The sequence below is a fragment of the Tasmannia lanceolata genome, unplaced genomic scaffold (genome assembly GCF_043159265.1).
Source record: "Tasmannia lanceolata isolate RefF3 unplaced genomic scaffold, GAP_Taslan_0.1 ptg000037l, whole genome shotgun sequence".
Lineage (NCBI taxonomy): Eukaryota > Viridiplantae > Streptophyta > Magnoliopsida > Canellales > Winteraceae > Tasmannia > Tasmannia lanceolata.
Window position 1 is genome coordinate 19028874 of NW_027518714.1, and position 144179 is coordinate 19173052.

Genomic DNA, 144179 nt, shown 5'->3' on the forward strand with positions numbered 1-144179 from the left:
AAGTTGCCATCCATTACCCCTTGTTTTAAAAAAGGTCAAAAAAAAAAAAAAAAAACTCAAAAGCATGTAATGCTACGAACTTCAGTTAGGGTGAAAAATCTTCGGATTGGGTTGGATTGGTGTGATTTTTGGGCCGTAGGATATTGCCATCAAATCTGATGTTTCGATTAATTGAAGGTGGGACCCACTACACTGTGGTGGGCACGCTTCATTTTGAGGTGACCCAACCGTTGAATGAAATATAAGTATTAACGTGATACAAATATTTTGAACAACCCATGGATCTAAAATGGGCCATACTAGATTGACAGTCCGGATTATTCAGATGTGTGGGCCCACTATGCCGATGGTGTCAAGATATACCTGAAAGCTTTCATGGTCGCCTCGTGGGCGCCACTTTCATCTACGTGGCAAACAAGCACATGGCCCATTCGTAGATCCTAGGCATATTCTCTCCGAAGAGGGTGCTTTTGTAATTTCCATCTAAACCTGGCTGACTCTATCTAAAATATGACCAATATACCCTTCTCTATGTTTTTGTTTTCTTTCTCCTTGCTGAGAAAAAGAAGCAAAAACAAAGGAAACTAAAACCCATTGGAGAAATGGCTTCTTCTCCCATAACAAGAGCCATATTTTCCGTCTTCTTATTTTCTTTTCTTTCATTTTCCTTTTCTTTCTCTCTGAATCTCGGAAAAGAACACAAGGAATTTGATTACTTCGTATTAGCTCTACAATGGCCAGGTACCTTCTGTCAGAGGACCCACCATTGCTGCTCCTCCAATGCCTGTTGCCGAAGGTCTTTTTCTTTTTCTTTTTAATCTCTAATTTATACTTTTTTTCTTGATTTTATGATATGGGTTGTTTTAGTTTTGTTTGCTACCTTTAATCCTTCTTTCTAATTCCTTGATTTTATGATTATTTTATGTTGTGATGAAACTTAAAATTTGATATTTTGGTTTGTTATATACTTATATCATTCTTGTGCAGGGGCCTAGAGTTATATTCTCAATTTATTTATGTACTGATTTCCATATTTTTGCTTTTAGCTGAAATTGTTGGATTGTTGATTTTTGTTTCCCAATGTTCTAGTTCCATTGACATTTGCTTATCCTTTATTGCATTATGGTTTTTCAAATATATTTTCACTTAACTCAGTAATTTAGACTCTGTCTTCTTGTAATTTCTTATTTTGGCTGATTGAATCATTTCTGCTATTTGGGTTTAATTTTTTACAAGGTTTTACGATTAATTATCTGCTCATTCTCCCCCCATTTACCTGCTGTGGCTTAACCACAAAATCTTTGGAGCACTTTTTATTGATGGAATGTTATTTTGTAAATTTGGGTACCTGTTTCCATGAGTTCTGGGTTTGGTTTTATTGCCACTACTTGGTTGAGTCCCATAAACCTAACTGAAATTATATTAAGTGGAGACAACATAAAGTGGGTATCGTTTATGGATAGCCCAATCTGTTTGGAAATGTAATTTGTGCTGCATATCTCTTGTCATGCTTCTTGACTATGGTGTTGATGCATCTTACATTGTCTCAGAAGGAGAACTTATCTGGGGTTCTATTTTTGTGTACTTTTGCAGCTCTCTTGCCCCAACTGAGTTTACAATCCGTAAGTATAATGCTCTGCATATCCTAGATTTTTCGGTGCATTTAGCCCCTTGAAGTCTGTTAAAGTATACGAGACTAAATAATGAGGTCTCCAACAGCTTAAGCTTTTGGAGTAATTGGTTGTTTCACATGGTATCAGAGCAAAGGAGCAAATGTCTTGGGTTCAAAACTCCTTGATATTAAAAAAATCCACATGTAATGGCCAGCATAAATAGAGGGGCCACATGTGCCATGTGTAGGCCAACCCTAAAAAGAGGGGCCACATGTGAGGCAGAGTGTTAAAGCATAAAAGATTAAATAACGCCGTCTCCAACAGCGTAAGCTTTTGGAGTAATTTGTTGTTTCACAAAGTCGATGCTCTATCACAATCGTTGTTGAGAAGATCGATCCTTTTTGTAAACCTGGCATGTTGTCTGGTAAATTGAATGTTATTTCAAATAAAGTCTTCTATATGTGTAGAAGTGACTTGGAAGTTGGAATAAATCTCGCACTTCAACTGGTTTCCATTTCATCAGTCTTAATGTAGTTTGGTGTCCATCTGGTTTCATTTTATAAACATTTTATCAGATGGTCTTTGGCCCGATTACAATGATGGAACCTGGCCATCATGCTGCAGCCGGTCTTATTTTGATATAAAGAAGGTGCTACATTCACTAAAATAGTTTTTTGCAACCGAATATTATTTCGATGCAACCAATGTGCTTCTGTCTTTATCATGTCTGCTTATGTTCTCTTGTAGATTACATCACTGATTGGAATGCTCGAAAGGTACTGGCCTTCCTTAAGTTGTTCATCTTCATCAGTCTGCCATGGTGGGAAAGGACTGTTTTGGGCGCATGAGGTGATTGTCAATTGTGGAGTTATATTGTTTTCCAACTTGATAGTCAAAATTTTTATACAACCCTGACAGCATTCTCTTCTTGTGTTGTTATTGTGCATGTTTTGGTGGATATACATGGGCAGTGGGGTATCCATCTCTACCTTAACTTCCTTACATGGTGGAATGGCACAATATGGATTTGTTTTCTCTTTCTTCCTTACTTTAAATAAAATGTCCTAAATCTTTATGGCTCACCTAACTTATCTTATGGTTTTTATCATGCTGATATTTATTTAGGTCCCGTTTGGATTGCGAGAAAAACATTTCTGACCAAAAATTTTTCTTAGGAAATTTTTTTCTTTCCACAGTTTAGAGGGTAATGAGATGATTATGGTTAACTTAGAGGGATATTATCATAATTTGAAGGTTCCGCTAAGTTAAAATTGAATAGGGTTGGTTCAAGTTAGCTTTCTTTATGGGTAAAAAAAGTAGGAAATTTTAGAAACGTTTTTCCTTTCCAGACCTTTCCAGAAAAATCGTGCAATCCAAACGGAGAGATCAGAAAACTTACAGATGTTTTAGATTACTTGTGCACCAATTCTCATCATACAATATATCTGTATATCTATCTATCTATAAGCTTTTCAAGGATCCTGACACTGAATTCAAAAATCTTGCAATTTTATGGGCTGCTGCTGGAATTGCATCTGCTAGGTTATTATAAAGTTGAATTTGGTTTTAGAGTCACTGATTTTTTTTTCTTTTTCTGATATTGGCCCAGTTAATGGAAAAGGAATCCTATTATGTTTTTTTTTGTCCCCACTCAAAATTTAGCTTTTCATCAATTGGAAAGAGAGAAGGGAAGGGGGGGGTATTTTTGTTTTTTCTTTTGACACTCTTTTCTTCAACGGAACTCATAAAAACACTTTTCTTGTATTTCTGGTATTCCCATGTCTTAGCGCAAGCCCAGTTATCTAAGCATGACGTTCAAGCAATCTAGATCTCTCTCCCTGACGTAGAAACCACTTCAATGTGTCAGATTACAACACTATCTGTTTCCTGTGAGAGCATAGTTCAGTTCTACCACGTATAGCGCTACATCACTCCCTTCTTCTCCTTCTTTCCCTATAGCTTTCTTGTTTTCTTATTCCTCTTCTAACAATTTTCATCGAACCAGATTTTGGCCAAAACTGTCATTATAGCATCCAGTAATTAGCTCTTAGTTACTAATTAGAATTCCACAAAAATGTGCCTTCGAAGCATGTATCATCTGATTAGCTCTTAGTTACTAATTAGAATTTCACAAAATGTGCCTTCGAAGCATGTATCATCTGATATTGAATTTGATTCAGATTCTTTTCATTTATAGATACTTATGGCTTGTTGCCAAATCCAATTCATGTTTATCTCTACTTTCCGAAATTTGGGTGTATGTTATCTTCAATTAAAACCAATAAGTATTCTGTATATTTAGTGAATAAGAAATTAAACAACAAAAATACGTTGGAATGTTTCTGCATTTATTTCAACAATCTTGTACTTTTTTCTACCATTCAAAAAAAAATCTTATACCTTTTTTTTGGAGTTTACTTTTCTATATCAGGCAAAAATCTTATACCTTTTTTGTGTAGTTTACTTTTCTATATCAGGCCATGAGTTGTTTTTTTTTTTTTTTTTTTGCACTGTTGCTCGCAGAAAAGCATGGAACCTGTTCCTTTCCAGTAATCAAGGATGAGTACAGCTACTTTTCAACAGTCCTTAACCTCTATTTTAAATATAATGTCACGGTTAGTATTTGAGTAATCTGGACATATACTTCTCTGAAACTTTTGCATACTTGGTTATAACATAAGCACTAGCTCATGATATGTGGCATGGGTAGAAAGAGATAAGTTCTGCATCTAACAATGAACCCAAAGTCATTCATTCAAGCGTGGTCCCCCCTACTCAAGGGACTCTTAAATTTAATTTTGATGGTTCGAGTATGGGGAACCCAGGGCCCTTTGGTATTGGAGGATTATTAAGAAATGAAGAATGGGTAGTGATATGGGCATTTAGTGGTCCAATAGGGGTGGAAAATGCTAATGAGCTGGAAGTAAGTGCCATTCACCACGGGATTAAGATGCTACAGAATGAAGATCTAAATAAGGTGGTGGTTGAAGGGGATTCTCTAAATGTCATTAGGTGGCTTAGAGGCCCTCATAATGCACCGTGGAGATTCGATGCATTTTTTGATGAGATACAGGATAGAATTAGATCTTCTTCTATCTCATTCAACCACATTAGGCGGTCAGCGAATGGAGAGGCTGAAAACTTGCTCGAGAGGGAGTTCTAAGGGAAAGAATTGAATTATTCAATTTTCTTCCTCCCTAGTCTTTTTTTTTCTCTGTAATCTTCTTTCTTTTTTGGGAGAAGGTTTCCTTCTCACTGCTGTAGTTTCTGGGACCCCCTCGGTTTCTTTCATTTTAATGCATTCTCATTTGCCATTCAAAAAAAAAAAAAAAACCATTAGCACTAGCTCGCTCCTAATGATACCATAATGTTGAAGATTTACATGCATAATTCGAGTGATTTTGCTTAGCATTTTGTATGATTTTAGTAAAAGGCTTATCAACACTCACTTCGAACTTGCATTTGCTACCAGAAAGTTCTGATTGATGCTGGGTACCAACCTACTAACTCCGAAAAATATCCATTAGCGGGCATTGTTGCTACTGTAGAGAAAGCCATGGGGGCCTCACCGTTATTGGTTTGTTCGCGTGGTGCCATTGAAGAACTTCATATATGCTTCTATAAAGATTTCAAGGTTAGGATTTCGTTCATTAGAAATCCCTACTATCAAACTTCTTGTCCTTGTCATCACAGTCTGTTGTGCTATATTTTATTTACCTAAAACTGAATTTATAGATTATCAGAACTCAAGCTTGTCGAAATTGTCATGATTGTTCAGCCTCGGGATTGCGTAAGTGGCTCTATTACTCGAGATGATGTGCTTGATTCAACAAGCTCTTGCCCCACATACATCAGCATACCAGAATACATGCCATCCAGTAAGTCTCCTTTTCTATTATTATTTACATCCAGTTGAAGGTTTAGAAGCAAATCTGTTTCAAGCAAGGTTTTAAATGTCGGTTTCGGCCACAACCTTTTTGAAATTTCAGTGTAAATCTTAAAATTTCGGTGTCGGTCCCGGCGGAAATATGAAATTTCGGTATTTTGGCCGAAATTTAAAACCATGGTTTCAAGCTAGCATGGGGTATTTGGAAAGAACACCGTGGCTATGATTTACCCGTCACTCTGAATTTTACTATTGACATGCATGTCGACATGTGTCTGACACTTACACACATGTCAATACACCTTTCAGTATCTGTCGACGAACTTCTAGAAGTGTTGACTGAATGTTGGCATACCACATGTTTTTGTACCATCTCAAGTGTGAATTATTTAGCTTTCAAGTATATTATTAAATATTGTTTTAACTCCTCTTTTATTGTTCTTTGGTTAATATTTGTTGTTAGCTCCCTCTAACCTTAAAATCCTAAACAAACTCTTCTTCCAATATTATATTCATTGCATGCCTGTTGGTCTCTGTTTCCCTATGCCTGTTGAAGTCTGAAGAGAACTAGAGAAATTGTGAATGTCATGGGATTTCAAAGAGAAGATGAGGAGAAGTCTGTAATTATATCTTATACTGTTGAATGATGAATGCACTGTTATCTAATTACCCCATGTTTGTTTTAGAGTTGTAGTATCTTAATCTTAAGATTTCTTTGTTTTTTATGTAATGAATACCACATTTATACCATTTCAAAAATAAAAAATAAAAAAATACCACATTTATCTTGTTACAAATTATGGTTTGTAATTATTCAGTTTATATGTATCGGTATGTACGAGCATGTCCCTGTTTCTAGAATTTTAAGGGTTTTCATGTCGGAACCTCGTATCCCTATCAAAACTCGGTACATGAATCCGTCTGTGTCGACGGATCATAGCCTGTGTTCTATTGAAAATAGCTATAAGAAAAGGCATGTTTCTTTTTCTTTTTTGTTGTTGTGGGGAATGGGATGGGGGAATCGTTGGGCAACTATTGCCATCCCAAGGCCCCCAACTGGTTGTAAGGAAGAAATGATAATTTTGGGGGGGGGGAGAACATTTAATCATATGGGTGGAAATATAACCCCCATATTATGACCAGTATGAGTCTTCTTATGCCTAAGTGAGTTGTTGGGCGCTGGTAGAAGTGCCCTTCTCATTGGTTGACGTTGGGAGTATTTCACAGGTGGGAATCTTCACCGAGTATCCCCTATTCAGTACAAAGTTAGAGTCTCTGTAGTTTCAGGCCCCTCTGTTAGGTTTATGTTTGCTTGCATGGTACTTATAGGCCTACGCCTCTACAGACTCTAGTCGACAAAGGATTGTAGGCAGGACTAGAAGAGGAAGAAGAGGGCTTGAACGCAGGAAAATAAGAAGAATAAGAAGAACAATCCTTGAGAAAGACATGGTTGTAGGCAAATCATGAACACTGGCAGTTTTGACAAAGAAAACTATTCAGACAAAAGTCAAGATACTTCTTTTGGATTGAGAAGCTCAAACAAAATCTTCTTTAGAAGGAAGAATTATAATAATTAAAGCGTCATTGGCCAACCTGTAGTGAAGAGGATTGAGAATCTTCAATGACACTTTCTATGGGAAGAGAAGCCAACAGAAGAACTAAACACCTCATGAAATAGAAACAGTACAAAGCAAAGAAACAAGAGGAATTAGTAACCACAAACTAAAAAATGAAGCTCTCTTGGGGAAATGGTTATGAAGGTTTGGTGAAGAAAAGGAGGTATTATGACACATAATAACTGAGGAAAACTTACAGGGAGGGATGGTGAGATTGTGAGTGTAGGAGCCCACTAACAGGAAAGGTCAGGTGCATGGTGGTCCACTTGTATAACCCGGTTGTGGTATGAGTCCAGAGTTAGGTATTGCGTGGGAAGGGGGGAGGGGATTCGATTTTGAGGATCTGTAGTTAAGAGAGGCATCCTTGTGCCACTGCCCCTCCCACTAGAAATCAACAGTGGCGCCTACATGGAACCCGCCTCCTGTCTGATTGGTCATATTGAACTTCGACAATAGCTCTAAAGGCAACCCGGGGAGAGCAGGGATTCGAGGCCTTTTCGGAGACTAGTGGGCGAGTGATATTCTCCTTTTCAGGACAAGCTGACATATGTGATTCAAATGAAGGGAAGCGAGAACACTCTTATGGGGGCTCAAGTGGTTTGTTGCACATCAGGTCTAGTAGAATGGGCTGGACAACAGGCAAAAAGAAACTCAAATTTGTTGAAATTCGTAGGGTGCAGGCAGCTTGAACACCTCTCATAAAAATGGCTATATCTCCCTCCATAGAACTCCGATTTGCGAACTGTTTGTTGTATTGGAAAGTAGACTCATAGACCTTTCCAACCATGTATGACTTGCTAGTTTTAAAGCTGAGTAAATTCAGGTTTGACGCACAAAATACCCCAAAATCATGGACTGCACTCTGTTTTTGGACTTTTTAAGTTTAGGGCCTAGGTTGGTGGGCCTAGTGGGCTTGGTTTGAGGATCCTTTTAAGATAGCTTCGATGTCAAACTCTTCCACTGCAAACAAACTCGCCTTCAAGTTATACACATTTTCTTCATCATGGTAGGGAGAAAGATCCGCTACATTAAAAGTTGTTGAAACACCATATTCTCCAGGTAGCTCAATCTTGTATGTATTTTCACCAATACGTTGAAGCACTTTGAAAGGACCATCTGCTCGGGGCTTAAGTTTACCATGACGTCTAGGTGGAAACCGCTCCTTTCGTAGGTAGTAAATCCGTACCAAGTCTCCTTCTTTGAATGCTGCCGGCTCCTTGTGCTTCTTAGCATTTCTTCGGTACTTCTCATTTTGCTTGATGATGCGATCCCGAACTTGCTCATGAAACCTCTTTATGTATTTGGTGTGGTCCTCTGCATCTCCACTGAAATGTTGAGTGGCGGGAAGTGGGGCTAAGTCCAATGGACTACTGGGATTATGTCTATATACTATTTCGAAAGGACTAGTTCCGGTGGTTTGGCTAGAAGACCGGTTGTAAGCAAATTGGGCTTGAGCCAAGATAAAATCCCATAGGCGAAGGTTGCTGCCCACTAAACTCCTCAAAAGGTTTCCCAAACTTCGATTGACTGCTTCTATTTTTTTTTTTGGGACAAACTGCTTCTATTTGTCCATCCGTTTGTGGGTGATGAGAAGAGGTAAACTGAAGAATAGTTCCAAGCTTAACCCCAAAGGGTGCGCCAAAAATGGCTCATAAACTTTGAGTCACGATCAGATATCAATGGAACACCATGGAGTCTAACAATTTCCCGAAAATAAAGATTAGCCACATGAGTTGCATCAATACTAGTGTTGCATGGTACAAAATGCGTCATCTTTGAGAACCAATCAACAACTACCATGACAAAATCTTTGTTTCTTTGAGTTCGTGGCAATCCCACCACAGAGTCTAGGCTCACATCTTCCCACGGTGTTGTAGGAACGGGTTATGGAGTGTATAAACCAGTATTTTGGCAATGACTTTTGGCAACATGTCAAGTTCTACAAAGCTCCACATGCTTTGCAACATCACGAACAATATGAGGCCAATAAAAATTTTCTTCTACAAGAGCAAGGCTATTGTCTCTACCAAAGTGTCCACCGAGTCTTCTTCCATGTGCTTCTTTGATAATAGCTTCCCTTAAAGAGCCTTTCAGAAAACATAATCCGCTGCCTTTGAAGAGATAAGCCATCTTCCAAAAAAAAATGATGAAATGGACCCTTCAAACATTCCTTCCAAATGTTGCCAAAGAATGGATCATTCTTGTAGAGCTCTTTTAGAACTTCAAAACTTATGACTTTCACTTGCATAGTGGAAAGAAAGGAATGTCTCCGGCTTAAAGTATTCGCCACTTGGTTTCCAAACTTGTGTTTGATATGAAAGGTGTAGGCTTGTAGAAATTCAACCCATTTAGCATGCCTGCTGTTGAGCTTGTGCTGCCTATTTATATATTTCAATGCCCCATGATCCAAAAAGAGGATAAATTCTTTCGATACGAGGTAGTGACTCCAATGTTCCAAGGCTCTAACGGTAGCATAGAATTCCTTATCATAGGTAGGATACTTTTTCCGGCTATCATTCAATTTCTCACTAAAGTATGCAATGGGCTTACCTTCTTGGCTAAGTACCGCACCGATACCCACGTTTGAAGTATCACAATCAACCACAAATACCTTGCTGAAATCTGGAAGTGTAAGGATAGTGTCATGCCCCGACCCCACTGTGTAGATATTGTCCGGTTCTGGGTCATCCACCCTCCCTGGTTTTGTTTTCCAGCAGCACTAACCGTGCCCGACCCACCCCGCGGGGCCCGCCCCTTGGAGATGCTGAAAACGCGTCTACATAGGGAGAGGGGAAATCCACATATATAGCCCAGTAACTTTTCCTTCCTTTCCGATGTGGGATCTTTCAATCCACCCCCCTTAGGGCCCAGCATCCTCACCGGCACACCGTATTGGAGGGAGGTCCCGCTCTGATACCATTATGTCACGCCCCGGCCCCACTGTGTAGATATTGTCTGGTTTTGGGCCGCAGCCCTCCCCGGTTTTGCTTTTCTGCAGAAAACGCGTCTACACAGGGAGAGGGAAAATCCACATATATAGCCCAGTAACTTTTCCTCCCTTTCCGATGTGGGATCTTTCAGATAGGAGCCTCAGTCATCCTTTTTTTAATGAGTTCAAAGCTATTTTGTGCTTATTCCGATCACTTGAATGTACCTCCTTTCAAGCATTCGATAATAGGAGCAATGATGGTGCTGAATCCTTTGATGAAACGACGGTAAAAAGAAGCGAGACCATGGAAACTCCGAATATCACGAAGTGATTTTGGGGTAGGCCATCATCAGATGGTTTCAACCTTACATGGATCCATCTCCATATCTTCACTAGAAACAACAAAGCCCAAAAAGACAAGGCTAGTTGTGAAGAAATGATTCTTTTTCAAGTTGGCATATAACTTTTGCTCCCTTAGCGTCTTGAAAACTTCTTGAAGATGATTGAAGTGTTGCTCATTACTTTTGTTGTACACTAAAATGTCATCAAAATAAACAACAACAAACTTCCCAACATAAGGTTTAAAGATATGATTCATAAGATGCATGAAGTTACTAGGAGCATTAGAGAGCCCAAAAGGCATAACCATCCATTCATATAGGCCATCTTTTGTTTTGAATGCGGTTTTCCATTCATCTCCCGGTCTCATTCGGATTTGATGGTACCCACTTTGAAGGTCAAGCTTGGAGAAAGTAGAGGCTCCATGCAGTTGGTCAAGAAGATCATCAAGGCATGGGATAGGAAAACGGTATTTGATTGTTATCTTGTTCAACGCTCTACTATTTTTGCACATACGCCAAGATCCATTCTTCTTTGGTACAAGAAGGGCGGGAACAGTACAAGGACTCATGCTTTCCCTTAACAAGCCCTTAGCCATAAGCTATTCAACTTGCCTTTGTAGCTCTTCATGCCCTTTTGGATTCATTCTATACGCTACCTTGTTAGGAAGAGTGACACTGGGAATGAGATCAATATAATGTTGTATGTCTCTCATTGGTGGAAGACCAAGGGGAATCTCTTCCGGTATAACATCATGAAATTCTTTAAGAAGGGGCTGCATTACGGAGGGGACCTCCTTTGTTTCTTCATTTTCCTCAATCACCACAAGGGCATAAGCCTCATTAGCTCCCTCCAAGGCTTTATCAAATTCAGATTTAGAGAGTAAAGTGGTTCCCTCTCCCTTAACAGGTTTAGGAGTACTCTCTAATTTGGAAAGACCCAATATGACTTTTACCCCATCTTTCTCAAAGGAGTATGTGTTCTTAAACCTATCATGAATAACCCTCCTATCAAATTGCCATGGACGCCCAAGAAGCAAGTGACAAGCATCCATCATGGGTGCAACATCACACTACACTAATTTTTTCCTAAAGTAAATTGAGCAAGACATCTTTTATTAACTTTACCTCATTTTCCTTGCGAAGCCATGAAAGTTTGTAAGGTCGGAGATGCTCCATTGTTTTGAGATGCAATATTTTCACCATTCTTGTAGCCACCACATTCCCGCAGCTTCCTCCATCAATGATAACATCACAAACTTTGCCATGTGAGGTGCATCTAGTATGAAAAATATTATTCCGAAGCCGATTGTCTTTTTCTACATGGGTTGCACTTAGACTTCGATGAATTACTAAGCTCTCTCCTTGATCTCCATAGGTGATTTCTTCTACCTCTGACACTTCATTGAATGGAATTTATTCTTTTTCCGACTCCTCTTCTATCTCCTCTTCGACAAGAGGGACAATTTTGCGGTTGGGACAATCGGAGGCGATGTGCCCTAATCCTTGGCACTTAAAACATCGTCGAGAACTAGCATTAGAAGTGTTTGGAAGATTGGAACCTGCTACATCTTGCTTGGGAAAGGTTTAGGATTGGGTGCCTTGCTGGCCGGTGGGGCCTTGGAAGAAGGGACACTTCCCCGATTAGCAAAGCCTTCTTTGTTCAAGAGCGAGAGCTATTCCCACGTGATTCCTTAAGTTGCCTCTCCACCCTAATGGCTAGCTTGAAGACATCATTATAAGTCTAATATGGCTGAAGTTGGATGACATTGTAAATTTCTTTACGAAGCTCACCAATATAGCGAGCTCTAGTTTCTTCTTCCGGCTCAGAAACATCACAACGCAACATAAGATGATCAAATTCGACTCTATGTTCTTCCACCGACAGCTCCTTTTGTTTGAATTCATGAAAGTTAAGGAAAGCATCTTGACGGTAGTTCTCCGGCAAAAATTTCCTCCTTAATTCTTTCATCTTTTCCCATGTTTCAATTCGAGTCTTTCCCTCACGAGCGCGATGTTTCTTGACATCCGCCCACCAAATAGAAACATGTTTCTTTAACTTTATAGCAACAAGCTTCACCTTGCGATGGTTCGAAAGATCCTTGTAATCAAAGATCCTTTCAACCGTGTTAAGCCAATCTATGAACTCATTCGGGTGCATTTTATGTTTTCCCTTCAAAGTCTTGAATATCAGCTTTGACATCATAATCTCGCTGGAAATCATGGTTCCTTCTACCTCGACGTTATGGAGAAGCATCTTCATTGATAGCTTGATGACGAGGGTGATGAAAGGGGTTAATCTCCTCCACTTCGTCAGTTGTAGCTTTCTCTGAATCATGATACAAATCATTATGTTCCAGACATTCGTAGCGTTCTAAACGCTTCTGGAGTTGTTGCACTTGTCTCCTCAAATCATCCATCTCAACCTCATGCAGGGCTCGTTCGCAAACGGGGGCTTCATCGATGTTTGGTGTGCCACGACGACGACCAGCCATGAAAACCCAAACTGATACCAAATTTGACACCAACCAAATGGAGAAGAGAGAAGGAAAACACAAGTGAAAAACTGGGATAAAACAGCTCACCACCCAATGGATAAGAGCAAAATAGACAAGAACTCCTTCAAAAGCCAAAGGCTAAACTTAATTCAAATTCTCAGCAAAAGTCCTCTCTTTATGGAACAACCCTCCAGCCATAGGTGCATTTCCAAAGGCTTGAACACCATTTCCTAGCATGACAACACAAGTTTCAAGAAAGAAGGGAGAGGAAAACTAAAGATACTTTCACCAACATATAAGGCTATATAACTAAACTTAATGGGGTTCTTTGAGACTTGATTTAGCAGAAAGTGAACTTCAAAAATAACTTAAATTATAGCCAAAAACATTTAGTAGAATGTGTTGGACAGCAGGCAAAAAGAAACTCAAATCTGCTGAAATTCGTATCGTGCAGGCAGCTTGAACACCTCTTAGAAAAATGGCCATATCTCCCTCCATAGAACTCCAATTTGCGAACCATTTGTTGCGTTGGAAAGTAGACTCATAGACCTTTCCAACCATGTATGGCTTTCTATTTTTAAAGCTGTGAGTAAATTCAGGTTTGACCCACAAAATACCCCAAAATCATGGACTGCACTATGCTTTTGGACTTTTAAGTTGGGGCCTAGGCTGGTGGGCCTAGCAGGCTCGGTTTGAGGATCCATATTAGATAGCTCCGCTGTCGGTATGTTAATGGAATCTGGACAGGGGTTTCATGTTGTTAAAGCACTAAATCTGTATAATCTATAACAGACCTATGAAAAAGTATATAGAATTTATGGAACGGGTAAGGGAAAGGATCTGGATTAAAGGGTAAGGGTTTTATTGTCTAGGAAGTTCGTATGGTAAGGTTTAATGTTTGGGTCGGATTGTTGATTGATGGGCTGGTAAATGTGATGGTTGTTGCAAGTTTGTGGGGATAAATAAAAGAAGGATGGCGAAGAAAAGAAGAATAAAGAGGAAGAATAAACCTGGAATCTCTCCGAGGCTTCTTGGCATCGCACCCAGATTAGAGGCATCGTACGACTAATGTGCCAAGTTAGAAAGGAGTTCTTGTTATGTATTAGTAGGGGTGTAAATGGATATTCAAAATTCGATTACAGTCCGCATCCAAATCCGTTTAAAGTGAATAATATCCAAATCTGTTTCAAGCAGATATTATCTGAATCCGTTTATGAGATATCTGGCTCTTAGCGGATGCGGATCTGGTAAATGGTACATCCAATCCGTTTAACATCTGAATCCGAGAAGTTCATCCGTTTATTCCAAATATCCGCATCCGTATCCGTATATCTGAATTCATATTTGAATTTGATATCCGGATTCGTTTTATTATTTTTAAAATAATTTTTAATATTTATTATTAATAATATCATCAAATAAGTGAAATAACAAATAAATCCTCAAAAAATAATAATCACAAACGAATCTGGTTACTGAATTCGAATTCAAATATTCAAATTTACCGGATAAATGGCTACGGATAATATCCGAATTCGGACTATACCCACCGTAATCGAATTCGGTAATAGATATTAAATATCCATCGAATTCGAATCCGAATTCGGATAGTATATACTATAATCAAATTCGAATTCGGATATAGGCATATCCGCTTCGAATTCAATCCGTTTACACCCCTAGGTATTAGGTTTAGGTTTTGTACTAGAGAGGGCGTGCGGCTTTGGGTAAATTTGTTGTCAGGTGATGTCCCATTATGCCATGCTTACCCTGACCTGTTTAGTCTTGCTGAGTCAATATTAGGGAAATTCCAGTGTCTAATAAATGTTTTGAGAGGATTGGGAGGAGGGTAGTTTGGACTTTGGAGTCTTGCTGGGAGCAATGTCAGGGAAATTCCAATGTCTAAATGTTTTGAGAGGGTTGGGAGGGGGGTAGTTTGGACTTTGGAGTCTTGCTAGGAGCAATGTCTGGGAAATCCCAATGTCTAAGGGACCGTTTGGATACACGGATTTTAGAATCTTGGATTTCCTCAAAATCCTGGATGGGAGACCAGAGAAGAAGGAGACCAGCCGTTTCGTTTCTCTTTAGAATCTTGGATTTTAAGTAAGAAATCCATGTTTTAGAAATCTCTTCCCCATCCTGAGATTTCTAAAACCTGGAAACATGGGATGATCTCCTACTCTCTTACGAACAGAAAGAAGGGCGAGAAACCAGAAAACAACGGCTGGTCTCCTTCTTCTCTCGTCTCTCATCTACGATTTTGAGGAGATCCAAGATTCTAAAATCCGCATATCCAAACGGCCCTAAATGTTTTGAGAGGAATGGGAGGGGCGTAGTTTGGAGTTGTTATTATTTAGGAACCTTAAGGAGTTTGAGTCCTCCAGTGTTCGGCATTTTCTGAGTCTTTTGGAGGATGCTTATCCTTCAATATACAGAGAGGACATAGTAGGGCTTGGGTTGATAAACCTAATGATTTTTATTTTTTGTAAAATCTTCCTTTGAAAGAAGGTGCTTCAAAGTTGGAAGAGGATGTGGAAGTCATCCATCACCCTCCTAATCCAATGTTAATTGTGTGGACGAAGATTCTTGGGAAGATCAATATTCTTGATATTCTTAAGAAGTGGAGCTTCTGGTTAGCAAACACGTGCATTCATTATAACCGGAAGGAGACAGGTGAATACATTTTTCTTCATTACCCACCAGATAGAAGGTTGTGAGGAGCGTATCTTTGATTATTGAGTTGGTGGAGGCCCAAACTATCTCTAGGCACACTTTTATATGGTATGCAATCCCCTTGCGCAGTCTTGTGGACCAGATGGATGGAAAGAAAACAGCATATCTTCTAAGTTAAAAAAAAAATGTTTGAAGACTTCTTTGGGAGATTTACTTTCAGTTGGCGAACTAGACTCTTGTGAATAGGAGCTTTAGAGGGGTTTCCATCTCGGATCTCTTTAGGAAGTGAAAGGAGGTGCTTGAGGACATCAAAGGTAAAAAGAAGACGCATCACGGATCCCCACACCCAATATGCCAACCCCAGACCAGCCAGGATTGGAGGAGTGTTCAAGGACAGCAGTGTTTTGAAAATCTAAGAATTTTTGGGTCCTATCGGCATTACCGACATTGCCGAGGTTAAGGCTTTGGTCACAGGGCTGAAATATTTTAGGTCCAAGTTTGATGGTCCTTTAGTGATGCATGGGAACTCTCAAAATGCAGTATGGTGGGGTGCGGAAAAGGTTAAGGGACTGTGGAGGTCGGGGCGCATTATCAACAAGGTGGTAAACATTGTTAGGGAGGATAGCATTGCTTTTAATCACATTGAGGGTGGCAAATCAGATTGCGGACACCTTGGCTAAAGATGGTGCAGATGTGAGACTCTCATTGATGGCCAGTCCCCAATTGTAATTTTTTTTTTTTTTTTTTGGCTTCTCTCTGTTTCTGTAAATTTTCTTTTTCTTTAATGAATCTGGTTGCCTTTCTAAAAAGAGAGAGAGAGAGAGAGAGAGAGAGAGAGAGAGAGATTTTGCTCAATTAGCCTTCCCCAACTAGTTTGGGACAAAGGCTTAGTTGAGTTGAGTTGAGTATGAATAAAATTCGGGTTTGTCATTGCTAAAAAATTGGTTGATAAATGCTGTGGTCCTGTGGAGATGTCCAACATATATAATTTCCAATTTTTTTCTTTTTCCAATGTTTGCAGGTCTTGAATCTGGAATTGCAGCACTTCCATGGATACCAGAGAGTGCAGCTTTCTAGCTTCTTATTTGGGTGTAAATAATACAGGTCTTCTGTAATTTCTGTCTATGAAATTGATCAGTCTATCTGTAGATATTGTAAAATCAGGAATTTATAGAACAGGTTTCTTGGTATTTATCATTAATGAATTTAAGCCTTTATTGACTGGTTATTAGGACCAAATGGTATTTGTTTCTTTAGTCCAAATGTGTGTATTTATCATATCACGGATGCAAAATGTTTGTTCCTCTTCACATTGTATTTATTTTCAAGTTTGAATCGGCAACAGAACCGAAGTAATGTAATTTTTCCAAAATTCTTGAGAGTTGATAGAAAGGCTTCAACCATTGAGTTCTCCAAAGAAAATGAAAAGTCAAATTTCACTGGATTTGCGCACACGCAAATTATTGTTGGAGGAAGAAGAGCTTTTCTTGCATTAAAGCTACAATTCAAAGGATATGTGATAGTCTCTTCCATTACCTTTTTGTTTTGTAGGCTTCATAAAATACAGATAAATCAATATGTAGTGATGGGTACTTCTGATTGATATTGCAATGTTAAATTGGAACAACTTTCAAATAAAAAAGGAAGCAAAATTTTGCCAGAATTTGGTACAACTACTTCGATCAAAGAAGTATTACAGGGGAATCAATCTTTCATATGATTCTTCAATAGAAGAAAACAGAGTCCATATTGATTCAAAATGTAGGCCAGGCAGAAGCAATATCATAAAGGAGAATTCAACTTGGCAGATAGTTTAGGATGACACCAACACCAGCTTAGGTTGCAGGATTCCCCTTCATTCAACCTGCAATCTGACAGAATTAGTAGGATTTATGTCAGGTGAATGAACTAGTTAATGGAAACCCAAATCAGTTTCTTCAAGGTGAAATCCATTTACAGGAAAGTTAATTTGTGTGGCTTGTCGTTTACCCCTAACATGCGTGACATCCAATATTTTTTCTTAAAGTACAGTGGGGCCCGCTTCGTAGGATGATCCAACAATTCATTCGTTGGGTCACAACTTAAATAGGCTGTACCTTGGAAATCATCTCCACAGGATGATTCTAACCCACTGATCGATAGAGGTTTCTATAATGTGCTCCCTCTATAGATTGAAGGGTTAGGATCATCCTATGCAAATGATTAATATACATTGTGGCCCAATAAATGAACTGTTGGATCATCCTATGAAGTGGGCCTCAGTGTACTTTTTGAAAAATATACTGGACTTCAGGCGCGCACACCCAACAAATGACCTGTTGGATCATCCTATGAAGTGGGCCTCACTGTACTTTTTGAAAAAATATACTGGACTTCAGGCGCGCACACGATATTTTTAAAAATATTCTTTTGAAGATTGAAAAAGTTCAGCTTAAAACATTGCACGTCTGTATCAGTTTGATCTGATAGCAATCAGACAAATTTTGCTTCAAGCACTTTCAATGGGCCAAACAAGGTGCCTCTTATGTAGCCCTATATTTTAGGGGTGAAAATATCATCTCCCTAAATAAAAGCTTAAAACATTGCACATCTGTATCAGTCTGATCTGATAGCAATCAGACAAATTTTGCTTCAAGCACTTTCAATGGGCCAAACAAGGTGCCTCTTCTGTAGCCCTATATTTCAATAATTCATAGAAAATTAAGTTTAAATGCATTTCTTAAAAAGCAAATGAAATATGATGCTCGACCTTACCAAGATTGAAAGATGCTACCATGTAAAAGAAGGCAAGACATATGATGGGTGAGCATTGCAGTTGGATATAAGAGCTTCAATGGCAGTGGACTCAGCAACATCCCCAAAACTACCAAGGCCAAGTTCAGAAGCATGAATCCCACCAGTTATAAATGCAGATTGAATCCCTGCTACATTTGCACCCTTAATATCATGGTGGAGAGAGTCACCCACAGCAATGCAATCACAAGCATCTACATCAGCCATGGCCATTGCAGATTGATAGATCACCTAGAATAGGTTTGATACCATATAAGTATCGGGGGTGAACGAAAGCGGCTTATCAAAATAAAAACTGGAAAAAAATGAGGTTGGTTGAAATGGGAAAGAAACAAACTTTTCACTGTAAAATGTTATGCATTTCACTTTGAATGTGTTAATCAAGTAAAAAGCTTCAAAATTTGTGGGAGAAAACACAAGGAACCATGCAACTGATAATGATTGTTTCTCTGACTTTTTCTTTTTTTTCTTTTAACTGATGCTTCCCTATTGTTTCCTTAGAGGTTTTGAATAAATGCTGAAATTTAAAAAAAGAAAAAGAAAAACAATCATGTTCCTCCACTACACATAAGAGCTTATGTGATGCAGATAGCATGCCAAATAAGTGGCACATTTGCCCATTAGGAAATAAAATTCCATAGAAAATAAAAGTCCTAACAACTAAAAACATGGAAATAAATATCCTAGAATCTAAATAACAGGAAAAAAAATTCCTAAACTAAATAACATGGAAATATAAATCCCACTAGGCAAATATGCCACTTACTTGGCATGCTATCTGCATCATTATGTCTCTTTCTTGCTTATCTTTTTTAGAGGAGTTGATGGAAGTTGTGGCACTTGCCAACCTTCTGTCTCTCTAACAATATATTTCTTGCATAAAGAAGCCACGAGTCGTCACAAGAATGTATCTTTACCTTCAACTACAGGATTTGATGTTCTTAATGGCGTAATTAAGCAACAGGTGTTACAGATGACAACAGTTATGTGAGCATGTAATGAACATATGCATAGGCACACCCCGAGAGAAATTTATGATATTTCTGATTATGAATTACCTTATCAGGTTTTCCCATCCATTTCACTTCACCGCCAAGCTTTTCATATTTAGCTGCCAATGTACCTAATAAGATCAACAATACACGACTCATGAATCACGAAAGTGAGTTACTGGAAGAATGGGAATGAGAAGGGGGGAAAATGTGTGTGCATTAGGAAAACTTTTTTTTTTTTTTTTTTTTTGAAAAGATAACTAGAATTAATAGAGGAAAATAATTACAGAGGGGGGGAGGGGGAGTGCACATGTTACCCCTCGGACAACACTTCCTGATGGACACAAGATTTAGCCAACAAATTGGCTAAATCATTAGCCTGACTGGGGATACAAGAAAAGGAAATATCAAAATTTCTGCAATTGTCAACGATCTCATCAATGAAAAAAACGAATCTCCAAGGGATGGAACTTCTACCCTCGGCCCAAGAAATTGTGTTGGACAAGTTCCCTTAAGATAACGAGTACTAAACTTTGTCTTGTAAATCCAAATCCCCGTGAGACAATATCTGATTTCTGCCTAATTATAATAACACTTACCAATCAGACCTGAATAAGAGTATAAAACCGGGTCATACACAGCTCTAAATGCACCATCCACACCGGATGGACCTGGGTTACCGATGGGGCTACAGTCAAATTAATTTTGATGTAGTTATTTGGTGCTCCAAACAGACACATTCTTCATAGGAATCCTACCCAGCAGAATTTCTCCACACTTCCTAGTGAAATCCTGGAAGAAATGGCCTCTGAAATCAGGCCTAACTAATGTCCATCTGATCATATGAGCTGTAATATTCTAGCATCAGCTGACAAGGCTATAAGGCGTGCCTTAAAAAAACTCCCTCATTTTTCTCAATCCATATGCCCAAAAAATGGAAAAGATCGAAATATGCCAAAGGATTCTATCAAACATCCCAAGGTGATTGCATCTCCACATGATGAACACCATTCTAGAAGCACCATTGGTAAAGATCAACTGGTAGATGGTTGTTCTCATTATGGTTTTCATAATTCTATTTACGAGAATATTCAATCTACTATGTTAAGACAGCAATCCTACCAGGCATAACTCGCAAAGCTCTGGCTTCAACAGTGACATAATCGGGATTGGCTACCACCATGGGTATTTTCTTTCCCACACAGCACTCTATTATGTACTCAAGATCCTCAAGTTTCAAGGGAAGTGAATCGCCAGAAGCACGGCCAAGGGCTTCAGTGCCATGAGCCAAAATAAAATCTGCATCTTCAACGCTTTCCACAACTTGCAAGCCTAAACCCTGCACAAACAATTTATAGATAATTAGCAGTTGAAGCAGCTTTAATTTTGTTTGATATGCCTTCTTTTCTGCTACAAACAATTTGCCTAGATAGACATAATTGCTAGAATCACTAACTGCTGTAAAACCATAAGGATCAAATAAGTACTACATAAAGAGCGAAGAACTTATGTTTCAAGATAGAGATAAAATATGAATTGGCATCCCAAATATTTTACAAGGAAACATCCTCATTTACCCACACAAAAGGACCATCTTTATCTACATGGTGTCTTAGAGCTTGATTGAGTACATAAAAATCTTGACTTGGACAAGACTTGGGGTAAAACCAAGGGCAACTTCTAAGAAAAAATAAAGCATGACTGTATCGTGGATCCAAAAATCAGATTATAGCAGATCTTGGAGTTTCAAGTTTAAAACATTGATTTCTATCATGTCAATAACACAGTTACCATGTCAATAACACAGTAGTCATCCTTTGATTTCTTGGAATTTCTTATTTCTTCACATCCTGGACATGCTCGCTGGTACTACACAGTGCATAGATTAAAAACGAAATGCCTAGTTTCAGCTAATTATAAGTTTATAACTTTGTTAGTTCATAGTTCATCAATAGAAACCTGCTTAACAAACAGTTATTTTCTATTAGTTTCAAAATTCCTAGATAAAAAAGAAGCTTACAGTATAGACCTAATGCCATCCTAATGGACCTAATCAAGGGATGCTATCCAAGTATAAGAATTGGTTAATTCATCCATTAAGACAAGAAAAACTGCAAGGACATTAATCTCAGCATGACCAATCTAAATCACCCCAAGCTCAAGATCTAGGATATCGGCAAATGGAGACTTCCCTCATATCCATCCATCCATCCTTGTGAACATCTGACTCACCCTTAAAGATTTAGTTTCGGTCACTACGAAGACACCCAAGATCAGCAAAGCTACTTATTTGAGGATCCTTTTCTTATATAGGGCACTTCGGATGAAGATATTTAAAAAAAAAAAGTGTGAAAAGGCTTAGGATCTAGTCCTACGCAATGCCAAAGCACGTCAACAGAAATCTTCTGTCCATGTATATGCTTATGCATTTGAATCTAATCATTAATAATGCTGTATAATCATATGCTCAAGATAAATGTCCAAACTCAAGATAATTTCCAACACAATTGAATCTAAAGATTCTAAACATTACAACTAACATCTTATACTCTCCCAAGCTCTCATTTCAAAAAACATATTTCAAGATCAAACAGTGTTAAAATATTTCATTTAAGCGCTGCATTGACAAAAAATATGAGTAAGATACGACAAGATGGAAAACTATTGACGGATGCCACATGAAATGATGAACACAATATTATGTTCAATAACAATCTGGCAGCAATTACTGAGAGAAGGTTACTGTCAGCATAGATTCCAATTCTGAAATTACAAAGATTACATCTTCAAAGCAATTTTCGAGGCAAAATATTTTGAAATAATTTATCAAAAAACTTTTCAAGGATATAGTATACCTCAAGAGAGATTGCACCCCGATCACTCCAAGTCATGTGAATACATGATCTACCTAGTGCTGCAAACCAGGGGTCGTCCCTCCTGAGAATGGTAAATCTATAAATAATGAGAAATCATTGAAGATTAACAAGGTTTCTTCTTAATCAAATGTACATAAGAGATTTTTTATGCAAAACGTAAGACGTGAAAAAGCAACTCAACACCTACACAACGGGTGGAGTACCATATACATAAAGGGGAAATCTGCGTCCCCTGGTAGGCATACACTAGTCCTAGAATTTGCTTCTCTTAAACTACGTAGAACCTAAATTTCTTAGATCCTTTTAAAAGGACTAGAATTTCCCCCTAGTTGCCAACCCTCCATAAGAAGTCAGCGAATAAAGTCAGTTATTTGAGCCTTAAAATCCTATCTTTGAGTCATTTATTTGATATGTTCAATAATTGCTCGAAGTAGAAGTATTTATCATTGATGGTCCATTGCTTATAGTTAATATCATGCTTTATTTATGTTGAAATTCACCATTAAATATTTCTCTATTTGTTTATGGGTTATGGATGGTTGTATGGATGTGAAGATTTGGTCCCATTGAGCTCCTAAAATCCTGGTACTTATTCGCGGGCCTTCCGAGTTTGCACCAAAGTGGTATCAGAGCACAGGACTCAAGTCTATCATCGTTAGCACACCAAGTGTTCGTTGAAAGTCCTGAAAGAAACCTTCTATAATTGTGAGTCCTAGTTAGCTTGTCTAGTGCACACCAAGTGTTCGGTTAAACTCCTGTTAAAGTCTAGATTAGTCAGTCTTGTCTTGTGGGGCATGTTTAGGTTATAACGTCAGTCTAGGTCAGTTTCGTAGTCATTCAGTATCTAGAGTTTCATTTCGTGTTAGTTGAATTTCACATGGTCAATCTTGTTTGTTTGAGTATCTTTAGGTCGTAGGATCTGTCCTAGGATAGTCAGGCGTCAAATTTGTAGTGTAGCATTGTCGTTTTTCTTATTTTGGTGACCTAGTGTTAGAATCTCATCTCTATAGGATTGTCCTGCACGTAGAACACACACGCCCAAGCTATGGCTTATAGGACCAATGCTTCACATCATGGGCAAAGTCGAGTCCAACCTCGAGGAGCTTGGGAACGACACGCTCAGTCTACATTGGACCAACACTCAGACATGTTATCCAGGAGGAGAGTTACCCTGAATCGCATTAACAAACATCTTGGTACTAAGGCTCCTAAGGATACCATGACTCCTAAGGATACTCTCCTAGCCACTCCACACGTGCAAGGTAAAGCGAGGCGAAAGGACATTGACAGTGTCCCTTCTACCTCAACAAACAGAGGCCCAATGTCTACTCGCTCGAGCCCCACTCTTCCTCCTAAGAGCACGACCATGGGGCGTGGACTTATGGGACATGAACCACAAGATACTACATTCAAACACTTTACATGTGGTGAACAAGATCATAGGTCATCAGATCGTCCTCCGCCTAGGACATTCAAACCCCAAACTAATATAGCAATACCCATAGGTGATGAGGAAAATGAGAGGACAGTTTGTATGACCCATTCTAGTGTAACCCAGTCCATGAAAACTCAAACTCCAAGCACTGTCATGAATTGCCCTATCATTAGGACTGCTAGGAGGTGTGAGTTCATCGTTATTAATGTTGAGAGGTTCTTAAATGTGTCTCGTTTCATGTCAATTTGTGTCGGTAGGTTTTCGGATGTGTCAGTTCTCTGGAGAACTTTATGGAGTAAAATGGGGACAAAACTTCAAGTCAGTAGTGCTTACCATCCCCATACAAATGGGCCAACAGAAATGGTTAATTGCAGCCTAGGAAATTTATTGAAGTGCTTAACTAGTGAGATACACCATCAATGGAACTTGATTCTACCTCAAGCAGAATTCGCATATCACAGTTTCTTTGATAGTACCATTGGTAGATCTCCTTTACCCTTTGAGGCCATCCTTGGATTTTCCATTCCCCACCTGCTTGACCGTACCACCATACCTTACACCGAGCGTAGCAGTGCTGAAGCTGAGGATCTTGTCCAGCACATAAAAGAGGTACAACAAGAGGTGTTGGAGCGGTTGCGTGCAAGCAACGAGAAGTCTAGGGCAGTCACAGATCATCACCAGAGAGGCTAGATATTCAGCATGGGGATTCTGTCATCGACACTCTTTCGATATGATTTTTCTGCGATTGGAGCCACTCGTTTTACATCGCTTGGAGGGTTGCCAGAGCCATTCCTCATCGTCTCGACATCTTGTGGAGATCACATCCTGCACATTTGGACAGTGGATGCTCGTCGAGGATTTTGTAGGAGATACTTGATTAGTTGGCGTGGACGATCGGCTTTGTGGTTGGATGCCAGGCAGATACGACGACTCCGCTATGACGTGTCATGGCATGCATCAACTCTTTTACTCGACAGAGTCGAGTTCTTCCTACCCGGGGAGAACTAATGTGATCCGACCATTAGATCTTTTTATTATCGTTGACACCTTGCTTATTTCTCATGTTATTTGATTACATTAGTTATTTTGGGGATGTCCACATCATCTAGGGCCCACCCTTGCACACACCACTTATGACTTTTCCCTTTTGTTTAGCTAGTTTTTCCTGTTATGCCCTAATGCTACTAATTCTTCTTCTTTGTGAGTAGGGGTATAACAATCTTTTCACTTTCATTTTAGTGAGTTAGCAAAGGGGCCCACCAACAAAGCAATATAAAAGAGAAAGCAAGAGGGGAGAAAACCTAATTTTTGATAGAATTTGCAAGAGAACAAAAAAACAAAGGAGCCGCACGTCTCCCCTTCCTCCACGCCATGGGCGTCCTCTCTCCCCTCTCGAGGTAGCCTCTTCTTCCCTATCTCTTCTCATCTCTCTCTCTCTCTATCTCTCTCTCTCTCTCTGACCTTTTTCTCTCTCTTCATTTCTCCCTGTCCCTGTCGCGTTTCTCCCTATTCTTCCTTTAATCTCCTTACCTAGCCATCTTTTCTTGATCTCTCTCATGTCATCCCTTATTTTCTCCCTATTCCTTCTTTAATCTCCTTACCTAGCCATCTCTTCTTGATCTCTCTCTATCTCGTCCCTTATTTTCTCCCTATTCCTTCTTTAATCTCCTTACTTAGCCATCTTTTCTTGATCTCTCTCTATCTCGCCCCTTATTTTCTCTCTATTCCTCCTTTAATCTCCTTCCTAGCCATCTTTTCTTGGAATCCCCCATTTCATTACCCTTTTTTCCTCATACGTTCTCCCTATTCTCTTTCTCGCACCCTCATACCTTCTCCCATTCCCTCTAACCCTCTATAATCTCCTCCGTACTTCTCTTTTTCCTTCAAATTCTTATTTTGGGTACGACGCTGCTGCTCGGACATATGGATTGCACCTAGGAGCTTCTCTCCCATTCTCTTGGCCTCTTCGCTAGCAAGATTTAAATTGAAAGGACTGTTGTGTTCAAACCGGTGAGATTTTTCCTTGATTTCAGCCCTTTTAGGACCCCTTTCGCCTTTGAAACCCCATAGGAACCTTACCCATAAGTTACCCTAGCATATTTTGAGCCTTTTGTCATTTTCTAATAAATTTTTGGGCCTTAGATCTTTCTTTTATGTTATGGACAACAATGAATCAGCGAATAAAGTCAGTTATTTGAGCCTTAAAATCCTATCTTTGAGTCATTTATTTGATATGTTCAATAACTACTTGAAGTAGAAGTATTTATCATTGATGGTCCGTTGCTTATAGTTCATTTCATGCTGAAATTTACCATTAAATGTTTCTCTATTTTTTATGGGTTACGGATGGTTGTATGGATATGAAGATTTGGTCCCATTGAGCTCCTAAAATTGTGGTAGTTATTCGCGAGCCTCCGGGTTTGCTACATTAATCCAATGGACAATGTACCTCCATCCAGCAACTAAGTCCTACCCACAAAATTCCACAGGAGCACGGCCTCTAATATCAACAACTAGGGGTTCTGTCTCATAAAGCAAGCATGTCCTAATAAGATGGTCGGACCTTGCTATTTGTATCTCAAACTATTCCTCCCCTATCTTGTTACTACGAAACTCCTCTATTGAAGCCTTTGATGTTGATCTTGATGACTCCAACACTTTGAAGCTGGAATTATCTGCTTACAGAAGTTCTCATACCACTCACAACCCTGAACCACTTACAACTGACTTGTCCTCGTACTCTTCTCCCACTCCATATTCTGCTCCAGGTCTAGACTCCAACAAGAGAGAACCCCTCAACTGCAATCTCCCAAAAATTCTTATCTGATCAAGATATATGACACACATATCTAGCCCATATGATACACTGTCAAAATATATCTCAAAAATCCAATTTCACCCAGATTTGTGCCTTGGTTATAAACAAGAGAAACAATTGTCATGTTTAAAAAATGCCATGATTTTATATTTCCGGTCGAACCAATGGTTTTACAGGTGTGCCTATATCACATATAGATGAACGCAGGTTACTCCTTGAACCATGTTTAGAAGCTTGCAAAGGCTTCTACAACTCTCTTGTGAATGGAAGAAGACAGAGGAGGAGGAGTTTGAACGAATCAAAAAGAGTTTGAACCGAAAAAATTTATCCGAATTCCCCACCACCTTTCATCTTTGGAAGAGGAAGAAAACGAGAAGAGCGGCCAGGCATCTCAGGGAAGAGGATTGGCAATGCCCTGATTGCCGCTATCAAAAATTTGGATGGCGGTTTAGATGCAGAAGATGTTCACAGGCTTGATTGATTTCCTCCCCTCCTCCTTCTTGGGGTGGGAGGGAGAACCAAACATGTCCAAGATAAAAAACTTGGGGCATGGTTTTGCTCCCCTTGTCAATACCTAAACTATAAATGGCGGGTTGATTGTCGCTGGTGTCATGCGACCAGATCATCATTAAAATGGATCCCTCGATCTCCTAGGGCGCAATCTAAGGATGATGAGCCTAACCTCTCGCCTGACTCGGGTAAAATTTATCGCAACAGAAATTCTGCGGTTCCAATTTTATCTATTTCAGGGAAGGAAGAAGATGTGCGGTTAGGTTCTCTCAGATCCTGCTTGATCGGGAAAAAGAAAAATCATAATGAGTTTTTGCAGGAGCTGTGGAATTGGGCACAAGTGCCCTGGGAACTCCCGTCGTTACATTGCCCTTCTTTTTTGGCAAAGGATGAAGTTCTTTTTATGTTTGATTCAGAATCGCAGGCTTCACAGATCATTGCAAAAGGGATCTGTGGCCCTGGACAAGCATCTTCTTTCCCTCTCACCATGGAAAAAGGAATTTATTCAAAGAGAGGAGGTGCTTTGAGTTCGTTTTTATGGCATCCCGTTGCATGCCTGGGCTGTCTCTACGATGGAGGCTCTAGGGGGTCTTTTTGGCAAGGTTGTCGAAACCAAGAAGGGGGGCAACCATCAGAATTGTATGAGCTTCGTCTCGGCTAAGATTATAGCCCCTCGATGGCTCTTCCCCAATTCTGGTGTTAAGCTCAAAATCTTTGACCAGTTCTATCCCATTGGGGTTGAGCTCTCGAAGGAAACTCCTGAATTTGCCATCCAGGAATCGAACTTCTCCTTAGCGGCGGATCGGCCTCCCGCGACCTTGCATGGTGACCCATTGGGCCCCATTTGTTCTAGGACTTCACAAGGAATTTGGGGTTCGGATTATGGGTTGGATGGAGACAAAATCGGTTCCACACTAACGCGGTGGATTGCCGTCTGGTGGAGGAAAGACTGGCGATCAACGACCCTCTGGAAGTCCTGATCCCGTTTTCCGGGGTTGTATATCTGCTAGAATCCCAGATTCAGCATAGCATGATCGAGTCTCTCTCAGGTTCGATAGCTTGTCTAGATCACCAAACTAAATGACTATCCAAATGGTGATGACAAGTCTGTTTTGAGGAAAGCCTTGCATGAGAGGCCCCCAAATATGGCACTTTTTGTTGGATTTGATCTTTTGGAGGCCTTAGGGTAGTGCTATGTTCTTTTGGGGGAGTGGTGTAGCCTCTCTAGGCTGTGATTCCAGATTGTAGGGAAGTAAATTAGTTACTCGGCAGGATGACAGTTCATGGATGGGCGGTCCTCACTGTTGCGGATGAATTTGTAGATTTTCTCCTTTGGTTTTAACTGGTCTAGGAGTATGCTCCTGGCCTTCCTTAATTGATTCTATGTATTGCAAGTTGGGACCTCTAGTCCCCAATGTAACTTTCATAGTATCAATAAAATTGTCATCTTTCAAAAAATAAAAGAAGCTTGCTAACTAACTCAGAACTTGCCGGCTCTAACTACCAAGTTTGAACCTCAGTTGTTTATTAAAGTGATACAAGTTCTTCATTGATTCAACTGAGTCAGAAGAATTGAACCGGAGTTTCGAGCATTGGTGGAAAAATTAGGTCTGCTTCTTCAACACAGAATCCCAACATAAATTCACTTAAACTTGCATCATTGAGTCTATGACTGTACCAGTGAAAGCAACATGTTTCTCATTATATTTTCTTTAAAGTAAATTTATATTTTACAACAACAATATCCCAGAGCCAGTTTTAGTTGTTATATGACTAACACTTCAATGCAATAGCTATATTCTTCAATGAGGTCTCAGCTTGTCAGAGAAAAAGAAACCACTCTAACCTATGAAGGTACTGATGCGTTAATTCTCCACTCGTGATGGCCCCAAGGAAGAGAGAAGAATCGAATCCGAGGCTCTTCATCTTCTCCATGGTCGTCAATGCACGTCTGGAAGAATTGCTTATGATCACCATCTTGGCACCATGACTTGATAGCTTTTCTACTATTGTGCAAAGTAATTAACTCATAAACATCATCATATAGTTCAACCAAAAATGAAACACCAATTACCAAATCCAATCAGAAAAGCTTACAAGTTAACATACATGTCGAAATGGCACCAGGATAAGGTTGTTTCCCATCGTGAAGTACTCCGAACTGATCTAAGAACCATGCCTGCACATATAAGATAATAATAAACATACTAAAGAAAAATTCTAATACCCATGAGAAGACTTAGTTTAACATTAGGATAACTATAAGATACTTTAACTTAACATTAGGATAACTATATGATACTAACTAGTGTCTCAACCTGCATAGCACACACCACACAATCACTCTACAGGTTCTACATGCACAATACATAATATGGACCATTAATGGTGCTTATATGTAAACAAGTGTTCAACAAGTGGAATGTATACAAGCCTTTACTTCTTGGGACATACGGACCATAGACCCTGTTCAACAAGTGGAATGTATTAGCTGTCTGGCACCGGTTGCATGGTAAGGGTTGCAGAAAACGGCAATCACTCTATAGAACCAGGCTATTGTGACTTCAAGTTGGGCAAAACTACACCTTGTGCAAACTCCAATCACCCAAATTAAAAAGTCTAGCACTTAATAGTACCAAAAGTAAGAAAATGATAAGGTAAATTAAGTTCTATAATTAATAATAATGATAATGATAATATGCATGCAAACTCAAAAAATAATAATGATAATATGCATCATTATTCCACAGGAATCTCCTTTTACCAATAAAAAAATTAACAATGACGGAAACCACATCAATCATAAAGTATAAACCCAAACTTAGTTTATAAACCTTCTCTATCGCCCAATTGGTGCACATGTCCACCAATCCAAATCATATGTCTGTTGAAGTATAAAAGATTAAATAACATCATTTCCAACAGCTTGAGCTTTTGGAGTAATTGTTCCTTTCACATGGTATTAGAGCATAGTTTCACATGGTATTAGAGCATAATCACTAGTGCATCAAACTGGCTATGCCTTCACACTGAGTAAGTGTTTAAAAACACGGATGTGACGCGAAGTGCGGCCAAGAAAAATCCTTGTCAACTTGGCGTGAACATGGCCAAGAACGTGGTTGATGCAGTTGATGCGGTTGACGGAGTCATAACTAAGGAGAGTCAAAGGAGTTTTTATTGACTCTGTAGGAAAAAACGCGGAATGCGGATGTGGTGCATTGAAGAACGCGGCCAAGGTAAAAGGGAGTCGACTCTGGTGAGATCCAAGTCGAGTCAATGAGTTTTTAAACACTGCTGAGTAAGCAAATTCAACTCTGTAAGCTCTCGGTGCTGAGTGCTGACTTCTTCACCACCTCATCTATTAAGGAAGACCTCTGCATGCAATCCAGCCCTCTGTCATTTTAAGCCCTCGGGCCATATGCTAACCCATCAACTGCTTAGTCAACACTGCAACGCACCACATCCAACTTCTCATCTGCCACTTCCGATCTCACACATCAGTGGGTTGTTGGAGCATGATAACCCATTCACTTACGGATGCTGCTCTTTCACTATATCAAACTTCAAGCAAATCCATTGAGCAATGCTTGTAACTTTGACGGGCCAATTTTTTCCATACCATCACGCCTCCGCTACGCGATTTTGATAAGGGAGGGTTCAAACCTTCAAGATGCTATTCTTTGCCACCTTGCTTCCCGAGCTTTCAAAGCAACACATGGCACCAACACAGCTCGATGACGTCTCACACACACCACTAAGAAAGCTACGCATCCACTTGTACGAAATGGAACCCCCACAAATTTTGTTCTCTGATTAGCTGATGTCTGGATTTTCAAGGTGTTAGCTTCAAAGACAACTACTATCTTAGTTTCCCAAAATACCACCACTTGGCCAACATCCAAACTCTTTCGGACTTTGTCACAATTCTTAAAGGTTTCCCATTCTTTTGTACACAGCCACTTGCACTCGAGATGTACCGACCATAGCCACAAACAATGTCACTTGCTACAACTATACAGAGCATAGACAGTCAATACCAAAACTTGGTTGAAAGCTTTTTGCTCTAATACCACATGTATCAGAGGTCATACTTAACTTGGATCATTCTGCTCTGATACCACCTATCATGGGCATTTTGTTTTAGCAGCGGACAAACCTGTGTGGCACCCCAACATACGCCTATGCTAAGGCCAACCTTTACCAGTGCAAGGCCCGAAGGCCCTACACACCCAACACCCCTTGATGCTTCACTTGTGCACACAATCTCCAAACTGTTCAACGGGCTACTAGGCTTAGATCTTGCAATGCACCTCCTGATACTTTGCTCACAACCACTAAGCCTTTCATCAAGCTATTAAACTTGGCCTTGCCATGCGCAACCCTGAGCCCACTCCCGTGATCAGCCTACATCACGAGTACATCAAACACAAGGCCATTAAGCCAAGTGCAAAGTCTATCCAGTGCGAGGCATGACGATGCCACGCACCAATCCGCCAAGTTATTTGACCTAGCAGCTCAAGGCATATACCTATACCATGAACCAATCTGCAAGACCAAAGTCCCACAAGGCAACTCCAATCGCCTTGAAGCGAGGCCAGGTCCAGCCACGCACTGCTCCGCCAAGCCCAAAGACTTTGGTGCTCACAATGCCGCATCGAGGGACCATTTGGATAGTTGAATCCCACTAAGGAATGAGACATTGCACCACATCCCATTCCGCCAAGCCTGATGGCATGGTCATCCAAGAAGCAACTATGCCCCCATGGACTAATCTGCAAGGTTTGCACCTCGCGTGGGTGGCAGAAGCCACCTCAGCACGAACTCATGGAAAAGCAAAGCCTAAAGATAGGCCTAACCACAAGACGAACAGTGGTGTGGAAGGCAAAATATCATAGTAGCCTCTCGCACCGTCCGTACGCCCAATGCATGTGGGAACCCAACCCAACATGCGTTGTCTTTGGCCCCCGTCGTTGACCAAATAACTAGAGCATCCCTCTGAAAAACTCTTAGTCCGCACCCAAAGCTCCCTTAGAGCACGGCTACGAACTGCAAGTTGATTTCCCGTTGTGCCTCACATGCACAAGCAAGTCCTCATACAACTATTCAGCAAGCCACCAAAGTTCCAACCTACAGCCTGCTCGGCCTAAGGGGAGTTAGCATGTCACAAGGCCAACTCCTTAAAGAAATTAGCGAACCAACCCCCTCAAACTGGAGTGCCCCTCAAACGTCTCCGTAGGACATACTTTTGAAGACGCAGTGAAACGAGTGAAAAAATGAAATTCCATTTTTAATACCGCATCCCCGTGACACTCCCCCACCTCATAACGTTGAACCCCTTATCGACATTGAGCACTCTGCAAAACTCAGTTCCACAATAGCAATGACCTAACAATCTTGAAAACAGCCGCCACTGGCACTTCAACAACTTGACCCTTCCTGGCATGCTTGCCTCGTCATGCCACACTGCCCCAAGCTCCGTCAATCACTACTTTATCAATCTCCTGGAGTAATCTTCCACTTCTATGGTTTTCTCTGACTCCATCAAACTTCGCGGAGGTTTTCCTGCGATCCCCACAAATGCCAGTGATGACTTTTAGTGACGCCAACAAACACCATAAGCGTAGAGCGACCAAACTTGATTTTTCCTCTCAAGCAACAGGAAGATTCCTCCATAGCTGCACCTGAGCTTCTTTTTGGAGCGGTCTTCCGAAACGGTCATCTTGCGCACTATCGTCTCCCCCCGAACGACATGCCACAACACTTGCAGGATGACACTTGCCACTCTTGGCCAAGTGCAGCACTTGCCACTTCGGCCAAGAGCAAACCAACACGGGAAGCCACCAGCATTCCTGAACAAAGTAACCATCCCATCGCTCCCGCCTCTTCTTGAGGCCAAGCATTCCCTCCTGAGATAAACTACCACAACACACCCTCCACTCTAGTCAAATGCAATCCATTTTTGTGGTGTTGCGCTCCATAACTTTTACCAGAACCCAGAGTACTTGGGAAGATACAGAGCAAAACAATCAACCTATTGATATTGGAAGACCAAAAAGATTCGTCCAATGTATCTATCATTTCTGGGTCCAATGGAATTGATAGGTATAGGAAGAAGCCCCATAGATAATTTTTCTTTCGACTATATTTCGATTGTCAATATGATCGCTTACTGACCCAGTCTAGCAAGACTATATCTATATCCCTCTCAATTATGCTCGGTGGAATCTTGTTAAGCATTAAAAAAGAGATGAGGATTTTCACCTTGAACCGTCCCATTTCTGTGAGCTGTCTAATCCCATTTAAGCTTTTGAAAACCTGAACCTCCTTCCCCGATATCGAACATTTTGGCATCATTTTCCACTCAACTGGATGCTTTTCTACAAAATTTCCTGAAACAGGCCAAAATTTCCTACTAAGGGTGAGTTAGAATGTAGACCCAAATTGCAATTTTGAGAATTTTTAGATTTCAGTCAATATTCATATTCAAAAAAAAAACAGAGATTTTTTTTCCTTTTTTAATCAAATCTCGCTTATTATTTCTCTCCCCCTTCCATCCAAGGCCACTCCCTTGTAGTGAAAAAATTGTTGTTACAAATGCAGTAAAAGGGGCGAAAATATCACTCCCCTATTCATAAGTGTTGACACCCATATCAACTGAATCCTGTCTACCATTGGATCAAGATTGGACGGTGATACACCAGCTCAACAATGATTGATTTTGATAAATATTTTGCATTACCAAAACATAGGAAAAAACTAATAGAAAAAGAGAAAGGAAAAAAAAAAGTCGAGAGAGAAGAGGAGAGAGAAAGAGGAGGGAGGGGAGAAACAAAAGAGAGCGAGTTTTTGCAGCGATCAAAGGCTCAATCCCATAATTCAGACTCTAGAGAGAGAGAGAGAGATTGCGAGAAATACATCGAAAAACAGAGCGAGAGAGAGAAAAAATATGAGCGAGAGATAGAGAGAGAGAGAGAGAGAACGAAAAAGAAGCGAAAAGAAGAAGCAAAGAATCGCTTCAAATCTTACCGCTTTTTAACTCCCGGAAGCTTTAATAGGTCAGACGAATTTCTCTTCCTCGATTTCGCTTCAAAAGCTCAGTTTTTTTTTGCAAATTGCAATTCCTACTAAGGGTGAGTTAGAATGTAGACCCAAATTGCAATTCTCAAATAAATAAACCATATGAATGCGTTTCTGCAATTTACCTTTCGAGGGATTTGGGGATGTGGAGTGGAGGAGAAGAGTTGAGTTCGGTGAGATTTGATATTTGCACAACAAACAACCAGTGTTATACTTACATCCATCCGAGCGCGTTTGTGCGGTAACAATCAAGGGAATATTAGGCGAGCGTGAAAATATTTTCACGAAATTGTTTTTTCTTGAAAAATTATTCTATGGAATATTCATGGCCCCAAACTATGAGAGGAGCTGACAAAGGAGGGGGTGCAACTAGGCCGACCCTACCCGATGAACCCTTTTTCCAATCCGAACCCAACCCGACCCAATTTTCAACCGGACAAGGTTCGGCCCGACCTGAGGAACATTTTTTTCCAACCTGAACCCGACCTGGGGAACTTTTTTTCCAACCCGAACCCGACACACTGTCACTAGGTTAGGTCAGCCCTCCAATTGATCGACGCGACGGGGGAGAACCCGGGTCCTTTCGAAATAAAAATACTCGTCTGATTCTGATAAAGAACTCTTATGACCCAAGTTCAACCCAATCCAACCTGAATTTTTAAGCTTACAAAATAAAAAATTCATAAAAAATGCGGGGTTGAACTCGGGTCGTGTTGCCCAAACCCTCAACCAAAACCGACCCGAACTCAACACAGGTTGGGGAACCCCGAACCCGACCTGACCCGGCTTTTTCGGGTTGAACCCGACCCGAGTTGCACCTCTGGATAGGAGAAATCACTTGAAAATAATTAAACAGGGTGATGATTTTTTCGCCCTCTTAACATTATGCGCCCCCTATTAGGGTGATTATTTCACGTCAAAAAGCGTTAACCCTCTGTTTTGAAGACCCACCACATCAACAGCCACAATAACCATGATTACGCATGAAAAAAAAAAAGTGACATGGACCCCTGCACGTGACTTGGACCACCAAAATACAAGTTTTATTTGCAGCGACCTTTAATTTAGGCTAATGATATTTCCACCACCATGTTTTGACGACCTTTAATTTAGGCTAATGATATTCACACTATGTTTTGATAATCACACGAACTCACCTTGTTTTTTTATTATTAATCCCATGTTAGGGTTAGGGTTTTTAGGGTTTTAAGAGGGAGATGACGAACAGCGAGGAGCCGGCTCCTCGCAAAGTCCCTAATGTTGGTTCTCCTTCTGATCCGCTAAACTCTGATGAGTTTCCGTCACTTCCCAGACTCGCCGGAGCCACCTACAGGGTTCCACCGCCTCCGGTGGCCAAAGTGGCTACCCTTGCGGTAAGGAACTATGCTTCTGCGGCTTCCAAAAATCTGTTTCTCCCCAAAATTTCTCTGGGTGTCAAAGCTCCATCCAAGACTGCTTCAGGTGAGCCTGCTCTCTTCCTCACAGAAAATGAGATTCAACAAGGAGCAGAACCATTCAGACTGGCCTTGGTTGCTAAATGTTCCTATGGAAGGCCTTCTTTATATGTGGTGAAAGAAGCTCTGAAGTTGAAGCTTCACCTTGCCGAAGATCCCATGATTACTGTTTTGGATAAAAGACACCTTCTCATTCGATTTGGTAATGAGAGGGATTTCTTAGCTGTTTGGTTGGAGGATAATTTTAAAGTTTAGGGTTTCCTCTTCCGGTTCCTAAGATGGTCCCCTGATTTTGTCCCTGGTCTAGAACCTCCTATTGCGGCGGTGTGGATCACTCTTCCCGGCCTCCCTCTTTTCTACTTCAATGAAGACTATCTCTTCTCTGTTGGAAGTCTGGTGGGGCGGGTGCTGAAGATCGACGCTCCGACCATTCAAGGTACTAGAACCGAGGTTGCAAGGCACTGTATCGAGGTGGATATTAGAGAAAAATTTCATGAGAGGGTGTGGTTAAGTATGCCAGGGGGCAAAGGAAAATGGCAAAAGGTGATTTTCGAAAAATTACCAAAATATTGTTTTTCATGTGGTAAGTTTGGTCACCTTGGGGCTGACTGCAAAGCCAAAACTCTTTTGGTTCATGGAAAACAGCATGGAGGGTCCATTGGTGAGGGCCTGGATGACGGGAAGCCAGAATCATCCATTGAAACCGGGATCGACAGATCATTGGGGGAAGGGCTTTCAGTGAAGGCTCCCTCCCAAGCGACCAAAGTTTGGGTCGATGCTGCTTTTCCTAAAGGCAAAAGAAGGAGTTCGGGCCCGGTTCCAGAAAGACTTCCAGGTTTGGTTCCTCTGCAGCCTCCAGCTTCAGATGATGATTGCTCTCAATTGTCCGTCGTCTCCCTAACTGAAAGAGAGGAAGAGGAAATGCAGCTTGAATTGATGGCTGACCATCTGTCCTTCATTATCTCCAACAAGGAAAGAGGTATGATGGAGCGATCTAAGGATGCTTCTTCGGTTTCCAATTCCGATCTTGCACAGGTCCCTCCATTATCTCCCATCGTCGCACAGCCGGCTGCAAGCCTTGTTGAATTAATACCTGTTGATGCAATCGAAGACTCACCCCAGCTTTTAGCCATTTCGGGTGTTGATCCAAATATTGAATCTGAGACATTAACGGACTTAGTCTTGGATCCGATTTCATCTCTGCTAGATGTCCAAGTAGATTCTGTGGATCTAGCTGATCTTTCGGGCTCCTTGTTGCTGCACAGAGTTTCGATTGAGGGTGGCATTAGTCCACCTAGCCGAGCATTGGAGAAGGTCACCTCGGTTCCTCCTCTAGTGTTTGAAGGTCTACTGGCCTCTCCTCCCCATAATGTTGCCTCTCTGGTGGAAGTCCATATCTCAGATAAGAGTTCACTATCTGCAAGGAAATTGAAATCTAAAAGTCCCCGACAAAAAGTGGTATCTTTTGGCCAAGTAGAAATCAACTACCCCAGGCCAGTTCATGATCAAAGGACCAATTCAGTGCAGTCGCTAGAAGGAAAAAATAGTGGAAATGTCTTACCTCGGAGGGTTGCCCTGTTGGAGGCCAACTCCCAAATGTTCTCAGATAAGGGCAGAGAAGAGAATCTCAGCAATTCCTTGTTGTTGGACAAAGGTGCTGCTGGCAATTTAATTGGTGACCTTGAAATTGTCCCTAAGAAAACTACTGCTAAAGCTAAAGGCAAGGGGAAAAAATCAACTGGTATTAATACCCGGTCAGAGAAAGTTTTGGGTTTCCAATCTTCTTGATGAATGGGATAATATGGAATATTAGAGGGGTGAGATGCAGGACCACTCGAATGAGGCTGAACAGTATTAGAAAAATGTACAATCCTAACTTTATAGTTCTATTGGAACCTATGATAAGTGAGTCTGAAATCAGTGAAGTGGCTTTGATGTTGAATCTAAGCAATCATATGACTAACCTAGATGGAAAATCTAGGATCTGGCTTCTATGGAATAACTCCCTTCAACTAGAGTTTATCTCTTCTTCCTCTCAAGCTCTAACTGTTGAGGCTCGTCATTCGATGTCTGGAAAGGAAGCTTTCTTGACCTTCGTATATGCAAGCTGTTCGTTGATAGAAAGAAGGAATCTATGGAAGTATCTCTGCGACTGTAGTAAGGATTTTCATAAAGCTTGGCTAGTAGGGGGAGACTTCAACGCTGTTCTGAGTGTGACAGAAAAGCTTGGAAGGATTCCCCCCAGTAGCTCTTCTACATCTGACTTCCAGGATGCCGTGGATGGGGCAGGTTTGATTGACGTGGGGTTTGTTGGCAGCAGATTTACGTGGTGCAATAATCAAAGTGGTATCTCAAGTGTTCGGGCGAGATTGGATCGAGTCTTAGTAAACTCGATCTGGATGGGTGATTTTCTTTCTACCAAAGTCACTCATCTCTCCCGCTCTTGCTCGGACCATTGTCCTCTCCTTCTGAGTTTTGAATCTTCTCAGGCTCCATCAATAAAACCTTTCAAGTTTCAAAGTATGTGGAGTAGACACAACCAGTTTCAGCAGGTTGTCTTGGATGCCTGGAAGCTCCCTGTGTTTGGCAACCCTCTTGAAGCTTTTGCAAATAAACTCAAGACCACAAAACATTGTCTGAAAGCGTGGAACCTTGTAACTTTTGGAAATGTTTTTCAGAATGTGAAGATAGAGGAGGATGAAGTCATTCAAGCGGAAGCCGTTCACCTATCTGATCCTAGCCAACCCAATGCTGATCTTCTTGAAGCTGCCAATAATAAGTTGAATGAAGCTATTCTACGGGAGGAGATTTTCTTAAGACAAAAATCCAGAGAAAAGTGGCTAAAGGAGGGGGACAAAAACTCAAAGTTTTTTCACGCCTCTCTTCAAAACCAAAGGAAGTATGGGTTGATCAAGAAGATTAAGCAAGGATCCACTTGGGTAGAAGACCCAAAAGTTATAAGGAATCTGGCCGCTGAATTTTTCCAAAAATCTCTTACAGAAGAAGGGGTGGAAGAAGATGTTGAACTGTTGGAGGTAATTCCCAACTTGGTTTCGGTTGAGGATAATATTGCCCTTGTCGCCATCCCATCCGAAGATGAGGTCAAAGATGCTATCTGGGATAGCCCTTCGGAAAGTGCCCCGGGTCCAGATGGCTTCGATAGGGCGTTCTATATTTCATGTTGGGGCATTATTAAGGAGGATCTGGTTGCAGCGACCGTTACATTCTTCAAAGGAGGTAAACTCTCAAGAAAATATTCTTCTACCTTCATTTCTCTTATTCCCAAAGTTGAACAGCCCAAGGACTTCTCTGATTTTAGGCCTATTAGCTTGTGTAACTTTTGCTATAAAGTCTTTGCTAAAATTATTGTAACAAGACTTGCAAAAGCCTTGCCTAATCTTATTTCTCCTGAGCAAGGAGCTTTTGTGAAAGGCAGATGTATAACTGACAACATAGTCATTGCCCAAGAGATGATGGCTGGCCTGGGAAGAAAAGTCAGAGGTGGAAATGTCATGCTCAAAATCGATATGGCCAAAGCATATGATCGATTAAACTGGGGCTTCCTCCAAGTCGTTTTATCCAGATTTGGCTTTTCAGAAAGATGGAGGAACCTCATAAAGGAAGCTACCGAAGGGGTGTGGTTTTCAGTGGTTTGCAACGGTGAACCTTATGGGTACTTCAAATCGACAAGAGGTCTGAGACAAGGGGACCCTCTTTCTCCATGCCTCTTTATTTTAGCCGAGGAAGTTCTAAGCAGAGGGATCACTAGGCTATTCCAAGTAGGAAAAGCTTCCTATTTCATGAGAGGACGATCCTGTATTCCGATTACTCACTGTCTTTATGCCGACGATATAGTCATTTTCTCTAATGGGTGCAAGAGTAGTATAAGTCAGATTATGAGGTTTCTTGGGAGATACGAGAAGGCTTCTGGGCAACAAATTAACAAAGGTAAGAGTTGTTTCTCAGTTGACGAGAAAATGTCGTCAAGCAGAAAGAATATAATCAAAGTCAATACAGGTTTTCCACTCAAATCCTTCCCAATTCAGTATCTTGGGGTACCATTGTTCTCGGGTAGGATGAAAATTTCCTATTTCGACTTGATGGTTGAGAAAGTGAGGCGTAAGATAGAAGGGTGGAAGGGAAAATTCTTAACTTCAGGAGGGAAACTTGTTCTAATAAATCATGTTCTGGGAAGTATTCCAATTTATACCCTTTCGGCCCTAAGTCCCCCAAAGAGGGTAATTCAGAGAATAGAGAGTCTAATAGCTAATTTTTGGTGGGGAAGCTCCGAATTTGGACTTAAAACTCATTGGGTGGGGTGGAAGCGGATTTGCAAACCTAAGGACGAAGGAGGGCTGGGGTCTAAATCTATGGTGGATCTCAACAAGGCCTTTCGTATGAAGACCCTACACAAGCTTCATCTTAGGAATTCTCTTTGCAGTGAGTTTCTAATATCCTGTTATGGTCGTGGTCAACATCTCAATATGGTGGAAAGTAATGCCAGTAGCTCTAGACTATGGAAAGAAATCTTGGAAGTGAGGGAAATCTGGAAGGAGCATGCTAGATGGGTCGTTGGGAAGGGTTCAATTGGATTTTGGACTGACCTTTGGCTAGGAAGAAGACCATTGGTTGATTTCGTCGATGATCATGCTGATATAAATATCAATGCTAGCATAGCATCTCTTCAATGCCCAGAAAGAGGATGGAACCTAGAAATTATTCTGAGACATCTCCCAAATCAGTGGGAAGTTGTTTTTGCGAATTTAAAGCTTCCCATTTCAGGCAGTGCTGACCTATTGATATGGAGCAGAACTGACTCCGGCCTTTTTACCATTAAAACGGCTTGGGAAGAATGCCGTATAAAATCGGAGAAGGTGGCCTGGTCTGCAGGGTTGTGGGATTCAATTCTGGCAAGGATCACATGCTTTGGATGGAAGGTTTTTCAAAACGCACTGCCAGTTGATGTTCGTATCAAGGATCGAGGAATTCAGTTGGCTTCCAAGTGTGTTTGCTGCCTCCGAAGTAAAGAAGAATCGTCGGATCACCTATTCGTTTATGGTGAGCTTGCTAAAGCGATTTGGTCTGTTTTTGCCAGAATATGGGGGATAGAGCTCATTCCTTTACAGCCTCTTAAAAGCAGGATGAAGGTTTGGTATGAATGGGGAAAGAAAAAGAAATCCTTAGCTGGAATTCTCATGGGCAGCACCCCTCTCTTTATTGCATGGGAAATTTGGAAAGAAAGGTGTGCTAGGAGGATGGAAGGGCGTTTTAACTCAATCCGCTGGGTTCAGTCTAAGATAGTAGAGAATTTAAGAATATTGAGCGCTTCTATAGAGATTCCTCGAGCTCCGAATATGGAGGAAATTCTAGCGCTAGATCTGTTGAAAATCCAGAATCTGGCCCCAAAGCCCCAAAAAGACTCTTGGGTTTGGTGGAAAAGGCCAGAAAAAGGCTTCTTGAAGTTAAACATTGACGGGGCTGCCAAAGGAAATCCGGGTGAGGCTGGAGGGGGTGGGGTTCTTAGGGATGAGAAGGCTTCAGTGATTTTCGCATTCTCCTCCTACTATGGTTCAACTTCGAACATGGTTGCCGAAGCTAGAGCTTTACTAGATGGGCTCCGTTTATGTTTGGCTTTCAAGGTACGTAACCTCATCATCGAATCTGATAGCAAGGTTCTTGTGGATTTTACCCGCAAGAAAGACTCGTGCCCGTGGTCGATCACCTACTTTTGGAAGGAAATCCTTGCTCATATTGATTATATGCGTCCGGATGTCCTTCATCAGTTCAGAGAAGGCAATTCAGTTGCCGATGCGTTGGCGAACGCTGCTTGTGCTTCCAAAGATTTTTCCTTATTTGGCTCTTGGTCAGAAATGCCTTGCAAAGCTCGAGGAGCCGCTCGCTGCGATGCTTTGGGTCTTCCCAATATTCGGTCCGCAAAGCTATAAGGTGGAGTGTGGGTAGGATCTGCTCTTGTTAGATCTAAGTAATTAGGGTCTGTCCCCTTCTCTCTGTTGAGGCATGGTTTATGTCCCCCTTTTTCTTATTCAATATATTAAGAAGGTGCTTTCTGGAAAAAAAAAAAAGCTATTACAATTCCCATGAAGCTGTATGCAGATTAAAAAGGAAAAGACATGATGACTTTGTCTGATTGTCAGAACATGGTAGTGCAAATATCAGCAGCACATCTCTAAAATTTATCATTTCCCTCCAAATTGTGGAAATAAAAAAAAGGGAAAATTGTTAAAAAAATGCAAACATTCGGTGAAATTGTCATCAAGGGTGGATTTTGAGATATTGTAAAAGAGGGGTTGTTAGGTACTTTTAGAGAGCTCTTAGGACAAGAATACCCTCCTTCCTTTTCTCTCCACCTTTTAGCTCTAATCCCCATGCATTTTTCACCTACCCTTTTCACCTTTTATCTTCTTCTTTCCCAAGCCATCTCAAACGTGAGAAACTCCATGAAACTCCATTGAAGCTTATCATTGCCATACATTAGATACTCTATTGCCATTGCCATTTAAAAAAAAAAAAAACTCCATTGGTTATCTTTAGTTTGCTTTTGGTGCTCCGGTAGGTCCATTCTCCTCTACTTTCTTATGTTTTACATGTTCTTTTCATGTTTTTATGTTTTTTGTTATTTGGTTTATTTTCATCCTATTTACAGTGGTGTCTTTGTTTGGTTACATGTATGTTTTGACCTCTCTCTCTCTCTCAATGATTCAATGGTTCAATGGTTCTAAATGGTTTAATGGTTATAAACATTATCAAAGATAGAATACTTTATTTAAACACTTAGAACAGCCCATTTATACAGTTGAAACAATTATGTAGACCTCGAAACCACAATTTAGTGGTTTCGATTGATTAAATAGTGGTTCCAAGAGTGTAAATTATGGTTCCAAAAGTGTAAATGGGGGTTCATACATTGTAAAAGTGATCATGAGTGTATTGATAGTGATTTATATACTCATAATCGGTATGTATACAATCAGAACCATTATGTAGACATCTGAACTACAATTTAGTGGTTTCGATTGATTAAATAGTGGTTCCAAGAGTGTAAATTATGGTTCCAAGTGTACAAATATGGGTTCATACATTAAAATAGTATTTCACTGGTTGCAAAAGTGATCATGAGTGTATTAATAGTGGTTTAGGTACTCATAATCAGTATATATACAATCGGAACTATTATGTAGACCTCGGAACCACAATTTAGTAGTTTCGATTGATTAAATAGTGGTTCTAAGAGTGTAAATTATGTTTCCAAGAGTGTAAATAGGGGTTCATACATTATAATAGTATTTCAGTGGTTCCAAAAGTGATCATAAGTGTATTAATAGTGGTTTAGGTACTCATAATCAGTATGTATACAATCGGAACCATTATGTAGACATCAGAACTACAATTTAGTGGTTTCGATTGCAAAAGTGATCATAAGTGTATTAATAGTGGTTCTTATCCAAATAGGTATGCGAAAATGGTGGAAAGAATCGCTTCTTTTATCTTACACTTTAATGGGTACTTGAAGGATGAAGTATCATTCACATTTAAAAGGGTTAAAAGTCTTGCCCAACTCCTTTAGAGGCGGGTGAGTTATACTAAAGGGGGTGCGAATTTATCATCGCCCAACTAGAAGTAATATTTCATTTTAAGTGCGGATTTATCATCGCCCAACTACAAGTAATATTTCATTTTCACATATTGATGAGTACTCTCCTCTTACTCTAGAAGTTTCTTCCCTCTCCTAACCATAAACCCTAAGTAGGACCAGCACTCACGGATGGACAGTCCAATTTAAAATGGATCATGATCTAGACTCAAAAGGTATGATCCAAAAAGCAATCTGAAATTGGTCGGATCGTGACCATGTATAGGCGGATCCCATCCGAAATACAACCACTGCTATCCTTAGATGAATCTTCATCAAGTTCAAACCTATATCGTAGGATGAAATGATGGACCCCACTTTCACCCAAATGGGTTCGTCCATCTATCTATGCTTGCCAAATGAGAAAAATGTCTCTTGGGTGATTTTAATTAGTGCTTGTTTTATATGGACAGGTGTCAGCAAATCAGATGAGCCACATAGATGTACCCTCAGCATCAATCTCAGTACTTGCAACGAAGTAAAATGCGACTTAAAATGTGCATTATTATTTGGTGCAAGCACAATTATCGATTCCAAGTGTATTCCATCCACCAAAGAGGAGCTTCACTTGTATTTCGTGTGCCAACTCTTATGTTTGGAGTGGATTTTATCATTAAATAAACATCAATTTATTATTGGTAAAACGAGTGGTCAAAAGGGAGGAAGGGTATTGTAGTCTTCTTTCATGCTTTGACATAACTGACAACCCTCTTTTCACAAATTTCAGACTCTACCTTGATTCACAATTTCAGCAAATGTTTGCATTTTTTAACAACTAGTAAAAATGCACGTGCAACTACATAAGAAACATAATCATATGTTGTTTGTTTTTTATATCAACATAAATGATAAGTTGCAATTTGTAATGCTTATATCTTGATTGTTTATGAAAATGCCATATATTCTTTCATTTTGTTTCAAAGGTGATCATTGATCATCTATATTAGTTAGTGAACTTTCTTGAATATTATTGTAGATCATCCAAGTACATAGATTATATTTTATTCTACAAAAATGTGGTATGGTTCACATCAGTGTATGAACTTTAAGTGTGCCTCTATATAGAGAGACGTATAGTAATCATGATTGCCTCCAATGGCACAAATGGCAGTGTATGCAGCCTGCATTCATTAGCAGCTCATAAAGCTCTTTTTCTCACTCGGCAACATAACCATACATACCTGATCATTGTCAAATTGTGTAAGTCCTACCTATTTGGAAAAAATCCAAACAACGAACAACGTGGAAATTTAGATTAAACAAGATTTAAACTTTAACTTCGTGAAGAAAGAGAACTTGATTAAAAAAACTCAATCCCTAGATAATTGCATGGTTATCAAACAAATTGTTATGGAACTTTAATATGCAGGATATTGTTCTCATCGATGAAACCAGAAATAAAAGATTAGCATGACTCTTTAAATAGGCTTCAACTCAATGTTCCTCTTACTAAATTTGTTTTTGATCAATCCAGATACACAAATTTAAGAGGCACCTAAAACTATACATACCTCCAAACCCAAATTCAGAAAATCCACTGTACCGTCAAAAAATTAATATTTTAAGCAAAACAACACCAATAAAAATAAAGAGAATGATATTTGCCCTCCCCTCCCCAGCTTTCACCAAAGAGGGTTGGAAAAGTACAATATGAGGAAATCCCGGTGACTATTGAAATTACATGTTTAAATCATGAGACCTGAGAGTTTACAAAATAAATGATCAGAAAAGTAACATGTTGTTTCAATACAAACATAAAACTGGAAGTAGAAAATCCGGACTTAGAATGAGCAACTACATGGACAATTCAATGGCAGGAGATAATGCCTTTCTTATACTACTATCTTTGAGTTCCACATTAGAAAAAAATTAGAAAATGAAAATGAAAATGAAAATCAGAGAGTGAACGGAACTATGAAATACGAAATCAAAGACGGGAAATGACATCATCACAACCATGTTTTGATAATTGCACTAACATATCTTGTCTTTTACTATTTAAGGAGCTTTCAAGGTTTGTTACAGTTCCTAAAAAGCTCTTACAAACCAATAATTATAAAGAAAAGAGAAGCGACATTTAGTTGTGTTTGTGAAATTATTAACGCATGGTTGTACTGATATCATATCCATTTTAATCATTAGTAAAACCCTGCAGATAAATTTGTGATTTAAGGTGAAGTTTTGTACAAGAGACAATGTTCTGAAAAAGAATAAGGAAATGAATGAACTAAAATTTGGTTTATGGATTGGATATAAAATTGTAGAGTACGAAGTCCATAACAAAAAACAAGGAACTCGGCAAAAGCAAGCCAATCAAGGCTCTATCTGAAAGAATTTTAATTCACCAATTATGTAGGTGGCTATATGGAAACAAAGTCGCAGTCAGCATGGTAAGTTATGATTCCTATAATACCATGAAAAAAATAGGTTACCTAAGGCCCATCATTTAGGCTATTGGAGCTACCTCAGTAGAACTCATGTTAGGTTGATACTCAGGTTATAAAGAAGTCAGAAAAATTTGACTCCAAAATTGATTATTGGATAAAAAATTAGGCTCAATTTTAAGTCCAGTAATCAGTTTTGGACTCAAAATCGATTCTCAAATTCAAAACAAATAGGGCCTAAGCATTTATCATCAATGAAGATTAGACAGTAAAAATGACTATTAGATGACTTTTAAAACTTAATGCCCACTTAGACTAAAAAAAGTATTGAGATATTCCTCATATTATTCGATTGCAAGAAAATTTGTTTCGCACTCAATTCATGTTTGGGTCCAAAATATATAAAAAATGTGGAAAATGAAATCCCTTAACTTTTGGTCCAAATATTGCAAGAATTTCTTGACAAATGTTTGGAAATGAAAACGTTTCCTAGAATTTCCTGTTTTTCTGTTTTTTGATTACCTGTGAAAAAATAACTCAGGCCACAGCAAAAAAGTTATGTTTAGAGGGCCTTGAATTTATAATGATGATACCTCTCCCTAAAATTAAGCAATTACTATTGTCCAGTTCGTTTGAGATTGTGACAACTGATTGTGTGCCCCCAGCCTTCAATAGTCTGTTGGAGGGCTCACAATCAGTGGTCACAAACTCAAACCAAAAATTTTCATGGAAAAATAATCCAGTGTGTAGCATGTTTGCAAAATTCCTTAAAAAAAAGAGCTCAGTTTCTTGAGATGTCTAATGGGTATAAAAAAAAATTTATTTCTATTTTTAACAGTAAAAGTGGTTCAAAATTATTTTGCACCTATTTTACGTCTAGCAATTTTGCCGATAGAAAATTTTCAATTTTGACAAGAAAATCAAAAATAAGTTTTCCATACTTCCAAACAGCCTAAGAAATGCAAATATTCATAGGCAAAAAGTAGTGCCGACTTCTTGGATTTATCCAAACCGTAGTTGTTGCAACCCACTGGGGGGTGCTTGAATGTGGATCGTTGCATTTTTACCCTTCTTAGAATCATCCAATGTTGGAGATTTTGTTCCATAGCTGCCTTTGTTGAATGATAAAACATGAACGGCTGGGATCATCGAAATGGATGGGCCTACATGTACAATTTTCTATTGTCCATTATAAAAAATTTCAATAAAAGTCAAATCTTCAAAGTTCAAAGAGTCCAAATATGGTGAATTTTATTAAGATACCCATGAAACATTTTCGGATATTTGTCATAAAAAGAATTGCAAACCACTTTATGAAAAACCATTAACTTGGGAAGCTTGATCTGGGCCCACCACATGACACTGAGATGATGCACTACGTTCATTTTATAGGGTATTTTCACAGAGATGAGATGAGATGATCTGTTCAATCAATCTAGACGGTTGATCTTGTAAAACATCATGATCCAATGCACACACTCTTGCTCCCTTGCCGGACAGTCATCCCATTCATCAAAAATCAACAGTTGATTTTATTTTTTGGCAGAACCCTAAACTTACCTTGACATATCAAGAGAATATGATCATCCGATCAAAGTAATCTTAACGGCATTTTGCCTGATATGAGGCCATGAGTCAAATCAACGGATCAGATTACATGTGTGTGACACAAGCGGGCCCCAAAAATTAGTTGTTAACAACCACTAACCTTTTAGCATCTTTCAAATTAATAACGGAAGTCCTCATTCCCCGCTTTATAGACACTTTTTTTAACTCAATTGTTAAATTTAAATGATCTGAACCGTTAACAAAGGAAAATGTTATCCGCACTACTATATTTTGATGATCACACTCCTCACTTTATTAAAGTACGGTATGGCCCGCACCATAGGATTATCCAAACCGTCCATTGTGGACTGTGGAGACTATTTCAATGTTGAAAAAGAAAAACACATATACAGTGGAACCCAAATTCGAGTTTCGGGTCGGGTCAGGTTGCCCGACAGCCCAACCCGACCCGACCCGATTTCCAATTCTGGTTAATTTTTCCCAACCCAACCTGATTTGCGAAAAAAGGTTAATCCGACCCAATCCAACCCAAATTCGGGTTGAACCCAACCCACGTGAGAACATTCATGTAACAACGCTGGTTTGAAATTATATATAGTGCTAATGTCCTCATTACCATATTTTATAATGGCACTACTCACCGTATTTTAATGATCGCACTCCTCACTTTATTAAAATGTACGGTATGGCCCGTACCATAGGACAATCCAAACTGTCCATTAGATGGGCCACTGCCTACATAGGTTGTGCCCCAAAAATAATTTTCATAGGTTGATCCGAACCCTCCGATCTATAGAGGGTTATAAGTTGATCCAAACCTTCCATGTGATGGAACACAACATCAATCGGTTGTGCCCGTAAAATCATTTCCATAGGTTGATCCTAGCCCTCCAATCGATAGAGGTTTCCATAATTGTTGTTACTCTTCAGGTGCCTGGAATCCGTCAATATTTTGCAAGTCTCCTGCATGAGTAATGGTAGTTCTTTCGTCATTGTCATATGTCTTTACCTTTTCTTGGTAGTTTTTTCCCGTAATTGTCATAGATAGATACCCTGTGTGGGTACGGTTCGTATGTAGATTACAATTTTACCCTCAAATAATTTCTCATAGAGATAAATGTTAGATATCAGCAATGAGGTTAATGGTAAAAGAGTAATGCTGACGTTTGGAGTTATCTTTGAGGGGCAAAATAGGGAATTGCTAGAGTATTTATTGCCCAACGGAATGCCGAGATTATCCTTAAGGAAATTCAGAAATGTCAATGCAAAAGGTATTGTGCTGGGCTGTGGAACATGAATGAAAATAACGCAAAAGTGAGGATGACTTTAACCGGTGATTCACGCTTTATATATAGTATGAGGATTTTCCCTAGAAATTAATAAAGAAATGTAAGGAGACTGCTCTATCTGTTTACCGATACAAGTTGTGTGTTCAAAGTAAGAACTTTCCTCTCTGTTACATTAAATATGACCATGATTTTAAATTTTGATTGAGACCCAAATTTGGGACCGAAATCGGGTATACCCAAACGGTAAAATAACTTAATATTTTTCCGGAATTTCGTCCGAAATTTTGTATGAGATAAAATATTATTTTACTTGATTTCGTTGGATTTCAGCCGAAATTTCAGTTTCCGTGGGACTAAAATGCATTCCAAAACCGAAATTTGAAACCATGCATATGACCAAAAAGCCTCTAGAAAGACAATTAGGATAGCCTCTCTGTGTATTTCTGGTCTCCATCCTACCTGCCTTGGCTCCACACGTAGAAGAAAAAGAGAACTTTCAGAAAGGGGAAAGAAGAAAAAAGAAGAGCAAGAAATTCGTTGCGCACCTCTCCTCTCCTCTCTTAGGCTCGAAATATTCGTCTCATTCACTTCCCGTTTTTAAGAGAAATCCATGGAAAATCCGGTAGAACCATTTTCCAAATATCACGAAAAGAGAGGAGGGGTATTTTGGTTGGCCAGAAAGTCGGTCAAGTCAAAGAATCAAACGAGTTTGTCAGAGTTCAGGTCTTCGTCACAGTCAACACACTACTCTCCTCCTCATTTCCAAGAACAAAACCCATATAAGCTTTCTCTCCTCCTCCTCCTACAAAAATATCATTCACCCCAAGAAAAATTACATAGATTAAGCTCCCACCAGTTAAAATGATCAGGTACGTTCATTGGTCCTTCCTCTTTTTCTTCTTCTATAGTATGCCTGTTGTATTCTCTCAACTCTCTCAGTACCAGACAAACATCATTACCAGACTTGCTTCCCGCTTCGAGATATCTTATTGGAACACCACAGAACCAAACCCCTGTTCTTGGAAAGGAGTTGGGTGCTCTGGAAACTACATAACCAAACTCTCTCTATCTTTGTTTGGCATCTCCAGCACTGATTTTCTTGTTGGTTTATGTCAGATTGATTCTATACAGTATCTTGATCTGTCAAACAATTTGCTGAACTCTATTCACAAGGGTTTTATTAGTGATTGTGGCAAGATAAATGGGTTAAAGATGCTGAATTTCAGTAACAATATGTTGTCTGGTTTCTTGCCTGCTTTTAATGGTTTTGGTGGATTGCAGTTCTTGGATTTGTCTTATAATTTACTTACTGGAAATGTTACTTTTCAACTAGATGGGTTGGTTCAGTTAAGGAGCTTGAATTTGAGCCATAATTCTTTCAATGGTACCATTCCTACCAATCTTGGAAAGGGCGTGGTTTTGGAGGAGTTGCAGCTCTCAAAAAACCAATTTCAAAGTCAAATCCCAGAAGAGATCATGAATTATACAAATCTAACTCTTTTGGATCTAAGTGAGAACAGTATTTCTGGGTCTGTTCCTGCTAAGATAGGAGAGCTTTCCAAGTTAGAAACTCTCCTCCTTTCTTCCAATAATCTGACTGGTGTAATCCCTCAAAGTCTTTCAAGGATCAAGACTCTGTCACGATTTGCCGCACACCAAAACAATTTTACAGGATCAATACCTCAAGGAATTTCCACATACCTGAGGAATTTGGACCTTAGCTATAATACTTTAAGAGGCTTGATTCCATCAGACCTTCTGTCACCTCCTAACTTACAGGCTGTTGATCTAACATCCAATTTGCTTGAAGGGGCAATCCCTACGAACATCTCTCGCAACTTGTTCCGCTTGAGACTGAGCATCAATTCACTCAATGGATCCATCCCTTTGGTGATTGGGGAGCTTTTTAATTTGACATATCTTGAGGTGGAAGGCAACATGTTGACAGGGGGAATTCCTTTGGAGCTGGTAAATTGTGTGAACTTGACACTGTTGAATCTCGCCCAGAATCAGCTGCAGGGTTCATTGCCCAAAGGATTGGGTAAGCTTAAAAAACTAGCAGTTATGAACCTCAATAGGAACCATTTATATGGGGAAATCCCTGCTGAAATTTCCCAACTACAGAACTTGCTTACACTTAACCTTAGCCAGAATTCATTTTCAGGTGCAATTCCTTCAGCAATTTCAAGCTTACCACTCCTTTTGAATTTGAACTTGGGAGGCAATGAATTTAATGGTTCCATACCTGATGGAATTGGTAACTTGAATACGCTTTTAGAACTCCAGTTGGGGGGCAACATGCTTAGTGGAGAAATTCCACTAATGCCATATAACTTGCAAATAGCCCTCAACCTTAGCAGCAACCTCTTCACTGGATCCATACCCTATACTTTCAGGATACTGGAAAAGTTAGAGGTTTTAGATCTCTCCAATAATGGGTTTACCGGTAAGGTTCCATTCTTGTTTCAATTGGGCAGCCTACGACTGCTAGATCTTTCTAATAACCAGCTTTTCGGAACTCTTCCACATTTTAGATTCTTGACAATCGTCAATATTTCCGGAAATAGGGATCTCGTCGCACCTCCCTCAAGTCCTCCTACTCGTATCATTTCTACTCGTATCATTTCTCGTAAGCAAAGAATCCCGACTGCTGTGGTGATTGTTGTGACAGTTGCAGGTGCTGTTCTTGGTACGGGGCTGGTTGTGGCAGTGATATTCATATTGGTTTCGAGACGTTCTTATCAGGTCAATGATGAACACCTTCCTGAGGTTATCAGTGGTCATCTAATCACTGCAGATAGCATTCACAGATCCAGTATAGATTTCACCAGAGCCATGGAAGCAGTTAATAATCCTGCTAACATCATGCTAAAGGACAGGTTCTCTACGTACTATAAGGCCATCATGCCTTGTGGAAAGACTTACTGTGTCAAGAAGCTTAACGGCAGTGACATAATGCTTCAGTTTGGGAGCCATGAAAGGTTCACACAAGCACTGGAAATGCTAGGAAGTCTGAGCAATTCAAAAGTAATGAGCCCTCTGGGTTATGCTTTGACTGATGATAGTGCTTATGTATTCTATGAATGTGTTCCCAAGGGAACTCTCTTTGATTTTCTTCATAAAAGTTCAGGAGCTGCTTTAGACTGGCCATGTCGCTATTGCATAGCACTTGGGATAGCTGAGGGTCTTGCTTTTCTCCATGAGTGCAATGAACCAGTTGTAATACTCAACCTTTCAACAAAGACCACGCTACTGAAGTCATTGAATGAGCCTCAGATAGCAGATATCGAGCTTCACAAGCTCAGTGGGGGCCTCTCTAATGTTGCTGGTTCTGTGGCGTACATTCCTCCTGGTGAGAAAGCTATACTATACCACTCTTTTCTATTTGAGTTGTGGAAAACTGATTTCTAAGTTCTTTAACATTGCTGCTGCTGTTTTCGTTGCCCTGAAATGATTTAATCTAGCGAAGTCTATCTCCATCTATGTAGCTCATAAACAAGGTTGTTCTGAGAAATTGATTGTTTGTTACTAGCAACCCCAATAGTGACATGATATCCAGAGGTATCACTACAGTCTGGTATTTCAACTGATGTTGAATTTGTTGTTTATGGTTGCAGAGTTTGCTTACACAATGAGGGTGACAATGACTGCCAATGTCTACAGTTTTGGGGTCGTTTTACTGGAATTACTGACTGGAAAACCACCCATCAATGAGGGAACTGAGTTAGCCAAGTGGGTACTGAGTCATTCATCGCAGAGTGATGGGTGGGAGCAGATTCTCGATTCTAGTGTGAGCCAAACCTCACCTGAGGTTCGCAGTCAGATGCTATCAATCCTTAAGGTTGCTCAGGCTTGTGTTAGCATCTCACCAGATGCAAGACCCAAGATGAAAAGCGTGGTGAGGATGCTTCTTAATGCAAGATAATATGTGCAGAAAAAGGAAGTATCAGTTTTGTAGAGAAAATACTCAATTTCGATCTGCTTATTCGGTTGCTATAGGCATAATGCATCTTTTCCTGTCTTGAAATTAGACAGTTATCTGTTATCTCTCAACTTATACCTGTAAATATACTTGAGCTGTTTCTCTTTGACAAAAGATATACACTAGGGAGCATGATATTTACATACATATTGGAACAAAAAAAATTAAAAAAATCAGTCCATTTTTTGTGTGTGTCGGTGATCAGCTGGGATCGACCCTGCAACCTCAAGGTTGAGAAGCAAAGCCTCAACCATTGAGCTGCAGGCCCAATCCTAGAATCAGTCATCATAATCCAAAACAAACATGGATCATGATATTTAAAGACATAATGGAACCAAAAAAATTAGTTCTCAAAACATGAAACAAACAGGGGGCATAATAAGCATACTTACAGACTGAAATAGAGCATGATATGTACATACATAATGGAACAAGAAACAACTGAAAACAAGGAGCATGACTGAAATCGGTTTTCAATATCCTGAGAATATTTTTGCATGTATGCTACTGAAATCGGCATTCAAATTCCTTAGAATATTTCTTCATGCATTCTATTAAAAATTAGTTCTAAAAAATCAGGAACAAACAGGGAGCATGATAAGCATATTTTTTTTTAAAATGGAGCATGATATTTAGTAGACATAATGAAACACGAAAAAAATCAAAATATTAGTCAAAGTTCCCATAATCTAATACAAATAGGGAGCATGATAAGCATAGACAAAAATGGAACTAAAAATAATAAAAAATTAGTTCTTATAATCCAAAACAAACATGGAGCATGATAAGCAAAGACAAAATGGAACTAAAAATAAAAAAATTAATTCTTATAATCCAAAACAAACAGGGACGTGATATTTACAAACATAATAGAACGGAAAAAACAGGGTACATAACTGAAATCGGTTTTCAAAGTCTTGAGAATATTTTTGCATGCATGCTATTAAAAGTGGTTTTCAAAATCCTCAAAATATTTTTTCATGCATGCTATGAAAATTTGTTTTCAAAATCCTAAGAATATTTTTGCATGCATGCTATTGAAATCGGTTTTCAAAATCCAAAATGGTGCAGAACGCGCGGCGTGGATCAAGTCTTATATTATTTATTTTCTATTTTCGTCATTTTATTTGTAGTATTTTTTGGGGCATAAAATCTTGTTCTTTTTGCCTCATTTTGGTATTTTTAGAAAGGTTTTTCGATTACCCATATAAAGTGCCCAACATTAGGCGATTCAGATTTGATTTGGCTAAGTTATAGGCATTTTATGGATATGGTATAGGTATATTACAGGATTACTATTTTAGAAATATTTTAGTTATGGTTCTACTTTTTATTTATGTTACTTTAGTTAGAAGATTGAAAATAATGGTTAGGCAAGTATTTAGGGTTGTTATTCTTGGGTTTTGGCTCTCTATATAATGTAATGGCATGAGGAAAGAAATAAAATAGATTGAAGAAAGTTTATTTTTTGGGACATTACTTGTGAAGAGAGCATTGGCTCTTTCTCGTGGGTGAAGGAGCTTCGCTTCTTTCACTTGTTATATTCGAGTTTTTCTCCAAACAGTGGCATGGGTTTTTAAACCCCCATGAGATTATTTTAGTCCCTTATTGTGTTGGTCTCCATCTTGTGTTGCCGCTCGACACGCTCCTTGCATCAGTTGGTATCAAAATTAACTGTCCACGTTTGTAGACACCCCATTTTGACCGGACCCTAAACTGCCATGTTTGAATAAAAATCCTGCAAATAAATGAATTAGAGTCCCAAAATTGATCCAAGGGTATTTTAGGATCCCAAGAATAACCCTGCAAAATATCGAGGAAAACTGATAAAAAATGCACAGTAAGACGAGCCAAGTTTGTAATGTAGTGTAAAAGGGGAGTGAATTATCCAATTAATGACTTACCTGTACACTTAAGCCATAAGGGGGGTGTATTAATCAAGCTAGAAGACCACCTTAGCTTAAGATCTAAGCTACGTACCTGTTATGGGGGGTGATTTATCTTACCCTAATCTCTCATTAAGCTTTTATTCCTAAGACAACATAGCAAGATAAAATACACTTCAAAAGGGGGCTGTCCAGAAAACTTAAGGGGGTTAAAAATTAACAAAAAGTCTATAAATAAAAGAGAGGGGTGGTCGTTTGTAAGAATTCTCCTCATTTTCTAGGGTTTTTGCTAGATTAGAGAGAGAGAGAGAGAGAGAGAGAGAGAGAGAGATTTTGATCTCCTTCGGCGGTCTTCTCCGGCAATAATCTCACCAGAATTCGGCATCCTTGTTACCCTAACCAGCATTAGCATCACCATCTCCTTCTTCCTTCCAATTTGAAACCCTAGTTTTGAACCTTATTTCTTCTTCTTCATTCTTCTTGCTCAAAAAATCATAGATCTAAAATACATTTATAGATCTAAGCTTTAGATCCATTAGATCCAAGTCCTCTACCTCTATATCTAAACCCTAGCTTTTCCTTATTTCTGTTCTAAAATCTATTCTACCGTTTCACAACCTCCTTCTCTTAGATCTAACCTTCACTTGACGATTTCCTCTCTAGATTTTCTCAATATCAGTTGATTACAGTGAGCTTTGGCTCTATTTGCAAGATTTCATTTCCCGTAAGTTTCTTCAGGCTCCGATCAAAGCATTGTTTGAGTAAAGTTTTCTTCATCTGTATAAGTAATCAACTCCATTAGGTAATTTCTTCATTTTTGTTTGTTATATTTTAGGATGAACTTTCTTTACTATAAGGAGTATGCGTGGATGCTTAGAAGATATTGATTTAGATCTCTCACATTTATGGTAATATTTTAGCATCTTAGCTCATATTCCTGTGAAGAATAAGATTTAATTGTAGATCTAGCCTTTTGAGTTGGAATTCTCATGCTATTGGTTTATATTTCTGCAAATGATAGGATTTGGCTACAGAGCCAACCTTTTAAGCTGAAATTTTCATGTCAATGGTCCATAGTTCTGTGGATCTAGTTTCGAGCTAGAGTTTTTATGTCAGTAGTCCATGTTTCAGGATTAGATGATAATTTTGTGCTTACAAATTGATTTGTTCTTCATTGATTTATGTTTCTGAGCTAATTTGATAGCATTTCATATGTATAAATCAACTTCATATTAAGGCTACATGGCTAAGAATTAGTTCACTGATCTATGTTTATGAAACTGTTTTAATACTAATGCTTAAATAGAAAGTTGATTTGATAACAATTAGTTTCCATGAAATTGTTAATGATTTTAATGTTTTAATCGAGGAACGTTTAAGTGATAGTTTATGGTCAAAAGGTGGAGGTTGATTTTAATGCTTAAATGTCTATATGGTGATTTCAGATTAATGTAGTGTGCTCATCTATTAGTTATGTTGTTGGCATAAATATTCATGTTGTAACGTGAGGTTGATGCTTAGTTGATGATTGTATCTTGGTTTCGGGAAGGTTAGAATAGGAGATCCATATATCATAATGATTTTTGGTCATGTTTAGCATTAATATTCATTGATATTCTTTTCTAATTCTATTTGGGCCGTTGACATGTGTTAGAGCCTGACTTTTGCATTCTACATTCACCTAAGTGAATCTTATCCTTTGTAATTTTCCAGAAGTGAAAATCATGTTCAAACATATAAAATAAATTATTTCTCTTACAGTGGCTATACCGATTCAATAGAGAGTATGTTAATTATAGTGTCTTGTTAATAAGAGATTTTGGTAGAATAGATTCTGAATACTTCTAATGGAATAAGAATCCAAAATTTTGATATTTGTTGCTTGAGTCTGTACTTTTTGTATCTTGGTGAATAAGTGATGGTTGTACTCAACTTCTTTATTCATAGATCATTGCATAGTAGAATCTTGCTTCATTTCAGTTTGAAGTGGTAGTATGCATGTATGAGATGCAGTCTAAGAATTTAAGCTTTGCTTTAGTTCATTATCCTTTGAGAATCTTTGCAAACATTTTCTAATGATAAATGATAAAAGATTTTGGCCATTTCTTCAAACAGTTTACCATTTTTTTTTAAGAATTGATGATTGAGTATGTATGTTGCATATGTTTGGTAAGTTGGTCATTTCATAATCTTTAACGAATAGAATATGAGAAGGGAAACTTTTATCCATTTGATTTGATTGATTAAATTTAATTTACTGTCAATGAGCTGAAATAACTTCACATTAAGTTGCTTTGTATGATATGCATTCAAGAAAATAAATTTCGTATGAACCACTTGAACATAAAGGGTAAGTTGAGTCATATGCCAAGTTATTATTGTTTTCTTTCAGGAGAGATTAAATGCTTCCTTATGCTTTTTATATCAAATCACATCTTTAGATTAGAATGGCATGATATTATCTTAGAGTGATGTTGATGAACTAACATATTGCTTTGTTACGATGATAATATTGTTCTATCATTTCTTGCTTTACATTTATCAAGCTTATTGGGTGATATGTCTGCTGATTCAAAGTAGTAGTGATAAAAGGATAAACATGTTGTTCTCTTATGATAGTGATGTAATTCCATATTTTTCTTATCTTGCATTTGCCGAGTTTAGTATCTGATATACTTGTTGTCTTATAGTGCAATGAGTTGGTGCTTATGTTGTTTTGTTAGATAATGATATAATTCCATTGCTTGCTGATATACAGATAATTGTGCAATTTATGTTGATATAGATAGGTGCATTATATTATTAAATAGAGATTTTACCCGAATATTATAATGCATTGATCATTAGCTTTCTCCTGTGGGAGAATTCATGATAATAAATCTCTTGATGTGGTTCATGTGTCTTGGTGTATAGAATCCAATTATCATTTCCGTGAAGTCTCGAATTCAATTAAATTGTTCCATTTTGCCTTATCATATGCATGGTCATCTCATATACAAGGTCTGATAATTAAGCATAGTTACTCTTTAGTTCACCTTGACGATTACATTCTTGTTTATAAATTTCAGCCAAAGTTTCAGTACTTATATTCCATTGATTTGTTCTTCCTTTCTTTGAATTTTCCTTTTCTGTTTTAGGATATTCATTGATTTAGAGATGATCAACTACTTTTAGGAAGTTGTCCAAGAATACATCATTGTCGGGGCTGTGATAGGGATACTTGGAGCCCACTCCTCAGGAGACTTGCTTAGTCTCATCAGTCATGTATTCTCTATAGTTCCCTTCCTTACTAGAGACTTGTTTAGTCTTATAGATTCTCCTCTTCTATCATTGCTGGGCAAATGATAAGGTCCCTTGGAGCCCACCCCAGTTGTCTCTTCTCCTTCTAGGAGACTTGCTTAGTCTAGTTAGTACCCCTCTTAGGGTCATTAGCCCAGGAGTCGGTCATTAGCCTAGGAGTTGGTCTTTTAGCCTAAGAGTCTGTCCTTTAGCTTAGAAGTCTGTCCATGAGTTAGGAAGTCTGTCATCTAGGTATCCAGTCCTCTTCCTTTAGCGACTGGCTCAGTCTTATTAGATTTTGTCTTCTTCTTGGGATCATTTCCTTCATTCAGGGACTCTAGTTCACATATTTTGGGATTCCTTTTAGCTTTAGTGAGATACACCATCAATGGAACTTGATTCTACCTCAAGCAGAATTCGCATATCACAGTTTCTTTGATAGTACCATTGGTAGATCTCCCTTACCCTTTGAGGCCATCCTTGGATTTTCCATTCCCCACCTGCTTGACCGTACCACCATACCTTACACCGAGCATAGCAGTGCTGAAGCTGAGGATCTTGTCCAGCACATAAAAGAGGTACAACAAGAGGTGTTGGGGCGGTTGCGTGCGAACAACGAGAAGTTCAGGGCAGTCACAGATCATCACCAGAGAGGCTAGATATTCAGCATGGGGATTCTGTCATCGACACTCTTTCGACATGATTTTTCTGCGATTGGAGCCACTCATTTTACATCGCTTGGAGGGTTGCCAGAGCCATACCTCATTGTCTCGACATCTTGTGGAGATCACATCCTGCACATTTGGACAGTGGATGCTCGTCGAGGATTTCATAGGAGATACTTGACCAGTTGGCGTGGATGATCGGCTTTGTGGTTGGATGCCAGACAGATACGACGACTCCGCTATGACGTGTCATGGCATGCATCAACTCTTTTACTCGACAGAGTCGAGTTCTTCCTACCCGGGGAGAACTGATGCAATCCGACCATTGGATCTTTTTATTATCGTTGACACCTTGCTTATTTCTCATGTTATTTGATTACATTAGTTATTTTGGACCTTGATGTGGGGGATGTCCACATCATCTAGGACCCACCCTTGCACACACCACTTATGACTTTTCCCTTTTGTTTAGCTAGTTTTTCCTATTATGCCCTTATGCTACTAATTCTTCTTCTTTGTGAGTAGGGTAATAACAATCTTTTCACTTTCATTTTAGTGAGTTAGCAAAGGGGCCCACCAACAAAGCAATATAAAAGATAAAGCAAGAGGGGAGAAAACCTAGTTTTTGATAGAATTTGCAAGAGAATAAAAAAACAAAGAAGCCGCAAGTCTCCCCTTCCTCCACGCCATGGGCGTCCTCTCTCCTCTCTCGAGGTAGCCTCTTCTCTCTCTCTCTCTCTCTCTCTCTCTCTCTCTCTCTCTCTTCATCTCTCCCTGTCCCTCTCGCGTTTCTCCCTATTCCTCCTTTAATCTCCTTACCTAGCCATCTTTTCTTGATCTCTCTCTATGTCGTCCCTTATTTTTTCCCTATTCCTTCTATAATCTCCTTACCTAGCCATCTCTTCTTGATCTCTCTCTATCTCGCCCCTTATTTTCTCCCTATTCCTTCTTTAATTCCTTACTTAGCCATCTTTTCTTGATCTCTCTCTATCTCGCCCCTTCTTTTCTCCCTATTCCTCCTTTAATCTCCTTCCTAGCCATCTTTTCTTAGAATCCCCCATTTCTTTACCCTCTTTTCCTCATACCTTCTCCCTATTCTCTTTCTCGCACCCTCATACCTTCTCCCATTCCCTCTAACCCTCTATAATCTCCTCTGTACTTCTCTTTTTCCTTCAAATTCTTATTTTGGGGACGACGCTGCTGCTCGGACATATGGATTGCACCTAGGAGCTTCTCTCCTATTCTCTTGGCCTCTTCGCTAGCAAGATTTAAATTGAAAGGACTGTTGTGTTCAAACCAGTAAGATTTTTCTTTGATTTCGGCCCTTTTAGGACCCCTTTCGCCTTTGAAACCCTATAGGAACCTTACCCATAAGTTACCCTAGCATATTTTGAGCCTTTTGTCATTTTCTAATAAATTTTTGGGCTTTAGATCTTTCTTTTATGTTATGGACAACAATGAATCAGTGAATAAAGTCAGTTATTTGAGCCTAAAAACCTATCTTTGAGTCATTTATTTGATATATTCAATAACTGCTTGAAGGAGAAGTATTTATCATTGATGGTCCGTTGCTTACAGTTCATTTCATGCTTTATTTATGCTGAAATTTACCATTAAATGTTTCTCTATTTTTTATGGGTTACAGATGGTTGTATGGATATGAAGATTTGGTCCCATTGAGCTCCTAAAATCCTGGTAGTTATTCGCGAGCCTCCGGGTTTGCAACATTAATCCAATGGGCAATGTACCTCCATCCAGCAACTAAGTCCTACCCACAAAATTCCACAGGAGCACGGCCTCTAATATAAAAAACTAGGGGTTTTGTCTCATAAAGCAAGCATGTCCTAATAAGATGGTCGGACCTTGCTATTTGTTTCTCAGATTATTCCTCCCCTATCTTGTTACTACGAAACTCCTCTATTGAAGCCTTTGATGTTGATCTTGATGACTCCAACACTTTGAAGCTGGAATTATCTGGTTACAGAAGTTCTCATACCACTCGCAACCCTGAACCACTTACAACTGACTTGTCCTCGTACTCTTCTCCCACTCCATATTTTGCTCCAGATCTAGACTCCAACAAGAGAGAACCCCTCAACTGCAATCTCCCAAAAATTCTTATCTGATCAAGATATATGACACACATTTCTAGCCCAAATGGTACACTGTCAAAATATATCTCAAAAATCCAATTTTACCCAGATTGGTGCCTTGGTTATAAACAAGAGAAACAATTGCCATGTTTAAAAAATGCCATGATTTTATTTTTCCGGTCGAACCAGTGGTTTTACAGGTGTGCCTATATCACATATAGATGAACACAGGTTGCTCCTTGAACCATGTTTAGAAGCTTGCAAAGGCTTCTAAAACTCTCTTGTGAATGGAAGAAGACAGAGGAGGAGGAGTTTGAACGAATCAAAAAGAGTTTGAACCGAAAAAATTTCTCTGAATTCCCCACCACCTTTCATCTTTGGAAGAGGAAGAAAATGAGAAGAGCGGCCAGGCATCTCAAGGAAGAGGATTGGCAATGCCCTGATTGCCGCTATCAAAATTTTGGATGTCGGTTTAGATGCAGAAGATGTTCATAGGCTAGATTGATTTCCTCCCCTCCTCCTTCTTGGGGTGGGAGGGAGAACCAAACATGTCCAAGATAAAAGACTTGGGGCATGGTTTTGCTCCCCTTGTCAATACCTAAACTATAAATGGTGGGTTGATTGTCGCTGGTGTAATGCGACCAGATCATCATTAAAATGGATCCCTCGATCTCCTAGGGCGCAATCTAAGGAAGATGAGCCTAACCTCTCGCCTGACTTGGGTAAAATTTACCGCAACAGAAATTCTGCGGTTCCAATTTTATCTATTTTGAGGGAAGGAAGTAGATGTTAGGTTCTCTCAGATCCTGCTTGCTCGGGAAAAAGAAAAATCATAACGAGTCTTTGCAGGAGCTGTGGAATTGGGCACAAGTGTCCTGGGAGCTCCCGTCGTTACATTGCCCTTCTTTTCTGGCAAATGATGAAGTTCTTTTTATGTTTGATTCAGAATCGCAGGCTTCACAGATCATTGCAAAAGGAATCTGCGGCCCTGGACAACCATCTTCTTTCCCTCTCACCATGGAAAAAGGAATTTATTCAAGGAGAGGAGGCGCTTTGAGTTCGTTTTTATGGCATCCCGTTGGCATGCCTGGGTTGTCTCTACGGTGGAGGCTCTAGGGGGTCTTTTTGGCAAGGTTGTCGAAACCAAGATGGAGGGCAACCATCAGAATTGTATGAACTTCGTCTCGGCTAAGATTATAGCCCCTCGATGGCTCTTCCCCAATTCTGGTGTTAAGCTCAAAATCTTTGACCAGTTCTATCCCATTGGGGTTGAGCTCTCGAAGGAAACCCCTGAATCTGCCATCCAGGAATCGAACTTCTCCTTAGCAGCGGATCGGCCTCCGGCGACCTTGCATGGTGACCCATTGGGCCCCATTTGTTCTGGGACTTCACAAGGAATTTGGGGTTCGGATTATGGGTTGGATGGAGACAAAATCGGTTCCACACTAACGTGGTGGATTGCCGTCTGGTGGAGGAAAGACTGGCGATCAGCGACCCTCTTGAAGTCCTGATCCCGTTTTCCGGGGTTGTATATCTGCTAAAATCTTAGATTCAGCATAGCATGATCGAGTCTCTCTATTTCGATGGCTTGTCTAGATCACCAAACTAAATTGACTATCTAAATGGTGATGACAAGTCTGTTTTGAGGAAAGCCTTGCATGAGAGGCCCCCAAATATGGCACTTTTTGTTGGATTTGATCTTTTGGAGGCCTTGGGGTAGTGCTATGTTCTTTTGGGGGAGTGGTGTGGCCTCTCTAGGCTGTGATTCCAGATTGTAGGGAAGTAAATTAGTTACTCGGCAGGATGGCAGTGCATGGATGGGTGGTCCTCACCGTTGTGGATGAATTTGTAGATTTTCTCCTTTGGTTTTAACTGATCTAGGAGTATGCTCCTGGCCTTCCTTAATTGATTCTATGTATTGCAAGTTGGGACCTCTCGTCCAATGTAACTTTCATAGTATCAATAAAATTGTCATCTTTCAAAAAAAAAAAAGCTTGCTAACTAACTCAGAACTTGCCGGCTCTAACTACCAAGTCTGAACCTCAATTGTTTATTAAAGTGATACAAGTTCTTCATTGATTCAACTGGGTTAGAAGAATTGAACCGGAGTTTTGATCATTGATGGAAAAATTAGGTTATCTTCTTCAACACAGAATCCCAACATAAATTCACTAAAACTTGCATCATTGAGTCTATGACTGTACCAGTGAAAGCAACATGTTTCTCTTTATATTTTCTTTGAAGTAAATTTATATTTTACAACAACAATATCCCAGAGCCAGTTTTAGTTGTTATATGACTAACACTTCAATGCAATAGCTATATTCTTCAATGAGGTCTCAGCTTGTCAGAGAAAAAGAAACCACTCTAACATATGAAGGTACTGATGCGTTAATTCTCCACTCGTGATGGCCCCAAGGAAGAGAGAAGAATCGAATCCGAGGCTCTTCATCTTCTCCATGGTCGTCAATGCATGTCTGGAAGAATTGCTTATGATCACCATCTTGGCACCATGACTTGCTAGCTTTTCTACTATTGTGCAAAGCAATTAACTTATAAACATCATCATATAGTTCAACCAAAAAAGAAACACCGATTACCAAAACCAATCAGAAAAGCTTACAAGTTAACATACATGTCGAAATGGCACCAGGATAAGGTTGTTTCCCATCGTGGAGTACTCCAACTGATCTAAGAACCATGCCTGCACATATAAGATAATAATAAACATACTAAAGAAAAATTCTAATACCCATGAGAAGACTTAGTTTAACTTTAGGATAACTATAAGATACTTTAACTTAACATTAGGATAACTATATGATACTAACTAGTGTCTCAACCTGCATATGCACACACCACACGATCACTCTACAGGTTCTACATGCACAATACATAATATGGACTATTAATGGTGCTTATATGTAAACAAGTGTTCAACAAGTGGAATGTATACAAGCCTTTACTTCTTGGGACATACGGACCATAGACCCTGTTCAACAAGTGGAATGTATTAGCTGTCTGGCACCGGTTGCACGGTAAGGGTTGCAGAAAACGGCAATCACTCTATAGAACCACGCTATTGTGACTTCAAGTTGGGCAAAACTACACCTTGTGCAAACTCCAATCACCCAAATTAAAAAGTCTAGCACTTAATAGTACCAAAAGTAAGAAAATTATAAGGTAAATTAAGTTCTATAATTAATAATAATGATAATGATAATATGCATGCAAACTCAAAAAAAAATAATGATAATATGCAGCAATATTCCACAGGAATCTTCTTTTACCAATTAAAAATTAACAATGACGGAAACCACATCAGTCATAAAGTACAAACCCAAACTTAGTTTATAAACCTTCTCTATCGCCCAATTGGTGCACATGTCCACCAATCTAAATCATATGTCTGTTGAAGTATAAAAGATTAAACAACATCATTTCCAACAGCTTGAGCTTTTGGAGTAATTGTTCCTTTCACATGGTATTAGAGCATAGTTTCACATGGTATTAGAGCATAATCACTAGTGCATCAAACTGGCTATGCCTTCACACTGAGTAAGTGTTTAAAAACATGGATGTGATGCGGAGTGCGTCCAAGAAAAATCCTTGTCGACTTGGCGTGAACGTGGCCAAGAACGTGGTTGATGCAGTTGATGCGGTTGACGCAGTCATAACTAAGGAGAGTCAAAGGAGTTTTTATTGACTCTGTAGGAAAAAATGCAGAATGCGGATGTGGTGCAACGCGGAACGCGGCCAAGGTAAAAGGGAGTCGACTCTGGCGAGATCCAAGTCGAGTCAATGAGTTTTTTTAACACTGTTGAGTAAACAAATCCAACTCTGTAAGCTCTCGGTGCTGAGTGCTGACTTCTTCAACACCTCATCTATTAAGGAAGACCTCTGCATGCAGTCCATCCCTCTGTCATTTTAAGCCCTCGGGCCATATGCTAACCCATCAACTGCTTAGTCAACACTGCAACGCACCACATCCAACTTCTCATCTGCCACTTCCGATCTCACACATCAGTGGGTTGTTGGAGCATGATAACCCATTCACTTACGGATGCTGCTCTTTCACTATATCAAACTTCAAGCAAATCCATTGAGCAATGCTTGTAACTTTGACGGGCCAATTTTTTCCATACCATCACACCTTCGCTATGCGACTTTGATAAGATAAGGGAGGGTTCAAACCTTCAAGATGCTTTTCTTTGCCACCTTGCTTCCCGAGCTTTCAAAGCAACACATGGCACTAATCTGTGTGGCACCCCAACATACGCCTATGCTAAGGCCAACCTTTACCAGTGCAAGGCCCGAAGGCCCTACACACACAACAACCCTTGATGCTTCACTTGTGCACACAATCTCCAAACTGTTCAACGGGCTACTAGGCTTAGATCTTGCAATGCACCTCTTGATACTTTGCTCACAACCACCAAGCCTTTCATCAAGCTATTAAACTTGGCCTTGCCGTGCGCAACCCTGAGCCCACTCCCGTGATCAGCCTACATCACGAGTACATCAAACACAAGGCCATTAAGCCAAGTGCAAAGTCTATCCAGTGCGAGGCATGACGATGCCACGCACCAATCCGCCAAGTTATTTGACCTAGCAGCTCAAGGCATATACCTATACCATGAACCAATCTGCAAGACCAAAGTCCCACAAGGCAACTCCAATCGCCTTGAAGCGAGGCCAGGTCCAGCCACGCTCTGCTCTGCCAAGCCCAAAGACTTTGGTGCTCACAATGCTACATCGAGGGACCATTTGGATAGTTGAATCCCACTAAGGAATGAGCCATTGCACCACATCCCAATCCGCCAATCCTGATGGCATGGTCATCCAAGAAGCAACTACACCCCCATGGACTAATCTGCAAGGTTTGCACCTCGCGTGGGTGGCAGAAGCCACCTCAGCACGAACTCATGGAAAAGCAAAGCCTAAAGATAGGCTTAACCACAAGACGAACAGTGGTGTGGAAGGCAAAATATCATAGTAGCCTCCCGCACAGTCTGTACACCCAATGCATGTGGGAACCCAACCCAACATGCATTGTCTTTGGTCCCCGTCCTTGACCAAATAACTAGAGCATCCCTCTGAAAAACTCTTAGTTCGCACCCAAAGCTCCCTTAGAGCACGCCTACGAGCTGCAAGTTGATTTCCCGTTGTGCCTCACATGCATAAGCAAGTCCTCATCAACTATTCAGCAAGCCACCAAAGTTCCGACCTACAGCCTGCTCGGCCTAAGGGGAGTTAGCATGTCATGAGGCCAACTCCTTAAAGAAATTAGCCAACCAACCCCCTCAATTTTGAGTGCCCCTCAAACGTCTCCATAGGACATACTTTTGAAGACGCAGTGAGACGAGTGAAAAAATGAAATTCCATTTTTAATACTGCATCCCCGTGACACTCCCCCACCTCATAACGTTGAACCCCTTATCGACATTGAGCACTCTGCAAAACTCAGTTCCACAATAGCAATGACCTAACAATCTTGAAAACAGCCGCCACTGGCACTTCAACAACTTGGCCCTTCCTGGCCTGCTTGCCTCTTCATACCACACTGCCCCATGCTCCGCCAATCACTACTTTATCAATCTCCTGGAGTAATCTTCCACTTCGATGGTTTTCTCTAACTCCATCAAACTTCGCGGAGCTTTTCCTGCGATCCCCACAAACACCAGTGATGACTTTTAGTGACGCCAACAAACACCAAAAGGGTAGAGCGACCAAACTTGATTTTTCCTCTCAAGCAACCGACAGATTCCTCCATAGCTGCACCCGAGCTTCTTTTTGGAGCGGTCTTCCGAAACGGTCATCTTGCGCACTATTGTCTCCCCCGAACGACATGCCACAACTCTTCTAGGATGACACTTGCCACTCTTGGCCAAGTGCAGCACTTGCCACTTCGGCCAAGAGCAAACCAACACGGGAAGCCACCAGCATTCCTGAACAAAGTAACCATACCATCGCTCCCGCCTCTTCTTGAGGCCAAGCATCCCCTCCTGAGATCAACTACCACAACACACCTGCCACTCTAGCCAAGTGCAATCCATTTTTGTGGTGTTGCGCCCCATAACTTTTACCAGAACCCAAGTACTCTTTCATATCCATGAAACAACATTCAGAGATCTTTTTCCCCTTTGGAACATACAGAGCAAAACAATCAACCTATTGATATTGGAAGACCAAAAAGATTGGTCCAATGTATCTATCATTTCTGGGTCCAATGGAATTGATAGGTATAGGAAGAAGCCCCATAGATAATTTTTCTTTCGACTATATTTCGATTGTCAATATGATCCCTTACCGACCGACTCTAGCAAGACTATATCTATATCCCTCTCAATTATGCTCGGTGGAATCTTGTTAATCATTAAAAAAGAGATGAGGATTTTCACCTTGAACCGTCCCATTTCTGTGAGTTTTCTAATCCCATTTAAGCTTTGGAAAACCTGAACCTCCTTCTCCGATATCGAACATTTTGGCATCATTTTCCCCTCAATTGGATGCTTTTCTACAAAATTTCCTACTAAGGGTGAGTTAGGATGTAGACCCAAATTCAAATTTCAGACATTTTAGATTTCAGTCATATTTTCATATCCCTCCAATATCCTTAAAAATATGCAATTCTCAAATAAATAAACCATCTGAATGCGTTTCTGCAATTTACCTTTCGAGGGATTTGGGGATGTGGAGTGGAGGAGAAGAGTTGAGTTCGGTGAGATTTGATATTTGCACAACAAACAACCAGTGTTATACTAACAGCCATCCACATCCTTAACATTATGCGCCCCCTTTTAGGGTGATTATTTCACGTCAAAAAGCGTTAACCCTCTGTTTTGAAGACCCACCACATCAACAGCCACAATAACCATGATTACACATGAAAAAAAAAGTGACATGGACCCCTGCAAGTGACTTGGACCACCAAAATACAAGTTTTATTTGCAGCGACCTTTAATTTAGGCTAATGATATTTCCACTACCATGTTTTGACGACCTTTAATTTAGGCTAATGATATTCACACTATGTTTTGATAATCACACGAACTCACCTTGTTTTTTTATTATTAATCAGCTGTCAAAAGCTATTACAATTCCCAAGAAGCTGTAAGCAGATTAAAAAGGAAAAGACATGGTGACTTTGTCTGATTGTCAGAACATGGTAGTGCAAATATCAGCAGCACATCTCTAAAATTTATCATTTCCCTCCAAATTGTGGAAATAAAAAAAAGGGAAAATTGTTAAAAAATGCAAACATTCGGTGAAATTGTCAATCAAGGGTGGATTTTGAGATGTTGTGAAAGAGGGGTCGTTAGGTACTTTTAGAGAGATCTCAGGACAAGAATACCCTCCTTCCTTTTCTCTCCACCTTTTAGCTATAATCCCCATGCATTTTCACCTACCCTTTTCACCTTTTACCTTCTTCTTTCCCAAACAATCTCAAACGTGAGAAACTCCATGAAATTCCATTGAAGCTTATCATTGCCATACATTAGATACTCTATTGCCATTGCCATTTGAAAAAAAAAACTCCATTGGTTATCTTTAGTTTGCTTTTGGTGCTCCGGTAGGTCCATTCTCCTCTACTTGCTTATGTTTTACATGTTCTTTCCATGTTTTTATGTTTTTTGTGATTTGGTTTATTTTCATCCTATTTACAGTGGTGTCTTTGTTTGGTTACATGTATGTTTTGACCTCACTCTCTCAATGATTCAATGGTTCAATGGTTCTAAATGGTTTAATGGTTATAAACATTATCAAAGATAGAATACTTTATTTAAACACTTAGAACAACCCATTTATACAGTTGAAACCCTTATGTAGACCTCGGAACCACAATTTAGTGGTTTCGATTGATTAAATAGTGATTCCAAGAGTGTAAATTATGGTTCCAAAAGTGTAAATGGGGGTTCATACATTGTAAAAGTGATCATGAGTGTATTAATAGTGATTTATATACTCATAATCAGTATGTATACAATCGGAACCATTATGTAGACATCTGAACCACAATTTAGTGGTTTCGATTGATCAAATAGTGGTTCCAAGAGTGTAAATTATGGTTCCAAGTGTACAAATAGGGGTTCATACATTAAAATAGTATTTCACTGGTTGCAAAAGTGATCATGAGTGTATTAATAGTGGTTTAGGTACTCATAATCAGTATATATACAATCGGAACCATTATGTAGACATCGGAACGACAATTTAGTAGTTTGAATTGATTAAATAGTGGTTCTAAGAGTGTAAATTATGGTTCTAAGAGTGTAAATAGGGGTTCATACATGGTAATAGTATTTCAGTGGTTCCAAAAGTAATCATAAGTGTATTAATAGTGGTTTAGGTACTCATAATCAATATGTATATAATCGGAACCATTATGCAGACATCAGAACTACAATTTAGTGGTTTCAATTGCAAAAGTGAAATTAAGTGTATTAATAGTGGTTCGTATGGAAATAGGTATACGAAAATGGTGGAAAGAATGGCTTCTTTTATCTTACACTTTAATGGGTACTTGAAGGATGAAGTATCATTCACATTTAAAAGGGTTAAAAGTCTTGCCCAACTCCTTTAGAGGCGGGTGAGTTATACTAAATGGGGTGCAAATTTATCATCCCCCAACTAGAAGTAATATTTCATTTTCCTATAGGAAGTGTGGATTTATCATCGCCCAACTACAAGTAATATTTCATTTTCACATATTGACGAGTACTCTCCTCTTACTCTAGAAGTTTCTTCCCTCTCCTAACCATAAACCCTAAGTAGGACCAGGACTCACGGATGGACATTCCAATTTAAAATGGATCATGATCTAGACTCAAAAGTTATGATCCAAAAAGCAATCTGAAATTGATCGGATCGTGACCATGTATAGGCGGATCCCATCCGAAATACAACCACTGCTATCCTTAGATGAATCTTCATCAAGTTCAAACCTATATCGTAGGATGAAATGGTGGACCCCACTTTCACCCAAATGGGTTCATCCATCTATCTATGCTTGCCAAATGAGAAAAATGTCTCTTGGGTGATTTTAATTAGTGCTTGTTTTATATGGACAGGTGTCAGCAAATCAGATGAGCCACGTAGATGTACCCTCAGCATCAATCTCAGTACTTGCAACGAAGTAAAATACGACTTAAAATGTGCATTACTATTTGGTGCAAGCACAATTATCGATGCCAAGTGTATGCCATCCACCAAAGAGGAGCTTCACTTGTATTTCGTGTGCCAACTCTTATGTTTGGAGTGGATTTTATCATTAAATAAACATCAATTTATTATTGGTAAAACAAGTGGTCAAAAGGGAGGAAGGGTATTGTAGTATTCTTTCATGCTTTGACATAACTGACAACCCTCTTTTCACAATTTTCAGACTCTACCTTGATTCATAATTTCAGCAAATGTTTGCATTTTTTAACAACTAGTAAAAATGCACGTGAAACTACATAAGAAACATAATCATATGTTGTTTGTTTTTTATATCAACATAAAGGATAAGTTGCAATTTGTAATGCTTATATCTTGATTGTTTATGAAAATGTCATATATTCTTTCATTTTGTTTCAAAGGTGATCATTGATCATCTACATTAGTTAGTGAACTTTCTTGAATATTATTTTAGATCATCCAAGTACATAGATTATATGTTTTATTCTACAAAAATGTGGTATGGTTCACATCAGTGTATGAACTTTAAGTGTGCCTCTATATAGAGAAACGTATAGTAATCATGACCGTCTCCAATGGCACAAATGGTAGTGTAGGCAGCCTGCATTCATTAGCAGCTCATAAAGCTCTTTTCCTCGCTCGGCAACATAACCATACATACCTGATCATTGTCAAATTGTGTAAGTCCTGTCTTTTGCAAAAAATCCAAACAACGAACCATGTGGGAATTTAGATTAAACAAGATTTAAACTTTAACTTCGTGAAGAAAGGGAACTTGATTAAAAAAAATCAATCCCTAGATAATTGCATGGTTATCAAACAAATTGTTATGGAGCTTTAATATGCAGGATGTTGTTTTTATCGATGAAACTAGGAATAAAAGATTAACATGACTCTTTAAATAGGCTTCAACTCACAATGTTCCTCTTACTAAATTTATTTTTTATCAATCCAGGTACACAAATTTAAGAGGCACCTAAAACTATACATACCTACAAACCCAAATTCAGAAAATCTACTGTACCCTCAAAAAATCAATATATGAAGCAAAACAACACCAATAAAAACAAAGACAATGATATTTGCCCTCCCTTCCCCAGCTTTCACCAAAAAGGGTTGGAAAAGTACAATATGAGGAAGTCCTGTTGACTATTGAAATTACATGTTTAAATCATGAGACCTGAGAGTTTACAAAATAAATTATCAGAAAAGTAACATGTTGTTTCAATACAAACATAAAACTGGAAGTGGAAAATCCGGGCTTAGAATGAGCAACTACATGGACAATTCAATGGCAGGAGATGATGCATTTCTTATACTACTATCTTTGAGTTCCACATTAGAAAAAAATTAGAAAATGAAAATGAAAATCAGAGAGTAAAAGGAACCATGAAATATGAAATCAAAGATGGAAAATGACATAAGCACAACCATGTTTTGATAAATGCACTAACACATCTTGTCTTTTACTATTTAAGGAGCTTTCAAGGTTTGTTACAGTTCCTAAAAAGCTCTTACAAACCAATAATTATAAAGAAAAGAGAAGCGACATTTAGTTGTGTTTGTGAAATTATTAACGCATGGTTGTACTGATATCATATCCATTTTAATCATTAGTAAAACTCTGCTGATAAATTTGTGATTTAAGGTGAAGTTTTGTACAAGAGACAACGTTTCTGAAGAAGAGTAAGGAGATAAATGAACTAAAATTTGGTTTATGGATTGGATATAAAATTGTAGAGTACGAAGTTTATAACAAAAAACAAGGAACTCGGCAAAGGCAAGCCAATCAAGGCTCCATCTGAAAGAATTTTAATTCCCCAATTATGCAGGTGGCTATATGGAAACAAAGTCGCAGTCAGCATGGTAAGTTATGATTCCTATAATACCATGAAAAAAACAGGTTACCCAAGGCCCATCACTTAGGCTATTGGAGCTACCTCCGTTGAACTCATGTTAGGTTGATACTCAGGTAATAAAAAAGTCAAAAAAATTTGACTCCAAAACTGATTATTGGATAAAAAATTAGGCTCAATTTTAAGTCCAGTAATCAGTTTTGGACTCAAAATCGATTCTCAAATTCAAAACAAATAGGGCCTAAGCATTTATCATCAATGAAGATTAGACAGTAAAAATGACTATTAGATGACTTTTAAAACTTAATGCCCACTTAGACTAAAAAAAGTGTTGAGATATTTCTCATATTAGTCGATTGCAAGAAAACTTGTTTCGCACTCAATTCATGTTTCGGTCCAAAATATTAAAAAAATGTGAAAAATGAAATCCCTTCACTTTTGGTCCAAATATTGCAGGAGTTTTTTGACAAATGTTTGGAAATGAAAACGTTTCCCAGAATTTTCTGTTGTTTGATTACTGTGGACCCCGATCCGTGGACGGTGCCGAGGGACGCGAGATCCCTCCTGCGATCCTCTAAGATCTCCACAACGTGAAGGAGAGCTCTACCAAGGAACTCTCGAAACTGTTGCCACCCTCACAGCATAGCATGAGTGGCGATATAAAAAGAAAGAGATACATCCTGATCCGGAGCCAGGGCTCGAAACCAAGATATATCTGAAAATAACTCAGAGTCGCCATCCATGGACACGCAATGGAACCAAAACAAATGCTCTGTTTGCAATGGATAACCAGAGATACAAAAGGTCCGTGCCTGATGACGAATGGAGAAGGTCCGAAGAGCGCCCCCAATTCGCCCGAGTGCGAACACTTGGTCTCTTATGCCATTTATTATTAACCTTGAAGAGTTTTGGGCAAAAATCATGTGAAATGGGAACGATCCTCAGGAATCGTCTATCTAAGCATGCATTTCCTGAGAATAGAAATAATAAGCACACAAAATATAAATGAAAGAGGTGCCACCTAAGCATAGCTAGGTTATGAGTGACATACCTAATGGGTGTCTAAATTCTGATGTGCAAACACATGCAAGCTATAGCTAAATGTATAAGATCAGTGCAAGAAAGTAAGAAAACACATCAAAAGAAATACAATAACTACACAACAAATCCTAAGACTCTAAATTATTAGCCCGAGTCCTCGGATGGTCTGGTATTCATCCAAAGAAGCCTACGTATCCCCGCCTCCACGAGAATCAAGGCAACGCAGTTCTTCGCACCTATTCTAAACTAGGATGCCTGAGACACCTAGACCTCTATCCTAGACTCGATCTAAAAGACCGGACCAGTTCTTAAAGCTTCTTGTACGATTATTTAAATTCCAGTAAATTGTAGATTTTAGGACACCCTATATGCCCTAAGCTAATGCAGGTTAGCCCTAAGCTAATGCAGGTGGTTCCTACAACCTATGTGTAACTAGGCTATATGCCCTAAGGAAAACAATAGGATTGCTAACGTATCCAAGACCTAGTCATCAGTCGGCGATGTGAATCGCCAACTGACCGGACGGAGGCGCTCCTAGCTAGGACAAACTCCTAACTCTAACACAAACACACAACAAGCACAAAACAAAAGACAAACTCCTAACTCTAAAACAACACAAACAAGCACACAACAAATAAAAGACAAACTCCTAACTCCAAAACTCTCTATCTAGGACAAACTCCTAACTCTAGAGGAAGATCTTGTTGAAAACAAGGTTTTGAAGAAAAAAAGGGTTAAAGCATTTATTTACAAAGTTTGGCTGGACTTGGGATGAAGATCCCAAGCTGCACTACGTACCTCTTAGAAGAGGATCAAGCCAACGTAGTTCGAAAAATCGAACTCGCCTAATACGCTTCTAAAAGAAACACTCAACACTTTAGATTTTTAAAGGGTTTTTATGTTTTTCCAATATTTTTGATATTTTTAAAGTTTTCAAATGTTTTTGAGTTTTAAATTTCTAATGTTTTTGGATTTTTAAAGCTTTTTCAATGCTCTAAACCTTTAAATGTTTTCAATCTTAAAGGGACACGCAAGTAATACCATAAACTAAGGCAAAGCCTTAAAGCAAAAAGGGGAAACCCCAAACAAGCAACAAAGGTCTCAAAGAGACGAACCACAACAAGAAACCGGCGTCTCAAAGAGACAAACCACAACAAGAAAGATAGTGCCCCAAGAACAGAGAAAACAATCTAAGATCCTAAGCAGGGAAGGCTCTATATGACTGAGTTAGTCTCTAATGGAAAAACTCCTAACTAATAACACTAGGGAGGAAGTACAAATGAGTCAGAGACTCTAATAACACTACAAAGGATGAATGAGTCAAAGACTCTCTAATCAGGGCTGACTCCTATGCGAATGGACTATCGAATAAGGAGAAGCTCACAAGTAAAAAGGAATAAAAGACCCTGTGCATAGTTGGCAAAGGTGAAACACCCAGCCGGTCCGGACAGCTACCTAGCCCTAGGGTGCAACAAATGTGCAACCCAATACCCATAAGGGTAGGGGTATGCTGCCAAGCCGAGTAAGGTGTTCTCCCAAAACCAAACGACGCACAAAGAGGAGGTTTAGCAAGAGAATGAGACTGGGTAAGTCTCTTAGACACAGAGGTAGGATAGAGAAAAATGCTAGCAAGACTGGGCAAGTCTCCTATATACAAAGGAGGGGTATGCTACTTGGACTGAGCAAGTCCCCTAAAGATGGGCTTGGGCTAGCGCCTTCATCGCCCTCGCAATGAGAGGGGATTCTAGTATCTAAAGAAAATTAACAGAAATCTATAAGACTGTGTTAGTCTATCAAAGAGAGAAGAAAAGGCTACCAGATAATCTCGAATTTTCAATCAATTATTATAAAAACAAAACAAATATCCGCAAAGTATGATTTACAACTAAAGAGTGCACAATCTGTAAGAATATCAACCATAAAATGGTAAACAACATTAATTAGTCCAGACCAGCCGCTGGATAGCCTAATAAAGCAAGAAACAACATTAAACACTTCTATGCCCAACCACAAGTACCACTGCCCCAATATGGGGGTGAAATCAGATGATGCTAAAGTAATCATCTGATATCACAAATACACATGATAATATTTCTAAGCCCGCCTTGAGATCAGACAGTACTCATGTCGATAATATCGAATAGAGTAGTCATCTGATCCCCTTCTTTCCTAAAACAATTTATTTAAATAAAAGACAAGTTTATGAACCTCAAGAGAGTCTCACCTGAGCAGTCCATTTATTATCATCTTCAAAACCTAACTCAAAGATTAGTACAAGAGAAGAATATAAAAAAAAAATATCAAAAGATTATGATAATTCCAATTTATTAAAAATTTCAGTGCATATATGGGACATCAACTTGTGCAGATCCAAGTGTGAAGCGGTGAGCCATAAAACATAAAGACGGGCTCCAAGTAACCTTATCATTGCCCAGAGAAAGGTTCTTTAAAAAAAAAATGGTTAAAAGAAATCCAAAAGGTTGGGTAGGCCTACTAAACAAAAGAGGGGAGCGCTACTTGGATTGAGCGAGTCCCCTAAAGATGGGCTTGGGCTATCGCCTTCATCGCCCAACTGACTTGGGATAAACAACCGGGTAACCAATTCTATCCAACAAGACAGCACTATTTAATTAAGGGTATTAGATGGGGCATGGCTATTGACCATGTTGCTGCTGAATACCCAAGGTCTACATGGGACTTTGTATTCTCAAGAACAAACAAATTAGAAATTACCAAGCCACTGTACTAAAACAAATTGCAGTTGCTCATGGAACAGAAGAAAGAGAAAGTACTCAATACACTTCAATGGACAAGAAAAATGGTGTCTAAAATTTCCATAGAAGAAGCATCGCAATTTTCGACACATGGCAGCTCGGATATCATGAGCAAATATGATTTCAAGCATGCACAAGAAGCACAGCCACCTGATATTTGCAGGGATGAATTGTAGTGCAAGTACACACGGCATCAAATTGTACATAACTCCAAAATGGGGACTCTATATGCATCAACTATAATTAAGTCTTGTCTACATCAAATAAGATTTTTGAGAACTTAAACAGGTGTTCCATGGACAATTAGATATGAGCACTAGAGAATATGGGAACTTATGATGATAGCAACAGTAGAGCATTCGAACCCAAATCCCCAACAATCAAGACTGTAAAAGAACATATCTATTCAAAGTGTATGACAATCCCAAGATTTTCACGAGCCAAACAACTGAACCCTACCACAACAATGACTACCAAATATTGCTTACTCGAGGAAATACATGTAGCTCATAACAAATTCCTGACATGGGAACCCTAATGGACCAAATGAAGACAAGGTTAAAATACCTAGACTTAGCCATGCAATCTTACCAGTTCACAAACAAAGACCCAAAGAAACAAGGTATTACACTGAGTTGCATCCTTTCGATCTACACCCTAAGAAGCCATAGGATCAGAATCAATTTTGTGGAGAGGTTTTGCAGAATATACCCTATTTGATTCAGGGGTCAACAAATGAATTACCTGGTCATTTCAATAATACAAACCCTACTGTATTTTGGGCCACACTTGTACAGTGCTACTCTGCTAGATCCAAATAGTGGACTTTTTCTACCACCATCAAACAGGCTACCAATGATCAAAACATCACCCAATTTCATAAACCATGAAAATAAAATGATGGAAATTGTAAGAAGATTATTACCTAAGATTGAAGATGGCTGGCACGGATCGAGGGTTCGGCCCTTCAAAAATCCTCTTAGCTTCTTCTTCTCTTTTGCAAGCAATTTATGGCCACAGCAATGAGCGGAACGTGATAACTAGCCGGACCCCCACCTGAGATCAACCGAAGAAAACAAACTTGCCGGAGAATGGAGGAAAGGGGTAAAGGGTCGGATCTCCGGCGAGACCGACGGAGAAGAAAGAGTGGTCGAAGGAAAAGGGGTTTGGGCAGTGGATAATGGAATTAATGGGGTTGCTGGGTTTTGAATTGATTTTGGGTTTTGAAGTGGGTTTCTATGGGGGTTTTGAAGAAGACGAGGGTTGAGGGTGGGTTTTGGTCGGAGCTCCGGTGAAGATGGAATATGAGTTAGGGATAATGGGATTCGGAAATGGGTTTTGAAGGCGCAGCCGACCGGAGTTAAAGGAGATGGAGATGGTAGTGCCGGCCGAATAGGGTTTAGATCTGGGTGGGTTTATGGGTTTTTAGAGGTGGAGATTGGAGAGAAATGGGAATGGGGACCGATGGTGGTTAGAGGTTTTGGTGGTCGGAGGATGAAGGGGGTTTGGGTTTAATGGAGGTGGCTGATGGAGGAGATGGGTACGGCCAGTAGCTTGGGAGGTTGGATTTCCGGCGAGACACCGGAGAAGGTGGGGATGGTGGTCGGAGGAGAGAGGATGGGTTTGGGTAAAAAAAATGAGGTGGGTTTGGTGGTGGTTAATGATGAAGATGGAGGAGGTGAGCGTTTTGGGTTTGAAATGGGGACGATGGGTTTTGTTCTTGAAACACAGAAAATGGGAAGGTTTAGTAGGTGAAGGAAATTAGGGGAAAACGATTGTGGTGGAGAAAGTGGTCGATGGTGGTGGTGGAAGGTGAAGAACAGAGAACGGTGATGGGTGGCGGTGGCTGCAAAAAGAAATGGGTTGAGATGGTGTCTGTGGAAGAAAATGGAAGAGGGTTTGTGATTTGGATTTAAGGAGAAAATGGGAATAGGTTTGAGGGAAATGAAATGGGTTTTGTGGTAGGGGATGGTGGTGGCTGTGATGACCTTGCCGGATTCCGGCAAACCCACCGGAGAAGATGGGGTGGCTGTTGGAAGAAAAGAAGAAGAAGAAGAAGAAGAAGAAGAAGAAGAAGAAGAAGAAGAGAATGGTGGTGGTGCTGACCGGTGGTAGGGATGAGGCTCGCCGGAGAAGGGAGAAGAGAGAAATGGCCGAGCCTCTCTCTCTCTGCTTCTCTGTAATTTTTCTACGAAAATCCCCTTCTCCCTACTGCTTCGATGGCTTTTTTTTATACAGATGAAAAATGTATATTTAAACCCGCCCCCTTTTCTACTTGGACAACCACCTCTAGCGTAATTTTTAGGAACTTTTTAACTGGCAGGGGGGTGCCCAAGAAGAAAACGAGAAATGATATATTTGATACCCCCAAACCTTCCAGGACACCCCCCTTGGCAAATTTAGGACAACTACCATTCTATAAGAGGCGGCCCAAGCAGAAAACAGGGGGAAAATTTTTTGCAAAAATATCTTCTTTGAAAAAATGATCTCAACCGTTAAAATCACCTTTTCATTCAATGGCTGAGATCAAAAGAAACATAACCAACTAAGATTCCCTCTAACTAATCCTAGTCCTAATCACTCACTAACCTAGCTTAGGGCTTAATGGTGACTTGGAGAAGAAGAAAAGCATCTTCGCAAATTACGAAATTGCCCTGGTTCAGGATAATACACCCCTCAATTAAGTTGTACACTAATCTGCATACCCCTATATCTCCCCGGACAGCCCGTCATGGCTAATTTGAACTGGTTTTTGAGATTCCAGCACAACCCCTTTTCTGGCTAAATCGCCACTCTTCCGAACTTGCCCCACGACACTGCCTTAGCTCGTTTGCTAGGCAAACGGGCTCGGATCGCGATGAAATTTTACAGGGACCTTGGTGGAACCCTAAGCTAGCCTAGGGCGTAATTTGGGGTCCACACACACTGATTTGAAAAGGTTATGCACAAAACAAGGAGGTGCAGGGCACGGTCAAAATGGGGTGTCTACAGATGCCCCTCTTTGGCAGAGTGTGCTTGTCACACGAATGGCAAAGCTGACAAGACAACACATTTTGGCCGGCCCGAAAATAAGAAAAAGCAAATTTTTGGGTTTTGATTTTAAAATGATATTCACAAGGGTGAAACAACAGAATAACACTACGAGACTCAAAGACTGAAAACAAAAGGGAGATCACCTCTCACCGACTCTTAACTCGGTGCTTGCATAGAAGAATGAAGATTTTGATTGACAATTTAACCCAAGAATCACTTGGCTAATTATCGAGTGCTAAAACGAGTAAAGAATACTTGAGAAGACTCAAAACCGGATTATGAAATTACCAAAACGGGTAAAGAAGTATTTTGAGAAAACTCAAACTTTCAATACCGGACTACAAGACGGGCAGAGAACATTTGAGAAAACTCAAACTATCAATACCGGAATACAAGACGAGTGGAAAATATTTGAAAAGACTCAAATTATCAATATGGAATACAAGACGGGTAGAGAACATTTGAGACTCAAACTATCAATACCGGAATACAGGACGGGTAGAGAACGTTTGAGGAGACTCAAACTATCAATACCGGAATACAAGACGGGTAGAGAATGTTTGAGAAGACCCAAACTATCGATACCGGGTTACAAAACGGGTAAAGAATGTTTGAGAAGACTCAAACTTTCAATACCGGATTACAAGACGGGTAGAGAATATTTGAGAAGACTCAAATTTTCAATACCGGAAACATCGAGTTTTTATCCTGGAATCGAGAGCCAGATCATTCAAAACGGGTAAAGATTATTTGAGAAGACTCAAATTTTTGATACCGGATTACAAAACGGGTAGAGAATGTTTGAGAAGACTCAAACTTTCAATACCGGATTTCAAAACGGGTAAAGAATGTTTGAGAAGACTCAAACTTTCAATACCGGATACATCGAGTTTTTATCCTGGAATCGAGAGCCAGATCATTCAAAACGGGTAAAGATTATTTGAGAAGACTCAAATTTTCGATACCGGATTACAAAACGGGTAGAGAATGTTTGAGAAGACTCAAACTTTCAATACCGGATTTCAAAACGGGTAAAGAATGTTTGAGAAGACTCAAACTATCAATACCGGATACAAAACGGGTAGAGAATGTTTGAGAAGACTCAAACTATCAATACCGGATACATCGAGTTTTTATCCTGGAATCGAGAGCCAGATCATTCGAAACGGGTAAAGATTATTTGAGAAGACTCAAATTTTCGATACCGGATTACAAAACGGGTAGAGAATGTTTGAGAAGACTCAAACTTTCAATACCGGATTTCAAAACGGGTAAAGAATGTTTGAGAAGACTCAAACTATCAATACCGGAGAGGATGATATCTCAAGCTTTTTATTCTGAAAATGACGATCAGGTCACTCCTAACTTAACCTCCTACAGGTCAGAGAGGAGGAAAGATAGTTAAGACATAGCACAGCTGGAATAGATCTGGAAATCATAACCTTTACCACAGGTTTAACTCAAAGGCATTCGATGAAATCTCGCGGGCATTGGCCCCTTTAAAGAAATAAACCAAAACTCTGCCTATATTTTGAAAAATGCAAAACTCAATTTTAAATTCCAACGAGGATTGGATTTTTATGAAGAAACTGATCAAGGAGCCTAGCTCGAAAAGGGATGTTCGAGCTTCTCTTATCTTTATTTGACAAGAATAGCCATCTCAACCCTAAAGTTTTGTTCGACGTCTTTTATGACTTGGGAAACCAAGTCATAAAAGATGCCCCTAGTACGATTTTATTTCCATTACAAGATTCGTAAGAGAGCCAAACGCAAGGGTTCAACTAAAGGCTTTCATTTCAAAGAAATACTTGAGGTTACAAAGTTTTTACAAATGCAGGAAAATGGGTTCTGCTCAAAGCATTCTTCCTCCTGCACTTCGTGATAACATTCCGAATAAACTTGAAAAGCTGCCCCTTCTGAACTCTGCTCTGTTCGGCTCTGTCCGCAGGAGATGCAACTCCTTGATTTTAAAGTTTATCGCCCCAGCCTCAAGAGAAGTAAAGGCTAAACTTGACCTTAAAGACCTGACTTTGACCTGACAATGAAAGATTCTGACACACGATAAACGAGACTTTGACAGATGACAGACGAAAACTTTGATAAATGCACAACATAGACTCTAAAAGAGACTGAATCTGCTTCTTAATTTGATAAATGTTTAAGGTGGTAACAGTCTACCGCTCTTAGGATCTTTTGAATACCGCATCTAAAAGTGTTTCATTCCTCTTTTCGGTATTTCAGTCATGGTTATTACCTCCTTTGGATTACTTAGTTTTAACCACTTTAAATTGAAGAAGTATCGGAAGAAATTATGCAGGCGCTTACTCAGACTCTGAAGTAATGCCCAAAACGGAAGCACAATCGGCTTTCAAAAGCCATTCTTTGTGAAATCCCTGCCATACTGAATTGCCCCTTTTAGGGTTTCGATTCAGCGGACCGCAGCCTTAATTTTTGCCTGGACTGTCTGCCCTTGCAGCTTTTTCCATCCAGCAGGCTCAGCACCCTGATTTTTGCCTAAACCGCCCTTTCGGGTTTTCAACTTAGCGGGCGAATGACCCTAACTTTTGCCTAGAACGCCCTTGCGGGTTTTCAATCTAGCGGGTCCAAGACTCCATCATTTTTTTTATTTTTTTTTACAAACCTGGGCCAATAACACCAGAAGGACTTTTAGGTAGGCTCGGGTTCAAACAGGATAACATTTGGTAAGTTTTGAGCAATTAGACCGAATCTGGACTATCCAGACTGCCTACGTATCCCCAAAGAAAATGAGAATCAGGTCCCGCGTAGTTCGAGGTTAATATCTTTTATGACGAAAGTCATAAAAGATGCCCCTGGTTTAATTTTGATAAAGAGGTTTTGCTTTTGGCTCAAAGGAGTTTAGCAAAAAGGGGTTCTCATTTTTGAAATCTGGGCTATTGGCTTAACAGGCTCAAGTCGTCCAAAGATGGCCTTCCAGTGTTTTAGGCGTAATATTTCTTTAACTGATCCAGGTTTGTAGGTTCTGTTAATTTTTCTCCATTTTCATTGAGGAGTCTTACGGCTTTTCCCGGCAGGACTTCATCGACAATATAAGGACCAGACCAATTTGGACGAAACTTCCCTCTCGGATCAAATACAGGTGCCCTATAGGACTTCAAGACAAGATCCCCTGGTTTCAAATCTCGGACACGAACCTTCTTATTGAACGCCCTTTCAATCCGCCTTTGATACCCCTGGATATGATACAGAGCTCGTAGCCTCTTCTCATCTATCATCTGCAGTTCCTGATGCCTGGCCTTCGCCCATTCAGATTCCGGCAAGCTTGCCTCTATCATCACTCTTAGAGATGGAATTCTAAGTTCAACAGGCAAAACTGCTTCCATTCCATACACTAAAGAATACGGAGTGACACCTGTAGAAGATCTGATCGACGTCTTGTAAGCCCACAAAGCATAAGGAAGCTTGTTTGACCAGTCTTTGTAAGTCTCTGTCATCTTACTGATGATTACCTTGATATTCTTGTTTGCTGCTTCAACGGCTCCATTCGTCTGCGGCCTATAAGGAGACGACTTGTGATGCTTTATTTTAAACTCTACACACAAGTGCGCTACTTCCTTCTTGAAGTGAGAACCATTATCTGAGATTAACTCATGAGGTACCCCATATCTGCAAATAATGTTTGCGCGGATGAACTTTGCAACTGTATTCGAAGTAATGGAAGCATACGAAGCGGCTTCAATCCATTTCGTAAAGTAATCAATTGCGACCAAAATGTATTCATGCCCGCTCGAAGACTTTGGATGAACCTTCCCAATTATGTCAATTCCCCATACTGAAAACGGCCATGGAGAAGTCATGAAGTGCAACTCCGAAGGAGGTACATGAATAAGATTTGCATAGACTTGACACTTATGGCATTTCTTCACAAATGCGAAGCAGTCTGCTTCCATTGTGGGCCAATAGAATCCAAGTCTCAAAATCTTTCTTGACAACATTTTCCCATTCATAGGAGGTCCACAAACTCCCTCATGGGTCTGCTCGATAAGCTCAACTGCTTTGTCTTCATCAACACATAAAAGCTGGATTCCATCAAAGGATCTGCGATATAACTGATCACCACAAATAACAAAATTGGCAGCTAATTTCTGAAGGGTTTTGCGCTCTTTCCCAGAAGCCCCAGGTGGATGCCCTTCACCGGATATGAGATTCCTGATGTCTGTATACCAGGGCTTTCCATCTGGACACCTGGCTGCTATTTCGATAACGATCACATGCGCTGGCTCCCATTGCAGTCGCACTGTAAGTGGCTGGACCTCCATTGTTGCTGAAATGTCTAACATAGAAGCCAGTGTAGCCAAAGCATCAGCAAAATGATTCTTTGTTCTGTACAAGTGAGTAAATGTAATACTCCTGAACTTCTGGACCAAAGATTCGAGATATGCATTATACGGGATCAATCTATCTTCCCGAGTCTTCCATTTTCCATTAGTCTGGTAAATGATCAAGATGGAATCTCCAAACACATCAATGTCTTGAATCTTCAAAGCTAAGGCTGCCTCCAGTCCGGCAATACAAGCTTCATACTCCGCCATGTTGTTGGTGCACTCAAACTGCAACTTGATAGATATAGGAATATACTCCTTCTGAGGGGATACGAGTACTGCTCCTATTCCCTGACCCTGGTTGTTGACTGCACCATCAAAGTACATTGTCCATCTGGTATTTGGAGTATCTTCTTCAATATCCATAATCTCTTCATCAGGAAATTCAGCCTTCAGGAATGCGCTCTCTTCCACAGGGGAATCAGCTAAATGCTCTGCGATGACCCGCCCTTTAACAGATTTTTGAGTGACATAAGTAATGTCGAACTCAGATAACAATAATAACCACCTTGCGGTCCTTCCCGTAAGAGCAGGCTTCTCAAACAAGTACTTCAACGGGTCCATCCGTGAAAGCAGAAGTACCTTGCTTGATAACAAATAATGTCTGAGCCTCTGAGTTGCCCAAACTAATGCTAGACAGGTCTTCTCTAAGATTGTATACTTCACCTCGTATTCTAGCATCTTCTTGCTGATGTAGTATACAGGCCTCTCCTTCTTAGACCCTGAATCTTGCTGAGCAAGCATACAACCCATCGCCGTATCCGTGATGGACAAATACAACAATAATGGCTGACCCAGGATGACCGGGGATAATACCGGAGGTAAGGACAAACACTGCTTAATCTTTTCAAAAGCCACCTGGCATTCTTCGGTCCATTTCTTCGATGAATTCTTCTTCAGAAGCTTGAAAATAGGCTCACAGGTCATAGTCAGATGAGCTATAAACCGTCTCAGATACTGAACTTTTCCGAGAAAACCTCGGATCTGCTTTTCGGTCTTCGGCGGTTCCATCTCCTGAATCGCTTTGATTTTCTGAGGATCTACTTCAATTCCCCTTTCGCTCACCATGAATCCCAGTAGCTTTCCTGAAGTAACCCTGAATACACACTTGCTAGGGTTCAGACGAAGCTGATACTGTCTGATTCTTTCAAAGAATTTTCTTAAAGAGACAGTATGCTCCGGCCGAGTCTTTCCCTTGGCGATCATATCATCTACATAGACTTCGACTTCTTTGTGGATCATATCATGAAGAAGAGCAGTCGCAGCTCTCTGATAAGTAGCGCCTGCATTCTTCAACCCAAAAGGCATTACTCTGTAACAGTAAGTTCCCCACTGAGTAGTAAACGCTGTCTTGATCATATCTTCCGGCGCCATCTTAATCTGATTGTATCCCGAAAACCCATCCATAAAAGATAACAGAGCGTGACCAGCTGTATTGTCCACCAGAAGATCAATGTTCGGAAGCGGGAAATCGTCCTTCGGACTCGCCTTGTTGAGGTCCCTGAAGTCCACACACATCCTGACCTTTCCGTCCTTTTTGGGCACCGGCACTATATTCGCTAGCCATTCTGGATATTCAACAACTTGAATGAATTTTACTTCTAATAGCTTTTTAACTTCGTCATGAACTTTTAACTCCCATTCTGTTTTAAGTTTTCGGAGTTTTTGCTTCTTTGGCTTCGCGCCAGGGATTAAAGGCAACCGATGCTGGACAATGTCTTCGCTCAATCCCGGCATGTCATCATAAGACCAAGCAAAGACCTCCTTGAACTCCTTAAGTAAAGTGATTAACTCCTCACGCTCTTCGGGAGATAAAGTTTTGCCAATTCGTATTTCCCGAATTAAGGTTTCGTCACCAATATTTACGGTTTCAATTTCCTCTTCGAGCGGTCTTGCTCGGCGACTCTCCTCTTGTTGAATCATATGTTTGATTTCAAGGGGAGTTTCGTTGGCATCCTCGTCAGAGGAGGAATCTTGATTATCATTATTAATATTATCAGTTTTAAGAGCAGATTCAGTACTTGAAATGGAAACAGGAGAAACAGAAACAGGAATGTATGTAAAAGAGTCTTTCATTTCGTTCATAGTATTGGTTACATCAAGAATGGAATAGCCCACAGCGGGCATTGTATTGGACTCTAACGATGTATTCACAGACTCAACAGACAACTCAACATTGAACTCAGCCAACTCTGGCATATGTGCAGTTGAAGAAATAAACTCATCATCTAAAGCACTCTTGGACTCGACCTTATTAGAAAGAGACTTGTCACCGACTCCGGAACCAGATCCAACTTCTACGGTACCTGCATCAAAAGAATCGTTAGAATAAACAAACTCAATATCAGACTGGGAAGTAGACGTATACTTAGAGACTACTGACTCTTTTGAGGGAACGGGACTATACTGAAAGACTACTCGAGGTAAAACCTGGGAGGTCCAGTTGGTCAAGGGTCCCTCGGCTGGGGTGATTAACTCTGCGGGGTTCAGAATGAATGCATCTCTGCCTATCACTGCCACATCTGACGCTTCGGTCTCACTGCCAACCACTGCTGCCACTGGATATTCAATCTGAAACATGCCATTCAGACAGCCCGGCTCTAAAACATCGGCCCAATCAGTTTTCGGTGCTGCCTCAGTAATCTGCGCACTCATTGGCGCTTCTGATAACTCTATGTTAAAGAAAATTTCGAAACCTGGAAACCTCTGCCCTGTCACATCATCGGTCCACGGCTCAGCAAACCCGCAAAATGGAAAATCTGCCCCCTCTTTTCTGAAAACGCCGTTACTGATCAGACTGATTGGCCCCATAGGCAATTCTAGTCCCCGGCGGCGGCACCCGGCCCATTTCAGCATGTATCTTTTCATTTCCTTGACCTCCTGCTCGGTCGGCTCATATCCCAGGCCAAAGAGACCATTGAAAGTTCTGAACACAGGCCACTCAGTAGGGCCTTGATGATATTTGCCCAGCCCTGCGCCTGGAATATAACCCTGTTTACGGATCATCCTGACCACATTCGAGTTGGTGCTAGTCAAGAAGAAAACATCTTCGCCCATGGCTTCTTTCATGGATATGACCGACACCTCTAGTGAAAAACCTGTCAAGCTGACATCGGCTTCTTTCCCAACTACGAGCTCCTGCGAAATCTGTCCAATTTCTAAATCTGGGTCACCCTTCACAGTCACTACCCTGTTGTTATGAACAAACTTCAACTTTTGATGAAGGGTAGAAGGGATAACTCCGACCTTATGCAGCCAAGGTCGACCCAATAACAGCAAGAAAGAAGCTTTAATGTCCAATACTTGAAATTCGATGTCAAAGTCTTCTCCCCCAATCTGAATTTCAGTGGCCAGGGTTCCGATGACATCTCGCCGGGTGCCATCATATGCTAATATACCCTGCTCTGAGGGAATAAAATCTCCAGGTCCAAAGCCCAAAGTCGCAGCAGTACTCAGAGGACAGCTATTCAGAGCGGACCCATTGTCGACCAGTACTTCGGGTACCCTTTTCTTGTTGCAGATCACGGTAATTTTGAGTGAACGAGCATGGTCACTCCCTTCAGGAGGTAAATCATCGTCTGTGAAAGATATTACCTTGGAAGTCCTAGTTGCAGCGACTAGGCTTACTAACTCATCGGGAGTGATCTCAGTTGGCACTTGAGCAGCATTCAACTCCTTGAGTACAACTTTCCTGTGCCTAGACGAAGACATAAGTAGACCCCAAATAGAAACGTTTGCTTGGGTCTTCTTCAGCTGCTTCAACAAATTATCTTCTTCCTCATCTGCACTCGGCCTATTCTGCCCCTGATTCTCGGCTGCTCTCACTGCTTCTGCAGGGTTTTCTGCTCTCAATTCCGCGGGCTTGAACACACGGCCACCCCTGGTAACGTGACGAAGCTCGTCACACTGATCTTCTAACAGAAGCAAATCATCTGCATCCATTCTCAGAACATACGGAGCTTCAATTGCCTCCTCTTCTTCAAAATCACTCATCCTTAGAACATAAGGCGTTTCCTTTTCTGCCTCAACATCCTCACATCGAAGGACGCATGGAGAGGATGTCTCTGCCAAACTGGTGCTCCCCCTCCAGAGGGCATAAGACCTTTCCCTTTCCATCTCCTCGATCTCTTCAGGATCAAATCTTAGAATATAAGGTTCATCAGGAGTGATTGCGCAAATGAGAATGGATGGATCAAGAACCGGCTCCTCGACAAAAATGGCATTCGCTACAGGAGGAGGAATTGTACGATGATTGGGAAGGGGATTCCGAGTTACATTGGGCCTTTCCACCTCAAGCTTTCCGTTCTCTAACATAGTCTGGAGCGCATGCTTTAAGGCCAGACATCTTTCAGTGAGGTGACCCGAATTTCTGTGGTATTCACAATACTGGTCTGCTCTCCAATATGGGGGTAACGGGTTAGGTACTGGCCTAATATCAGGTAGTCTGATTTTCTTATCCCTTATCAATTTTTTCAGAATCAGAGGTAAAGGGTATGGTAAGGGATCAAAGTACCTCTGAGGTTTCTGCTCTACCGGGGCTGGCGCTGGTCTCGCCACCTCTGTTACAGTCCTGGCCGCTGGGCGATCATGGTTTACGTGGTCAACTTCTTTCTGTACGACCACGGGTCTCTTTCCTTCCCTGATGTCTGATGGAAGTCTGGCCCTCAGACCCTTAGCTATTTCATCCTCAGTCCTCGTCCCAGTCTTAATCAGATGGTCAAAATCGGTGTAATGCTGAGGGGACATAAAATGGAAATACTGCGGCGACAAACCCTTGATCACCAGCTTGATCTGATCTTCTTCTGATAGCCTCTCGCTCAGCTGGGCAGACTTTCGACGCCAACGACGGATGAAAAAGGTAAAGGTCTCCAGAGGACCTTGCTTTAACTGCTTGAGATCCCTCTTGGTAACCTCTATCCCTTCTTCCATAGAAAACTGCTCTACAAATTTGTTGGAGATGCTTTGTAAGGTCTTCACCTCTTCGGGTTTCCGACGCAGAAACCACTTCTTCGCCACCCCAGTAAGAGACATTGGAAAGACCCTGGCCATTTGCTCAGGAGATAGCCCACACTGCTGCGACATCTCAATAAACCACCTCATATGATTCCGGGGACATCCAGTCCCATCATATTTGTCATAAACCGGGGTTTTGAATTTAGGGGGCAAGGTGACTCCCGGAGACATTATCAGCTCAGATATATCGAACTGCCTTGGGCCTTGATGCTTCAAGCTTTCCATTTCTTTTGTCAGCTTCTCCAATTGATCAGCTACCTGCTTTTCCTTATTATACCGGGCCACATCTGGAATGCAATATTCTTCAGCGTACTGCCCCTCTTCTAGGTCGACGTCTACTGGTGAAATGAAAGGATGGTTCAAATTTGCAGGGCTCGGATTTGCCGGTATAGCGGGAGGGGGTTGAACTGCAGGTGCTCTAGAAGTAGAGACCTTTTCATTAGACTGGGCTTTCATTTAGGCCATCTCTTCTTTCATAAAGGCCATATCCCGGGTAAGATTCACCATCATCTCTTGAATTTTAGTTAGCGCATCATTGGGTTCAGCCATTTGGACAGATTCTAGAGATTCAGATGATTCAGATAAAGAGGATGCAGATTGCTCAGGTAAGGTTAGCGGTTCAAATTGACGAATGAGCCTAGACGTGGTTGACTGTCTAGACCACGCAGGTTGACTGACACCTGAGGGAGCGATGTTTGCTCGATTTTAGAATCCTGAATTGGAAATTAACATACTAAATTAAAACGATAAGCATTTAGATAAAGTATTCTGTACCAAATAAGATAAGAGAAAGACATAAATGCTATTCCATTGATCAATAGTCAAAATGTAGTTACAATCAAAACATTAGTCTTTGTTAACAATTGGATGAAAGTAACCATTTACAATGAAATTTGAAGAAATTAAAATGACAATTTAATGAAAAGGAATCTTCAAAGCTCTTCGATCCGAGCTCTCTTGCCCACGAGCTTTCCTGGCAATTCCCCACATCGAACCTTAGATATTAAGGCAAATCTCTTATCAGTAATCTTGTTTCCCCAAGCAGCAACAATAGACTTTATGAGACCGGGGGTAAGCTTTTCGCAAGGAGGAGGGACTATAAATCCGGGAGGACATGGATTTCCCGTGATCTGATAAAGCAAACGAGTGGGTGCATAAAAGGTTGACTTTTCCAAACCCATAAGATACACAAATGGATGCGGGTAGGTGCTGGTGATAACGTGTAAGCATGAATGACTCACCCAGTGGAATCGATCCTTCTCCACGTGCTGCAACCAATTATGCCACTCATCAACGGATTGGGGTTTATTGGCCATTGGTTGCCACGAGAGGTGATCCTTGAGGGTGTACTGAAGGGAGCTCTGTGGCCGAAGGATGGTGAGCTTTTCACAAAGCCACAAATAAAGCAGTTTGACACACCCATGGAAATTATCCTTAACCTCTCGCCGAGCAATAAGATCCAGCCCAGAGAAGGTTTCTGCTAGCATAATTGGGACAGGATTCCTTCCGTCGCTAATTTGATCGACTACACTCAGTAAGGTCACAGGGGCAATACTGGAGTCTTCACGGATAACGTGACGTGCAAGGACACCAAAGATTAAGGCACTGCGTCGGCAATTTTGAAAACGGGAATCAGCAGGGTCAACGTTTTTAGAAAAACGCTCAATGAGGTCATCGAATTGCACGTACATGTCTCTGAAATAGGTCATAGCATCAATAGTTTTGTTCTCGAAAAGCTTACAGAAAAGGGAACGAGGAGACGCTACACTCGAAGGTTGGATCCAGAGTCCCTCAGGAGGGAGTTCTAATAGGGCGCACCAATCCTCGAATATAGGACAGATTTCAAAGGGACCAAAATGAAAAACATGAAGAATAGGATCCCAGAGTCTTGCAGCTGCTTGAAGAAATTGCCAATTCACACCGGATGCGCTCAAATGATTAAACGCGCCGATGAACCTGTCGGCCATACTCCACTCTGTACGCTCGCGCGGGAGAGCTCGAATTGTCTCAGCTATCCAATCCCTCATCACCTTGTTCGACATGATTTAACCTGAACACAGATAGGATAAGATCAGAAGAGAGTGAAAATAACCTTGAATAACGAAATAATAGGGATAAACTTGACCAATCATATGGGAAGGATACAACTGGTGACATTGAATTTCTTTCATCAATGATCAAAGATGATCGGTAGATCAGAAAGGTAGATCTCGGCCACAAACCGACAGAAGTAGGTCATAGACTGGATCTCAAATCTGACGATGAACACCGACAACTGTATGATCAAGAGGATCGATGATGATAGATCATGGTCACAGAGACAGTGGACAAGCCATCAACCATATCTAAGACAGAGCAGGTAAATAGTAAAATCTAAATCAATGAGTAATATCTACACACGGCACGGATCTATGACATGACAACAGAGTGGGTCCACAGTCGAAGGGTAATGTACATACATGACATGGATCTATGTACACAAAATGAATGGACTCACGATCAAAGGGCAACGAATAGACCATGGTCATGAGAGTAACGAGCATAGACCACTACTCAGGTGACTCTGAAAGAATGTTCATATGATCGATTAAACCAGGAACTCCTCACTGGAAAAAGAGGGTTCTAATCTAACCAACCGCCAAAACTGAATATACAGAAGAGATTTGTACAATCTGAAGACAAAACGACAGATTATAGTCCCAACAAAGGTAAAAGGAATACTATCGACTGCATCGAAGGAAGGTAACTAGGATGAATCAGACCTGGAATACCTACTGCAAAAGGGGTCCTAATCTGAACGACCGACTAGGCAAATAGGGTATGTACAAGAAGATGGCAAAGGTATACATCAACTCAGCAAGTAAGGCATACACAAAGGAACAACACAACTGTACACTCAGAAGACAGAACATAGACCGTAATCAGGACGATGAGCAAGGGAAATTATCAACCGGGTTGAAGACTAGAGAACTATGTAGCTGATAGTTAGACCAGAAAACTCCACTGACAGACAGGCCCTGGTCTAACAGGTTAGCACAAAGAGCGATCAGGATCACAGAGTTTGAACGAAATGGACAATAAGGAATCAAGGTCTGGACCCTGGCCATGAAAGGTGATGAAAAAAAAAACCATCGGCCCAAACCCACGATTGAAAGAATGAACAAGCTCTAACTGACAATAATAGATCAGGAAGTCTCACGGATATAAACCCGAGACACTGGAATAATCAAATGATAAGAGATCACAGGGTAGATCATGATCCAAGCGACAACCAAGTAAGAGTAAGGGTCATCGATCAGGTCTGAAGGAATGGTATGACTGAAATTGATACAGAAACCTGATCTAAAAGACAAGTCCTAATCTAAGAAAAGATATAATACATGCACGTACATATATACACACATACCCTAACCAGGGGCACCAGCCCTAACCTGATCTAGCGGAGCCAGGAAAGTCTTGACTCAAAAGTGCTTGTGAGTGTACTAGATAACGCGGCGGGTAATCACGATGTGACTTACCCTTCTACACTATATGGGTAGGCTGACTTCTATCCTAGGCTCACATATGCTAGTTGCACATGTTCGTCCTATATGAGTACATATATATATAGTGTCCTAGCAAGGGTTTCCTAATTTTGGTTCTAAAGGGAGCAACTAATATATATATATATACATAATATAACGAAATAAAAGTAGGGCCCAGGCATTTCTGCACGGTACTATGCTTATGACCATACCCTTGATGTATAACGCCAGCACACCCAGCATTATACAGAGTATGTTCACCACTCATCGGCTGCTGTAGAACACCAGCACACCCAGTGTCTACGGCCGCAGCTCCGGCGCATAGCTCGGAAATAGATACAACGGTTCCCTCAAGGTCATAATTACCCATCTGGTACGCGTCATATCTATTCCCTGAGGCCAATAATGAAAATAATAAAAGAAATAAAGAATATGACAATGTATGATGTGTAGTGTGTGAATCCCTTGTTTTAATTACGCACCTGTCTGGTGCCCCTGGATTCTAACGATAGAGTTCCCATTTAAAATGATTTTAGCTCAAATTTCTCCAAAGTTAGTAAAAATGGCATTTTTATAGAGTTAGGCAATGTTCCAAGAACTCCCCAGCAGAGTCGCCAGCCTGTGGACCCCGATCCGTGGACGGTGCCGAGGGACGCGAGATCCCTCCTGCGATCCTCTAAGATCTCCACAACGTGAAGGAGAGCTCTACCAAGGAACTCTCGAAACTGTTGCCACCCTCACAGCATAGCATGAGTGGCGATATAAAAAGAAAGAGATACATCCTGATCCGGAGCCAGGGCTCGAAACCAAGATATATCTGAAAATAACTCAGAGTCGCCATCCATGGACACGCTATGGAACCAAAACAAATGCTCTGTTTGCAATGGATAACCAGAGATACAAAAGGTCCGTGCCTGATGACGAATGGAGAAGGTCCAAAGAGCGCCCCCAATTCGCCCGAGTGCGAACACTTGGTCTCTTATGCCATTTATTATTAACCTCGAAGAGTTTTGGGCAAAAATCATGTGAAATGGGAACGATCCTCAGGAATCGTCTATCTAAGCATGCATTTCCTGATAATAGAAATAATAAGCACACAAAATATAAATGAAAGAGGTGCCACCTAAGCATAGCTAGGTTATGAGTGACATACCTAATGGGTGTCTAAATTCTGATGTGCAAACACATGCAAGCTATAGCTAAATGTATAAGATCAGTGCAAGAAAGTAAGAAAACACATCAAAAGAAATACAATAACTACACAACAAATCCTAAGACTCTAAATTATTAGCCCGAGTCCTCGGATGGTCTGGTATTCATCCAAAGAAGCCTACGTATCCCCGCCTCCACGAGAATCAAGGCAACGCAGTTCTTCGCACCTATTCTAAACTAGGATGCCTGAGACACCTAGACCTCTATCCTAGACTCGATCTAAAAGACCGGACCAGTTCTTAAAGCTTCTTGTACGATTATTTAAATTCCAGTAAATTGTAGATTTTAGGACACCCTATATGCCCTAACTAAATGCAGGTTAGCCCTAAGCTAATGCAGGTTAGCCCTAAGCTAATGCAGGTGGTTCCTACAACCTATGTGTAACTAGGCTATATGCCCTAAGGAAAACAATAGGATTGCTAACGTATCCAAGACCTAGTCATCAGTCGGCGATGTGAATCGCCAACTGACCGGACGGAGGCGCTCCTAGCTAGGACAAACTCCTAACTCTAACACAAACACACAACAAGCACAAAACAAAAGACAAACTCCTAACTCTAAAACAACACAAACAAGCACACAACAAATAAAAGACAAACTCCTAACTCTAAAACTCTCTATCTAGGACAAACTCCTAACTCTAGAGGAAGATCTTATTGAAAACAAGGTTTTGAAGAAAAAAAGGGTTAAAGCATTTATTTACAAAGTTTGGCTGGACTTGGGATGAAGATCCCAAGCTGCACTACGTACCTCTTAGAAGAGGATCAAGCCAACGTAGTTCGAAAAATCGAACTCGCCTAATACGCTTCTAAAAGAAACACTCAACACTTTAGATTTTTAAAGGGTTTTTATGTTTTTCCAATATTTTTGATATTTTTAAAGTTTTCAAATGTTTTTGAGTTTTAAATTTCTAATGTTTTTGGATTTTTAAAGCTTTTTCAATGCTCTAAATCTTTAAATGTTTTCAATCTTAAAGGGGACACGCAAGTAATACCATAAACTAAGGCAAAGCCTTAAAGCAAAAAGGGGAAACCCCAAACAAGCAACAAAGGTCTCAAAGAGACGAACCACAACAAGAAACCGGCGTCTCAAAGAGACAAACCACAACAAGAAAGATAGTGCCCCAAGAACAGAGAAAACAATCTAAGATCCTAAGCAGGGAAGGCTCTATATGACTGAGTTAGTCTCTAATGGAAAAACTCCTAACTAATAACACTAGGGAGGAAGTACAAATGAGTCAGAGACTCTAATAACACTACAAAGGATGAATGAGTCAAAGACTCTCTAATCAGGGCTGACTCCTATGCGAATGGACTATCGAATAAGGAGAAGCTCACAAGTAAAAAGGAATAAAAGACCCTGTGCATAGTTGGCAAAGGTGAAACACCCAGCCGGGCCGGACAGCTACCTAGCCCTAGGGTGCAACAAATGTGCAACCCAATACCCATAAGGATAGGGGTATGCTGCCAAGCCGAGTAAGGTGTTCTCCCAAAACCAAACGACGCACAAAGAGGAGGTTTAGCAAGAGAATGAGACTGGGTAAGTCTCTTAGACACAGAGGTAGGATAGAGAAAAATGCTAGCAAGACTGGGCAAGTCTCCTATATACAAAGGAGGGGTATGCTACTTGGACTGAGCAAGTCCCCTAGAGATGGGCTTGGGCTAGCGCCTTCATCGCCCTCGCAATGAGAGGGGATTCTAGTATCTAAAGAAAATTAACAGAAATCTATAAGACTGTGTTAGTCTATCAAAGAGAGAAGAAAAGGCTACCAGATAATCTCAAATTTTCAATCAATTATTATAAAAACAAAACAAATATCCGCAAAGTATGATTTACAACTAAAGAGTGCACAATCTGTAAGAATATCAACCATAAAATGGTAAACAACATTAATTAGTCCAGACCAGCCGCTGGATAGCCTAATAAAGCAAGAAACAACATTAAACACTTCTATGCCCAACCACAAGTACCACTGCCCCAATATGGGGGTGAAATCAGATGATGCTAAAGTAATCATCTGATATCACAAATACACAGGATAATATTTCTAAGCCCGCCTTGAGATCAGACAGTACTCATGTCGATAATATCGAATAGAGTAGTCATCTGATCCCCTTCTTTCCTAAAACAATTTATTTAAATAAAAGACAAGTTTATGAACCTCAAGAGAGTCTCACCTGAGCAGTCCATTTATTATCATCTTCAAAACCTAACTCAAAGATTAGTACAAGAGAAGAATATAATAAAAAAATATCAAAAGATTATGATAATTCCAATTTATTAAAAATTTCAGTGCATATATGGGACATCAACTTGTGCAGATCCAAGTGTGAAGCGGTGAGCCATAAAACATAAAGACGGGCTCCAAGTAACCTTATCATTGCCCAGAGAAAGGTTCTTTAAAAAAAAAATGGTTAAAAGAAATCCAAAAGGTTGGGTAGGCCTACTAAACAAAAGAGGGGAGCGCTACTTGGATTGAGCGAGTCCCCTAAAGATGGGCTTGGGCTATCGCCTTCATCGCCCAACTGACTTGGGATAAACAACCGGGTAACCAATTCTATCCAACAAGACAGCACTATTTAATTAAGGGTATTAGATGGGGCATGGCTATTGACCATGTTGCTGCTGAATACCCAAGGTCTACATGGGACTTTGTATTCTCAAGAACAAACAAATTAGAAATTATCAAGCCACTGTACTAAAACAAATTGCAGTTGCTCATGGAACAGAAGAAAGAGAAAGTACTCAATACACTTCAATGGACAAGAAAAATGGTGTCTAAAATTTCCATAGAAGAAGCATCGCAATTTTCGACACATGGCAGCTCGGATATCATGAGCAAATATGATTTCAAGCATGCACAAGAAGCACAGCCACCTGATATTTGCAGGGATGAATTGTAGTGCAAGTACACACGGCATCAAATTGTACATAACTCCAAAATGGGGACTCTATATGCATCAACTATAATTAAGTCTTGTCTACATCAAATAAGATTTTTGAGAACTTAAACAGGTGTTCCATGGACAATTAGATATGAGCACTAGAGAATATGGGAACTTATGATGATAGCAACAGTAGAGCATTCGAACCCAAATCCCCAACAATCAAGACTGTAAAAGAACATATCTATTCAAAGTGTATGACAATCCCAAGATTTTCACGAGCCAAACAACTGAACCCTACCACAACAATGACTACCAAATATTGCTTACTCGAGGAAATACATGTAGCTCATAACAAATTCCTGACATGGGAACCCTAATGGACCAAATGAAGACAAGGTTAAAATACCTAGACTTAGCCATGCAATCTTACCAGTTCACAAACAAAGACCCAAAGAAACAAGGTATTACACTGAGTTGCATCCTTTCGATCTACACCCTAAGAAGCCATAGGATCAGAATCAATTTTGTGGAGAGGTTTTGCAGAATATACCCTATTTGATTCAGGGGTCAACAAATGAATTACCTGGTCATTTCAATAATACAAACCCTACTGTATTTTGGGCCACACTTGTACAGTGCTACTCTGCTAGATCCAAATAGTGGACTTTTTCTACCACCATCAAACAGGCTACCAATGATCAAAACATCACCCAATTTCATAAACCATGAAAATAAAATGATGGAAATTGTAAGAAGATTATTACCTAAGATTGAAGATGGCTGGCACGGATCGAGGGTTCGGCCCTTCAAAAATCCTCTTAGCTTCTTCTTCTCTTTTGCAAGCAATTTATGGCCACAGCAATGAGCGGAACGTGATAACTAGCCGGACCCCCACCTGAGATCAACCGAAGAAAACAAACTTGCCGGAGAATGGAGGAAAGGGGTAAAGGGTCGGATCTCCGGCGAGACCGACGGAGAAGAAAGAGTGGTCGAAGGAAAAGGGGTTTGGGCAGTGGATAATGGAATTAATGGGGTTGCTGGGTTTTGAATTGATTTTGGGTTTTGAAGTGGGTTTCTATGGGGGTTTTGAAGAAGACGAGGGTTGAGGGTGGGTTTTGGTCGGAGCTCCGGTGAAGATGGAATATGAGTTAGGGATAATGGGATTCGGAAATGGGTTTTGAAGGCGCAGCCGACCGGAGTTAAAGGAGATGGAGATGGTAGTGCCGGCCGAATAGGGTTTAGATCTGGGTGGGTTTATGGGTTTTTAGAGGTGGAGATTGGAGAGAAATGGGAATGGGGACCGATGGTGGTTAGAGGTTTTGGTGGTCGGAGGATGAAGGGGGTTTGGGTTTAATGGAGGTGGCTGATGGAGGAGATGGGTACGGCCAGTAGCTTGGGAGGTTGGATTTCCGGCGAGACACCGGAGAAGGTGGGGATGGTGGTCGGAGGAGAGAGGATGGGTTTGGGTAAAAAAAATGAGGTGGGTTTGGTGGTGGTTAATGATGAAGATGGAGGAGGTGAGCGTTTTGGGTTTGAAATGGGGACGATGGGTTTTGTTCTTGAAACACAGAAAATGGGAAGGTTTAGTAGGTGAAGGAAATTAGGGGAAAACGATTGTGGTGGAGAAAGTGGTCGATGGTGGTGGTGGAAGGTGAAGAACAGAGAACGGTGATGGGTGGCGGTGGCTGCAAAAAGAAATGGGTTGAGATGGTGTCTGTGGAAGAAAATGGAAGAGGGTTTGTGATTTGGATTTAAGGAGAAAATGGGAATAGGTTTGAGGGAAATGAAATGGGTTTTGTGGTAGGGGATGGTGGTGGCTGTGATGACCTTGCCGGATTCCGGCAAACCCACCGGAGAAGATGGGGTGGCTGTTGGAAGAAAAGAAGAAGAAGAAGAAGAAGAAGAAGAAGAAGAAGAAGAAGAAGAGAATGGTGGTGGTGCTGACCGGTGGTAGGGATGAGGCTCGCCGGAGAAGGGAGAAGAGAGAAATGGCCGAGCCTCTCTCTCTCTGCTTCTCTGTAATTTTTCTACGAAAATCCCCTTCTCCCTACTGCTTCGATGGCTTTTTTTATACAGATGAAAAATGTATATTTAAACCCGCCCCCTTTTCTACTTGGACAACCACCTCTAGCGTAATTTTTAGGAACTTTTTAACTGGCAGGGGGGTGCCCAAGAAGAAAACGAGAAATGATATATTTGATACCCCCAAACCTTCCAGGACACCCCCCTTGGCAAATTTAGGACAACTACCATTCTATAAGAGGCGGCCCAAGCAGAAAACAGGGGGAAAAATTTTTGCAAAAATATCTTCTTTGAAAAAATGATCTCAACCGTTAAAATCACCTTTTCATTCAATGGCTGAGATCAAAAGAAACATAACCAACTAAGATTCCCTCTAACTAATCCTAGTCCTAATCACTCACTAACCTAGCTTAGGGCTTAATGGTGACTTGGAGAAGAAGAAAAGCATCTTCGCAAATTACGAAATTGCCCTGGTTCAGGATAATACACCCCTCAATTAAGTTGTACACTAATCTGCATACCCCTATATCTCCCTGGACAGCCCGCCATGGCTAATTTGAACTGGTTTTTGAGATTCCAGCACAACCCCTTTTCTGGCTAAATCGCCACTCTTCCGAACTTGCCCCACGACACTGCCTTAGCTCGTTTGCTAGGCAAACGGGCTCGGATCGCGATGAAATTTTACAGGGACCTTGGTGGAACCCTAAGCTAGCCTAGGGCGTAATTTGGGGTCCACACACACTGATTTGAAAAGGTTATGCACAAAACAAGGAGGTGCAGGGCACGGTCAAAATGGGGTGTCTACAATTACTTGTGAAAAAAATAACTCAGGCCACAACATAAAAGTTATGTCTAGAGGGCCTTGAATTTATAATGATGATACATCTCCCTAAAATTAAGCAATTACTATTGCCCAGTTCGTTTGAGATTGTGACTGTGGACCCCGATCCGGGAGAGAGGTGGGGGACGAGCCCCCAGCGGCCTCTTGGATCATCCACGTGTGAAGGAGAGCTCTACCAAGGAACTTTCGAAACAGGTGCCACCCTCATAGTATAGCACGAGTGGCGATATAAAAGAGATACCTCTCGATTCGGGAACAAGTCCGGATTCGAAACGTACCTAAATAAACTCAGAGTCGCCATCCATGGTTTACGGCCATGGATCCTTAAACAAATATGCTCTGTATATCATGGATAACCAGGAATGAATGGGTTCGTGCCTGATTACGAATGGAGAAGGTCTGAAGAGCACCTCTAATTCATCCAAGTGCGATCACTTGGTCTCTTATACCATTTTTATTAATTTCAAGTAATTTTAGGCAAAATCATATGAAATGGAAACAATCCTCAGGATTCGTCTACCTAAGCATGCATTTCCTGATAATAGAAATAATAAGCATACAAAAAATAAATGAAAGAAGTGTGCCACCTAAGCATAGCTAGATTATGAGTGACATTCTTAATGAGTGTCTAAGTTCTGGTGGACATACACATGCAAGCTACAGCTAAAGGTATAGGATCAGTACAAGAAAGTAAGAAAACACATCAAAATATGCAATAACAACACAACAAACCCTAAGACTCTAAACCATTTAGCCTGAGTCCTCGGATGATCTGGTATTCATCCAAAGAAGCCTAAGTATCCCTGCCTCCGCAAGAATCAGAGCAACGTAGTTCTTCGCGCCTATTCTAAGCTATGATGCCTAAGACACCTAGACCACTATCATAAACTCGATCTAAAAGACCGGACCAGTTATTAAAGTTTTTTATGCGATTATTTAAATTTCAGTGAATTGTGGATTTTATGACACCCTATATGCCCTAACTAAATGCAGGTTAGCCCTAAGCTAATGTAGGTGGTTCCTACAACCTATGTGTAGCTGGGTTGTGCTTCCTAAGGAAAACCATGGGATCACTAACGCATCTTAGACCTAGTCATCAGTCGGCGATGTGGATCGCCAACTGACCGGACGGAGGCGCTCCTACAACTCTAGGACAAACTCCTAACTCTAATACAAACACAAACCAAACACACAACAATCAAATAACACATCAAGGACAAACCTTCTAACTCTAAAAGAAACTCTCTATCTAGTAGAAACTCCTAACTCTAGAGGAAGATCTTGTTGAAAACAAGGTTTTGAAGAAAAAAAAAGGTTAAAGTATATTTATTTACAAAGTTTGGCTGGACTTAGGACATGGATCCCGAGCTGCGCTACGTACCTCGTGGAAGAGGATCAAGCCAACGTAGTTCGAAAATCGAACTCTCCTAACTAAAACCTAACACTCCAAATGATTTAAGGGTTTTTAATATATATATTTTTTAATGTTTTTGATATTTTTAAAGTTTTCAAATGTTTCTTGAGTTTCAAATTTCTAATGTTTTTGGATTTTAAAGCTTTTTCAATGTTTCGGATCTTTAAATGTTTTCACTCTTAAATGGAACATGCAAGTACAACCACAAACTAGGGCAAAGCCCTAAAGTAAAAGGGGAAACCCCGAACAAGCAACAAATATCTCAAAGAGACGATCTACGACAAGCAAACATATGCTCCAAGAGCAGCGAAAACAATCTAAGATCCTGGCACTGAAGATTCCATATGACTAAGATAGTCTTTAACAAAGAAAAGTGCTAACAACCCTAAGAGATAAACTCCTATCTAACAGGCAAACCATAAAGCTATGGGGCGAACCCCTAATCATAAAGAATAACCAACTCTAAATGGGAAGCAAATGAGTCAAAGGCTCATTCTAGAAAGGAGGGTTCTAACATGAGGCTAGGTAAGTCTCCTAAAGGGAAACTCTCTAAACGAGACAAGGCCTGTCTCCTATGGGCGAACTCCTGTAAATGAGGCCAGGCATGCTTCCTATGGGTAAACTCTCTACCAGACTAAAACAGACTCTCAAAGGGGGAGGTTCTAAATAATAAGGCTTGCCTTCAAAGAAGGACTACCTTAATGAGACAAAGTGTGTCTCCTAAATGAAGGGAAGCACATGTTAAAGCTAAATGAGAATATACACACCAAAGGCAAGTGGAGGCTTCACATGTTAAAGCCAAACGAGGGCTGCATATATTGTAATGATGAGTCAGAATTCATTCATTCTCCCAACACCGAACAGGTATGATGAGCTAAAATGCCTCATTTTAATACTGATAGTCAATCCCACCTTAATTCTCATATCTAAACAGCCATCATAACATTGGTATCCACCTTATTGACATACTACCCTGCTCAAGTAATCCTTATAAATGACAAACCATTACATAAAAACACATATAAACCTGCTCACACATGAACCTGTACACACATAAATCTGCTCATAAGTAAACTTGTTCACATATAAACCTGTATAAGAATACACAGATAAAACTGTTCCCATATAAACCTGTATAAGAATACACAGATAAAACTGTTCCCATATAAACCTGTACATAGTCTTAGAGACACTCACCTATACACACACTTATACAATCACATGTAGATATATAGCTACACATATATACTCTCATAACAGAGTATTTCTCTTCTATCTTAGCAGTGCTTGTAGTGTATAAGTCACCATAAAATGAGATGCTTTAAATGGGACAGAGCATCTATACACCTTAAAAAAAGAACAACAATCATAACATGTTGACTTTATTAAAGTGAAAAGACATAGGCCTTAGCCCTCATTTTCATCCAATTTGTATTCACTATGACAGCAACCATATATCTCAGCTAAACAAATTTAAACGAGTTCACAAAGGGCAAACCAAATGACCTTTCTTGATGAAAAATAGAAACATAGGTTCTATGACAAATTCCAAAAGCAGGGCTTCTATGTACCGATGACAAATGTCATATTGGCACATAAATGGATAATCCTTCCATTTTTAAACTGATTTGAAAATTAAATTCTGAGTGCACGCGCTTAGGGGTGGCCAGAACCGAACCAGAACCGAAGAACCGAACCGGAACCGAAGAACCGAACCGGAACCGAACTGTAAAAAAATATTTTTGGTCCGGTTCGGTTCCACTGATGAAGAACCGAAAAATTTCGGTTCGGTTCCGGGTCTAATGTTCTCGGTTCGGTTCCGGAACCGAAGAACCGAACTTTGAATATATATATATATATAATATTTTTATATTCTATTATATATATACTTAATAATATAAATTACTTATAATATTAATAAGTAATAGTTAATACTATTCTTATAATAAGAAAGTAACTTATATTATAACTTTAATTAAAAGTTTTTATAAATTATAATTAATAATTAATAATTAGCCATTAGAACCGAAGAACCGAACCGGACCGAACCGATTATTTTCGGTCCGGTTCGGTTCGGTCCTACTGTGTACTACGGTTCGGTTCGGTTCTTACGGTTCATGGAACCGAGAACCGAGAACCGAAAAAAAATGAACCGAGAACCGAGAACCGAACCGGTTGGCCACCCCTACACGCGCTGTGGCAAGAGATAGAGCAGTAACAAGAATTGCAATTCTAGAAACACCTGGAATGCATAAAATCTCTAAATATATCTTAGCTCCTGTAACATTTCAATCGATGCTCCTTTACAACATTTACTATTTTTGTTCTAGTGCTCAGATGCTCCAAACCAAGAGGTACATGAAAGATGAGTAATGTAATGTATACAAACCAGCTAAACACAAACCATCATTATTGATAGTTTTCACTGCCATATTTTAATATTATTTACATAAATAGATACAGAACAGAGAAATCTGGACAACATTAACAAGTTATACACCTGAACCTAGAACATCGCGAGATCTATTCGAAAAAAAAATGTAATAAATGAATTATTAAGAAAAATCACATAAGATCTGATTACCTTATATCTATAGTAAATCATTGAAATATCTCAAATAGCTATCACATATGGAATAGAGGAAAGAAATACTCACAGAGAAAATGAGCAAGAACAACATAGTACCTCGAAATTGCTTTTCTTCTTCTACTTATGGCAGATGTGAAGAATTATCAAGAGCACACTCCAAATTAAAGCCCAATTACACACACATATGCTTAAAATCCAGATCGGAATTCAAATGAAGCTTCAGCTGGACGAAATGATGAAATCTTGCCAAAGAATTACCACAAAACAACAAAGATTTCCTCAAATCCGTTTAAATCTGCGGATCTAATGTATTTAGGCTTTAGCTAAGGTTAAAAAAAAATGCTTAGAAATGAGATTTTAAAACAAAAGACTATGCCTTAGTACTTAGATCATGAAGGAATCAGTGACTTAAGGGTAGAACAATGAAAAGAATGAGAGAACATGTCGGTCGGAGCTTGACCGGAGCTCCAATGAGGATGATCGGAAAAGAAAGCTCGAGAAATGGAAGTAGGGTTTAGATCTTAGACTTTAGAAAAAGAAACTGGAAGTAATGGTTTTTGTAATGAAGGTGGGCAAAAGTGGCTAACAATGATAGGATTGATGAAGGATTGACCGGATTCCGGTCGGATCTCACCGGAGAAGATGATCGGGAAAAGGGAAAATGGGTTTTTCTCTCAGATCTCTTCTCTGTGTAAAAAAAAAAAATGAGAAAAAAAAAAAAAAAACCCCTCTTATTTTTCGCTAATGATTTTATACCCAAATGAAATCACCACTATTGGCACTCCCCAACTAATGAGCGCGCCAAAATTTGATGGGCGCATGAAAATGCTGTGACCAAAACAGGCTAAGTCACCCCCCTTTTTATAAGAAAATAAAATAATTACCTCCTTTTTTTCACAGACAGCCCCCTTTTTCTAATTCTTTATAGTGATTCTTGTATGTCTAAGGCACCCCCCTGATTTGACTGATTCACTCTCCTTGCATATAAACAATATATATATATATATATATATATATATATATATATATATATATATATATATATATATATATATATATATATGAGAATAGAGTTCCTAAGGTGTCACCTCATATAGCTTATATGAGGTGGCGCTTAAAAACATAAGGGGCCTACTTTGTTTGGATGATCCAAAGCATTCATTTAATAGGCCCTCACATAGATAGGGTGTGCCCAAAAAATGAACTTCATAGGATCATCCTAACCCTTCCATTTGTGGAGGTTGAAATGGACGGGTATAAACCTCCATAAATTTGCCTATTTTTAACCTCCATAAATGGAAGGGTTAGGATGATCCTATGAACTTGATTTTTTGTAGGCATCATATCCATCTAATGGCCTTTCAAATGAGTGGTTTGGATCACCCAAAAAATGTGGGCCCCTTATGTTTTGTGAGCGCCACCTCATATAAGCAATATGAGGTGACGCCTTAGGAACTCTATTCTCTCTCTCTCTCTCTCTCTCTCTCTCTCTATATATATATATATATATATATATATATATATATATATATATATATATATATATATATATATAAAGAGAACATTTCCTACACACTTGTGTAGGTAAGTTACCTACACACTACCTTAAAATACAGTGGGGGCCCACATTGTTTGGGTGATCCAAACAATTCATTTGAATGGTCCTCACATAGATAGGGTGTCCACAAAAAATCAAATCCATAGGATCATCCCAACCCTACGATTTGTGGAGGTAAAATGGACGTGTATAAACCTTCACAAATTAGTCAATTTTTTGCCTCCATAGTTTGAATGGTTAGGATGATCCTATGGATCTGATTTTTTGTGGACACCCTATCTATGTGAGGACCATCCAAATGAATTGTTTGGATCACCCAAATAATGTGGGCCCCCACTGTATTTTAAGGTAGTGTGTAGGTAACTTACCTACACAAGTGTGTAGGAAATGTTCTCTCATATATATATATATATATATATATATATATATATATATATATATAATGAGATGTTTACCCCTCCCCTCCAAATCTTACCTGGACAGCCCCTCTCTGCAGATAATTCACCCCCCTTTCTACATCTCTTTTTCGGCTTGCTCGCTAAACAAGCGTGCTCAGATCCTGACGAACTTTTGCAGGGACCCAAGTAAAACCCTAACCCAGCTTGGGATATAATTTGAGGTCTTAATTCACAGATTTGACAAGGTTTTGTACAAGTAACATAAACTTGGGTCCGGTCAAAATGGGGTGTCTACAGTAACAATCGATTGTGTTCCCCCAGCCTTCAATAGTCTGTTGGAGGGCTCACAATCAGTGGTCACAAACTCAAACCAAAAATTTTCATGGAAAAATAATCCAGTGTGTAGAATGTTTGCAAAATTCCTTTTAAAAAAAAGAGCTCAGTTTCTTGAGATGTCTAATGGGTATAAAAAAAAATATTGCTATTTTTAACAGGAAAAGTGGTTCAAAATTATTTTGCACCTATTTTACGTCTAGCAATGTAGCCTATAGAAAATTTTCAATTTTGACAAGAAAATGAAAAGTAAGTTTTCCATACTTCCAAACAGCCTAAGAAATGCTAATATTCATAGGCAAAAAGTAGTGCTGACTTCTTGGATTTATCCAAACCGTATCTGTTGCAACCCACTGGGGGGTGCTTGAATGTGGATCGTTGCATTTTTACCCTTCTTAGAATCATCCAATGTTGGAGATTTTGTACCATAGCCACCTTTGTTGAGTGATAAAACATGAACAGCTGGGATCATCGAAATGGATGGGCCCACATGTACAATTTTCTATTGTCCACTGTTAAAGATTTCAATAAAAGTCAAATCTTCAAAGTTCAAAGAGTCTAAATATGGTGAATTTTAATAAGATACTCATGAAACATTTTCAGATATTTGTCATAAAAAGAATTGCAAACCACTTTATGAAAAACCATTAATTTGGGAAGCTTGATCTGGGCCCACCACATGACACCGAGATGATGCACTACGTTCATTTTATAGGGTATTTTCACACAGATGAGATGAGATGATCTGTTCAATCAATCTAGACAGTTGATCTTGTAAAACATCATGATCCAATGCACACACTCTTCCTTCCTTGCCGGGCAGTCATGCCATTCATAAAAAATCAACAGTTGATTTTTTTTTTGGCAGAACTTTAAACTTACCTTGACATATCAAGAAAATCTGATCATCCGATCAAAGTAATCTTAACGGCATTTTGCCCGATATGAGGCCATGAGTCAAATCAACGAATCAGATTACATGTGTGTGGCACAAGCGAGCCCCAAAAATTAGTTGTTAACAACCACTAACCTTTTAGCATATTTCAAATTAATAATGGAAGTCCTCATTTCCCTCTTTATAGACACTATTTTTAACTCAATTGTTAAATTTAAATGATCTGAACCGTTAACAAAGGAAAATGTTATCCGCACTACTATATTTTGATGATCACACTCCTCACTTTATTAAAGTACGGTATGGCCCGCACCATAGGATTATCCAAACCGTCCATTGGGGCCTGTGAAGACTATTTCAATGTTGAAAAAGAAAAACACATATACAGTGGAATCCAAATTCGGGTTTCAGGTCAGGTCGGGTTGCCCGACAGCCCAATCCGACCCGACCCGATTTCCAATTCGGGTTGATTTTTCCCAACCCAACCCGATTGTGAAAAAGCTTAACCAGACCCAACCTAAATTCGGGTTGAACCCGACCCACGTGAGAACATCCAAGTAACAACGATGGTTTGAAATTATATATAGTGCTAATGTCCTCACTATCATATTTTATAATGGCACTACTCACCGTATTTTGATGATCGCACTCCTCACTTTATTAAAATGTACGGTATGGCCCGTACCATAGGATAATCCAAACCGTCCATTAGATGGGCCACTGCCTACATAGGTTGTGCCCCAAAAATAATTTTCATTGGTTGATCCGAACCCTCTGATCTATAGAGGGTTATAGGTTGATCCAAACCGTCCATGTGATGAAACACAACATCAATCGGTTGTGCCCGTAAAATCATTTCCATAGGTTGATCCTAGCCCTCCAATCGATAGAGGTTTCCATAATTGTTGTTCCTCTTCAGGTGCCCGGAATTCGTCAATATTTTGCAAGTCTCCTGCATGAGTAATATAAAATAGTTCTTTCGTCATTGTCATATGTCTTTACCTCTTCTTGGTAGTTTTTTTCCGTAATTATCATAGACAGATACCCTGTGTGGGTACTGTTCGTATGTGGATTATGATTTTACCTTCAAATAATTTCTCATAGAGATAGATGTTAGATATCAGCAATGAGGTTAAAGGTAAAAGAGTAATGCTGACGTTTGGAGTTATCTCTGAGGGGCAAAATAGGGAATTGCTAGAGTATTTATTGCCCAACGTGAATACTGAGATTACCCTTAAGGAAAATCATAAATGTCAATGCAAATGGTATTGTGCTAGGCTGTGGGACATGAATGGAAATAACGCAAAAGTGAGGATGACTTTAACCCGTGATTCACGCTTTATATATAGTATAAGGATTTCCCTAGAAATTAATAAAGAAATGTAAGGAGACTGCTCTATCTGTTTACCATACAAGTTGTGTGTTCAAAGTAAGAACTTTCCTATCTGTTACATTACATATGACCATGATTTTAAATTTTGATTGAGACCCTAATTTGGGACCGAAATTGGGTATACCCAAACGGTAAAATAACTTAATATTTTTCCGGAATTTTGTCAGAAATTTTGTATGAGATAAAATATTCTTTTACTTGATTTCGTTGGATTTCGGCTGAAATTTCAGTTTCCGTGGGGACCAAAAATGCATTCCAAAACCGAAATTTGAAACTCTGCATATGACCAAAAAGCCTCTAGAAAGACAATTAGGATAGCCTCTCTTGTGCATTTCCGGTCTCCATCCTACCTGCCTTGGCTCCACACGTAGAAGAAAAAGAGAACTTTCAGAATGGGGAAAGAAGAAAAAAGAAAAGCAAGAAATTCGTTGTGCACCTCTCCTCTCCTCTCTTAGGCTCGAAATATTCGTCTTATTCACTTCCCGTTTTTGAGAGAAATCCATGGAAAATCCGGTAGAACCATTCTCCAAATATCACGAAAAGAGAGGAGGGGTATTTTGGTTGGCCAGAAAGTCAGTCAAGTCAAAGAATCAGACGAGTTTGTCAGAGTTCAGGTCTTCGTCACAGTCAACACACAACTCACTTCCTCACTTCCTAGAACAAAACCCATATAAGCTTTCTCTCCTCCACCTCCTACAAAAATATCATTCACCCCAAGAAAAATAACGTAGATTAACCTCCCACCAGTTAAAATGATCAGGTACGTTCATTGGTCCTTCCTCTTTTTCTTCTTCTATAGCATGCCTGTTGTATTCTCTCAACTCTCTCAGTACCAGACAAACACCATTACCAGACTTGCTTCCCGCTTCGAGATATCTTATTGGAACACCACAGAACCAAACCCCTGTTCTTGGAAAGGAGTTGGGTGCTCTGGAAACTACATAACCAAACTCTCTCTATCTTTGTTTGGCATCTCCAGCACTGATTTTCTTGTTGGTTTATGTCAGATTGATTCTATACAGTATCTTGATCTGTCAAACAATTTGCTGAACTCTATTCACAAGGGTTTTATTAGTGATTGTGGCAAGATAAATGGGTTAAAGATGCTGAATTTCAGTAACAATATGTTGTCTGGTTTCTTGCCTGCTTTTAATGGTTTTGGTGGATTGCAGTTCTTGGATTTGTCTTATAATTTACTTGCTGGAAATGTTACTTTTCAACTAGATGGGTTGGTTCAGTTAAGGAGCTTGAATTTGAGCCATAATTCTTTCAATGGTACCATTCCTACCAATCTTGGAAAGGGCGTGGTTTTGGAGGAGTTGCAGCTCTCAAAAAACCAATTTCAAAGTCAAATCCCAGAAGAGATCGTGAATTATACAAATCTAACTCTTTTGGATCTAAGTGAGAACAGTATTTCTGGGTCTCTTCCTGCTAAGATAGGAGAGCTTTCCAAGTTAGAAACTCTCCTCCTTTCTTCCAATAATCTGACTGGTGTAATCCCTCAAAGTCTTTCAAGGATCAAGACTCTGTCACGATTTGCCGCACACCAAAACAATTTTACAGGATCAATACCTCATGGAATTTCCACATACCTGAGGAATTTGCACCTTAGCTATAATACTTTTAAGAGGCTTGATTCCATCGGACCCTCTGTCACCTCCTAACTTACAGGCTGTTGATCTAACATCCAATTTGCTTGAAGGGGCAATCTCTACGAACATCTCTCGAAACTTGTTCCACTTGAGACTGAGCCTCAATTCACTCAATGGATCCAGCCCTTTGGTGATTGGGGAGCTTTTTAATTTGACATATCTTGAAGTGGAAGGCAACATGTTGACAGGGGGAATTCCTTTGGAGGTGGTAAATTGTGTGAACTTGACACTGTTGAATCTCGCCCAGAATCAGCTGCAGGGTTCATTGCCCAAAGGATTGGGTAAGCTTAAAAAACTAGCAGTTGTGAACCTCAATAGGAACCATTTATATGGGGAAATCCCTGCTAAAATTTCCCAACTACAGAACTTGCTTACACTTAACCTTAGCCAGAATTCATTTTCAGGTGCAATTCCTTCAGCAATTTCAAGCTTACGACTCCTTTTGAAATTGAACTTGGGAGGCAATGAATTTAATGGTTCCATACCTGATGGAATTGGTAACATGAATACGCTTTTAGAACTCCAGTTGGGGGGCAACAAGCTTAGTGGAGAAATTCCACTAATGCCATATAACTTGCGAATAGCCCTCAACCTTAGCAGCAACCTCTTCCCTGGATCCATACCCTATACTTTCAGGATACTGGAAAAGTTAGAGGTTTTAGATCTCTCCAATAATGGGTTTACCGGTGAGGTTCCGGTGTTCTTGGCCAGTTGGGGGAGTCTGACACTGCTGGATCTTTCTAATAACCAGCTTTCGGGAACTCTTCCACATTTCCGTTCGTGGACCATCGTCAATTTTGCCAGAAATAGGGATGTCTTCTTACCTCCCCCAGCCACACCTCCGCCAGCCACACCTCCCCCAGCCACACCTCCCCCAAGTCCTACTATCATTTCGCGTAAGCAAAGAATGCCGACTGCTGTGGTGATTGTTGTGACAGTTGCAGGTGATGTTCTTGGTATGGGGCTAGTTGTGGCAGTGATATTCAAATTGGTTTTCAGACACTTTTATCGGGTCAGTGACGACACCTGGCTGAGGTTCATCTAATAACTGCAGATAGCATTCACAGATCCCGTATAGATTTCACCGGAGCCATGGAAGCAGTTACTAATCCTGATAACATCATGCTAAAGGACAGGTTCTCTACCTACTATAAGGCCATCATGCCTTGTGGAATGACTTACTGTGTCAAGAAGCTTAACGGCAGTGACATAATGCTTCAGTTTGGGAGCCATGAAAGGTTTAGACAAGCACTGGAAATGCTAGGAAGTCTGAGCAATTCAAAAGTAATGAGCCCTCTGGGTTATGCTTTGACTGATGATAGTGCTTATCTATTCTATGAATGTGTTCCCAAGGGAACTGTCTTTGATTTTCTTCATAAAAGTTCAGGAGCTGCTTTAGACTGGCCATGTCGCTATTGCATAGCACTTGGGATAGCTGAGGGTCTTGCTTTTCTCCATGAGTGCAATGAACCAGTTGTAATACTCAACCTTTCAACAAAGACCACCCTACTGAAGTCATTGAATGAGCCTCAGATAGCAGATATCGAGCTTCACAAGCTCAGTGGGGGCTTCTCTAATGTTGCTGGTTCTGTGGCGTACATTCCTCCTGGTGAGAAAGCTATACTATACCACTCTTTTCTGTTTGAGTTGTGGAAAACTGATTTCTAAGTTCTTTAACATTGCTGCTGCTATTTTCGTTGCCCTGAAATGATTTAATCTAGCGAAGTCTATCTCCATCTATGTAGCTCATAAACAAGGTTGTTCTGAGAAATTGATTGTTTGTTACTAGCAACCCCAATAGTGACATGATATCCAGAGGTATCACTACAGTCTGGTATTTCAACTGATGTTGAATTTGTTGTTTATGGTTGCAGAGTATGCTTACACAATGAGGGTGACAATGACTGCCAATGTCTACAGTTTTGGGGTCGTTTTACTGGAATTACTGACCGGAAAACCACCCATCAATGAGGGAACTGAGTTAGCCAAGTGGGTACTGAGTCATTCATCGCAGGGTGATGGGTGGGAGCAGATTCTCGATTCTAGTGTGAGCCAAACCTCACCTGAGGTTCGCAGTCAGATGCTATCAATCCTTAAGGTTGCTCAGGCTTGTGTTAGCATCTCATCAGATGCAAGACCCAAGATGAAAAGCGTGGTGAGGATGCTTCTTAATGCAAGATAATATATGCAGAAAATGAAGTATCAGTTTTGTAGAGAAAATACTCAATTTTGATCTGCTTATTCGGTTGCTATAGGCATAATGCATGTTTTCCTGTCTTGAAATTAGACAGTTATCTGTTATCTCTCAACTTATACCTGTAAATATACTTCTTTTTTCTTTTTTTTTAACCCGGAACAGATTGCGGCCCCCGGGAGGACCTCAAAATATTATATAGAAATTGCAAAATTACAAGAAGAGGGCTAATCGACTCGCCTCTAAATCAGAAACCAAAAGGGGGAAAACCAAAAAACAACACATTCCCTTAAAACCGCCCACCACCTAGGTCATCCTCGACCGGAGATTAGGAAGACCTAAAGCATCACATCTTGCAGCCCCACGGGCCGTGGTTGGCATTTCTGACCAGCCTTGATAAATTCGGTTCAATTTGGTAATAACTGCTTCATTTGCGAGAGCGTCCGCAACTTATTGCCTTCTCTGAATTGGTGTTGATGGGAGAGGCAAAGTTGATCCATGAGTAACATCATCTCCGTCCAGAAAGAGGAGATGGACCACGGGTAGCTCTCTTTTTTGAAATGAGATCCATCAACACCTTGCTATCCGATTCTACAAAGAGGTTCACTATTCCGAAAGCTTTGCATAGCCTAAGACCGTCCAAGAGCGCCCTTGCTTCTGCCACCATGTTGGTGGATGTCCCATAGAAATAGGCGAAGGCAAAGATAACTTTTGCTTTAGAGTCGCGCATGACTCCGCCGCCTCCTGATTCTCCCGGGTTTCCCTTTGACGCCCCGTCGATGTTAAGCTTAAAAAGACCACACACAGGTCTTTCCCACCAAATCCAGATTTCCCTGCTAATTTTTTGATTCCGAACGTCAATCTTCAAATCCTCTAAAGCAAGCCGGTCCAGCATACTGATTTCTTTCGAGAATTTTTGGCTAGTTCTCACTGCTCTTAAATCACTCACAACTTTCTCTATAACCCAGTTTACATTGCTAATCTTGCCTTCCATTCTTCTCAAGCAGCGTTCCTTCCATATGTGCCAAGGGATAAGCAGGGCTGACATACCCAGGAGAAAACCTGCCTGAGATTTCCTTAAGCGACCAATGGCCATCCAATCTTTAATTCGGCTTCTCACTGGTTGCAGGGGGAGGAGTTTTACCGCCCAGAGACGAGCAAAAAACCCCATATACTGCTTGCTAACTCACCATTCCCTAGGAGGTGGTTTACAGTTTCTTCTTTAGAGGAGGGGCAACAGTTGCACTTTTAAGCTATCTGTATCTGCAAATCTTTAATTCTGTTATCTGTCGGGATCGTATTGTTGAAGAGTTTCCAAGCAAAACAGCCCACCTTTGTGGGAATATGGTCCCATATTCCATGCGACCAGTCTACGTTTTCACCTCGGCTTCTGCTTACTTCCCAAGCTGATTTGGTGCTGAATTTCCCTGAAGGCATTTTAGACCAGATTAATTTGTCTTCAACTTGGTTGATAGCAAGGTGAATGCTGTCCAGAATGGCTTGCCATCCGTCAGGTAAGAATTGCAATATTTGTTCCTTGACCCATCCTCCTTCATTGTTGATCAAATCACTGATTTTGCAATTCAAACTCATGCCTTCTGCTCTAATCGTATATTCCACAATTGGCTTTTTCCCTATCTATACATCTGTCCAGAAAAACACATCTCCTTTCCCAATAGACCACATCGCATTTTCCTGCCACAAGCATTTTGTGGCCAGGATGTCTCTCCATTGTTTTGACGATGTTGCATTTGGCTCCACATAGTTGAGGTGCTGACTCCTACAGTACGTAGATCTCAAGAAAGAGCTCCATAACCCTTGATTCTGATGGAGCCTATGGAGAGCCTTCATACGGAAAACAACGCACAAATCAACCATTGCTTTTGTACCTAAACCCCCTTCATCTTTGGGCTTACATATTTGCTTCCATGCGACCCAGTGGTTCCTTGCCCCATAATCTGATTTACCCCACCAGAAGTTTGCCATTAAGCTGTCAATGCGTTGAAGGACTTTCTTGGGCAGGGCTCATAGCTGAGAGAATGTAGATGGGCATGCTAGCTAGAACATGGTTGATTAGAACTAGCTTGCCCCCTGCAGTTAACATTTTTCCTTTCCAACCTTCTATCTTCTTCCGGACTTTATCAACCAAACCATCAAAGTAGCATACTTTTGGCCGGCCCGAATAAAGAGGGGCTCTTAAATACATTATTGGAGATCTCTTATGCATATACCCTGTACATTTTGCAATGTCTCTCTGCCTGCTTGATTTCATCTTATCTGAAGTAGTGAAGTTGCTTTTGTTTTCGGTAACTAACTGCCCTGACATTACTTCGTATCGCTTTAAGAACCTCATGATCTGTGTCAAGCTTGATTTGCCTTCATTAGTGAAGATAACCGTATCATCCGCAAATAAGCAGTGGGAGATTGGGGTGCTGCCTCTACTTCTCATGAAATTTTTAGCTTTTCCATCAATAAAGAGCTTCGAGATCCCTCTACTTAACACTTCTTCCGCTAGGATGAATAAGCATGGGGACAACGGGTCTCCTTGTCTAAGCCCTCTCGTGGACTTAAAGTAACCACTAGGTTCCCCATTGATGACAACCGAGAACCAGCACTTTTGGGTTGCCTCCTCAATGAGTTTTCTCCATGGATCAGAAAATCCAAAGCGAGCAAGCACTTTTTGCATAAAGCCCCAGTCTAGTCTGTCATACGCCTTGGCCATGTCGATTTTAAGCATAACATTCCCACCTCGCACTTTCCTTCCCACTCCCACCATCATTTCCTAGGCGATAGATATGTTGTCTGAAATGCATCTACCCTTTACAAACGCGCCCTGTTCAGGAGAAATCAGGTTAGGCAAGACTTTAGAGAGTGTTGTAACTATGATTTTGGCAAAAAATTTATAACAAAAATTGCACAAACTTATTGGTCTATATTCTGAGAAATTTTTTGGGCTTTCAACTTTAGGGATTAGAGCAATCAAGGTTGAAGTATAGTGTCTAGATAGCTTGCCCCCAGCAAAAAAAGCTTTAGCAGCCTCCACCACTTCCTCTTTGATTATTTCCCAACAACTAATGAAGAAGGTCCCATTTAGGCCATCCGGGCCTGGGGCACTCTCCTCAGGGCATCCAAATACAGCTTCCTCAACTTCTTCAACTGATGGCATTATAGAGAGGTAGTCATTATCCTCAGATGTTAGCAGACAAGGAATTGCTTCAAGAAGCTCTTCATCTGCTGAGACTCCCTCATCTTGAAGAGCATTGAAAAAGTAATATGTGGCCAATTCCTTGATTTTTTTGGGGTCCTCCTCCCAAGTATTATCATTCAATATCATCTTTATCCCTCCATACTTTCTTTGTAATTGGATTGACGCATGGAAGAATTTTGAGTTTCGGTCTCCCTCTTTAAGCCACTTGTCTTTGGATTTCTGCCTCAAGAAAATTTCCTCCCGGAGAATAGCCTCATTTAGATTTTCCCTGGCTCCTTCAAGGCTATCATGATTGGCTTGGTTAGGTTCGCCTTGGTGGATGCCTTCTGCTCTTGTTACTGTATCTTCTGCATCTTTAACATTCTGGAAGATGTTCCCAAATTCATCCTTGTTCCATGCTCTTAGTCTCCTTTTAGTATTCTTTAGTTTTATTGCCAAAACCTCAAGTGTTGTCCCATCTACTGACACACCCCAGGCATCTCTAACCACCTACTGAAAATTCTCATGCCTGCACCACATACTTTGGAATTTGAATGGCTGGAGTGATGGAGTAGTAGAGGATTTGAGGTATAATAGAAGAGGACAATGGTCCGAACAATTATGAGAAAGGTGAGTAACAGTAGTTGTCTGGAATTCTGTAATCCATTGCGAGTTGACAAGCACCCTGTCCAATCTAGCCCACACACATCCTTCGTTAAGCTGGTTGTTGCATCTTGTGAATCTATTCCCTAAGTATCCTGCATCAATCAATCCTGCTCCTTCTACTGCATTTTGGAAATCTGATGTAGAGATGGAGTTGGGAGGGAGTTTTCCTAGTTTCTCCTCCAAGCTTAAGACCGCATTGAAGTCCCCTCCTACCATCCATGCATTGCCAAAATTCTGGCCGCAATCATGCAGGTATCTCCATAGAACTCTTCTTTCCACAATTGAACAGTTGGCATACACAAAAGCCATGACGACCGACTTGGCAGAATGTATGTGCCTAGCGTTCACTGATAACGCTTGAGTGGATGATGAGATAATCTCTATGTTCAACATACTGTTCCACATTAACCATATTTTTGAATTTTCTCCAAGGTTTGTCATGTGAAAATCCATTCTCAAAAGATCAGCCACCTCCTGGATTGCTTGTTCGTTTAGGAATGTTTCTAATAATACTATGAAGCATGGATTGTACATCTTGTTCAAAATATTTAATCTGCTACGGGAGCGCTTGCTTCTAACTCCCCTTATGTTCCATATGATTCCTGCTATCATAAAATGCGCTTCTTCACTTTTCTTCCCAACCGGGTAGTGGTCCTAGTTTTTGTTTTGGCTGAGTTCTTCTCTGCTTCACCTGCCTTTGCCGATTCTGATTCTATTAGCAATGAGTCCAACTTATCCTTATCCGAAAAAAGGGCAATTCCAATGTTTTCTTGCCGGGCTGTGTCCATAAGGCATTGGATTCTATTGTCCATCCTACCCCCCAATTTGAGTAACTCTCCTCCTGAAGCTTTTAGCACTGCTCCAACAGAGGCAGTACCACCTTCTGGTATCCTTATTATATTTTGCACTGGGACAGAGCTGGACCCTATCCTAGCTTCTGTTAGATTTATTTGCTTTGATGCCAAATTCTCACTGGCATAGGATTCCTTTTCAGCGGAAGGAGATAGGAGACCTCTACTTTGTTCATTGCTAAGAGTTGAGTCCTTACTGACTTCAGGGTGCCTTGGGGTTTCCAGCATTGGGAGCCCTTCTGCTATAGTCACCTCCAGGCTGGATGGGGATGACTGCTCTAGGACATGGCCTAAACGAGATCTTTCAGCTGAGGTTACCAGGGTGGCTTCAGTTGTTTCTTGTGAGATATCTCTTCCTTGTTGTGGTCCTTCTAAGTCTTTATAGGGTAATACATCTTTCCTCTGCATTCCTTGACTTGCAATTAGAGCTGAGATTTCATCTGCAAAGAATTCAGTTTGGTTCATTTCATCATCCTCTTCTGTAATAGAATCAGGTTCTTTCCCTGGTGGTTCTGATTAGAGTTACTATCGTTCTGAGTATTGTTTGTGCCCACATGGTCCTTTGCCTGGTTGAACGATTTGATTGCCCAGGTCTTTGTAGAGGTTCCCATCTTTTCAATGTTCAAGATTCCCTCCCCGGCAGAGACTTCGCCTCCCTTGTCTCCATCTTCCTTTTCTGGATCCTTCAATGGATCTATTGACTCTCCTTCTTTCCTTGTTCTGTATTCTATTTCCAGGTGGCCAAATTTCAAGCATTGATCACAGTATTTGGGGATTTTTCATATATAACTTTTTGCCATCTTCCTCTACCGCCAGGGGTGCCCAGCCAAATCTTCCCATGATGCATTCTGATATTTATCTCTATGCAGATTCTCGCAATTTCCGTTCGAGTACCCTGGATTGTTGGGGCGTCTATCTTGAGAACCCTCCCTAAGAGCCCACCTACAGAAGCCAGGAAGTCTTCATTGAAGAAGTACAAGGGCAAACCGGGAAGAGTGATCCACACAGGGGCAATGGGAGATTCAGATCCTGGCTTAAAATCAGGAGTCCATCTCAAAAAACGGAGAAGGAAGCCTTGGATCTTCATATTGTCTGCAAACCACACCGAAAGAAAATCTCGTTCAGATCCGAACCTGATTAATAAATGCCTTTGATCGAGGATCGTTACTACTGGTTCCGATGATAAATGGAATTTCTGTTTGATCGACTCCTTTACCACAAATAGAGAAGGCCGACCATAAGAACATTTAGCCACCAAGGCTAGTTTGAAGGGAGCAGAGCCCTTCCTGACATCCTCTTCACTAAGGAAAAGGGCTGGGATGCCACATGCAGTTCTTGAAGGCTTTATCATACCCAACGAGGATTTGGGGAGGAACAGGTTCCTAGACGCAGCATCGGCATAGGAGCGACCCGAAGGAGGTGCCGGTCTTGAAGCAGATTCTAGAGAAGAAACTAAGTAAGAAGGGCCTGCTGATCTGGGAATAGGGAGGGAATCTGGCAAGCCTTGAGGAGGAGGAGGAGCCTCCCCCAGGGGAGACTCCTCAACAGATGCCATCTTCAACGCCTTGCCCTAGAAAACCCTGTTCGACATTCCTCTAATGGATATGCCTTAAACAACAACAAAACCTGTAAATATACTTGAGCTGTTTCTCTTTGACAAAAGATATACACTAGGGAGCATGATATTTACATACATATTGGAACAAAAAAAATTAAAAAAATCAGTCCATTTTTTTGTGTGTCGGTGATCAGCTGGGATCAACCCTGCAACCTCAAGGTTGAGAAGCAAAGCCTCAACCATTGAGCTACAGGCCCAATCCTAGAATCAGTCATCATAATCCAAAACAAACATGGATCATGATATTTAAAGACATAATGGAACCAAAAAAATTAGTTCTCAAAACATGAAACAAACAGGGGGCATAATAAGCATACTTACAGACTAAAATAGAGCATGATATGTACATACATAATGGAACAAGAAACAACTGAAAAACAAGGAGCATGACTGAAATCGGTTTTCAATATCCTGAGAATATTTTTGCATATATGCTACTGAAATCGGCTTTCAAATTCCTTAGAATATTTCTTCATGCATTCTATTAAAAATTAGTTCTCAAAAATCCGGAACAAACAGGGAGCATGATAAGCATATTTTTTTTAAAAATGGAGCATGATATTTAGTAGACATAATGAAACAAAAAAAATCAAAATATTAGTCAAAGTTCCCATAATCTAATACAAATAGGGAGCATGATAAGCATAGACAAAAATGGAACTAAAAATTAAAAAAAATTAGTTCTTATAATCCAAAACACACATGGAGCATGATAAGCAAAGACAAAATGGAACTAAAAATAAAAAAATTAATTCTTATAATCCAAAACAAACAGGGACGTGATATTTACAAACATAATAGAACGAAAAAAACAGGGTACATAACTGAAATCGGTTTTCAAAGTCTTGAGAATATTTTTGCATGCATGCTATTAAAAGTGGTTTTCAAAATCCTCAAAATATTTTTTCATGCATGCTATGAAAATTTGTTTTCAAAATCTTAAGAATATTTTTGCATGCATGCTATTGAAATCGGTTTTCAAAATCCAAAATGGTGCAGAACGCGCGGCTGTGGACCCCCATCCTGAGAGGACGGTGAGGGAACGAGTCCCTACATCCTCTAAGATCTCCACAACGTGAAAGAGAGCTCTACCAAAGAACTCTCGAAACTGCTGCCACCCTCACAGCATAGCATGAGTGGCGATATAAAAAAGAAAGAGATACATCCTGATCTGGAGCCCGGGCTCGAAACCAAGATATATCTGAAAATAACTCAGAGTCGCCATCCATGGATGCGCCATGGAACCAAAACAAATGCTCTGTTTGCAATGGATAACCAGAGATACAAAAGGTCCGTGCCTATGACGAATGGAGAAGGTCCGAAGAGCACCCCCAATTCGCCCGAGTGCGAACACTTGGTCTCTTATGCCATTTTTCATTAACTTCGAAGAAGTTTGGGTAAAAATCATGTGAAATGGGAACAAATATCCCTGAGTGGACGTCTACCTAATCATGCATGACTCGGGGATGCAATAATAAACACACATAAAGTAAGATAAAAGATGTGTCACCTAATGACAACTAGGTTATGAGTGACATGCCTAACAGGTGTCTAAGTTCTGGTGGACGAACACATGCATGCTACAGCTAAAGGTATAGGTCTGCACAAGAAAGTAAGAAAACACAACAAAATATACAATATAACACAACAAATCCTAAGACTCTAAATGATTTAGCCCGAGTCCTCGGATGGTCTGGTGTTCATCCAAAGAAGCCTACGTATCCCCGCCTCCACGAGAATCAAGGCAACGTAGTTCTTCGCACTTATTCTAAACTATGATGCCTAAGACACCTAGACCTCTATCTTAGACTCGATCTAAAAGACCGGACTAATTATTAAAGCTTCTTGAACGATTAGTTAAATTCCAATGAATTGTAGATTTTAGGACACCCTATATGCCCTAACTAAATGCACGTTAGCCCTAAGCTAATGCAGGTGATTCCTACAACCTATGTGTAACTAGGCTGTATGCCTTAAGGAAAATAATAGGATTGCTAACGCATCTTAGACCTAGTCATCAGTCGGCGATCCGAATCGCCAACTGACCGGACGGAGGCGCAACAGACTCCTAACTCTAACACAAACACAAACAAAACACACAACAATCAAAGACTAAAACCAAAGACAAACCCCTAACTCTAAAACTCTCTTTCTAGGACAAAGTCCTAACTCTAGAGGAAGATTTTTTGAAAACAGGTTTATGAAATATTTTTGTACTTTTTTTAAGAGTTTGAATGATTTATTTACAAAGGTTTGGCTGGACTTGAGATAAGAATCTCAAGCTGCACTACGTACCTCGTGGAAGAGGATCAAGCCAACGTAGTTCGAAACGAACTTCCTAACTACGCTCACGAAAATTTAACTTCTCTAAATGATTTAAGGGTTTTAATATTTTTCAAATGTTTTTGATATTTTTTAAAGTTTTCAAATGTTTTTGAGTTTCAAATTTCTAATGTTTTTGGATTTTAAAGCTTTTCCAATGCTCTGAATTTTTAAATGCTTTCAATTTTAAAGGGAACACGCAAGTAACACCACAAACTAGGGCAAAGCCCTAAATCAAAAGGGAAAATCCCGAACAAGCAACTAACGCCTCAAAGAGACGGTCCACAACAAGTAACTAGCGTCCCAAGAAGAGAGAAAAACGATCCAAGATCCCAAGCAAGCAAAGCTCTAATAGGTGAGTTAGTCTCTAATGAAAAACTTCTAACTAACCACACTAAAAGGGGAGCGCAAATAAGTCAGGGACTCTCTAATAGCACTACCAAAAGAGAATAAGTCAAGGACTCCCTAAAAGACAGGGGGCTCTAACATGAGGCTAGGTAAGCCTCCTAAAGGGGAAACTCTCTATACGAGACAAGGCTTGTCTCTGAGACACAAATGACGTAAACAGGGCTCTGATGGGAGGGCTCAAAGTATCCCTATCATCGCCCTAAACCAAGAGGAAAATTCTCAAAAATCGATGGAAATGCCAAACACTTACGAAAAACTTAAGCTCTAATGGAAAATCAAGATGACAAGGGTTTGCTCAAGAAATCCCAGATAAACCCGAATATCGATACCAAAACCCACAGGGGTAAAGATAAAAAGAAAAAAGGAGGGGCTCCGAGTAGCCTCATCATAGCCAATCCGAAATGAAGGCCCAAAACACATTCAGTTAGGAATACAGGTGAATGCCTCAAGGAAATGACATCCTCGCAATGATCAGGTATTAGAACCAATCCAAAAGGGATAAGATAACAAAACCAGTCATGCCGAAAACATCATCTACTTAACACATGCCATTTTCAAATCAAAATATAGAAACCAAGGGTTAACTCAACCAAAGAAAGGTTCAGGAAATATATAAAAATGTCAAACTCCAGGAATCTACAGATGCTCCAGAAATAAGCGAAAACAAATCCTTCCAGTAATACCCACAACATAGGGTAAAGAAACAAAAATCAAGTGAAACACACAAATAAACCCTCGACATGGGGTCTCCTGTGAAATCAGATAGTACTCATACCCATGACATGGAGTAGAGTAATAACCTGATTTCCTACATCAGTTAAGCATACATCCCTCCACCATCCGTTCATCACAGAAAATAAGATTGCCATCTTGCATTCAAAAGTCAAATTAACATCTAAAGCCAGAAGCAATGCCACCACAGCAGAAAACAAGATAAGCAACCATGAAATTCTTAATAATATAAGTGAGATTAGAGATATTACCTTATTTGCACAAATTGCCGGGAAAGAGACGATTAGAAAGCAGTACTTGGGGTCAAGAAAACCACCACCGCCAAGGAAACAACCAAGATTCAAGTCTCGGTTGTTTCAATCAGATCCTAGAAGGGAAAAGTCCGCAGCAAGGTGGCCCCGATTTAGGTGAAATCCCACCGACACCAGCTAGGGTTAGCTAATTTAGGTTCTGAGCTCGGCTTCAAAGGGTGCTGGAGATGAAATTGGGTTTTGGGTTTTTGGATTTTTGCAGAGGAGAAAGAGGGAAAATGAAGGAGAAGGTGATGGAGGTGGAGATGAAATAAAGGGTTAGATCTTATGGGAGTAGAGGGGTTCTAAATCTGGAAAAATGATAGAGGTGATGGAGATGACCGGAAAATGGGTTAGGATGGTCGGATTCCGGTGATTGCAACCGGAGCAGATGAGATGGGTTTTTGAAGTGGGTTTTAAGGTGGCTGAAAAGATGAACCAAATGGGTTTGGGGTAGAGTTTGGGCTGATGATGAAGTGGAAGGCAAGAGATGATCGGACGGAAGAAAAGCACCGGCCGGAGCTTCGGCAGACCCGTCGGGGAAGATGACCGGAGCGAGGAGGCCGACTGGAGAGGTAAACCCAAATTTCTCTATGTATGCTCCCTCCCCTCTGCTATTCTCTCTCTCTCTCTCTCTCTCTCTCTCTCTCTCTCTCTGTTTCTCTCCCTCTCTGTTTTTCTCTCTTTCTTTCTTTCTTTTTTTTCTTTCGAAATGGGTTGCAGAGGGGGAGGAGGATGGTGTGGGTTTGATCGGATTCCGGCAAGCTTGCAGGAATCAATGGGTTTGCCGGAAATGGAAAGGGGGCTGGATTTGCAGAGATAAAATGAGATGGGTTTGGATATTGGGTTTTTAAGAGAAATGAGAATAGGGTGGTGGCCGGAGATGGGAGGGTAATGGTAGATGTTGAGGTGGAGATGGAGGCCGATCGGAGCTCCGGCCAGTAGATGGTGAGGTGGAGATGGTGGTCGAGTTGCAGAGAAAGGGGGTTTTGGGTTTGAAATGGGTTTGGGTCGATGGATTGGAGGTAGCCGGATTCCGGTGAAGAACCCACCGGAGAGGATGGGTAGAGGGAAATGGGTTTTGGAGGTGGTTGTGGTAGTGTGGAGGGTAGCGGTGGTGGTGGAGATGGAAGGAGTGGGTTTGGGTCGGTGGCTGAGAAGGAGGAGAAGAGAAGGGTTTGAAAGGGTGGAAATGGAGGTGATGGTTGGGTTGGTGGTCAGAGGTGGCACGGCCGGAGTGGGGACCGGAGATGGTGAAGATGGCGGTGGGGGTTGGTGGCTGCGATGGGAGGTGGGTTTCAATGGCAAAGAAGATGAAGATGGAGGTGGAAGATGAGGGTGGTTGGAGGAGGTGGGAATAGGTGGTGGTGGCTGGCCGGTGGCTGGCTTGCTGGAGACGAGGCCGGAGGTGGAGGCGACTCCCTCTCCCTCTTTCTCTGTGATTCTCGCCCAAATGAGGAGCCTCTGTTTTCTCTCCCAAATCCTCCCTCTCTTTTTCTCGACGAAAATCCCCTCCTCAATCTCCAGGTCGATGGGTTTTCTATAAAGAAAATGGTAAATTCGAACCCCTTTTCTTTCCATGCCACCCCCCTTTTGGTAGTACATTTGTACCTACCTTGATTCTTTAAGGGGGGGCCTCGAGTAAGACAGACCCAAGCAAAATAAAAGGTATTCGACCCCCCTTTCTTTCCATGGACAACTAACCCTAATGTATTTATAACTACATTTTATTCTAGAGGGGGGCTCAAGTAAAAAACAAAGGGGGAAAAATTTGAGAAAATATCTTCTCCTTCCTTTTGATCCTAGCCCTTCAAATCAGCTTTTTGCTTAAGGGCTAGGATCAAAGGAAGCCTAACTACCTAGGAAGCTTCCAAAGATTCTCCCATAACTAATTTTGCTACACACTAATCCGCATACCCCCTATCTTTCCCTGGACAGCCCACCACAGCAAATTTGAACTGGTTTTCCAGGTTCCAGCGCACCCCTATTTCTGGCTAAATCGCCACCCTTATAAACTTGCACCACGACACTTACCTCAGCTCTTTTATTAGGCAAACGTGCTCAGATTCCGAAGAAATTTCACGGGGACCTAAATGAGACCCTAACCTATTCTAGGAACAAATTTGGGATATTAAAACACTAGTTTGACAGGGTTTCTATCCTAACAACTCTATTAGGGTTCGGTCAAAACGGGGTGTCTACAACGGCGTGGATCAAGTCTTATATTTTTTATTTTCTATTTTCGTCATTTTATTTGTAGTATTTTTTGGGGCATAAAATCTTGTTCTTTTTGCCTCATTTTGGTATTTTTAGAAAGGTTTTTCGATTACCTATATAAAGTGCCCAACATTAGGCGATTCAGACTTGATTTGGCTAAGTTATAGGCATTTTATGGATATGGTATAAGTATATTACAGGATTACTATTTTAGAAATATTTTAGTTATGGTTCTACTTTTTATTTATGTTACTTTAGTTAGAAGATTGAAAATAATGGTTAGGCAAGTATTTAGGGTTGTTATTCTTGGGTTTGGCTCTCTATATAATGTAATGGCATGAGGAAAGAAATAAAATAGATTGAAGAAAGTTTATTTTTTGGGACATTACTTGTGAAGAGAGCATTGGCTCTTTCTCGTGGGTGAAGGAGCTTCGTTTCTTTCACTTGTTATATTCGAGTTTTTCTCCAAACCGTGGCATGGGTTTTTAAACCCCCATGAGATTATGTTAGTCCCTTCTTGTGTTGGTCTCCATCTTGTGTTGCCGCTCGACACGCTCCTTGCATCAGTTGGTATCAAAATTAACTGTCCACGTCTGTAGACACCCCATTTTGACCGGACCCTAAACTACCATGTTTGAATAAAAATCCTACAAATAAATGAATTAGAGTCCCAAAATTGATCCAAGGGTATTTTAGGATCCCAAGAATAACCCTGCAAAATATCGAGGAAAACTGATAAAAAATGCACAATAAGACGAGCCGAGTTTGTAATGTAGTGTAAAAGGGGAGTGAATTATCCAATTAATGACTTACCTGTACACTTAAGCCATAAGGGGGGTGTATTAATCAAGCTAGAAGACCACCTTAGCTTAAGATCTAAGCGACCCTGTTATGGGGGGTGATTTATCTTACCCTAATCTCTCATTAAGCTTTTATTCCTAAGACAACATAGCAAAATAAAATACACTTCAAAAGGGGTTGTCCAGAAAACTTAAGGGGGTTAAAAATTAACAAAAAGTCTATAAATAAAAGAGAGGGGTGGTCGTTTGTAAGAATCCTCCTCATTTTCTAGGGTTTTTGCTAGATTAGAGAGAGAGACAGAGAGACAGAGAGAGAGAGAGAGATTTTGATCTCCTTCGGCGGTCTTCTCCGGCAATAATCTCGCCAGAATTCGGCATCCTTGTTACCCTAACCAGCATTAGCATCACCATCTCCTTCTTCCTTCCAATTTGAAACCCTAGTTTTGAACCTTATTTCTTCTTCTTCATTCTTCTTGCTCAAAAAATCATAGATCTAAAATACATTTATAGATCTAAGCTTTAGATCCATTAGATCCAAGTCCTCTACCTCTATATCTAAACCCTAGCTTTTCCTTATTTCTGTTCTAAAATCTATTCTACCATTTCACAACCTCCTTCTCTCAGATCTAACCTTCACTTGACGATTTCCTCTCTAGATTTTCTCAATATCAGTTGATTACAGTGAGCTTTGGCTCTATTTGCAAGATTTCATCTCCCGTAAGTTTCTTCAGGCTCCGATCAAAGCATTGTTTGAGTAAAGTTTTCTTCATCTGTATAAGTAATCAACTTCATTAGGTAATTTCTTCATTTTTGTTTGTTATATTTTAGGATGAATTTTCTTTACTATAAGGAGTATGCGTGGATGCTTAGAAGATATTGATTTAGATCTCTCACATTTATGGTAATATTTTAGCATCTTAGCTCATATTCCTGTGAAGAATAATATTTAATTGTAGATCTAGCCTTTTGAGTTGGAATTCTCATGCTATTGGTTTATATTTCTGCAAATGATAGGATTTGGCTACAGAGCCAACCTTTTAAGCTGAAATTTTCATGTCAATGGTCCATAGTTCTGTGGATCTAGTTTCGAGCTAGAGTTTTTATGTCAGTAGTCCATGTTTCAGGATTAGATGATAATTTTGTGCTTACAAATTGATTTGTTCTTCATTGATTTATGTTTCTGAGCTAATTTGATAGCATTTCATATGTATAAATCAACTTCATATTAAGGCTACATGGCTAAGAATTAGTTTACTGATCTATGTTTATGAAACTGTTTTAATACTAATGCTTAAATAGAAAGTTTATTTGATAACAATTAGTTTCCATGAAATTGTTAATGATTTTAATGTTTTAATCGAGGAACGTTTAAGTGATAGTTTATGGTCAAAAGGTGGAGGTTGATTTTAATGCTTAAATGTCTATATGGTGATTTCAGATTAATGTAGTGTGCTCATCTATTAGTTATGTTGTTGGCATAAATATTCATGTTGTAACGTGAGGTTGATGCTTCATTAGCTGATGATTGTATCTTGGTTTCGGGAAAGTTAGAATAGGAGATCCATATATCATAATGATTTTTCATCCTGTTTAGCATTAATATTCATGATATTCTTTTCTAATTCTATTTTGGTCGTTGACATGTGTTAGAGCCTAACTTTTGCATTCTACATTCACCTAAGTGGATCTTATCCTTTTTAATTTTCCAGAAGTGAAAATCTAGTTCAAACATATAAAATCAATTATTTCTCATACAGTGGCTATACCGATTCAATAGAGAGTATGTCAATTATAGTGTCTTGTTAATAAGAGATTTTGGTAGAATAGATTCTGAATACTTCTAATGGAATAAGAATCCAAAATTTTGATATTTGGTGCTTGAGTCTGTTCTTTTTGTATCTTGGTGAATAAGTGATGGTTGTACTCAACGTCTTTATTCATAGATCATTTCATCGTAGAATCTTGCTTCATTTCAGTTTGAAGTTGTAGTATGCATGTATGAGATGCAGTCTGAGAATTTAAGCTTTACTTTAGTTCATTATCCTTTGAGAATCTTTGCAAACATTTTCTAATGATAAATGATAAAAGATTTTGGCCATTTCTTCAAACAGTTTACCATTTTTTTTTAAGAATTGATGATTGAGTATGTATGTTGCATATGTTTGGTAAGTTGGTCATTTCATAATCTTTAACAAATAGAATATGAGAAGGGAAACTTTTATCCATTTCATTTGATTGCTTAAATTTAATTTACTATCAATGAGCTGAAATAACTTCACATTAAGTTGCTTTGTATGATATGCATTCAAGAAAATAAATTCTGTATGAACCACTTGAACATAAAGGGTAAGTTGAGTCATATGCGAAGTTATTATTGTTTTCTTTCGGGAGAGATTAAATGCTTCATTATGCTTTTTATATCAAATCACATCTTTAGATTAGAATGGCATGATATTATCTTAGAGTGATGTTGATGAACTAATATATTGCTTTGTTACGATGATAATATTGTTCTATCATTTCTTGCTTTACATTTATCAAGCTTATTGGGTGATATGTCTGCTGATTCAAAGTAGTAGTGATGAAAGGATAAACATGTTGTTCTCTTATGACAGTGATGTAATTCCATATTTTTCTTATCTTGCATTTGCCGAGTTTAGTATCTGATATACTTGTTGCCTTATAGTGCAATGAGTTGGTGCTTATGTTGTTTTGTTAGATAATGATATAATTCCATTGCTTGTTGATATATGTAGACACCCCCATTTTGTTCTGCCTTAATCGATAAAGAAATTAGGGTTTTTTCTGTCAGTCCGTCAGTATTCTCCATTTCGGTGTCCGTCCCCCATGTTTTCTCGATCTTTTCGGATATTTCTGTCATATTTTGCGTCGTCCTGATAATTGTGGAGAGTGATTATTCACGAGAATCCGAGCCAGAAAGAATTTGGCCCACATTGTGGGGCCCACATTGTGGGGCCCACATTGTGGGGCCTCAGTGGGGCCTCTTGTGGGGCCTCTTGTGAAGAGCAATGATGGTAGCTCTCCACTAAGAGCAATGATGGTAGCTCTCCACTAAGACAACATGATGGGCCCTCCACTAAGAGCAATGATGGTAGCTCTCCACTAAGAAACATGATGGGCCCTCCACTAAGAACAATAATGATGGATTCTCCACTAAGAAACATGATGGACCCTCCACTAAGAGCAATAATAATGGGCTCTCCACTAAGAAACATGATGGGCCCTCCACTAAGAACAATAATGATGGATTCTCCACTAAGAGGGACAACATGATGAGCTCTCCACCAACATATCTCTCTCTCTCTCTTTCTCTCCCTATATATATCTTCCTTCCCATCCACACCAAGGAGGAGAAAAAAAAGAAGAGAAAAAAATAGATTCATCTTTCATTATCTCTTCCAATCACTCCCCCAATCCCTCTCTCTAAGATATTCTTCTTCCATTATCTCTTCAAATCACTCCCCAATCCTTCCCTCTAAGAGAAAGCGAAAGACGGCGGAGCGGATCGGCGGCGGTGATTTTTCTTGACTCTTGGATTGGGCGGAGATCTTCATCACAGGTAGGTACATTGTTTTTGAATTTTTTCCAATTTTTCCGAATTTTTCCGCAAATTGTGTTTTAAAAATAGAAAACTCTTCAAAAAAACATCTTTTGACAAAGGAAAATAAATTATATACTAAACAGACTCCAAAATTAATGAAATTTCGTGGAAACATACTATGATACTCACACATTCTACCATGAATTTTTGAGAATTGTTGGATTCGGTTTGGTATATTATTTTATATTTTCTTTGAAAATTACCAGATTTTGTGAGAATTTTTACTGACACCATATCATCATTCAAATTCTTGACATTTTTACAGTAGTCTTATATTCCATATTCCTTGTTACTGTAAAAGTTTCAAGTGTTTTGGATCTGGTTTCATATGGGCTGTAGTGTTAATTCATAATCTGGTCTGAAAATTGTAAAATCCGGAATTGGTTGTAAATAGTCATTACAATTTATGAAATTCTCACAGCATGCTATTTTTATTCATATCTTATTTCTGTAGAAATTTCATAGAATTTAAATTTCTATTTCTTGTAGTTTCTGTGTTAATGTTGCAATCTGGTCATTTAATTGTTTAATCAATATTAAATGTGAATTTAATGTAAAAATCTGCAAAACTCATCCAGTAAGCTACATATATTCCCATCTTGCTGCTGTAGAAATTTCAACTCATTTCGAATTCGTTTGCAATAATTTCACTTGTAAAATCACTCATATGATTAAAATTGATAAAATCCATTAAAAATTCGAAATCAATTAAAAATTATTGTGAAAATTTCCAAAGAATCTTAAATTCTGTCACATGTTCATTCCTTAATCCATTGAAACAGAAATTTTAGGATCTTTAGATTTTCCTGGAAAAATGGCCAGTGCGTCCATAATCGTATCTTAATTGCAACCGATCTTTGACAATTTGAATATTTAAGCTATAGCATGTTGTTGGCTCCGAGGTTACTGTCCACGGAAATCCTGAGATTTGCCAGGCAATAAGATGCTATAACCTAAGTATTAAATTGCCCAAGGAAAGAGCGCACGATTCCCTTCCTTGGATGTCATTCTGAGCCGAAATTGGCGAACCCTAGAACCGTTGGTATTCCTTAAATGTCCAGAAACTGAAAATCCTCAAAATCTGAAATTCGTTAACTTCGAGAACTTAAATCGATTTATCTTGTGTCTTTCGGAACCATTGGATTATGGTTTCCAATCTAAGAACCATTAGAGCCCAATTTAGGAACACTGGTGTCGTGCCGTGTCCTAGGTTTTAGGAAGTCCTATAGTTAGGAGTTCAGCCTCATCACGGACGCTTGCTATGAATAGCAACCGTACCATAGGTCTAGTTACACTAGTCACCCAATCCTTCCCTAGGACAAGCCTAGTAAACTAGGATGTAGGCAAACCTGCATTAGTCTAAGGGACAACTTGCATTCAGATAAGAATCATATAGCATCTTAGATGAAATCCTAAGATAATAAAATCCTCAACTTGAATTAAATAATTCCTCTTAAAACTGTTGAAACAGTCAAATCCGTCTAAGTCGGTGTCCTAGTTGAGTTAGGCATATGTAGCTTAGCTTAGGTGCACCGAACTACGTCGACTCTGATCCCAGTGAGGCTTGGGTACGTAGGCAGCTTGGATGTCTGACGGCATACCACCCGCGAGTCGGCACCACAACAAATTGTGGTGTTTTGTATATTAATTTTCTTGTAAATACTTAATCAAATCAGTTAGGGTTTTCCATGAAATTAGAATTCTAGGAGAACTTTCACTTAGAATGAATCCAGACAAATTAATAAATCAAGATACACATCTAGGATTCACATTGAAATTAGATTCTAGGATGCATGTCACTTAGTTCGCACATTAACATAGAGTTGAATGAGCCATTTAAAATAAATTTAAAAGAGTTAGCTTTTGGAATCGAAGACCGATTATCGGACAAGAATGGTGCATGTGGTGGATAACTCCCCATACCTTCCATTCTCGTAACCAGGTAGCGAGTCTAGATTTCTGGTTAATTATGGGTCCTAGATCCCACATCTAGGTGGCGACTCTGTCAGTCTCTTTCGTGTGGAATTCGGATTGCCTTAGTGATCCCAAGTCCACAGGAAAGACGAATTCAAATCAATATTAAAATGCACACGCCAATCGCGTGGGAACGAGAGACCAAAGGAGAGCGCGCGGCGGCTCGCGCCCCACGCCCCTCTCGCGGGATCTGGGTCCCACAGTCTGGCGACTCTGCTGGGGACCACCTAACTTCATTACAATTCCAAAGGATAACTCATTTGAATCTATTTTAACTGGCTCATGAAAACTCTATCTCTTTTATGCTTGTTAGATTAGTTTGTCTTATTTTATTTTCTCATCACATTTTACTCGAACTTAATTTAATAAAACCTGAAGGCATCATAGATTGCGCGAACTTATTGCACACACTTACATCACTTGCATCTAAACCCTGCATCTCACATGCACACACATCCTATTTTAGGAACCCGGAGTGTTATCTAGCATGGTTGACTGGGATTTCATCACCTGGTGCCTCTGTGCTAGAGAAGCATTCCACCCTTAGCCTAGTACCTTTATGGTACGTAAACGGATCTCTTGTTCACGTACTGATACGCCGGACACTGGTACAGTATATCGAACAGGGATTCGCGCTAAGGGAACTCTTGGCCTTACCCCTAGATTAACCCACACATGCATGTAGTCTACGAACACATGTGCATCACGTGTGTAAGCCTAGTTTAGGATATCTTACCCATTTGTGTCTAGATTAGGCCGTAGTCCATTTTCCAATGGCTACGATCGGTCCTTAGATACACGAACAAAGTCATGAGTCGAGATCCTCTCTCCACTCCGCTAGATTAGGAGTAAGGTTGATGCCTTCAGGTAACACTGATAAAATGTGTGAAGATTAAAAATTTTCCCTTTGGGGTTAGGATATAAATCCCATCATTTTCAAAGATCTCATAGGATTAGTCATTCATGATCTATCCGTTGAAAATAGTCCTATGCAATCTCACATTTTGATCATGTGTCTATCATTCGTCTCTTGTGGGATTCGATTGTGTCTTCATTGGCGGAAATTGTGTCTCAATCATTTGATCGTGCAATCTTGATGATCCAATCTTGCCTGTACCCTTGGTCTCTTCCTCCTCTAAGGGCAACCTTTTTCAAGAATATTTCTGCTAAATCCTTCAGAGTTTACTCTCATAATCCTTGAACTAAGGGCATTCCCCTATGCGAATCTGTCATCATTGTCATGTCTTGGTCCTTTAGGATTCATTCTATTGTCCCAACTACTTGTGAACCAGCTTTCGCCGAGCCTCCGAAGCTAGACAGTTGCAGCAGTTAAAGTTTTAGTCATTTATTATTTTATGTTGAGTCAGTCACCATGGTCAGTACAATTGTTGAGTCCGGTCTTACAATTAAAGGTCAATGCCTAGTCCAGGCAAGTTATCTTTTGATTTTTCTATTTTAGGGTCGTGAATCCTGAGCATGTTCAGAATAGGTTGTCAGATGTAAGAGCTTTCTCTTTAAATGAAATTGGAAGTCCCAATAATTCACTTGTGTCCGTTTCTTAAGTGTGCTTCTGATCTTAAAATAAGACTCCCTCCTCGAATGAGGACAAAATTGACGAAACTCCACTTGAGTCACAACAATTACTTGAACAAGAGGAGGAGCGCCAATCTCAGCCTTTCAAAGATGAAATTAAAGTGGTAAACACTGGCACTGAAACCTTGATCCAGTAAATGCCGATTGAAAATACATTACCCTCTGAAAAGTGTGAAGAATTGGTAAACCCATTTTGAGGATAAAAAGATGGTCCGGTAAGTGTTACCATTAATGCCAAGAGAAAGACCCAGATAGAAGGTTCAAGAAAGAATGAAGTGAATATCATATGCTATGCAAGGGGCATGGAGTGGAAACAACTTTCATATTACCAATCAATGACCTTGGTTCTCAAATTCATAACATGAAGCCATCAAATTCGAGATAAGAAGTTCAAGAGCAAGCATTGAAAAGTGATCATCAGATATCAAGAGTTACAAATCCATAGATGGAGGATGTCGAAGAACAAGTTTCGCTCTATGAAAGTCGAAGGCACGTATTAGAATCTTGAAAGAAGAAGATTTATTATCTCTTACCTGGAAATGCCGTCAAACTCCGTAAAAAAAAGAAAAAGAAAATAAAAAAATAAATAATCAGTACCAGAGGGACTCTAGTAAACTAGATCGACTCCCAATCTGAACATCGGAAGGCCTCCTTTGGCCGAATAAATCCCAAAATCAGAACCCAACGTCAAAAGAATACTGGTTTGCAAACCCTTCGAGCCTAAATGAAATTTTCTTGAAAACCCATCAAACTAGGGGCATTCGCCCCGAACTACGCGAGACCTGATCCCTACACTGGGGTACGTAGGCAGCTCGGTTAAACTGAGTTCGGTCAATTCAAAAAAGAAAAGCAATTCAATCGATCCAAAAAAAAAAAGAAATTCAATCCTTTCAGAAAAAAGAGGGACAACTTCCAAAAGAAGAGAAGTCAATTATTCCAGAAAGAAAAGAAAAATGAAAAATCAATTAACCTTCAAGTAATCTATCTTCAAACTAGGGGCATTCGCCCTAAACTACACACGACCTGATTCCTACCTTGGGATATGTAGGCAACATGTTCACAGGTTCGGTCGAAATCTTTGTTGAACCTTAAGCCATTCTTTGAAAAGCCCTATCCTACCTATAAAGTCCTTCCGGTGTTCAGAACTAATGATCTAGGTCCCGAAACACAAAAAGAAAAAAAAATGATGATGAATAAAAAAATGGAGTTTGAAGATCTGCTAGACTGAAAACCTGAAAGGGCGGTTTAGGCAAAATTTAAGATCATTCCCCTGCTAAGTTGAAAACCCGAAAGGGCGGCTTAGGCAAAAGCTAAGGGGATAGCCTGCTGAATCGAAAACCTAGAAGGGCGGTTCAGGCAAAAGTTAAGGCTAGCACGGTCCGCCAAGTTAAAAACCCTGAAGAGGTGACTTGGTCACGGTAAGAGAATCATTATAAGAAGGCTACAGCCGGTATCAAGACTGAAGATCAACTGAAGTTCAAGCAAATTTATAAGAAGGCTACAGCCGGTATCAAGACTGAGGATCAACCGAAGTTCAAGCAAATTCAAATGACATCCTCAAAACTGGGGGCATTGAAGCTAAGCAATCTTAGGGGTCGTAATTAAATCCTTGAAGCATTACTGTTTTAAGGAAAAAGTCCAGTGTTTACCAATTGAAAAAACATTCCTCGAAAGGATGGACTTACCAAATAAAATGTTAACTAAGTCAGAAGCATTACCGTGTCTGTCTGTGTAGTTAGTCAATCTTTGTCATTCTATGTTCACTCCTTCAGAGCTGCTCAATCCTTTGACTAGTGTCTTTTATCTAAGTTTTCTCTTTAAAAGGAGTCAATCGTCATCCATATGTCCAAATGATGCAACTGTCTCGGTGAAGGAGGCCCGACCTCGTCAGCTCCCTGCGATTGTACCTGAAAGAGTTCAAGAATCTAGTCAAACAGCTACATTTCAAAGAAGATCAACTCAGAAGAATTCAGAAGTAGAAACATCAGAAAGCCCAGCTTCCATAAAAATGTCATACCCCAGGAAGGCATCTTAAGCTTGGAAGAGCTTCAGATGCAATGATGGTCGACCCAATTTCTCAGAAAGATGAACCGTTAAAATTCAGAATTTCCTTCCAGTTAGTTTGGTTATATCCAAGAGAGCCGTTGTTCTAGATTACCAATTTCAAGTGTCTTGTTCAAGGTTTCAGTTATCCAAATCCCCAAAGACAAGACCAGCAGTCTCTTTGAGAAAAATCTTGTTGAAGTTTCATAAAAGTGTTTCTGATCCATTCTTGTTAGTAATGGTTCTTCGTTCCTAAGGTTTGCCGTTTCATCATTCGTCAAAGTCCTAGTTTCCGATATCTTTGTCAGGCACGATCTATAATATCCCCGATTTCATTGAGTTCAAAAAAAAAAATCCAAAATTCATCAAATCCAAAAAAAAAATAAAAAATCCAAAATTCATCAAATCCAATTCTACGTCAAATTCAAATTCCCAAAATTCATCAAATCTAATTCTACGTCAAATTCTAATTCCCCAAATTCATCAAATCCAATTCTACGTCAAATTCAAATTCATGAAAAATCTCCAAATTCTTCATTGTCAAATTCATTAATTCATCTCAACCGAAGTTGAAGCCGTAAAAATACGGTATTTCATTCTGAGTCCATTCAAAAATGTTCTCTTATTCTCTTTGAGCATCATACAAATATGATACCTCATTTCCTTGGAACTCCGTAAAAATACGGTATTCCATTCTGTTCTGAGTCCATTCAAAAATGTTCTCTTATTCTCTTTGAGCATCATACAAATATGATACCTCATTTCCTTGGAAGCCGTACAAATACGGTATTTCATTTCGAGTCCATACAACTATGGTCTCTTATTCTCTTTGAGCATCATACAAATATGATGTCTCATTTCCTTGGAAGCCGTACAAATACGGTATTTCATTCTGAGTTCATTCAAAAATGTTCTCTTATTCTCTTTGAGCATCATACAAATGTGATGTCTCATTTCCTTGGAACTCCGTAAAAATATGGTGTTCCATTCTCTTCGAGTCCATACAACTACGGTCTCTTATTCTCTTTGAGCATCATACAAATATGATGTCTCATTTCCTTGGAAGCCGTACAAATACGGTATTTCATTCTGAGTTCATTCAAAAATGTTCTCTTATTCTCTTTGAGCATCATATAAATATGATACCTCATTTCCTTGGAACTCCGTAAAAATACGGTATTCCATTCTCTTCTGAGTCCATTCAAAATGTTCTCTTATTCCCTTTGAGCATCATACAAATATGATACCTCATTTCCTTGGAACTCCGTAAAAATACGGTATTCCATTCTCTTCTGAGTCCATTCAAAAATGTTCTCTTATTCTCTTTGAGCATCATACAAATATGATACCTCATTTCCTTGGAACTCCGTAAAAATACGGTATTCCATTCTCTTCTGAGTCCATTCAAAAATGTTTTCTTATTCTCTTTGAGCATCATACAAATATGATACCTCATTTCTTTGGAACTCCGTAAAAATATGGTATTCCATTCTCTTCTGAGTCCATTCAAAAATGTTTTCTTATTCTCTTTGAGCATCATACAAATATGATACCTCATTTCTTTGGAACTCCGTAAAAATATGGTATTCCATTCTCTTCTAAGTCCATTCAAAATGTTCACTTATTCCCTTTGAGCATCATACAAATATGATAACTCATTTCTTTGGAACTCCGTAAAAATACGCTATTCCATTCTCTTCGAGTCCATACAATCTAATTCTACGTCAAATTCAAATTCCTCAAATTCATCAAATCCAATTCTACGTCAAAATTCAAATTCATGAAAAATCTCCAAATTCTTCATTGTCAAATTCATTAATTCATCTCAACCGAAGTTGAAGCCGTAAAAATACGGTATTTCATTCTGAGTCCATTCCAAAATGTTCTCTTATTCTCTTTGAGCATCATACAAATATGATAGCTCATTTCCTTGGAACTCCGTAAATATACGGTATTCCATTCTCTTCTGAGTCCATTCAAAAATGTTCTCTTATCATACAAATATGATACCTCATTTCCTTGGAACTCCGTAAAAATACGGTATTCCATTCTCTTCTAGTCCATACAACTATGGTCTCTTATCCTCCTTAAGGCCGTTTGTGAACGGTACCTCATTGTCCGAGTCCATTTGTGAATAGTCTCATGTTCTCCTTGAGCCCGTTTGTGAACGACGCCTCATTTCTCGAGTTCATTTGTGAATGGTCTCGTTTTCTCCTTGAACCCATTTGTGAACGGTGTCTCATTTTCTGAAGTTCATTTGTAAATTGTCTCGTCTTCTCCTTGAACCCGTTGGTGAACGGTGTCTCGTTTTCTGAGTCCATTTGGGAATGATCTCATGTCCTCCTTGAGCCCGTTTGTGAACGGTGCCTCATTTCTCGAGTCCATTTGTGAATGGTCTCTTATCCTCCTTGAGACCGTTTATGAACGGTACCTCATTGTCCGAATCCATTTGTGAATGGCCTCCTATCCTCTTTGAGCCCGTTTCTGAACGGTATCTCATGTTGTGAGTCCATTTGTGAATGGTCTCATCCTCTCTCGTTGCCCGTTTGTGAGCAGCACCGCAGCAGGACTTTTTATTGCATTCTAAATTCTAGGATTTTATCTAGGGTCTTGCATTATGTTAAGGTGCGTTGTGTCTAGAAAGTCCTTTGTTGATTAAAGCTACGCAAAATGGTTCTGTCATTTTGACTTTGGTATTTGATGACTACGTCATCTCTACCAAAGAGGGGCATCTGTAGACACCCCCATTTTGTTCTGCCTTAATCGATAAAGAAATTAGGGTTTTTTCTGTCAGTCCGTCAGTATTCTCCATTTCGGTGTCCGTCCCCCATGTTTTCTCGATCTTTTCGGATATTTCTGTCATATTTTGCGTCGTCCTGATAATTGTGGAGAGTGATTATTCACGAGAATCCGAGCCAGAAAGAATTTGGCCCACATTGTGGGGCCCACATTGTGGGGCCCACATTGTGGGGCCTCAGTGGGGCCTCTTGTGGGGCCTCTTGTGAAGAGCAATGATGGTAGCTCTCCACTAAGAGCAATGATGGTAGCTCTCCACTAAGACAACATGATGGGCCCTCCACTAAGAGCAATGATGGTAGCTCTCCACTAAGAAACATGATGGGCCCTCCACTAAGAACAATAATGATGGATTCTCCACTAAGAAACATGATGGACCCTCCACTAAGAGCAATAATAATGGGCTCTCCACTAAGAAACATGATGGGCCCTCCACTAAGAACAATAATGATGGATTCTCCACTAAGAGGGACAACATGATGAGCTCTCCACCAACATATCTCTCTCTCTCTCTTTCTCTCCCTATATATATCTTCCTTCCCATCCACACCAAGGAGGAGAAAAAAAAGAAGAGAAAAAAATAGATTCATCTTTCATTATCTCTTCCAATCACTCCCCCAATCCCTCTCTCTAAGATATTCTTCTTCCATTATCTCTTCAAATCACTCCCCAATCCTTCCCTCTAAGAGAAAGCGAAAGACGGCGGAGCGGATCGGCGGCGGTGATTTTTCTTGACTCTTGGATTGGGCGGAGATCTTCATCACAGGTAGGTACATTGTTTTTGAATTTTTTCCAATTTTTCCGAATTTTTCCGCAAATTGTGTTTTAAAAATAGAAAACTCTTCAAAAAAACATCTTTTGACAAAGGAAAATAAATTATATACTAAACAGACTCCAAAATTAATGAAATTTCGTGGAAACATACTATGATACTCACACATTCTACCATGAATTTTTGAGAATTGTTGGATTCGGTTTGGTATATTATTTTATATTTTCTTTGAAAATTACCAGATTTTGTGAGAATTTTTACTGACACCATATCATCATTCAAATTCTTGACATTTTTACAGTAGTCTTATATTCCATATTCCTTGTTACTGTAAAAGTTTCAAGTGTTTTGGATCTGGTTTCATATGGGCTGTAGTGTTAATTCATAATCTGGTCTGAAAATTGTAAAATCCGGAATTGGTTGTAAATAGTCATTACAATTTATGAAATTCTCACAGCATGCTATTTTTATTCATATCTTATTTCTGTAGAAATTTCATAGAATTTAAATTTCTATTTCTTGTAGTTTCTGTGTTAATGTTGCAATCTGGTCATTTAATTGTTTAATCAATATTAAATGTGAATTTAATGTAAAAATCTGCAAAACTCATCCAGTAAGCTACATATATTCCCATCTTGCTGCTGTAGAAATTTCAACTCATTTCGAATTCGTTTGCAATAATTTCACTTGTAAAATCACTCATATGATTAAAATTGATAAAATCCATTAAAAATTCGAAATCAATTAAAAATTATTGTGAAAATTTCCAAAGAATCTTAAATTCTGTCACATGTTCATTCCTTAATCCATTGAAACAGAAATTTTAGGATCTTTAGATTTTCCTGGAAAAATGGCCAGTGCGTCCATAATCGTATCTTAATTGCAACCGATCTTTGACAATTTGAATATTTAAGCTATAGCATGTTGTTGGCTCCGAGGTTACTGTCCACGGAAATCCTGAGATTTGCCAGGCAATAAGATGCTATAACCTAAGTATTAAATTGCCCAAGGAAAGAGCGCACGATTCCCTTCCTTGGATGTCATTCTGAGCCGAAATTGGCGAACCCTAGAACCGTTGGTATTCCTTAAATGTCCAGAAACTGAAAATCCTCAAAATCTGAAATTCGTTAACTTCGAGAACTTAAATCGATTTATCTTGTGTCTTTCGGAACCATTGGATTATGGTTTCCAATCTAAGAACCATTAGAGCCCAATTTAGGAACACTGGTGTCGTGCCGTGTCCTAGGTTTTAGGAAGTCCTATAGTTAGGAGTTCAGCCTCATCACGGACGCTTGCTATGAATAGCAACCGTACCATAGGTCTAGTTACACTAGTCACCCAATCCTTCCCTAGGACAAGCCTAGTAAACTAGGATGTAGGCAAACCTGCATTAGTCTAAGGGACAACTTGCATTCAGATAAGAATCATATAGCATCTTAGATGAAATCCTAAGATAATAAAATCCTCAACTTGAATTAAATAATTCCTCTTAAAACTGTTGAAACAGTCAAATCCGTCTAAGTCGGTGTCCTAGTTGAGTTAGGCATATGTAGCTTAGCTTAGGTGCACCGAACTACGTCGACTCTGATCCCAGTGAGGCTTGGGTACGTAGGCAGCTTGGATGTCTGACGGCATACCACCCGCGAGTCGGCACCACAACAAATTGTGGTGTTTTGTATATTAATTTTCTTGTAAATACTTAATCAAATCAGTTAGGGTTTTCCATGAAATTAGAATTCTAGGAGAACTTTCACTTAGAATGAATCCAGACAAATTAATAAATCAAGATACACATCTAGGATTCACATTGAAATTAGATTCTAGGATGCATGTCACTTAGTTCGCACATTAACATAGAGTTGAATGAGCCATTTAAAATAAATTTAAAAGAGTTAGCTTTTGGAATCGAAGACCGATTATCGGACAAGAATGGTGCATGTGGTGGATAACTCCCCATACCTTCCATTCTCGTAACCAGGTAGCGAGTCTAGATTTCTGGTTAATTATGGGTCCTAGATCCCACATCTAGGTGGCGACTCTGTCAGTCTCTTTCGTGTGGAATTCGGATTGCCTTAGTGATCCCAAGTCCACAGGAAAGACGAATTCAAATCAATATTAAAATGCACACGCCAATCGCGTGGGAACGAGAGACCAAAGGAGAGCGCGCGGCGGCTCGCGCCCCACGCCCCTCTCGCGGGATCTGGGTCCCACAATATACAGATAATTGTGCAATTTTTGTTGATATAGATAGGTGCATTATATTATTAAATAGAGATTTTACCCGAATATTATAATGCATTGATCATTAGCTTTCTCCTGTGGGGGAATTCATGATAATAAATCTCTTGATGTGGTTCATGTGTCTTGGTGAATAGAATCCAATTATCATACCCGTGAAGTCTTGAATTCAATTAAATTGTTCCATTTTGCCTTATCATATGCATGGTCATCTCATATACAAGGTCTGATCATTAAGCAGAGTTACTCTTTAGTTCACCTTGACGATTACATTCTTGTCTATAAATTTCAACCAAAGTTTCAGTACTTATATTCCATTGATTTGTTCTTCCTTTCTTTGAATTTTCCTTATCTGTTTTAGGATATTCATTGATTTAGAGATGATCAACTACTTTTAGGATATTGTCCAGGAATACATCATTGTCGGGGATGTGATAGGGATACTTGGAGCCCTCTCCTCAGGAGACTTGCTTAGTCTCATCAGTCATTTATTCTCTATAGTTCCCTTCCTTACTAGAGACTTGTTTAGTCTTACAGATTCTCCTCTTCTATCATTGCAGGGGCAATGATAAGGTCACTTGGAGCCCACCCCAGTTGTCTCCTCTCCTTCTAGGAGACTTGCTTAGTCTAGTTAGTACCCCTCTTAGGGTCATTAGCCTAGGAGTTTGTCCTTTAGCGTAAGAGTCAGTCCTTTAGCCTAGAAGTATGTCCATGAGTTAGGAAGTCTGTCCTCTAGTTTAAAAAGCTGTCTAGGTATCCAGTCCTCTTTCTTTAGTGACTGGCTCAGTCTTATTAGATTTTGTCTTATTCTTGGGATCATTTCCTTCATTCAGGGACTCTAGTTCACATATTTTGGGATTCCTTTTAGCTTTAGGGATTATGTCCTTAGTGTCGACATGCCGCGAGGCTGTGGATCACGGATGTCAGTCTTATAGGTTCCCTTTAGCTGAAAGGGTGAAAATACATCAAAAACAACAAAAATATTTACAAAATGCTAAAAGACACAAAACAACTTAAAAAATACTAAAAATATTTAGAAAATATTAATGATTTATTAAATAACCGCAAGTGCACTGATCGTGTAAATACGGGTCGAACTCAGGGAAGAGAAATCTAATTGTCAATCGTATTCTTTTACCGATTAGAATACTAGCTATGATATAATGTTGCCTGTAATGGACTCAGGATTTCCGTGGACTTAGACCTCGGAGCCAACACTATATATAAGCGTATATTCTATTCAATCTAAGAATCAAATTCAACTAAGATCCTTTTTATTTAAAATCCTAATTTAGGCAAAGTGTACCAAATTTTAATGATCTCTATTAACTACTTATCTAATTTAGTTAGAAAACCAAATTCTAAGGGCTTAAGTGAATTGGAAAGTTGCAAAAGTAATTTGGAATAGTGTAAAATCCTTAATTCAATATAAAAGATTACTTAGGGTTAGAATCCACCATGGGTTTAGATTAGATTTATTAATTAAAACAACTCTTGAATTGGGTTGAAAATTTGATTAACTAGTCAATAAGGAATAAGATCAAAGGGATGCCATTCCTTATAAGTAATTAATCAAATCCACTCTCCAATTTACATTAATTATATAGAACTTTATATTTGTTAATTAACAATCATTCATACGAAATGGGAAAGCCAATGGCATGAATGATTGGAATTTTCCAAACACATAATCCTACACAATTTTTCAATTGAATAGATTGATTTAATTATAAATATTTCTCCTTCCCCATGGCTTCAACTAAACCCTAAGTAATTAGAATTTAGTTATTCAAGAAGAAGTGAAGAAAAACAAAACTAAAAGAGATAGATGGGAGAAGAATTGCCATATAGAACTTGAAAGGAAATGAAACAAAAGCAAATTATTTCCTCACTAACTTGAATTGAAATAAAATTACATCAAATTGTAATTTAAAATAAAGAGCAAAATAAGAAAAACTTATTCTTTTTCTCCTTCAATGGTTGAATCATTGTCCTCCTTCAAGCCTTGATCAGATTCCTCTCGTCGATACGAGTCCAACGGATCCGACCACGCACGAATCGGAGTTAAAATGAAGAAGTTATGGTCCGTTGAAGTTTTAGAAAAAAAATAAAAAAACTGCTGGAGACGAGACGAGACTAAAAATTCAAGAAGATGGGAGAGAGTTCAAGAGATATTGATATAGAGATTTTGGGTGAGAATGCTTGCTAAATTAAGGGATTGAAAAAGATGTAAGGTGGAAATTAAAAAGGTAATCTTAGGAAACAAATGAAAGGACAAGATTAAGGCTTGAATGGGCTTTCTATATCTCTTCTAAAAAACACATGGGTTACTTTCCTTCTTTTTTTTCTTTCCAAAGGTTTGTCTAAAACCTTCTAATTATTTTGTCAAGAAACGTTCTAAATGGTAGAAAATGGAAAGTTCCCAAGTTGAGGAATATGTGCATGAAAGGATCAAATTGTCCCTATCTTTCGAATGAATTGCAACCATGCCATATACTTTCGCAAATGGCAAATCTACCCTTCCTTTGTAATGCACATAAACAACTAATAATTCCCTTCTCCACTCTTGATCATTTCAATCTCAACCATTGGAATTAAGATCCTTTCTCTTCTCGTGTTTTTCATCATCCATCCTTGAAATTTCATCTTTCAAAGCAAAGTAAGGGGGTGTGGCATTATCAATTTGATCCTACTAAAGCATCATGCCAATTCGGCCAACTAAGGCATCTTGGAACTTTGGATTCTCATAGCAATTGGTCATTTCTTCACTATTTTCATATGTTAAGCTCTATTTCCTTCATAATTCCAATAAAAACCCTGAAACAACAAAAAAAACAAAAATACCTTAGTAGCACCGCTTAAAACATAAAATATGCATGCATCCTACTACTACCATTCACACATAAATGTGTTCATCAGTCGACATGCTGCCAGGCTGTGGATCAAGGATGTCAGTATTATAGGTTCCCTTTAGCTGAAAGGGTAAAAATACATCAAAAACAACAAAAATATTTAGAAAATGCTAAAAGACACAAAACAACTTAAAAAATACTAAAAATAAATTTCAAAAAGCTGTTTCCGAACTACTTTGGCTTGATCCATTTCCACATGGTATGTAGGCAGCTAGGGTTCGCGCAAGTCCAGTCAAACATTTTCAAACCTTTCAAAAACCTTTCAAACAAAATCTTGTTTTCAAAATTAATAAAACGGTTTTTGAAAACCTATGGAAAAAATAGTTTTCAACCAACAACAATGAAGAAAAGGTGGTTGTCGACGGCACTATGAAGTCAACACTCTCATGAGGGTTGATTTCATTGGACACAGGCTATAGGTAAGGACGATTACCCTCTTGAGCCTTTTAAGCCTAACCTCATTTTCTTCCCTCTTTAATTCTTTGATTCTTTCACTTGTATATTGACATGTTTAGAATTGCTTTGCCTAGATCACATGCTTATACTTGCTTATTCCTTTACATGCTATGAGATATTGTTTTCATGTCTTGATTACATGCTTATTCACATGCTTAGATGTAGCATTATCTACTTATCTTATCTCTTGATTACTAGCTTATGCATGCCTAGCTATAGAATTCCTGCTTGCTTGCACATGATACCTGCTTATTATCTTTTGATATCAGTTCATATTTACTTATCTGCTTATTACGTCTTTATCATTATCTGTCGATTATCTGCTTAGCTATAGTATGTGGATGTTTACTGCTTTCTTAGATGAGATCTGCTAGGCTGTAGTGGAGATACGTATCAGGGTTATCTGATATTGAAGTTGCACTAATCTTTTCCGCCTCTCCATGAGTGATGTGAGGATTGTTAATTCATATTTGTTCATATGGTCTGTATATTTGAGAGGGGGAGATGGCGGACTCTAGTGTATTTTCCAATGTTGGGTGATACTGATAACAACCTTCCTTAGGTTGTGGATGATTTTCCCTTTCTTTTATGGATATGATTGCTCATCCCTGAGCTACCTATGTTGTAGATAGGTCGTCTTCTCGGGGATGTCGGTTCCCATTATATGTTTTTGCCCAAAATTCTTTAAAATTAATAAAAAATGGCATTAGAAACCGAGTTTTCTAGGGCGAGTGGGGTGTCAAACACATTCCCCACTCATGACCAGGCACGGACCTATTCAGTCAGAGACTTGCTTTTATCCATATAACAGAGTTCATTTGTGGGTTCCAGGCCTTCATCCTGGATGGCGACTCTATTTTTTTAGTTTCAAACCGGATCCTTGGATCTGTGTGGGGACATTTATTCAGGTACAACTTGGTTTCGACTCTTTACTCTAAATCAAGTGGTATCGCACGCCATAACTCATACTATGAGGGCACTATCCGAGAGCCGCACGGAGCTCTCCATCTCATGAGGAGATTGAGGTTGCGGGATCTCATCCCGCCGTCCGCCTCGTGTGTCCCACAGACTGGCGACTCTACTGGGATTTGGATATTGACCCTTTTTGTCAATATGCATGTTCTGCATATTGGGTTTCCAAACCGTGGCATGGGTTTTCAAACCCCCACGAGATTATTTTAGCCGCTTCTTGTGTTGATCTCCATCTTTTGTTCTTGCTCCATGCTCCATGCATCACAAAACAAGCATGGCATAGTAAATTATGACTGAAATAGGTTTTCAAGATCCTTAGAAATTTTTTACATGCATGCTATTGAAATCAGTTTTAAAAATCCAAGGAGTAAATAATTCAAATGACAACCTCTTCTTGTCCTCCTCCACCTCCTTATTCTCATTCTTCTTTCTTTCTTCTTTTATTGTTCTTCTTCTTGTACATGACTGAAAGGGTGGTTGGTTGAGGCCGAGAGAAGAGAGTGAGAGAGACTAGAGTAGAGAGAGAAGGAGAGGGAGAGAGAGAGAGCAGAGAGAATGACAGAATGAGGAAGGTGGCTCTCTTTTTATTAGAAAATATTATTTAGCAACAAAATACACAACAATCATCAATAACAACTTTCGGTGACAAATAATTTCATTCTGTCGCCCATAAGTAGAATTGAAGTTGCACTCAGAATGCTGGGAATGTAAAAAACATAGTGATGTAAATCTATATCCGTCACTATTTTTAGCGTAATTTTTGATGGTCAACAGGTTTATCGATTGCCTAGGTTGACGGATAGATGAAACCGTCGCCAAAGAGGCATATTTTTCGAAATGTGAAGACAAATTGAGTAGAATTATCCACAGTAAAATTCAACCGGGGCTGAAAGAGGAATGTTTTTTCGAAATGAGATGACAAGGCGTAGCGAGGTAATAGATTGCCTTTAGCGACGGTAAAATGCAACAGTCTCCAAAGAGGTTGTAAAGACTGTGTGTGGCCCATGTATGGCAACCCAAGAGGGGGATGGATTGGGTTTAAAAACCTTTTGCCCTTGTTTAAATTAATTAACAAATTAAAAAAAACACCAATTAAAGAAAATAAACACTGAGCTGCACAAATAAAGATAAAGAGAGAGAAAAGAGTGCACCAAGGTTTTAAAGTTTGGTCCAAACTCGGACCTACATCTACTCCTTGAAAATCCCTTCGAGGCTTCACTAACCGCACTCCT

At 39.8% G+C, this 144179-nt stretch overlaps 4 protein-coding genes and 1 pseudogene across 14 annotated transcripts; 3 read left to right on the forward strand and 2 right to left on the reverse strand.

Annotated features, from left to right (window-relative positions):
- Positions 1-541: 541 nt before the first annotated feature.
- Positions 542-16781, forward strand: LOC143861955 (ribonuclease 2-like). Its single transcript, XM_077372934.1, has 9 exons — positions 542-796; positions 1594-1622; positions 2189-2262; positions 2361-2462; positions 2585-2588; positions 4137-4228; positions 5086-5247; positions 5392-5491; positions 16575-16781. The coding sequence occupies exons 1-9, from the start codon at positions 603-605 to the stop codon at positions 16628-16630; spliced, it is 813 nt and encodes a 270-aa protein (XP_077229049.1). The 5' UTR covers positions 542-602; the 3' UTR covers positions 16631-16781.
- A 350-nt stretch (positions 16782-17131) lies between these two features.
- On the reverse strand, positions 17132-66775 carry LOC143861954 (Haloacid dehalogenase-like hydrolase (HAD) superfamily protein). 11 transcript variants are annotated; one of them, XM_077372931.1, is made up of 11 exons: positions 34180-34268; positions 34004-34098; positions 33239-33366; positions 29418-29443; positions 29075-29156; positions 28824-28983; positions 22194-22275; positions 20461-20677; positions 19405-19469; positions 18308-18577; positions 17132-17424 (listed from the first exon to the last, which is right to left on the reverse strand). In XM_077372931.1, the coding sequence occupies exons 4-10, from the start codon at positions 29436-29438 to the stop codon at positions 18323-18325; spliced, it is 882 nt and encodes a 293-aa protein (XP_077229046.1). In that variant the 5' UTR covers positions 29439-29443; positions 33239-33366; positions 34004-34098; positions 34180-34268; the 3' UTR covers positions 17132-17424; positions 18308-18322. The 11 variants fall into 11 exon arrangements, with proteins under 11 accessions (XP_077229046.1, XP_077229044.1, XP_077229045.1 ...); XM_077372929.1 differs by lacking the exons at positions 33239-33366; positions 34004-34098; positions 34180-34268 and adding exons at positions 63272-63298; positions 66708-66770 and having other exon boundaries at positions 29418-29440; XM_077372930.1 differs by lacking the exons at positions 33239-33366; positions 34004-34098; positions 34180-34268 and adding exons at positions 63272-63298; positions 66708-66767 and having other exon boundaries at positions 29087-29156; positions 29418-29440.
- On the forward strand, positions 49263-52326 carry LOC143860143 (uncharacterized). Its single transcript, XM_077370681.1, has 2 exons — positions 49263-51753; positions 52019-52326. Exons 1-2 carry the CDS (start codon positions 49263-49265, stop codon positions 52324-52326), a joined length of 2799 nt encoding a protein of 932 aa, XP_077226796.1.
- A 13267-nt stretch (positions 66776-80042) lies between the features above and the next one.
- Positions 80043-88020, reverse strand: LOC143861290 (uncharacterized). Its single transcript, XM_077372229.1, has 7 exons — positions 84573-88020; positions 84040-84119; positions 83863-83931; positions 83368-83454; positions 82781-83283; positions 82192-82552; positions 80043-80225 (listed from the first exon to the last, which is right to left on the reverse strand). The coding sequence occupies exons 1-7, from the start codon at positions 88018-88020 to the stop codon at positions 80043-80045; spliced, it is 4731 nt and encodes a 1576-aa protein (XP_077228344.1).
- Positions 88021-107432: 19412 nt separating this feature from the next.
- LOC143860161 (uncharacterized) lies at positions 107433-110466 on the forward strand (annotated as a pseudogene).
- Positions 110467-144179: the final 33713 nt, after the last annotated feature.

Coding starts and splice junctions, on each gene's coding strand:
- LOC143861290 (XM_077372229.1), bottom strand. CDS start 88,020: ATGAAAGCCCAGTCTAATGAAAAGGTCTCTACTTCTAGAGCACCTGCA. Junction 84,120..84,572: donor TTCTCCTGTTTCCATTTCAA/GTACTGAATCTG, acceptor TTGAATATCCAG/AATGGCTAGCGAATATAGTG. Junction 83,455..83,862: donor GGGGAACTTACTGTTACAGA/GTAATGCCTTTT, acceptor CCTATTTTCAAG/CTTCTGAAGAAGAATTCATC.
- LOC143860143 (XM_077370681.1), top strand. CDS start 49,263: ATGATCAGGTACGTTCATTGGTCCTTCCTCTTTTTCTTCTTCTATAGT. Junction 51,754..52,018: donor TGTGGCGTACATTCCTCCTG/GTGAGAAAGCTA, acceptor TTATGGTTGCAG/AGTTTGCTTACACAATGAGG.
- LOC143861955 (XM_077372934.1), top strand. CDS start 603: ATGGCTTCTTCTCCCATAACAAGAGCCATATTTTCCGTCTTCTTATTT. Junction 1,623..2,188: donor CCCAACTGAGTTTACAATCC/GTAAGTATAATG, acceptor ACATTTTATCAG/ATGGTCTTTGGCCCGATTAC. Junction 5,248..5,391: donor GCTTCTATAAAGATTTCAAG/GTTAGGATTTCG, acceptor ATGATTGTTCAG/CCTCGGGATTGCGTAAGTGG.
- LOC143861954 (XM_077372925.1), bottom strand. CDS start 33,331: ATGATGCCAAAATGTTCGATATCGGGGAAGGAGGTTCAGGTTTTCAAA. Junction 28,984..29,074: donor TTCGACATGTATGTTAACTT/GTAAGCTTTTCT, acceptor TTTGCACAATAG/TAGAAAAGCTATCAAGTCAT. Junction 22,276..28,823: donor ACGCATCAGTACCTTCATAG/GTTAGAGTGGTT, acceptor TACCATTCTCAG/GAGGGACGACCCCTGGTTTG.